Genomic DNA, 144,179 nt, shown 5'->3' on the forward strand with positions numbered 1-144,179 from the left:
CCAGTAAAAAATCACATGAACCTATTGCTTCCATGAACTCATTACAGCATGTATCACATCGATGGGAAATGATTTTTTGAGGTCAAGAGGTTAATACACATTACCTTCATCACTCTTCACAAACGAAACTTTGGAGCAGAGAGTGTGTATACCACTTAACAGGACAAAAATAAATGCCCTTCTCTCCTTGCAAATCTTCTAATGAATTCAAAATATTCCTCTGCTAAAATAATGGATCGTTTGAGGTGAGGAAACAACATGCTAGTTCATGCCAAGGTGAAATGTGATCACACTGAACCCACATTTTTCAATTCAATTCCATCACCACTATCATTTCTCTTTTCCTAAACTCAACTGAAAGCTCCCATCATTGAGATGGGAAATAAGGGCGTGACAGGGTTTCCGTGGCAACCTTAGCAGGATGACAGCAGCAAATAGTGACATACTTCCGGTCCTCAAGCTCTCCTCCATGCCAGTCATCCCTCCTCCCTTCGAAGAAGACAATGCAGGCAAGGTGGAGGGAAGGGTGTGTGGAGGCTCCGAAGCACCTCACGGTGTCATGTGGAAATTCCAGACCCGGACTCTGTAGTCTGAGCAGGCGGCAATGATCTTGGTCTTGTCTGTGAAGATGCTGCTGATGTGACTACCTTTCCGGGATTGCAGCGTGTGCCAGCTTTCATTCCTATAGCACCAAATCACAACCAAACCCACATTGTTGTAACAAATACACCATTCTATCCACATTGACAACACAGATGTGTTTGCAGTATTATACTCCCAGGGCTGCACGCATTCACAGTCCGAAAGTAGGAAAGTTTCTATGAGCAATCAGGGAGGTACTTGAAAGTTACATGCATCTCAAAGGCCAAACACAATACCCAAATCAAGCAGATTTTTACATTCTCTTGTCGGGTGTTGAAGAGGTGTCTCAATTTTAAGGGAGCCTCCTGCAGAATTAGGGTCACTTGACAGCTCACGGGCACATTGGTCCAAATCACCTTTCTATTTTTTTTTTTTTTTTTCAGTCGGTTTGGGGCACTTCACTCGTTTTCAGAGCGGCATAATGCATACACTCTATGCAACAAATATTATGGAATTCATTGAACCTGTCCAAACAAACCTGTCTACAAAGAATGTGTAGACTGGATGATCAGAATGACCCTTCAATTAACACTTGGGAAAGCATCTGTTTCACTATTTTGCATTGAATGTATTAACAATATCCTATTGATATTGCCAAGTTGTTGTCAGGTGGATGTGCTGGCAAGCAGCATTTATAAAGATTACATGTCAGTTGAATAAGCATTACATCACAGATGCTTGCCCCAGTGAATTTAAAAACCAACATGCTTATTGGTACGAATGACCTTTCTTCTGCTCATGCGCAAAGTGGAACTGCGAACTGGCTTATACTTTATATACAGGGATGCCAACCCTGTATACAGCACTGGAGTATTATGAGGGCTGAAAAGACATATTTTTTTCGTAGAGAAACAGTACTTTTACCCTTCCTGTGCTACAGATACATGTAGTAATACACAACATTTTCCATGAAACCTGCAGTATTTTGGATAAAAAAGGGTCAAAATACTGCAAAAAAGTAAAAATTGGCATCTCTATACACACAAGTTATTAAAAAAATCATAATGAAAAAGTTCCAATGACAGCAACAACTGTGAAAACAATAAGAAGCCCACCAATGTAACTATTGCACATGTTTAGGGTAATAATGACACACAGGACATCAATAATTCATCCACATTACTCACTTTCGAATGTTCCAGTACTTGACCATTCCGTCTTGGCCGGCGCTGACCAGCAGTCCTTTGGGCTGGTCTGGGTTTGATGTGTCACTGATCTTTAGATTGAGAGTCTCAACCCTGGAAATGAAAGATGGATCGAGACGTGTCACAAAATGAATTCAATTTGAGATATGAAAGGTAACTTTTAAGGTATGTAGAATGCAAATGCTGTGTTACCCATATGATATGAATGCAGCTATTCACACTACAAGCACATAAATTGGAATTCTAACTTCATGAATTTGCCATAAATATCAAACTTCAGATCACTTTGTTACCACCATTTAAAGTATTTTCTGAGCATTATATAATCAGCAATGACATCCCTGAAAAACAAAGAACTTAGCAGTAAATATGGGATTCAAGATACCATACTGCTTTAAGGACACAGTCAATTTGGGTGAAATGCTGATGAAACCATACATGTATATTTACATTCTTCACTTGAATGTAGAGATGAATAAATTATCATTGAATGATGCTACTATCTATTTAAATCATAATTTTTGTCATCACATACACGTTTGCCACACCAAGAAGAGTCAAAGTTAGACCAAAAAGAAGAACAAATCAAGAACAGAGTTATCCAGGTTGAAATTTATGAAACGACTCAACAGCGATGCCATCCCACTATACTGACCTCTTTTCGTGCTCATCGAAGACCTTCACGCAGGCCGCAGTGTCCAGTCGCCATAGCGACACGACCTCACCCACGGAGCAGGCAAAGTAGCCCTTGTCGTAGCTGAGCGCCATGATGGAGGTCGTCTGGCTGATGCGGATGACCCGGATGTGGCGACCCGTCTCGATGCTCCACACACGGATACTCTGCATCGGGGCAAAGATTGCACTTTCTAATCACCAAATTTCTCACAGAGAGAGTAAGATGATTCTGAAAGCTATGACTTACTGTAAAAGTTCAAAATTTTTTTTTGTGCATGTAATTTTTCGACCTTGGCCTGGTAAGATGAATTTGGCTCATTTTTGATTTGGCAGAATCAAAATATCGGGTAGAGTTACATATCATAACAAGCAAAAAAAGTGTTTTTTTTAAATTTTGCGCTGGTTTCATGTTTCATGAAATGCACCCACATTTCTATACCACAAAAATTTCTACTTTTACCAACATCACGAAATATAATAGATTGGTGTGGATAGGAGATGGGAATAGAGATTTTATGTAGAAAGAATGGATGACAATAAAAAAAAACTTGCTCTGAACCTGAATGAAGATCATTAGGACCCAATATCAAAAAAGGTAAGGACACTGTCTCAACACATGGAATTATATCAAAGACAATAAAGGTATATACAAATCTGTCGGCATACACTAGAGACAGTGCTGAGTGAACATGTGCATGGCCTCTTTATTACCGCACAGGAGGGGCATGTCTGCGACTGACTTACCTTGTCAGCAGAGCCGGTTATGACCATGGTGCCGTCGTCGTCGATGTCCACGCAGAAGACAGCTTGTCCGTGCCCAACCAGGGTATGCAGCAGAGAACAGGTATGCAGGTCCCACAACTTCACCTGCATTACAAAGGGATCAAAATGGCACAGCACATTTATGCTTTCCACATTTTATTATATGTACAGTACTTGAGATAACCACTGCAAAGTTAAGACTCCCTCATTCCTCTCGATGGAATTTGAGTGATATCCATAGGAAATATTGCACAAAAAATTCTTATATTAGACAGATGCAGAAGGTAACGATACTTAACGATACTATGCATTTTCTTTTTCTTTAACTTCAATGTATGAATTCTACCAAGGGCTCTTTTGCTATTCCCAGTCATGTTTTAAGACCTCTGTCTCATAGCAAAAGTGTATGGAATCACACTCATCATCCCCCACTTTGCAATCAATATGATCAGATATGACCTGTGCTCATTTCATTTTGATATCAAAGAATGTTCTTAATCTGTAATCCATCGTTTTGTTTGGAACACATTATTGGTCCTAGTTTGAGGCACAATTTTACGGACGAAATACATGGTTTACTGGTCAGTGGATTCTTGAGTACAGACACAAATACAGATAAGATACAGGTATTCTTTAGCCTTTCTTCAAACTAAGAATTAAGGTGCATAAATATAGTACTGATGTATTTAGTATTACTTTTAAGTTGAGCACAAAAAAAGGTATGAGCTGAAATCAACTGGCTGTTTTCAGTTGCTTACAGTTCTGTCTTGAGAAGCGGACGCCAGGTAATGCTTTTTCTGCGCCATGGCCCAAATGGCGCCATCGTGGCCCAGGAGGGTGCGAGCGCAGGACCCCTTCCGCAGACTCCATATCTTGAGGTTGTTGTCGTAGGAGCCGCTGATGAGGAGGTGGGGGGTGAAGAACCGCAGACACCACACCCCTTTCTGCAATATGCCGGGAGAAGAAGGCAACAAAGGAATGAACCTTCTGTCTATTTACTTTCTGCCATATATTTGATTTTCCAACATTAAAGTGCAATAATCATAATCCAAGGATGGTTTATCCAAAATGAATAAACTTCACTGATGTGCCCAACAAAATTTGCTGCATTCACTTTAATAATCCACATAAAAATATTGCATACATTTGGGGAAAATTCCCCGCTAGAAAGATTATACTTTGACATAATCACAACATTTGCCACGGCTGCTGCTGCACTTCTGCTACCACTACACTGTGCTGTTAACTGAATGAATGTGTCAGGCTGGCCTGCATGTACACAAGTTCAAGGCAAAGTGCTGCTTGAGCTGCCCTGATAGTCATACATACACACAGTTTGTGATGCGGCCCCAACCTGGCCACTCAGAGAGTGCTCAAGGGAGCTGCCTTCTACATAATGATGAGGGTCTGAGAGTGGGCCTTACCTGGTGTCCCTTGAGGGTCTGGAGACAGGCCCCTGTCTGGATGTCCCACACCTTGACCGTCTTGTCCTGGCTCCCGCTGGCCACTCGGTACTCTCCATCAAATGTCACACACAGCACTCTAAAGAAGACAGTGGAAATAAAATTGTGTGTAGTTTGTTATTTTTATGTGACAATGATGTTAACATTAGTAATAGTTGCGATCCTGCATGACTCTACAACAACAAAATTTATCAAAACCAATGAAATGAATGATTATCAATTCAACCTATATTAACAGAAATGATGATCATGACTACTATTACTACTACTAAAACTACTACTGCTGCTACTACTACTACTGCTACTACTTTTACCTCTACTGCTGCTGCTGCTACTACTACTACTACTACTACTACTACTACTACTACTACTACTACTACTACTACTACTACTGCTGCTGCTACTACCTCAAATACTACTCTACTACAAATACTACCACCACTACTTATAATGATAATGATAAAAATACTGATAGCAATAGGGATAACACTGCACTATGGTGTAATTATGAACAATTTAAGATATATATACATATTTCTGTGCTATTAACTACCCTATAAATCTGACTGTGACAAATCATTCTAGCTATGTGAGAAACTCATATGAGAGTCATGATAATGCCATTAGAGTTATGATGATCATGTGATCCCGGTTAGGTGAACGTTCAAGTGTCAAGACATCAATAGTAGTGGGAGAGGAAAACAAGCAGTCTGATGTGCTAATCAGCAAACAAAGCAGAGTGAAGATAAGATTAACCCACAGAAGATGAGTCCCGAGTATACTCAGGAAGGCGTCTATGGGAAATGTGAGTTATAGCAAAATCAGCCCATCTTCGACAGGTTAAAGGAAGAAATGAAGAGTCAGATTACAAAACGAGCTAAATCCATTCCTGTTAATTTGTGATATTTTCCATTGAAGCTGCTAAAGAACAAGTAAAACAATTGGAAAATATGGGATATGTTTTATCACAACTTCAAGATTATTCCTTATTATGTGACTAGTGAGGTATTACAAGAATGGTTCCTTTTTCCTCTTTCTGATGATGGACTTATTTCAAAATGTTTAAGAATGGAGCTTATTTTAACCCATTTTGCGGTCAAACTCTTTATTAAGTACAGTGGATTTCCATTATAACAAAGTCCTCGGGACCAGCAATTTTCTTTCGTTATATCGAAATTTCATCGTAACCGAACAAATAAACAATAAAAATACATAGTGTGGATAACATTGCAGCCTGAATTTTTACTTTGTTGTAACCGGAATTTCGTTATAACCCTGCTTGTTATAACAGGAGTGCACTGTAGCAGCATTGCAGAGTATGAATCTGCACGTCTGTCATGCAACCGAATCGCTCCTTTACTTACTTGGCTTGATGACCTCTGACATCCAGAGATTTTGTTCTGCCCTCGTCCCAGTTCCACCGCAGAAAGACGTTATCGCGGTAAATGGTCTTCCACTTGAAGGGCTTGTCTGGCAAGGGAATTTCTGGAAAATGAAACGAGAGAATTCCTTGTTTTAAAAATCAATAATCTGACAAGGACTTTTCACTTTATCATTGTAAAGATTGTTACACAAAGAGAACAATAGGACCATCATTTACACAAACTTGGTTATTACATACACACCATGAATGAACAGACGTACAGTACACACATGTATATGTAACCAAGCACGGAACAGCCAACAGAGCTATAGTAACCTGGTAACTGGCTACTGGAAATGGCTATCCCATATTTCTGTCATCTGTTCTGAAACCAAGCCTAAGATCCCTTGTCAAGTCAGGTGAGTGGTCACTACACAGAGGTTCTCCATTACATACATGCTTTCATTGCACAGGATTTCGGTGTGATTGCTGCGGGCAGGTGGTCACTATAAAAAAGATGGTTGCTTCAGCCAAGATATTCTTTCCAGTACTGTACACGTCAATATTTTCGCGCGATTAATTTTTCGCACAGAGCGGCTCAAAAGCATATTGGTGGGTTCTTGAATTCATGCCATGCAATTGCTTACTTGTATGTTCTTATCCAATTCACAGAAAAAAAAAAAGAAGAAGCAGAATTTCATTTGATATTTCCATTTGTGAAAATTGATGCGCTGCCCGATCCATTCATATGTATGGCTGGTCTGCACAGAAACTGACTGCATACACGTGTTGAAATGAATTCTAATAATACTAAGGCACAATTTTGTGCGCGCACACACACACACACACACACACACACACACACACACACACACACACACCAGGGAGGCACCTCAGACAAAGCACACCATTCAACTTGTTGCAAAGATATTTTTGCAGGTTATGGAATACATGCTAACCAAATGAAGCTCAAAATACACAAAAATTCATGTACTGCAAATATTTCTTCATATACAGTATACTCACTGATTTCCACCTGGGAACACTTGTCCTTCCAAATGGCGTCGTGGCTGGCGAGGTGCTGCCATGCCTTGCACACCTGGGCGGCTACCAAGAGCCACTTTGGGGAGAGGTAGCCCAGGATCCGGAGGGCCAGGTGCTCTGGCAGCAGGGAGACAAAGTCCCTCGACTGTTTCAGCTGTGATGTTACACAATAAGACAGATAGAGAAGGAGTAAGAGTGAGAGAAAAATAAGATATTGAGAGCAGTGGCAGATCCAGAGGGGGGCGCAACCAGCGCATGCCCCCCCTTTATTTTTCGTTAAAAACAAAAGAAATAAAAAGAAAAAAATTAAATGAAACCTGGAAGTGGCACCAGAAATATTAGTCACGCCCCCCTTTACAGAATTCCTGGATCCGCCCCTGGAGAGAGACATAATATATATGCGGTACTATATATTATATAGTACTGCCATGAAGTATTCACAATACATAACTGCAATTTGCACAATTCTTATCTTTAAAATGATAATGATAATATTTTGTTTGCTTGTTTGTGTTTGTATTTTCTTTATCATTGTCACTTCTTTTTTAAAGCACCTTTCTACCATTTTGTGGGAGATTAAAGAACTTCAGGACATACTTTTACTCCTGTAACAGAAATCAAACCTACACCTATATGGTGTACGTCATAATGATTAGACAAATTTGTATAGTGCAGCTACTATATAAATATACTCTACTGCGCTGTGATGAAACAGAGCTCCTAACATTGTTACTGATTAGACACACACACACACTCAAAGTAAAGATTAATCAAAGGCTTCTAAAAAAGTTAAATCTTCAACAAAGATTTGAAGACAGCAAGTGATGGGGCCTTCCTTATTCTCTGCAAGAATTCTGGCCTGACTGCCTCATTGACTGCATGTATGCTACATCCAACCACAAAAACAATCAACTGTTGGTATCTGAGATGCATTTCCCTGACAAACTTCAAAGCAACTGAAAGAGAAAACAAAAACAAAGAAAATCTACTGAAACTATAATGTACAAAAAGGAATAATGACCAATGTTCCAAGGTTTGAAGATAGTGATGTTGATATTCTCTAAGGATTCGTTGAAACACTCAGTCATGTTCTTTATTCTTCACAATGAGAAATAAAAGTGAATTGCTCTGATACTGTAGTGTAACTAAGTATCGAGTCATCAATCTCTGAGAAAATATCTTTGTCTTAAAAAGATTTGAGAACAAGGAAACAGACGTTGCACCCCAGAGAAGATATATAAGAAAAGAAGAGCACTAAGTTATGGCTTCAAGACAGAGAAACTTACCGCTGAATGAGTGGACAGAAAGTAGAGCTGTCGTTGGTCCAGCTTCCTGAGCAGCTTGTGCAGGAACTCATTCCTCTGAACATCTGTGAAAGAAAATGGGAGAGAGACAAATATATCAAGCATAACACCAGTAAAGTCAAAATTGATGGTTAGTATTTATTGGATATTGAAACTGAGGGACAATTTTTGGTAAGCCTTTTTCGCTGTTCTTACACCCGGCCTAATAACTGCACTGCCCATTAATGTCTGTCATGTTAAGTCACTTAAAATCTTAAAACACTTGTGTTTTCACCTGTCTGTAATCAATACAAATGTCCATTTACATGTGAAGAACACCAAAGATGTCTATCTCTCTGCCAGCAGAATAATTTACAAAAATTATGGTGTGGAATAAATGCCTTGTTCAAATTCAATCATTGCTTTTTCTGGTTGCAAATAAAATTGCCTCATTGTCAAGCAAGTGATCGCTCAAATAAACACAGTAAAAATCTCATTAGTAGTCTATTAATTCTTTCTAAGCAATAACGACACTATAATGAGGCACAAACATGAGAGATAATGATGTTTATTCCCTTTGGTGGAGTGGAAAAATATGGCTAATTAAAAAAAAAGACAGCGTCATACCTAGTGCAGGTTTTATTGGAAGGTTCACTTCATTAAAATTTTCTGTTGACTGATACCATTGCCATTGGTCCAAAGTATTTACTACATGTCCTTGAGGTTTGATACAAAATAGAATCATTTTCTTGCCAAGTAAGCATATCTGACTCTTAAAGTTTACCAAGATTTTCTGTGAAGTTTTTTACTCTATATGTTTGGAAAAAAGAAGGAAAAGAAAGACTGCAGTGAACAGTCGTAAGATGTCTCAAATCCTCCTACTCTTGCACAAGATAGTCCCACCTTTTGCACCCGACAGAGGGTTATACAGAGAGAACAGAGAGAGGGAGAGAGATCTACTCACGTATATGTGTGTCCTTTTATAGTGCTACAATGCTTGCAGAAGCCAGCTTTAGATCTGCCACGCTAATCTTATGACTTGGCTATAATACAAAAAAAAATTGTTCAGCATATGTGCGAGACCATGTTCCGATTGTCCAACCTGGGAGGTGCATTATAACCATTAGCGGTGCAGATCTAAAGCTTGCTGCAGTGTATCACTGTCTGCGAGTGGGATGACAGCCTACGTCAACTCACCATTCCAGCTTTCTGCATACCAGTGATACAGCTGCCACGCCTCTGTAGGGGTGGGGTCTATGGGCGGCAGCCTATCAGCGCGTGTCCCTGACTGAGATGTAAATGGCAGAGAAAAAAAAAAAAAAACGGAATACAGAAATGACATATACTACGAAAAATGAGTTTACATTTCATAATATGTCTGAACCACAAACCTATGGCATGATGAATCCCAACAGGTGATTTCAAGTGTGGTGAAAGCTTAGCCCTAACATAGTGATATTTGATGTGATTTAATTTGATTTCTGCATTCCTTTTTCAAACAAGAATGTTACAGGAAGCCACTGAAGCCTTCCATAATTATAGTAATGTGTTGAAAGGAAATAACATTTCTATGGACATGGCTATGACTTCAATGTGATACAAGAAAGAAAGAAAAAAAGAAAGAAAGAAGGAAGGAAAGAAGATGAAAAAAAAAACCCACTGCCCTGACCCTTGCCTTTAATTAGTCTAATCCCGCAAGATAAATATTGTGTAGCTTGCAAGTACGACCTTATACCTTGTAAAAATGTATGTGGAAAAAGGCATACTTGATATAAACACACAATTTAACCCATCCCCTATGAAAACCTGGTAGACTGTGTTTCAAGTCTATAGGGATTTCAGTATCGAACAGCTAATTAACTTCATACCAAGGTAGGTCTTGCCCAATAGAGGTGAATGTCAGTCAAGGCCTTGGTCAGGAGGGGTATGTTGGACTCATCGACTGGGTTGTAGCCCCTCCGCCTCCTCTCGCTCCACGCACTCTTCTTTCTTGAAATGGAATGGCCCAAGTGGTCCTGCATGTGTCTCCTGATTGGCTGATCCTCCTTCACTCTGTAAAGAATGATTGGTTGGAATTAAGAAACATTGAGGAGTGGGTTTGGTGAATGAAGTACTGAACCATTATCCGCGTTCATTCATTCAATCATTTATTCACTCATTTATTCGTTCGTTCGTTCGTTCGTTCATTCGTTTGTTCATTCATTCATTTATTCATTAATTTTTTTCCCATTTCCAACAAAAAGATATGAATATTTTACAGAAATTGAATACATAAATTACATCACAATACATAATAAAAGATAAGTTTACAGAATATTTTAAGTTTGCAGAAATGCTGGAAAGAGGAGGAATGCTAAAAAGCAGTGTTTGTATGGTGCATTCCCCCCACACATAATACAACAAATTATATCCTCCATTATACATTTGTAAGGAAGAAGTGTGTGTGGGAATATCTAACATTTTACACCTTCTCATTTCTTTCTTTCATGTAATCAAAATATAAAAGCATACACAGGAGAAGAGATTATTTCTTTTTCCCTTCAATTCCTAAAAAAATATGTCATACAGAAGATAGTTTCATTTGAGCAGATATGTAATAGCTGTGATTGATTCAACAACATTTACATACTCCAAAATCATTCTTTTCCTGCTTTAACCCGTTGAGGACGAGTCCCGAGTATTCTCGGGCAAGTGTCTATGGGAAATGCGTGTTGTAGCAAAATCAAATCGTCCTCAACGGGTTAATGTTTACAATTATGTAATCATCCTTTGGCACAGGCTATAAATGCAGCATCAATAATGGAAAGAATAAACATCAAATAGCTTTATCAAATGCAAAGATTAGATAGTCTTTGTTTTCTTGGTTAGCAACAAAGTATGCCACTCCCTTCACACTAGCTAAGCAAGCGTCTGCGGAGCAAATATAATTATGTTGGCATGAATGTGTTGATATTCACTTAGTAATCGATTTTACACTGTACTCACCTGTTCAAGTTTGGTGCGGAATGACTCAGGGGGTGTACAAAGGACTTGGTGTGCCGGACGACTGGTAGCTTGACCAGTGGTGCACTGTTTGATGGTTTTAATCGGTCCCATCCAGACTTGAAAGATCTGACAGAATGAAAAGGGGCAAGACACAGTCCTTAGTGCTGGCCATTGGTGGAGTGATTTGGTCATGTGGTCATTTAAAAAAATCAAACAAAACAAATTAAAGCAAACAAATAATCCACCATCTTCAGGCTAAAAAGAGATGTTTCTAATACTGCATCTCCAGTTTCTGTTGTGACATTGAGAACATATGGGCAAAATTTACGCAGAAGAGAATCAAATAATATGAGATATTTGAGAAAGATGTTATATCACTTTAAAAGTGAATGATAATTTTGCTTTAGAGCAGCAAACTGCTGCATTTGAGAAATATAAGAACCAAACAGATTCTGAATGTTCAAATTCAAAGTACTTAATAATCCACGCGGCAAGGATCAACAAGCATTGAACTATCTAAAAAAAAAAAATGATAGCCCTTGTTATGCAGCATACATGGCTTGATGAAAACAATGATAATTTCGTCTGTTGAGAATGAGAAGGGCGTTAAGTTGTCTTGAACACTATGGCCCGAATTCACGAAGGTGGTACAAATGAAACCATGGTTTAAACCATGGACAAAAACCATGGAATGCCAAGTGTCGCATGCGATATTTCGCTACGAAATCAGTCATTTCGTCGATGAAATTATCATTTTGTAAAGAAATGACAACATTTTGTAACTAAATGAACATTTCGTCCACGAAATGATAATTTCGTTAACGAAACAGTCATTTTGTCGACGAAATGACCAATTTCGTAACGAAATATTCTGTTTGACACTTGGCGCTCCATGGTTTTTGTCCATGGTTTAGACCATGGTCTTGTTTGTACCACCTTCGTGAATTCGGGCCTATGGGTTTAGTGGCAGCTTAACGCCCTTATCATTCTCAACCGACGATTTCAAGGTGTGAGATAAACCATTTTTTGGTCATATGCTAAAAAGTTGTACATTTGGTCATCTTGAGTTAAAGTAATGGATGAATAGATCAGAGTGACAGTATAATGTCTAGATAACTTACACTTGTTTCACTTCTGCTGGAGGACTGGATTTGATGACTGGCATGATGTATTCTGTATTCAGCCTCTGCACATCAAAACGTCTCTGCACGTGAGCACTGTAAAATGAATAGATCATGAAAATAGCCTTACTTCAATTGTAAAAGGAAAAAAGAAAGAAGAGAAATAAATGCTTGATTTGGTGAATACACAAATGTCTAAACTCCTTCACATTCACACTTTCTTATGGATTAGAAAGGTCATAAAATCTTTTTGTTTGTTTGCTTTCTGTTTGGTTTGTTTGTTTTCCAAATCCCAAAATGTATGCTTTATATGGTATAATGTATGTTATGTGAGTTCTTCAATTACAATGATGGTAGCACATAAAGTTTGTAAGCCTTCCTCTTATGTACTAACATCAGGGAGAGACCACAATGAAAGCTGCTCTTAGCAATGTAAAAATGTATATACATGTCAAAGAGAAACTCAATTCAATCATTCATTCACATTAATTCTTCTATGATGTATTTACAGATGAAGTGGTATGGAATGAATGAATAACAGTACTATCAAAGTTTTTGGCTTATTTACCCTACCATATTCAATGAATTTTCTCACCTGTACGAAGATTAAGTTCTGCATTGTGACTGTCCTGATACTACTGTTGCATGATGTGTTTTATATTTGAATATCAGTATTAAACCTTTAATGATAATAATAAACTCATATATCGTCGCTGGGGCGACAAGACCTCGTATCTCAAAAATGTCAAATGTTCAGGAGAGCCAAAAAACATGGCGGCCAAAGCACTATACTGAATGGGATAGCCGTTCCTTTGACATGCCGGGGCGGCTTCATTTTTGGGGTAAGACAGCTGGGATTTGGACAGGACATCACTTAACCGATTATTTGACCACTAATGCAAAAAAGTCATTTTCGCCAAAATTTGAGATACAAGGTCTTGTCACCCCAGCGACGATATGTACATGTACACTGAACAAAACCTATACTTTTCCCCAAAATTCCTTATTGAATTTTCCATTCTTTAAAGACTATAATGGTAACAAAAATGATAATGAAATCATGCTTTGCACCAAAATAGCATTTAATGAATTCATGTGGGAGGATGAAATATAATTAAGTGCATTAAATGAATCTTGTACAGATCATGATAAAATCAAAAGTAAACACATATACATGTAGTACCAAAAGAAGAAATGAACATGACACTCACCTCTGTGCATGGTGGTAGTTTCTCACGGCGCGCCTCGCTTTCGTCTCCCGGCTGGTGTGGCTGCTGATCGGGTCGAAGTGATGGCCTGGGAAATGCTGGCGGGCCGTGTACATGAAGTCCCGGTGCAGGGCTGGCTGGAGAGTGGTCCACAGGAAATTGTACTGGGAGAAGTTGCTGCGTTGCAAGATGCCTTCCAACACTTGACATCGCTATGAATAGTAGGGGAGCAAAATGTGCACTCTCTCCTTTAGAACTGATGGCTTCTACTGCAAACATGTTAGCAGCATAAAATACAGATGATATATATTTCAAAAACTGCTTCAGTTGAGTCTTTGATGATTTTTAATTTCTTCATAAGCTCCACCATCATAGTTTCTTGGATATCTTCAGGAACAACTTGCAGATTCATAACAATGCTAAACACTTTTAGCTACATTACCAGGAATTATCTAAACAAGAAAACACCATGGAAACCTTCAAAGAATATACAGTATGTTTCACGTCATTACCTGATGATGGTTCCACTTGTCCAGCCAGATATCAACGTGATCCACCTGCCGACAGAACTCCACGGTGCCGACGCTCTCGATGTGCCTCCCGCGGAATGCGTGCCACTCTCGCAACACGCTCAAACCATCCCCCTCACCTGACCCAACTCCGCCCCTGCCGGACAGCAAGATGTCGCCCAGCTGGAACCCTGGCCCATCCTCTGTGGGGCTACTTTCGGCGGCATCATCACCCTGCTCACTCTGTGCAACATCTCCTTTAGCTGACCCTTCCCCATCTGGCTGAGGGACGTCTCCTACCTGCGAGCCACGTTCACCCTCCAAGTGGTTGCTGCCAGCATCGCTGTGGGAGTACGAGCCATCTGCCTCTCCCTCCAGTATGACGGAGAGTCCATCATGATTTGGCATCATGTTCATCCCCAGTGGGTTGGAAGACACAGGCGACAATGTTTCCATCATATTTGTCTGTGTGATGCAGGGATACATGGAAGTGCAACATTCAAGTGGATTAATTACTCATTTTGGAATCTCCTACATTCTGGTATAAGGCGTGGCTTTCAGGATCTCAGGATACACAGTAATCAACTATCAAAAACTTAATATACAATGTACAATGTAGGCCCCTATATCACGTACAAGAAGATTACTAGGTCATTGTCCTATGCCATATGCATACTACTGCTTACTGCACTGCAAAAGTCTGGTAGGCCCTACATGTATTATACTGCCCTACTACAGTAACTGCGACCAGCCCAAACACCCATGCCCGGGGTTAGTCGGGTAATAGTAGACTTACTGCAGGGCTGCACACTTACCTTTTTTTTTTTTTTTCTACTGGTCCATTCCTGAAAAAGTTACTGGTCCAACAATGACTTTTACTGGTTAGGGACCATCAGACCAGTGCCAGCGTTGCCTACTGCTACTGGTCTACTACACCACTGACTAATTTACTAGGACATCACGCGACATAATTCGCGCCAGCTAACTTAAAGCTAAAGAGTTTATGACACTGGATATTTGACAAACCTACAATATATCAGTGACAGTGTACATGGTGGTCTGAAACTTGATAATCAGGCATGCCTTACAGTTACACAATGCTTTTTATACCATAGATCTACAATGTAGGGGAGGAATTACTTGTAAACATTATACTTTACTGTAGGGGTCTAAATATTACTAATAATACTACTAGTACTAATCTTACTCTTAGTCTTGAGTCTTGTTCAATGTTACGGTCAAACAACTGCAACTGCTATGCCAGGTAAATGCATGCATTTTTAACGTTGTCTTGGCCGTTATCTTTGCCCGACAGCCTAAATTAAGAAAACCTATCAGCCTATTGACTGTTTTCAGTAACGTTGTCGTTAGAATCTACCCGCTACATTCTGAACGCGACGTACTGTGAGACTTACACGAAAAGTCGTATATCGGACTAACGTTTTAGGGAGACCCGCACAAATCGACGAGGGATGGATGTCGCCGTTTGCAATCAATTTTTGTTCATTTGCCCTCCACACTTACCTACGCTTGATTACCTTAATAAGCCTTTCTGAACATTGGTCATCACATGAAGAAATTGCAGCTTGGAGTTTCCTTCGAATCCATTGCACACGATTTGATCAAGCAAAATCCTTGAGATTTCACACCAAGACCGTCTGTTCCGACATGTACACTGTGTGTTGTTGTCAAGTCAACCACACGCGTTGTACACCACCGCTGTCAATCAATTACCGTTACCTTCAGCTGGCAAGCAAGCTCGCTACATTGCTGCGTGCAGCTGGACAGGTGACGGCGCGACAGGTGTAGTTTGTATAGTCTTTGAGCAAGACCCTTATATCTCACAGTTTAAACACTGAGTGTAGATTTTCGAGTCAAGTCTATCAGTATGATAACGTGTTCCAAAAGTTTGTTTGTTTGTTTTTCCATAACACATGGTAGCAGAGAAGGTACGCTGTACTTGGATATTCGAGTCCATGTATCAGTACGCCACCCGCCATATATTATTTCCCTTGCTTTCTGAAAGAGATACAGTTAAGTGCACTTTCAATTTGCAAGAAAATAAAAATATGTGGTATTTCTTTGTATTTTCTTTTTATATTGTCATATTATTGTCCTAGAGTGACGCCGGGAGTAAATATATTTTTCTTATCCAGCGATGGCGGCACTGAACATTTAAAATTCGTAACTTTTGAACCGATTTCCCTCAAGCTTCACTGATGTGTTCGACTAATATTGCTGCATTCACTCAATCCACATTAGTTTCTCCTAATAGAAAAACAAAAGCTTAAGGGGATCCTATCGTTTTGGTTGAGACTTAATTTCAGGTTTCTGATATTTTTTGGTGAGATAATGAGAAACCTCTTCTGAAATATGAAAGAGCATGTAATTCCATGAGGAACTCAACATTTATTTGACGAAAATTGGTTTTGAAATGGCTGAGATATCCAAAACAGAGCGATTCTAATAAAGTGTGGGACCCACATTTTATTACGATCGCTTTGTTTTACTTTACTTTTGGATGTCTCAGTCATTCCAAACCCGATTTTCATCAAATGAACTTTGAATTCACTATGAACTTTCCCCACATCACTGTTCCTGTAACCATCAGTGAAGAGCCACAAAAAAAAATTAAAGATAAGTCAGTTAATTATAAAACATCCCCTAAGCTTGCATGGATTTCAAAATCCCTTCTTCATTCCGTAAATAGGAAAAACAGGTTATACAGATTCACAACTTAAAAAAACCCCGAAAAGTCAAAAAGAAAAAATACATCGTATAAAAATGTTTTAACTAAAGTTATACGATTTGAAAAGAGGAAATATTATGCGATTCAGTTAGAAAAATATAAACATGATATGAAGAATACATGGAAGGTATTCAAGCAGGCCATGAATATATATATATATATATAAAAGAAATCAAGTATTACAAAAATTCGATTTAGTGACAAAATTTTTGAAGATTCTAGTGATATGTTCAATATTCTTGGAGAGAATTCGGCGAAAGAAGTACCATCGTCTAATACACAGTTTCATTTTTTTTTAGGCCAATCTAATTCTAGTTCTATTCTTTATGTCCCAAATACGAAATATGAAATAATGGATATCGTTATTGGAATGAAAAATAAACTTAGCGCGGGTTATGATGATATAAGTTAATTTATTTTAAAAGGTATTATCTTCAATTGCGGACCCACTTGTACATATTTTCAATAAGTGTATGTTATATGGCGTTTTTCCTGATCAAATGAAAATTGCTAAGGTTATATCCCTTTATTTAAAAAAGGAGATGATATTGATATAAGTAATTAGAGACCCATTTATTTAATTTCATCCTTATCTAAAATTTTAGAAAGATTAAAGGCAGCCGGTCGTCGCAGGCGATTCGCAGCTCAGTAGAAAAGCACGACAAGCTGCTCCTCCCGTTATTGTATCCCCGTACGTACCGAATGCCGAACACGACGCTACGCAGCGCACCAGCGAAAACCTGATGGGGCACGAGCGCCGTGCGAGCTGTCCACTGTAATTTCAACATGGACGCCCGAATACCTACCGAATGGGGCCGAATGGGTGCATGCACAAAACCGCACAACAGCCATGCGCATGAAAATCTCTCCCGGTCCGCGACACAACAAGTAGTGAGAGCTGTCGGGTGTACGTACGTACGTATCTGGCTCCAGTCTCTGTTTATATGCACTATGGTGCCAATTTCAGCAATCTAGGCAATAATATTTAAAAATGTCTGAAAATATTATATAACAATATCATAAATTATTCATATATTACGTTGTTTAATATTTGGTATTTATAAATATGCTTTGATGAAGAAATATTAAAACTCTAAGCTTCATGTATAGCAAGTTGCAATGCATATGGCCATATGGCAGGTTGTTATGATCTCATCGCGAATCGTGCAATGTTGTCTGCTGCGTCAGCTGCATGTGTTATACGTACAGCTTACAGTACGTTGGGCCGGATCGTAACATAACAAAGTTGATAGAAAGTCGTCGGTACCGGTATGTCAGTATCAATATTGTGTGTGGTATGCGAGTACTGTTTGCAATAAAAAGTGCTGTACTGTTTCGGCTTAGCCTTGGCTTTGGTTTAGTAATGAAACCTCACAATGGAGATCAAACAGCCGTCCAACTCGAGGCAACGTATCTACTTGTTTGACGCTATCGACGAGTGGAGAACGCAGAGAGACGTGTTCTTAGCTGGAGGACAAGTAAGAGACCAGAGGGGGAGGCTTCAGCGTCAGCGTGCCGATGAAAATTTTGCTTTCCACTTGCTGGAGTTGCATGAACAGTTTTGCAGGAATTTTTATTTAGAATGTGCAAATTCGTGTTACGACATGCACGGTGGAATTGTGTTGCCACGGCTTACGCCAATCAAGCAACCCCAGCTGGCCAAGTCAACAACTTCAAGGAATCCAGATCCAGATAATGTGTAAGTAGAAGTCTACACATGAATCAGTGATTGAAGTGGAATGACTTTTTCTAATCTAGTATCAGTAACTTTAGGGCATTCGCGTTTGATCGACAAGTAGGCCTATTTTTCTATGTATAATTCCGCGTTCTCGTTTATGTCAAATTATGATAATGCCGTAATTGAAATGACATTTGCTGGGTCAGTTTAATGTCATTGGTCCCATTAAATGAGAAGTTTTTCATATCAGTCATGTTATGCAAATTCCCCAAGAATATGATTTAGGATTTGCAAATAAATTTTAAAAAAATGAATAACGTTAGATCTATCGCAAGCTCCATCATACATGTAGTCTAACCCAATAGATCTGGTAGAACTCTAACGTTTAAACAGGGGAACTAAAGGTTCAAAGATGATAGATCTAACAATAATAGATTCTAGTTTAGGCCCTACTTCGACTTGAAGGTATGTCGGTTGGTGCACGGCCCCCTTCTATCACGGCCACAGTTACACTGTGCAGTGCAACTGTGGCCGTTGGCCCTGCACGGGCACAGTCGCTTCCCCGTCCTGAATTTACACACGCCAGGGCAAGTATGGTTGGACCTACTACTAATCGACCGCCTAATGTTTATCTGCTTGATAAGAATATTTAACACTGAAATTCACGTAAAAAAACTTGACCTACGTGATTGAGAAAATCCAGCTCTATCAAATGCCGTTGTTCCGTTTTCGATTCGAAGTTTCAGTGCAAAAATATCGCCGACGAACTTGCGTGGCCTCGCTTCAGCTCCCCGCGGTAAATCGCGTTAATAGGATCGACCGCTGTTTTTGCATTGACAATGCACGCAAACCGAGTTGTATTGAACACCGTGTTGTACGAAGCTTTTTAGAAGCCTTTTAGAAACTTCCATAGACATTACATTGTGCTGTCATTACGATTCGGTGAAAATATTCATTCGAAATTTTGTCCTTGATTAAAACCATTAATGAACAATGAATTATCGCGTTTTCCCACACCATCCTCACCTACATTCAAAGCCAATCCATTTTTATGTGCTTTGCGCGCAGAGAAGTGCGTACTAAGTGTTCAGTGCGCGAATTATACGCGGTCGGTTTCAATAAGGGTGGTCGATATGTAGTAGGGCTACACAAGACACAGGGTCTCCGACCCAATCGTCCGCGTTCAGAATGGACAACTCGGCGGTAATATCCGCTACCCATGACGATGTGTCATCGTCCATGATGGCCACCCTACCTGTACCTATATATAATCTGATCTGACGATTACAGTGTAGTTAACGAGTGACGACGATCGACGGTGCGATGAAGAGAAGGCGTACACGTCGTAGCTAGGCAGCTAGCTACTATAGCTCATGCGAACATTGCATCACACAGTACACATACAGTATACCATACTAGTACATTCAATTCACATTACACAAAACGTACTCCCCGCGCTCAGATCAATCAAGCGAGCAAACGAGATACTATAGCGCGATACATTGCTTTAGGGATGTCTTGCGCACACACACATTTCGCTTCGTAGCAACTTCGGAAGCGAGTTAACGTGCTGCCGCCCGCGGCTGAAATATGTCCATGTATCCTCGCGACTGGGTGTCTTTAATATTCACAAGAACAATTAATTTTCTTAATTTTCATAACGTTTTGACAAACTCTCAGTTTGTGTTTCGTCGGAAACACATCACTATTCACGCTCTTTTGAAGTTCATTGATAATGCCGCGCATACAATAGATAATCATTCACATCTTGTTGGTATCTTCCTGGACTTCTCCAAGGCATTCGATACAATTAATCATGAAATTTGATTTCACATATTGTCTCATTATGGCATAAGGGGGAAGGCCTTTGGGTGGTTCAGGAGTTACCTGCAAAACCGAAAACAATGTGTATCTCTGAACGAGAATAACTCAAGTCTCAAATTTATTGAATGTGGCGTCCCTCAGGGTATACTAGTACATTAGATCCTTTACTTTTTATTGTTTACATTATTGTTTATATCAATGATTTTTGCAGATCATCTGACATACTCTCATTCATACTTTTTGCCGATGATTCAAATGTTTTCTTTTCCCATCAAGACCCAGTTACTTTAGTAGACACTCTCAACTCTGAATTGAAAAAAAGTGACTCAGTGGATAAGAGCTAATAAATTTTCACGCAATCTTCAGAAAGCTATGTATATGCTCTTTAGTAAATCCATGGAAACATTAAGCACCCATTTTTGATGATACTCGATTAGAACATGTATCCCAAATAAAATTCCTTGGTATTACAGTGGATGAAAAACTTTCGTGGAGGCCTCATATTATTAACATAGATAAAACAATTTCACGTAATATTGGTATTACTAACAAACTTAAGTTTCATATTCCATCGTTGTTTTTGTTAGCGTTGTATTTTTCTTTGATATTACCTTATCTTAATTACGGAATTTAGATAACTAACTTATTAGATAAATTATTGTTATTGCAAAAAAAAAAAGTACTTCGTATTATTTGTGCGGCTTTGCCACGTTCCCATTTGATTCAGATTCATTGTTCACCAAATATAAGATTTTAAAACTTAAAAATTTGTTTCTTTTTCAACTGGGTCAGTTCATGTTCAATTACAACACAAATGCTCTTCCCAATACTTTTAATTCAATGTTTCCACGAAATCAATTTTCCATGATTATCCTACTAGGTTTTTTTTTTTCCATTTACCTCTTTTGAGAACCTTATTAGCTCAGAACGTATTTATTTATACCGGCCTTAAATTTTGGAATTCATTAAGTTCTGAAAAAAAAAAAAACCCTCCATCGTTATACACGTTAAAGCGTAATTTGATTTTTTTTTTTTTGGTTAAATTCTGGCTGAGATATTTATTTTCATTACCTATACAGATTACAGCAAACATGAGGTTCATCATCACTCATTGAATTCATCATTACGTAGTGAAAAACGGCATAACTAGGCAATGAAATACGGCATCCTATTTGCATAATCATGATAATTTTTACACAGCTGCGTGTAGTCACCAGCTGTTTGAAGTACCTCCTCAATTCTCTCTTCCGATTCTCTTGTTCAGCGTGTACGCATTCTTTCTCTTTTCTATCTCTTTCTTTCTTTCCTACTTTCCTTTCTTCCTTTAATTTAGTTTTCGTCCCATTCCGTTCAATTGTATCCCCCTCAGTTTAGTCATGTCATGTTGTTGTTTCTCTGTTGTTTGTTTCATTTTGTCTTAATTATTTTTTGTGTAATGTATTTGTAATTGTAGTAAGTATTTTTGAAGAAATTCTTGAGTGGTCCCCAATTCTACAAGCATTGCTTTTTAGTGGACCTCTCAGTTCTCTTTTTTTCTCCTCTAAACATAACTTTGTATTTTCCGGTATGTGTACATAATTTATCTTTATTAGTTTGTTGACTATTGTTTATCCTTCGTACTTTGTAATGTATACAATGTATATGCTTATAATGGAATTCCTGATTTACCTTATGTATTATGTTTTGTTGGAAGAAAAATGAGAATGAAATACTAGTAGATGAATTAAATTGAATGAATTGAAAACAACATTATTCTTGAAACGTTGAGATGCACTTAAGGATGTTTTTATATATGGTGCCTACACCGGTATAAGATCCTGAACCCTTGACCACGTTGCTAAGATTTAACGGACAAGTCCACCTTCATATACATGTGGACTATGGGTGAATGCAGCATTATTAGTAGAACACATCAGTGAAAGTTCGGGGAAATTCGGTCAATCCGTTCAAAAGTTATGAATTTTCAAAGTACGTGCGCAGTCACTGCTGGATGAGTACAGTGTATGATGTCACATGCGTAGAACTATAAGGAAAATATGAAGAAAATGTCACAAAAGTTTATTCATTTAAAAAAGTGCATATTTCCTCGACTTGTCACTGACATATGTCATGGGTAATATTATTCCCCGTGCCTTCTGAAAGAGGCGAGTCAAGGGTTCTTTTATTATGCGAGAAAAGTGAAAATATGTTGAATTTTCTTTATAATTGTTTTCTCTATATCGTTTTACACATGTGACGTCCCTAGTCTTCTCATCCAGCGGTGACTGAGCAGAAACTTCAAAAATTCATAACTTATGAACGGATTGTCCAATTCTATTCAAACTCTCACTGATGTGTTCTACTAATATTGCTGCATTCACTCAATCCACACGTCTATGAACATGATGAAGGTGGACTTGTCCATTAAAAAGCCAATATCAACTTTCTTGCACATAATTACTTCTTGCTGAAAGAGCACAATTCATTAATAAGTTTCTGTTATTTTTTACCACGTCGTCATTTGAAAAGTAATCAAGTACTAAAAGCAAAGAAAAACAAAATTACCAGTGGTCATTTGGTTACAAATTGTTCTTACGTGACTGACAATTAAACACACGAGAGTATACACGTCTTCAAAATAGTACCGATTGTAAACGTCATGAGTATTAGTCTTTATTTCTCACTCGACGTAGTCTTCAACATACAATGACAAATTTCTTTTGGACAGATAAATCAAAATTACAATCTTAGCAAGAATCATATCGTCATGTTATAACATGATGAATATCACATTTCGTCTCATTTTATACAGGATCAGAACAATCTCAGAATGCCAATAGCATATACGAACAAGTTGACATTATGTGGTGACAATTTTACGAAAGCACCATTATTATTCTTGCGGCTCATGGAGAAAAGAAAATCTATTTGTTGCTATCAAAGTCAAATAATTATTTGAAAATTTAAAATTCGAAATTTGAAATGTGAAATTCATGAATATATTTGTTGCAATTCAGCCGTTTGGCTACGAGAACATTAATTTCATCTAATAAACCATACCTACTAATATGGTGGAAACCATTGATTCATTGATTAAACTCCAATGCCCCGGGGTCATCCGCAAAGGGGAAAAGAGTGTTAAACTTTAATTACCAATTCCGCATCAGATATTACATACTTTTATCTGTAGGACTGAAAAGGTCATGGCTTGTCATTAAGAATTCCATAGATTTACAGAACTCTGGTCAAAGCCATGTCAATCATAGTATTCTTACATTGAATTGCTACAACTATATTTTGCCACATTTCATACTCATCAGCTTTACTTTATGATACATGATTGCTAATAAACTGTCTTTGCACTTTACTAGAGTGCTCTTGACTGACATGATTATAAGTTCGTAGAGCGAATTTAATCAAGTTTAGTTAGGAATTTATCAGAAAGAATGAAAAGTACTGCAACACTATACTTATCTTTCACCACCACATAAAGGAATAGGCCTAAAGATACAATAACATTGTTATGCATAGAGATGTAGCAATAATATTGTCCATTCAAGAGTAAAACATAAGGACGGCAATCAGCTCTTGTTCCACTTCTTTTGTTCACAAGTAATTGAATAATCCACATTCTTTATAACGTACTATAATTGACATGATGTTCAGCAGATTATGGGCACTGCACCCTGATTTCACCTGCCAACTTAACGCCATATTATAATGGACATATTGCTGTATTGTGATGCATGGAATGTTGCATTAATGTGCCTTGGTGCATCAATCATTTTCATAATGAACGACACACTTGCATTGATTTCATTTCTATAATCACTAAACAAAATAATTCTCCTTTCAGAAAATACTGAAACAGATGATGCGAGATAGATTCGTATTGATTAATTGCAAGTTTTTTTTTAATCTTTCATTTTAAATAGTATCAATTCCATAATGCAAAGCATTCAACTATACATTTTGATATACCCAGATGGCAGTTACTGACACGCATATAGCTGAATCAGACAGAATCAACTTTCTTCTGAATTGATTGTCTTAAACTGTCTCTGGCAGGAAAAAGTTTTGGCTAAAACTGGTTAACCCTTCAGTGCCAATGAGCCAAATATAATGTGCACCAATTTCACATATAAAGCTATGGGCAGGTAATGAAATTGGCACACAGAGGGTTTATAAAGAGAAATAGATACGCCTTCATATAGATTGAGGAATTGATAGACTGGAAGGCACATAGTATACAATGATATGCAACGAGTATAGGGTATATAGATAGTCAGATGTATATATAGTGAAAAGGGCTTATTGCCACTTGGTCTAATATCAGATGGTCTACTTCCAAGTTCGTATCATGCCACTACGGCTAGACTCATTTAGTCTACTATCAATTTCGTCTAATGCCCGTTTGGTTTAATCCTTACTTGGTCTAATGTCCAGTTTGGCTATTTTATCATTTCGTCTAATGACCAGATGGTCTAATTACAATTTTTGTCTCCTTGGTTCTTTTTTTTTCCATTTTGTCTTATAACTGTGCGTATTAGAAGAAATGGGTACAGCCCATCTAAAAATAGACCAACTGTTAAAGAGGCTAAGTGGCAATTGGACTACAAGGTCATTAGACGAACTGGTTAGGAAGACGAAACGGGATTAGATCAGATCACGTGGGTTGAGACTAAACAGCTATCAAGCAAAGTAGGAGTAGACCAAGTGATAGATTCCAATGAAAAGACAGAGACAGATTGAGATAGACAGACAGATACACAGACCGATTGAAAAGGGGCAAATAGAAGACCAGTCCATAGACATCTATGTGCTCTGAGTCAGTTTAGAACCCATTATTGGAAGAGAAGAGTGGAGAGAGAAGCGGCACACAAGACGACCAGTGACGTGGCGAGGCTAGGCGGAGCCGAACCGGTCGTCGGGTCCACGTACTCGGTCTTGCTCATCACCCACGCCATCTCATCCTCCGTAAGCTCTGGGCCGATGAACGTTCTGATCCTCTCGTTGTACTCATTGTAATACTCGATCTGGATACGATGACGAAAACAGACCCAAAAAGAATGAAAAAATACACCGAAAATCTGGTTAATGGACAGTTATTCGAGTCAATTCAATTTTTCCAACAAAGAATCAAATTTATCAGCAAATTCAAGAAGAAGTGTGTTACATACTATGTTGTGTGTGTGTGTGTTTTTTTTTTTTCACGGGCATATAATTATTGTTATCAGAATAAAAGAGGGCGCGAGGAATATTGTAGCGAATGAAATGCAAATTACATTGTATTTTGTTAATGCAATAGTTATCTTTTTTAAGACATGCAGTGATTCAACAATCGTCTTGAGAGACGCCATCTGATTCATAATATTTTCTATGATATTTTTCAAAGTCACATCAGATTTATTCGCATGGCTAAAAAAAAATAAGAAAAATGTCTTTCTGATGTGCTCAATGAAATCAAATATCAGCCAAAGTACAAACAGAGAGAACTTTTCGGGTGACATGAGCCCTCGTATCAACTTAAAGGATACCCCGGATGATTTTTACATTTGAACATCTATCTAAAATTTGTTTTACTGAGGACAGAGTTTCAGAATTTATGATAATCGGAATAAAGAAGAAGAATATTTTCAAAATTTATAACAAATTGCCATGAACAAGGATGATGACATGGCAGGGTCACAATAACAATGCGTGAGTTCGGGCTCAAGGAAGCAGAACAAAAGAAGAAGGCATGCATAGATTATACACAGGTGAACTCGCAAGCAAGCAGTATTGTAAGGAATTACATGCTGCTACATTTCTGAAATATGTGAACCTCCTATGTCATCATCCTTGTTCAGTGTAATTTGTTTAAGATTTTTCAAAGTATTGTTTCTCTGCTCTTCAAGAACCATGATAAATTCCACAAATCTAAACATGGAGCTGTTTATATATGTATTACATGATGTGAAATTATGAAAATCGTCTGGAATGCCCCTTTAAGCCTCCTCTGAGTCCTTTGAGTGATAATTGGCACGAAAAAAACTCATAGCACAGGACACACTGTCCAAAGTCACTGGCACAAAAAGGATTGAAAGAGCACTTGAACTCTGACATTCATAGACCGACGTCGAAGTATAGGCTGGCCGGTATGTTGATACGAACCCCTCTTCAATAGAACATGATTTAATGGGTGCATCATATAATATGCCACTTTAGTAACGTAATTGTTTGTATAATATTCCCCTTGGTAAAGAGACATCTGATCCACCTATGCATACATTGACTACAATTACAATCTGAAAGAGGGGGAGATTGCTCGTGGGAACGTTCTGATTGTAAGGAAGAGCAGTGTAAGTATATATGTATATATATATATATATATATATATATATATATATAAAACAAATAGGAAGAAAGATAGATAGGTAGATAGATAAATAAATAGACAGATATAGGTACATACGGGTTGGTGAAAAGAATTATAATTATAGACAGAAAGATAGATAGACAGATAGGTATAGATGATAGATAGATAGATAGATAGATACACAAAGAGAAAGAAAAGGAAGCGTTATATTTTATTTGTTCGCTTTCATTTTCAACAATTAACAAAACATATCATGCAAAAGAAGCAATTTACATAATTCTCAATTATGTTGAAATACATTATTGTAACACATTATGATAGGTTGCAAAGCAAAGATTCATATATTTATGATCAAGTTTTGATAGATCTAAATATGGTTATTGCTAAACTTCTTGGACCCATCACCTGTTTCTGAGTCATCAGGGAGAAGTCGATGAGGTTGGGCTCGAAGGGAACAAAGGAGATCATGTCAAAGGTCATGTACGTGTAGGCCGGCTCGAAGTGGTGCTAAACATGGAAAAGAGACAAAAAGAGAATAAAGGTCTTCAAAGATCACCTTACTTTTCTGTTTCAAATTTGTTCGTTTGATTAAAACCACTCATCTCAGGAGTTGAAGCATACTAACAGGCTATATACGGCCGTGTTTAATGTTTTTGAGTAGGATAACTACGCTTTGACAATTTATTGTAATGTGAACGCGCGGGGCGATATAGCAATAAAAGACTTCGGCGTATTCAAAACGGTAGTATATGTTGGAGCGATGCTCAGCTGAGAATATGAATATACTTTAGGATAAGGGTTAGAGTTCATTCAGTTACCATAACTATAAACCTAACCCCAATCCTAAACTGAGCAAACTCCAACCCTAATCTAAAGCATATTCATATCCTCGGCTGGGCATCGCTCCAACATACAGACATAATTATCCTACACCGTTCAAAACCGAACAACTCCCATCGTGATATAGGATGTAAGAATGTTGTGCTTGGAGCATGCTTGCGCCGTTGAGCATCTCCCCTACTCAAACAGTTACACTGGTTGCTCGTACACAAAACAATCACACATAGAATATGTTCGCTTGTTGTTGTATTCTACTGTTTTTTTTTTCAATGCGTAAGTGATTCTTCTCATAAACGATTTTCATGAATCTTAATCACAAGTCACACTCTTCATGCTCTTCAGCCCGCCGTTCAAACTACTATAGTACGAATTACGCACTGCTGCCATGGATACTATAATATGTGGTGCCCCAGATACCACGTGTAATAACAAAGCGAGGTGATCGTAGCTTTTCAATTTGTGGATCAACAGGAATTGACTGCCAAAGGAGCTTGTGTTCGTGTTTGTTTGGTTTTTTTTTAGCTCGATATTACAATTTTACAACTATGTAAAGACTATCAATCAGAATCATAATGGAAGTGTGCTTTTAAAATCATGCTATCATTATTGCTATCAAATTACAATAAATTATTATCAAATGGGTACTTCATTGTGACTGGAGACATTTGCACGATACTTGCACTTGCATAAAAAATTGCAAACAAAAATGAACGTTCCGAAGTATCTCTCATAACTTGCTTTCAAAACATTGTGTAAGAGACCACGTGATGGATACCTCGCCGATGACACTCACTGGAAATACACGTGAAATCACCCGTTCCATCATCATCATGATGATTAGCACTTCATCAGTTATAGGTGTGAAGGTTTGTATCTGGATGGAATCTCGACTCAGTGTACGTTTTGTTTTGTTTTCATTCGAGTAGCATGCATGTACATGTAACACTTAACATTAACATTGCACAATAGATTTGCCAAGTTGAAGCATGAATGCACGAATTGGGACACCTCTGTCTGTATGAATTCGATTACAATCGCGCAAGACATCATCTCTATAAATCCATATGCGATCTAGAGCTCAGTGACGTCTTACCTGTGTCTCAGCTTCCACGGCGTACATGACGTTTTCGAGTCGGATACCGAACTCCCCGTCTTCGTAATATCCAGGTTCTGACAGAGGAAACAATAAAGTTTTCAAAAGTTTTAAAACTTGATTGGAAAGTAGCCTGAGTTTAAGTTTTGCCTTTGTTTCCTGAATGCATTATGTTTGTTTAAAGATACTAATATTGTTTTTATTGTTTTAACCCAACACAACCTGAGCACACGTACAGTACACTAGTTTATTATGTAATTCATGATTACCCAACTAAAAACATTGATTATCCTCTTAACTGTTAACAGAATGTTGTCGCTGAAATCTTTGTTTTGTCAATACTACTTGATTTACACCAGCATAGACGGTTAAATTCCTGTAAAGAACACACAAAACCGTTGTCAAACTGACCCAGTTACTCATCAACGTCGGCCGGCTTTGAGTGAGTCAAAATTTAAACAGCTAGGTTTGGAGTCGTAGTGTAGTAAGTGTACCCAATGCGATCTTTGCTAAACCAAACTATTAGTGCCGTTCCAAACAGGAACAGTTTTCACAGATTTGCTCGAGTGCACTCGTTGACATTTCTCTTTGAAGTTTCTCTTCCGTGTCAGCTTCGGATGGTGATGAAAATTTCAAGACAGGGTTACCATCTTCAACTCCTACTCATTTTTATCTGAAGTTACCTATTTGTTTCATTGGGAAACTCTTGTCTGTTACTGCTCTTAGTCTGTCAGTGAAATAAAGATGAATTCTCACTATCTGCTCACGAAGCTAGCTGACTTTGGAGATTTGGAAATATGTAATTTGAAGACAAGGTAATTACCATCTTCAACTCCTACTCATTCTTATCTGAAGCCACCTTTTTGTTTCATTGGGAAACTCTTGTCTGTTACTGCTCTGTCACTGAAATAAAGATGAATTCTCGATCACTCTCTGCTCACGAGGCTAGCTGACTTTGAAGTTTTGAAAATTGGGTATTGAGATTTGGAAATGTGCAATTTGAAGACAGGGTAATTTACCATCTTCAACTTCTACTCACTTTTATCTGAAGTTACCTTTGTGCTTCATTAGGAAAATCGTGTCTTTTACTACTCTGTCAGCGAAATAAAGACAAATTCTCACTATCAGATTCTGCTCACAAAGCTAGCTGACTTTGAAGATTTGAAAATTCGGTATTGAGATTTGGAAATTTGAATGATTATTATAGGGTTTCATCGCCTTTTGTTCATAGAAGTAAGTAGATGAAAATTTTCTCAATCGCTTGCACACACGAAGATCTCTTCTCGATGAGTTATTTGGGAGTTCAGTGAAGTATAATTAGTTGGTTTAGGGTGGTCTATAACAGGGCATGAAACACCCCACACACCCAGAGCGATACTCCAAACTCACTCACCGTCAGAAAAGAACATGCCAAGATATATGGGCTCGTGGCGAGGACTGTACCCGAAGCTAATACTGGCCGGACCTTAAAAGCCGAAAGTCGGTAGAGTGTGGAACACAAGACAAAAAGCGAAGGTGTGAAAACATCATGCACATGCGCGAGCTAATCTAAAGCCATACGTATATTAGACACCTACCGTCGGAGAAAAACATATTAAGGTGTATTGGCTCGTGCTCCGGACTGTATCCCAAATTGATTCGACCAGGACCTGTTTGGGGCGAGATAAGCATGACGTTGCATGATGAGACCAAAACCATGTATGAGACGACAGAAATCTCATGTTACAGCACAGTCGCACGCCGGTAGGTATCATGATATTATTTTATTTTATATACGTATATGTAGACCCTAGGCCCTATGTGCATATTTCAAATCTAAATATCTCTTAAAGTTATCTCTTTTCTTTTTTTTTTCTTTTATAAAAAACAAGCCACAACGAAAAATATCGAAAGGAAATATGACAGGTTGAATTTTAGTGAGTACCTGCAGCATTTATATTCATACAGATATTCGCATTTGAGGAAATCCTGTTTTTCAGAATTCCAGATAAATGCTGTCCAGTTTTGCTCAAAATCTTCTCTAATCTTTGTGCATTGTGTTCACAGGGTGTATACTTTCCCTTCGCTTAAAGAAACAGTTCATTATACAAACCGGCGTGCGACCGTCAGAAAATAGCATTATGAGAATGGAAATGAAAACATACCTTCGTTCAAGAACCAATATGAAAACAGTACAAATACAATGAGTTACTGTTTCACTTCGAGGGAAATTCTCAAGATGAAATCAGAAAACAAACAACAAGTAGAAATTTAAAGGAATGGTACAGTTTCGGTTGAGATTGAGTTTGAGGTTTCCAACATCTTTTGATGATTATTTTTTGAGATAATGAAAAAAAAATTCTTCTGAAATGTGAAAGATCATATCATTCTATAGAGTAATTCAAATTTTTTTTTGATGAAAATTGGTTTTGAAATGGCTGAGATATCCAAAACAAAGCGATCCCACTGTGGGTGGGACCGCTTTGTTTTACTTTGTTTTTGGATATCTCAGCCATTTTTTTAACCGATTTTCAGCAAATAAATTCTGAATATCTCTCAGATGCTTTGTAACATTTAATAAAATGGTTTCTATAAGTATCTAAAAAAAAGTTAAAAGCTGAATCCTCACCTCAATCAATAATTCACCATCCCTTTAAATACAAAAGTGATAATGTGTTAGCTACTGGCTCGCCCATTGTTAGAGATAGAACCACGTAATAACTTTTGTATGGAAGATATCATTCAAATTCATCTAAACGGCGGCCTCTTTACTCTTTAAAAAAATGAATAAATGAATAACATGGAACATAGAACTTGCTGGTTTAAAGAGAGGAAATGAGAAATAGAAATAACGTCAGCCATACTTCAGCAATAGTTGGGTTGAGCTTAGTAATCTAATTTACATCACGGAAGACCAATGACCGAAGGATATCACGTCGCGTTTGCGCGCTCTTTGGAAGCGACTTTACTGAAGAGCAAACATGATACGCGCAGTCAACACACGGATGTTATACAAAAACATGAATACACCTGTCTTGTCGACAATAATGAACGTGATAATACACATTTGATCACGTGAAGGACTGATGACAAGGGACAGAATGAGATGAGATGAGAACACATAAATAAGAAAATGGATGCATGGAATGATGAATACATTCGTTGCAGCTAGCGACTTGCAATGAGATGCCAACGCATGCAGTTGCAGTAAAAAGCGCGCGTTTGATATACAGCAGAGGGTGTATACGGTATAGGACAAAATAAAAAGGAGTTTGTTTGACATGTATATAGAAAAGAGATCGTCTATAATTTTCTTATATAAATGTAGTGCAGCGAACAGAAAATTCATATATATTGAAAATATTTAAATCGAATAGTGTATACGTGTATGCAGTACATTATCACTTCACAAATATATTTTTCACGAATCCATGCATAATTCATTTATTCATTCATTCCCTCCGGTTTTTTTTTTTTTTTCATTTCTAAACAATACACATGGATAACACAAAGTCAAAATAATAGTATATTCTTGCATCATAGTATCACATGAACAGTATTTAGGAGTACATCTTGTTTCATTAAAGGACTTGATGGAAATGAAAATTGAGAAGCTGCTAAAAGGCGAACTTGTACAACGTTGTATAGTGTAGTCCCCTCACTTACTACACATTTTGTTTATGATACTAATTTGTATACATTTTGTTATGATGACGTTGATCACGTTATACAGAATCCTTAAAACCAACTGAAAACAAGTTTTAAAAAGCCTAATGGAAGCCATAACAAGCATCAATTCAATTACTGAATCCATGATTTTTTTTGTTATTATTTCTTTGTTATTATTTCTTTTGCGAGATCGATCCACTTGGGCGCTCACACTTAAATACAAAATAAAATCAAACAGCGAAGATATCAACAGTTTCACTAATAATAACAGAGTTAGGACATTTGATTTACCCAACATATTTTTAGTAATAACATCCACCATCCACTGTCTAACCCTTTAGTATGATAGTCAGTGCTTCTGTTTTTCTTGAGTAAAGCCTGATATTTTTGTCAGTACACGTGTATTAGAAGACGCAGTACTTTCATGTCTTAGAATGCATAATACACATGACAGTCCTCTTACTGGCAAAACAGTCACCTTATATTGTCGCTGTAAAAATGTACAGCAACATTACGAATGTGTATTTACCTTCGTGAACATTGAGGTAGTGGCCAATACCGTGTCCTGTTCCGTGTTTGTAATCGAGGCCGTTCTCAAAGAGGGGTTGGCGAGCACGGATGTCGAGTTCACGACCTGGGATCGAGATCGCCGACGACAGGAAAATCTCAGATAAACAGGTACATCACTTGGCAGCCATATTTTGTTTGTTCAAATAGTTTGTTTGCTTGATTTTTGTTGCATACAAAAGCACAAGAGCACACATGCACCCGCGTAAATAAAGTAATTCCCCCGAACTTATAAAGAGGATGTTTGCATCAGCTGTCATTAGCTCTCCACCAGTGGCAAACTTGCAGTGAGTTCAAAATGTCAACTTTGTCAACTTTGAGGATTGACACTTGTGTCATGTTTGGACTGGGGGGGGGGGGGGGATAGAAATGGAAGAATGTGGCAGGAGGTGAGCAAATTAAAAGAAATAATTAGAATTAGAGGAGGGGAATTAAAGAAGCTAGTGATGCAAAGGTTTCAACCAGAAGAGCAGGCTGAAATCGCTTGAAGTCAAACCTGTTTTTATAGAGACCACCATTTTATTTAAATTAAAAACTCTGTTTCTTCAGTTTAGCAAAAACCTGTCTGTAACCTGTTTATAAAGACGTCCTATTTTTTTTTTGTTCTGTCTCCCTCAGATGGTCTTTGTTAACAGATTTCGCTGTAGTACCGATAGTTAGTGACTTTATCACACACACAGACACACACAGACACACCCACACACACACACACACATACACACCAAAAATGTAAAAAGAAATGTACTACGTGTACCAGGAGGACAAATACATAATAAACACAATTTTCTGTACCACTTACCGTATACGTTGGTTCTCCAAACAGCAGTGACAAGATCAATGTGACCCATTAAAACTCTGGTGTAAGCTTCCTATAAACGAAAGGGGGAAGAAGGGAGAGAGAAAGGGGGTGGGTGGCGAAATATTCTAAAATTCGAAACGAGGGAAATGAAACAGTATTATGTCTGATACTGGTGAAAGGAAGAGGAAAAGGAAACCCAAATATGTATGTGGGAAATACGCAGCAACATTTGCAGAACAATTCGGAGAAAATTGAGGAAAATTGGGCAATTCGTTAAAAAGTTTAGCGTTTGAAATTCCTGAACCGGAAATCGTTAATTGGATGAGAAGACTATACGTATGGACAACAATTTGAAGAAAATGTGATAAAAACTCAATACATCTTTTACTAGTCTAACATAACGAAAGAGCACTAGACTTCACGCCTCTTTTAGAAAGCTTGCAATGGAAATATTACCCTAAAAATTTTGATAACCTTGTCAGTGACATGTTGAGCAAATGTGTATATTTCTCATTAAAAATGAAATTTTGTGGAATTTCCTAGTCTCTTTTTATTTGCCGCTAGTATACTCCGAATAAAGACTTATTCATTTGTTCAGATGGAATAGCTATTTCATGCCCTTCCGGCTAACTATTTATGAAGATAAGTTATGCCACAGCTAATACCGTTTTCACAAAACACTTCGTTCACGGCGACGCTTCCACGTCGTGTTGGTGCCTACATAAATCCTTGTCAATTCTTTATCCGAGTTATATGTTTCTTTTCGAACAACTTTATACCGATGCGCTTACCTTCATGAAAGCCGTCGGCTCACCAAAATGGAAGGAGCGTGTGATGTCACATGTTCCCTCACTGTGTTTTAAAAGGACATGAAACAAACAAAAAATATGCCCCAGTGCTCTGGTAACAAGAATACACGCGCCAGTCTCATGTCGAAGGGCTTGTTTGTTGTTGTTGTTGTTTTTAGACTATTACATCGTATTCTAATCTTCTTTAATCAGCTGACAGGTATGGTCTATTGTCATTAGACTGAAAGTGTATACTCTTCCAATCATTAAAATTGATCTCATCTAAGAGAGTATAGTTTCAAACGAACGCATGACAGAATTTGCATCACAGTTTTCTTCATAAAAATACAACACTTATTCATGAGACTTCATGAATAAGTGATACTGATCGCAAACAAAAAATATAATGCAAAGTAAATGGTGACGTTATCACTTGGCAAATCGTCATTGATCTACACACAAAATTTTGCCTATCTTAACTTTCTTTTAAAGTTGAATCACAATGAAGAAATGGATCTTCCACACCGTCTGTTGTCTTTCGTATTGGAATGGTAATGGAAACGTAGTCTTTTTTATCAATATCTGAATAATCGGAATTTGCTTTGATCTATTTCGTTTTTAAATAGCAGAAAAATAAAAAGGTATGAGCGCACTGTCTCTTTTAAGTATTAAAGAAGCCCTTTGACATTGTTTGAACATAAATGCTACGCCATTCCAATGGTTGACTGTCAAAGAATGGAGTTAGCCGACAGTTCCTCAGATTAACGCTATTCCTATGGTTACTGTTCATACTAAATTCATTTCTGTGGGTTTAAAAGACTGATGGGAATGATACGAGTGAAGTTCTATTCTCTTACTAGTACTGTCCGCCTGAATCGAGCAGGAAGATTCCCTGGTTTGTGATTGCTGTGTTGGTTTCCTCTGACGACCTTAGAGTGGTGTAAAAACAGAAATGAAACAATTACCCGAGGTTGTCAAACAACATGCAACTTAAGATTAAGATCATACACGCATCCACCAATAAGATAAACACAATTATTTGGTACATGATTATTCAAAGGAATTTATCACAGCATATAACTAGCAATCATCGTGGTCGACTTAACTTAACTTCTAAGAACGGAAAGGAGCGCATTTACAATGCACTATAATGATAAATTATGCGATGGACAATTTGGACGAGGAGAAAAAGAACTAATCAAAATGAACATGTCAAAATTTGATACACTAAAATTGTACGCTATGCACTGTTAAATGCATGTAAAAGCCACGTTTATCAAATTTAAGGCTTAAATCTTTAATTTCATTACATCAATATAGGGATACCGATAATGATGACATTTCATCATATTTGAATAATTATATATTTCATTACTTTTGATACTTTCCTTCTCGTTACTTTTATGATAAATCATCATTATCATTATCATTGGTATCCGTATACGCACACAGCGGTATAAGGGTCATCATAATCATCCAATTTATGGTTTATCCACCATCACAACTATGATCTTAACACATTCATTATCATCAGTATTAAGGTCATTAGCACTATCTTAACACTCCGTTCGGTCTTCCGTATTATCAGGTTCTGTCTTCACACAGAACAATAGAACAACAGCTTTAGATCCGCGGAGCGAACGGTAAGACATCGCTAATTAGGCCCCCCCCCCCCCCCAAAAAAAAAAAAAAAAAAAAAAAAAAAAGTGTTCTGCACATGCGCCAGGCAGCTGTTTCCATTGTCCAACCCGGGAGGCTGTGTCGACTTAGCGTCGGCGTCGCAGATCTAAATTGTCGACTTCTGACGGAAGTGTAGTAGAAGCAACGGCGAAGTTGACTTACGTGTAATGGATAACCGCACCGTTGGGCCCGAAGGAGGAGATTGTTCCAAAACTGAGGCCGGCAAACGTGTCTGACACTGCCCTTTAGGAAATGAATGAATAGAAAAAAAATGAAAGAATGAATAAGCATGCAATAATCAAAATATACGCACTCAAATATCTTCAAATATATAGATAGATCAACACTCCTAAAATATCCTAGTCAGAACTGACCCGGAACTGGGACCGTTGGGGTCACACACCGTTCCGGTCAAAAATGACTAGGAATTTGGTCATGAAGACCCCGAATGGGGTCACCCTGACCCAATTCATGACTCTGAATGGGTCATATCTAACTCCATTCCTTGTCATTTCTGACCCGGAACGGTGTGTGACCCCAACGGACCCAGTTCTGACTAGGATGTTTTAAGAGTGAAGAAGTAAGTAATTGATAAATTAACCAAATTAGAAATAAAACATTTGAAATACGTAAATATATATTTTGTCTCACACGTAACATGGATATATATTACTGTTGTTTGGAATCTTTAATTATGTATTAATTTGGCCTATATTGATAAAAAATTCTCCTTAATGATTTTGACTGACTTTACTTCATCCAATAAGATTTTTGGTTTAACGTAGTTCCGTACGATTAAATTTCTGTATCATTTATTTCCAGATAAACTTCAATATGGTGTGGCATGAGTTTCTCATCTAAGAAATCAAATTTTTTTTTCGAGATATGAAGTACAGAACATAGGAAACTAAATTGGATGGCTAGCTTTTTTCAAGTGATTGAAAAATTGCCTTGCATCGACGTAAGATCATGGTTACTGCTAGAACACTGATTAATTCAGTATTTATTTACTTGCGTCGATGAAGGGCAATATTTGTCAGTCATTTGCTATAAAAACAACTCGACGCAAGTATTCCAATAATTTTAACTCTTTAATTTCAGTACCTTACAATCTGTGACGATGATGATGAGTTGTCAAACTTTTCCCATCATTCCTTCACCCCCACCTCTAAAACCTTAGTTTGGACCCGTTGACAATTTTTGCTACTGATATCAATACCGCATAACGTAAGGATTTCTTCCTTTTGTTGTTTTTGCAAGAAATCGACAAAACTGCCCAAGGGACAAACAGAAAAAAAAATCATGAAGTCAAGGACGCCGTTTTTATTTGGTCTTTCTCAGCTTCCAGGAGAGACTTTGTTGTTATTTTCTTTGATGATGCCATTTCACTTATGGCTTCCTAGCAGTCGCCCAAACTATTATCAATACAGTTTTTATCGAGTCGGTAAAGCTTATTCTTGACTCGGAAATCATCCAATACGAAGTCGTCATTCTGAAAGTGAGGTGAACAGAAAAATTAATCCCATATCATACTTACTGTCTGAATTCGACGGCCTTGTCCATTACGATCAGTTCACTGAGTTCGTCGATGTTGCCGTTCTCTTTATCCTACCGGAATATAAAATGACGACGACACGTAGTCAATGACCGTGCATCTGATTGTTGCGATAATATCAGGCCCGTAACTGGGGGACCTCCCCCCCTCCTGTTTGAAAGGGGGCTTGTAGTGGCACCTTTTGCTTGTCAGCCGATGGAACCCGGAAGTGGCACGAGAAACGAAAAGATTACCCAGAGGAGCCCTTTTTTTTTTCTTCTCCTGTTTTTTCTTCTTTTTTTTTTGCTTGTCAGGTGATCAAACCCGGAAGTGGTCCATTTTTTCTAATTCTGAACCCCCCCCCCCATAAAAGTCCTACTTACGGGCCTGAATATTTCCACTGTATGGTATAATACACCCGATTTCAGAGGTCATACATTAAAGGCGTATGAGGTGGTGTGCGAAAACTTAAATAATCAAATGGCAGCAGAAATTCATTCATGGTGTATTTCAATGCTATGTGGCAATGAGTCGTTTCAGTATTAGCTTTGTTACAGTTAGGTTTAAGTATGTAGGGGTCAAATCATTCAGAGAGGAAGTGCATGCGCTTCGAGGAACATTTACATTTTTTTTTTTTCATTGGTGTGAAATCAATGGTGACATAGAGAAACAGTTACATGTGATTACATACAACTGATTTAATGAAGTGAATATTTCATTTCCACTCGAATTGTACCCAGTGTTGTATTTTCGACATATACCCATGACAATGGAAAGTAACATCTTTTTTTAATGCAGGATACAAAGACAATGATAATATTACATAACACATGCCACAAAATAATCACCATGCTAATTGCCTTTCTTGGTAAGATTTTGTTGTTGTTGTCGTTGTTGTTGTTGTTTGTTGTTGTTGTTGTTGTTGTTGTTATAGGCAGACCCAACGGTAAATATTCTAATTTAAGATTTTTGCTCGTTGTTGTCGACCGGAACTATTGTTTGATTCTTTTTAACTGATTTCAGACATAACATCTTTATTCCTCAAAATGTCGCATTTGCAAAAGTAAGTGATTACAACTAGACACTATAATACAATTTATTGGTATTCGATAAAAAAAAAGACATCGTTGCTCACACATTGTCTCTCTTCCTTTAGTGTGGAAATACCTTTTTACAGCCTTGAATAATTCCCTGAAAATCACTCGGAGCGAAATGAAACAAAGACAATTATTGTCAAAACAATGAACGAATGTTTTGATGAGTGAAAACCCTTACCTCCAGACTATCCATAGTTTTTTGTAGCCAAGTTCCAAGCTTGCACAGGGCTATAGAGTCGTATTTCTGCAGAAAGAGAAAGGAGAGAAAGAGATGAAAGGAAAATAAGAATTAATATGAGAGGACTACTACATACAATAATAAGAAACTAGAGAAAGAATTAAAAATTGATATCCCCAAGAAGCAGAACGCAAAAGACAAATAGACAATATTGACAATGTAGAATTAATTTGTACAACTGATCCTTTAAATGCTGTAAGTAAGTTCATGTACTATATTATGTATCGTGAAACCGTTTGATCTGCAGGAAGAACAACAAAGGAGCATACTCAATTATTCCAAAGAGATAGACATAGATAGAGCTTTTCAGCGATGCTCGCCAAAACTTGCATCATGAGTGACATTCCACTTCATTGTAGGATTGTACTCATATCACATGCTGGACGGATAGAACAATGACCAGTGATGACGAAAGAATAATTGTTAACAGAAATCATTAATTTTACCTACACTAGGTCAAACGTCCTTTGATGGCAGGCTGTTAGTGATAGTATAGCTGTACAATCTTTTCATAGTATACAAATAATACAAATTCCAGAGAACGTTATAACAAGAATTATCCACCCTCTGGTAACTTTTAAACAATCTGAAACGAGTATGTTTTGGACTGTTCCAAAGTTACAGAGGGTGGATAATTCTTACTAAATCTTGGCTGAGTAATGTTCATTTTTGTTTTAATGGTTACATCAATCCTTTTTATTTTTGATGTTACAACCTGATTATATTCATGCATTGTGCCGTAAAAAAATTGCCTTTCGTGAAAAATTAAGTACTCAATGAAATTGAATTGCAGCCGAGCACAGACGATTTTTACCCTAAAAATGAATAGTTAATGAGACAACTCGGCCAAAGATAGTTTCGGCAGAAAATTAACTTCCTGCAGTATTCGACACTTCGCGGGCCAATCCGGTACAGTGGATTTGACAAGGCTTTTGGAGATTACGGGAAGCCAACTGAATAAATAGTTATATGTACATGTATTTGAGCAGTCATAATCTCCAAGCGGTTGTTAGCACTTGTCATTAGTAAATTAACTTAGCTCCGCCGGGCATATGAGGCAAATGAAAGACTGGTCACTTGACTGCTCACAGCCAATCATTTGATTAGGATTAATGTCACCGTTTTATTCAAACTATGTACTGTTCAGTATTGCGTAGCCAGGCAATGGGGGTAATGCGCTTTGGAAATACGCGGAATGCGATTAAAAGAGGGCCTGTCTTAGACATATTGTTTTATAGATAAAATTCATATCGCTATGGAAACTAAATCCTTCCACAGGACGTCGACGTGGATATGACTTCAGAATGTGGCCGAAGTGTAACTCACATGGGCTAGCTTCATTCCCTCTACTTCAGTCGGGTTCTTCTGGGCCTTCATCAACAGTATGGGTGATGCTTGGATCAGTTGCTTTTCCTGTAATCACATAAAATCACGCACGTCGAGACAGATCATTATACTTTTATATGCACATGCATATAATCATGTGTATGTGTGTGTGTGTGTGTGTGTGTGTGTGTGTGTGTTCTGGCCTATGTATGTATTCATAGACCTACATGTTAAGTGTGCAAGCTCAAATGAATTTTCTAGATCAAAATGGGAATGCTAATTACACGGCAAACAGAATGATGCACCCAAGTGCAGCTTCTTCGGTCTCCAGTTTATAGATTAGAATTGCACGAGGAATAAGTTGCGGAATGCATAATCATAGTCCATCTGTCCATATAGAAAGAGTTTGTGGCGGAGAATGCGCTATGTAGTTTCTTCATTGCTATGGTGATTGCTAGAAGAAATATGCATCGCGACATTTATCCCCCTGAGCATGAATTAAATTCACAGTGCTGTACTATATACTACACGACCGTGTAAACGTAGATAATTTCGCGAAATCAGAGTTCACGCTACGAATATACTATACAGTTGACCAGTACCACGGCACAGAAAGGCAAAATTTTGAAGTGATGTTCAGCCGTCATTCGGACGTGCTCAAGCAGTGATGATGGAAAAAGTGATTCCAGTCTCAGTATCAAAAGTTCTACAAAACTAACACGATTTACCTATCTATCCGAATTAAGTCTATGGTTGTTATCACTGTTTTTATAACTATACCATTACCCTTATCAGCCTTCTTATCAGGATAATACCATCATCGGTATCTTAATTCATCATAATTATAATCATTAGCATCATTACCATTTCATTGCTTTGGGAAATATTATTATTTTTAATTCAATTGAATTAAATTCAATTCAAATTTATTCAATTTAGTTTAAACTAATTTAATTCAATTCAATTAAATTTATTTTAATTACATTTTCATATAATTATTGTCATAACTATTATTCTTAATAAAGCATTTTTCAATCTTTCTCACAAGAGTGAAGACTATTTTGGCGGGATCGTTCTTACCGCTGGAACAGACTGATAGATGAAATAGCTGCAGACGTCACTGAACCAAATCGTGTGTCCGTCAAGGTTTGGAAGATCAATGTCGAATTGTGTGTAATTCAGCACAGTGACACATACTGTAAAGGGACGTGCAATCATTTTAAAAGACAGACCGTCAATTATGTCGCTCTTATGACTCTGGAGATTCTGTATTAATTTTTGTTTGCATGAACACGCATGGAGACTTATTTTGGTATTATGCGTTCTTAAGAACTGATTATTATTATCATCATTATGACTATAATACCATCATTACAATCCTTATAATTAGGCCCTTTTATTACAATTATCATTAACACTATATTTTTGTTATCATTATCATATCATAATAATCATTATTATCATCATAAGAACGGTAAATTGATATCAAACATTACACATTTTGACTTTTTAACTTCTTCTATTATACTTTGAATGAGATAGATATGAATTCATGCAATATGCATTGTTCTGTTTTGTTTTCGTGTTGTAAAGTCATTATCACACTTCTGCTTTCACTGCATTATTAAAAAACAACAAGACGCACTATTTACTCATAAAATCTATGGATCATAAACATGCATGAAATCGTAAATGTTGGTTTCAAATCATATCTGGTGTCAACTTAGAGCCATTTCCATTGTGATCGTAATCATATTCTGAATAAGTATGGACATTTCAGCTTCGAGATAGTTCAGAGGAGCATGTTTGTATTTCGCCCATTTGGTGCAATACGGTACGTCACACTGATATTTGTAAAAAAAAAAAAAAAAGTATGATAAGCAAACTGCGATTTGTTAAAAACTCTACTCTATAGGGCAATTATAATGGAATAACGGCATGTACCTTTTCATACCAACAAGGGACTTTAAATATCACAATGATGAAAGAGATTTTAACAACTTAATATGTGACACATTGTGACTACGTTTCTTGGGCCACCAATATGAGCGGATTATTTGATACCCACCGTCATCCGTACACGGGGTGTCCAACTTCAGATGAGCCAACACATTGGGATCCGCGTCAACTCGCCCGGCCTTGTCATACACGTAGAGCCTGTTAAATTAGTTTCAAGTACAGAGATGGTAACATACGTTGTTACCTCTTGTGTTAAATAATGGATGGGGAGGGAGATGCAATGTTGATCTTAATCCATTTTCTTCTTCATATATCTGAGTTATCTATAACAATAATCACACCCTTCCATTTGTGTGTGTGTGTGTGTGTGTGTGTATGTGTGAAACGTCTTTAAATTTTAGATGTGCTTGAAAATTTAAATAAGACTTTGAGAACTTAACACCTTCTTAAAATGATTAAGGGAATAATGGTGATGATGATGATGTGTATAAAAGTGACTACACTATGATCATAATAACAGTAATAGAAATCAAATAAAAATAAAGGTAATGATTAATAGCATCATTAGAATGATTATTACAATATGTTGGCCTATCCTAAGACACAATAGACCAAAATGCATTGAATGCTTCCTATATAACCATATAAAACAAGTGAAATAATTATTCTTAAAATCTTTTAAAAGAACTTCAAAGGAAATGATGGGAGCTATTTTTTCTTTTAAATTAATGACAAATGAAAATATGATTAAAATACAGCGTAGTACCGACAACAACAACAGAATGGTATCTATGCGTTGTGATAATTCATTTTCACATTGAGATAAACCATATTACATATTTTCATAACCAGACGTTCGTGAATCCTTTTTGTACTTATTCATCATATACCATTAGAATACAATGAATATCTGTCGAGGCTGCAACGATACCAAAAATAAGTAGACTAACAAATGATAAATGAATGAATAAATAAATAGATAGATGAATAAATAAACACATATGAACATACAAACTAAACAAATAAATAGATAGATTGATAATAGTGGTTTCGATCCTCACCATACATCGTTTAATCCAACGATGGCATACGAGATAAACATGGGATTGTACGGAATATCTTCTCCACGCAGGTTAAACAGCCCTACAAAAAAGAACAAAGAGTGATTACTGAAATACACACACACACACACACACACTCCCACACACACAATAAGAGAAGCAACGACGTGTTTTCTCGTAAAAATCAAGGATGCTTGAAAAGCGAATACATAGGCATATCACAAGAGCTAATCACACCATTTTAACAATGTTTGACTTTAAGACGGTTAAGATCCATAATTTACGGAGAGTTAACGTACTGTGAAATGTGCAAAGCTCCACTTAGGAGTTCATGTGACTTCGCTTCCACCCACTCCTACATAGTTCTCTAGTTCTCAGTGAAACGGGTGAAAATTTCGATAGGGTTTGGCGTTATTATTGTGTTCTTTTTCATGAACATGGGCGCGAAATGGCGCAGCTCAGATCATAATGTTATTATACCTTTATTATTAATGATTACCTTTGACGTGATTAGGTTTGATAATTGTTTACTACAAGAATGCAATGAACAGCAGTTAAATCATTTTTTTTTTTTTTACATAATGTACTGCCAATCAATATCCGCATTCTTTGCAACGTGGAGATAGATAAAAAACAACCATCGGTGTGAACATGATTGTTAGGGGGTGCTGGACTCACAGGCGACCTCGTCAAGCTTCGTAACGATGAGGTGCGTCGCGTTCACACCCTCCTCCATCATCATCTCCCTGATTTCAACGATCTTGGCATCCCAAGCTTGACCTGTGCGGAAAAAAATAGTTACAGGGTCAGTGGAAATCTACTTATACGATAAAGAAATATGTCAAAATCTAACAAACAAACAGACAGACAAACAAACAAACAACAAACACACAAACAACAATGATCTCACAGAGCAAGTATTCGAAACTTTTTATTGAGTTGACTAAATATGTGGTTAAAGCGAATGTCCCAGTCAAATTGCCATCCTCTTTGTTACAACAACAACAGCAACAACAACAGATCCGAACATTTTTTTTCAGGCTGTTGATTGACACTGAGAGATAATTGAATGAAATTTTCAAGAAAAGTTGATAATAATGACACAAGGTGCAACTGATTATATTTTGATAGTGATCCGCATCATTTGTTTTTCCAATTTTGAAAGGATATTTTATCACGTGGACTATAGTTAAAGGACAAGTTCACCTTCATAGACATGTGGGTTGAGTGAATGCAGCAATATTAGTAGATCACATCAGTGAGAGTTTGAGCAAAATCGGACAATCCGTTAAAAAGTTATGAATTTTTGAAGTTTCTGCTCAGTCACGGCTGGATGAAAAGACTACTATAGCTTGTGATATCACATGAGTCCAACGATATAAAGAAAGAATAAAGAAAATTCAACATATTTTCATTTTTCTCGCATAACAAAAGAACACTCGACTTCTCTCTTTCAGAAGGCAGGGGGAATAATATTACCCTTAACATACGTCAGTAGCAAGTCTAAGAAATGAGCACTTTATTCAAAAAGTAAAGTTTTGTGAAATTCTCTTTTCTATTTTCCTTATATAGTTGTACACATGTGACATCATACGCTGTAGTAGTCTTCTCTTCCAGCAGTGACTGCGCAGATACTTAAAATATTCGTAACTTTTGAACGGATTGTCCAATTTTTCTCAAACTTTCACTGATGTGTTCTACTAATATTGCTGCATTCTTTCAATCCTTATGTATATAAAGGTGGACTTGTCCTTTAAGGGTGGAAATCACGATGTGGGTGGGCTGCTTGACGGAGGATGATCTGCGCTCCACGTTTCTAAGTGCTGTATCTTTTAATTACATGTACCATTTTCCCTATATCAATGTAGTGTTTCACATAGGTGGTTAAAAGCATCGTGTCATTCGAACTCTTTGTTTTTCATACACTATTGTTTCTTTCAATTCAAGCATTTTCAAAAGCATCTTCTTCTGTTAGATTAATGGTAACTGGTTTTAAATTGGCAACACCGTTGGAAAGATAAAGTTTCCGTTTTTTTCTCAAATTGACAAATGTAATGTAACGTAAACTGACAAATATTTTGTCATTTGTAATGTAATGTAGATTGACAAATACTTTGAATCCTGTGTAAATGTGATGGACAAACCAGTTTTCGCTCATCCTTTTCTTTTTTTTTCTTTCATATATGTATGTATGTAATTATGTATATATATAAGCGCAGTAAAAATTCAGAGGTGCCAACTAGCCAGTTCGGGGTTCCACTTTGCACATGAGCAGGCAAAGGTAATTTGTACCAACAAGGCATGCTGGTTTTACGATTTCACTGAGATAAACATCTGTCATTTGTCTGTGACGTCACGGTAATGCAAGCAATCCTTACTAGCATTTCTGAAATTTGTATGAGTTTCCTATACTCATGCATTCTTATAGTGAGCCCCCACTCATACATTCTTGTATGGTGAAATTGGTATGTCATCATCCTTGTTCAGCGTTATTTGTTTTGGGGTTTTTCAGAATATTGTTTTTTCTGGTCAGGGACCACGATTAATTCTACAAAATCTAAACATGGAGCTGTCCATTCATGTACTACACGTGCATGATGTAAAATTATGAAAAGCGTCTGGACTTCGATCCTTTTAAGAGCTGGGGACATGTTCCACTCAGGACCACCACTTAGATGGTATTGACATTGTGTATTGACTTGTAATGGTTGTACACGCTATGAATCACAAGAGTTTAGACAACGATGTGTATCCGTACCCGAGTATTCCGTTCCTAGGACCAGTAAGTTTTGTCCGGGGTAAGGGGGGATGTCGTCCAGCTCTTCCCAAGTCCTGTCCACCAGGTTGTCCAGGCTGGACACCATTGCCAGGTTGCGTCCCGAATTCGCCAGCGTGTCCAGATAACTTTGCACACCACCTGCGGATGGTGACGGTAAAGGAAAGAGAGGGATGGAGGGGGGGGGGGGGGAGGCAAATTGACAGGGAGGGAGAAGGGAGGGGGTGGTGGAAGGGGGAGGTTGAGGGAGAGTGTGAGTGAGAATGAGGAAGAAGAGTTTGAGGTTCAACGAGAAAGACGTAGAGGAGACAGACAAATGTGAAACGAGAGAAGAAAGTGAGTAGAGGGTTAGGGGTGGACGTAGATGTTCGATTACCGGTATTCATTATTACAAATACATGTTTTGTTGTTTAATTCTACAGTCGTTATGTTTTTGTGCAAGTTTGGTTTAAGAGATTCTTTTTGGGACCTTAACTACACATGCTGTGCTCTATAATTGCATTAATATTCACGTCATTTTTCTTTTTATAGATATAATTTTCAATATACAAAATGTAAAGTAAAATCTACTCCCTATCTAATCTAATTCGAAATCTAATACATCATCTTTGTTATGTTGTTTAACGCTACACGCAAAAGTTTGGCCTTTCATTTGTAACCCTGAAAAATCAATTTTATTTGTTTTGTATTAATTTGGGGAAACTAACAAAGTGGAAATAAACTCCACTGAACAATAACTTCTCATGTTACGGTCTTTTCAGAAATGGTAAAATCGTTTTCATTTCATTGACGAAATGGAACCAATCAGGAATACCAGCAATGCAAGGTAGGTAATTTAACGCTCACGTGATCACAGCCGCCATGTGGTTACGTTTGATAAATCTTAATATGTATCTTCTCCTTATTCATCGTTTTCTGGTTTTGCTCCCATTTTCACCAGCATGTTGGTGGACTTTCCTGTTCTCATCCATGATCTCATTTTTTCACCCTTTGGTGCTTTAAAAAAAAAAAAAAAAAAAAAAAAAAAAAAAAAAAAAAAAAAAAAAAAACAGACGTAAAACACATGACCTCCTACAAATCCAATCGATAAAACTGATAACAATCGTAATTAGGTCTTCGGCTTTCTTTTCGTATGGGTCCTTGTATACACACAAGGAAATAAAATTAAAAGGATGCTACAGTTTCGATGGAAACGGGGCTTCAGGTTTTCAACGTTTTTTTAATGATAATTCTTTGAGATAATGAGAAACCTCTTACGAAATCTGAAAGAGCATATGATTCTAAGAGGAATTCAAAGTTTATTTTATGAAAATTGATTTTCAAATCGCTAAGATGTCCAAAACAAAGCGATTATAATAAAAGGTGGGACCCACCTTCTATTAGGATCGCTTTGTGCTACCTTGTTTTAATATCTCAGCCATTTCAAAACAGATTTCATCAAATAAAAATTTATATTCTTCTTATAGAATTGCATTCTCTGTACCATTTCATAAAGTTGTTTCTAAGTATCTCGCGTGCAAAAAAGAAAAAAGAAAAAGCTGAATCCTCACCTCCACCAATACTATACTTTCCCTTTAACTTTGCAACATGGTGCAGACTAATGTCACACTGAGGGGGCAGCTTTAAACGTACAATTTTGCCACTTTAAGAGGGGTGAAGATCTTACCTAGAAGATCTTGAAAGATCTATATAACTTTCTCCTTGTGGCATGCATTTCCAAGGAAATAGGATATACAGTATGTCCCCCCAAAAAATTACAATCAGATTTTCGCATTGATAACGTCTAATATGATTAAACTGTTTAAATGCTCAAGGTCTTAAAATATTACATCTTAGCTCTATTTTGCAGAAAACCCCGTTCAATTTGGTTAAGCGCTCACAGAGAAATGTGGATTGTTGTAAAATATGTCATGAGTCTGATTCTTCCAAGTTTAGCACTTCGATGCTCTCGTGTGTGAATACAATTGACAAAACTTGTAGGGAAGAGATTCCTTACATCCTCTACAAAATTTCTCATTTCTCTTTGACCACTGCAGCGAATCGAATGGGGTTTTCTGTAAGATGTGGGTAATGAGTTATAGTTTCACTATACCCTGAAATTGTATTTAGATTGATTTACTATTTTTAAAGATTTCATTGCGGAGGGGCCCGTTGTAATATATATATATATATATATATATATATATATATATATATATATATATATATATATATATATATATATATTCTTTTATTTGGGGGGGGGGTGGACATACGGTACAGTCCTTCGTATTTATCGTAAGTGTGTCTGAGATCCAATTAGAGATCATCTCTTCGTATGGGTTCTCGGTGGTATATGACTTGTATACGAGGGTTTTGCGAATTGGAAGCTGAAACCTTTTCATATAACACCAATCGTCATATCAAGAATGATTTTGCTCTATTGTTAGTGATAAACTTACTTATCGACAAGAGGGTGGGGTCGTAACCAATTTGGCTGCCATCCGGGAGATTGGCTCCCATCGTTGGGTCAGTAGAAGTGCTAACCAACCACTCGGCTGTTGTTGGCACGCCTGCTTCTCCTGTATATGGCATAAACGAGTAAATAAGCAATTACTTTGTTTGATGTACGTCTTTTTTGTTTGGGTTTTGTTTGTTGTAGTTTTCTTTGTTGCGTCCATGGGCAAGCTGAAGAACAAGTATGGTTAAAGTAGGTTCCTTGCTAAAATAAACTGAACTGAACTACACTGAAAATCTGAATGCATTGCACATAAATTATGATAATTTCATATAATTATGCTAATTAGGCCAATAGAAAAAAAGTTGCCCACGGTTCTCAAGGTGGCAATCAAGCTGAATTTACTTCAGTATTGATTGATTGATTGATTGATTGATTGATTGATTGATTGATTGATTGATTGATTGATTGATTGATTGACTTTATTGTTCCACATCTCAAACACAAATAACATAATACAATCGATTGCACATAAGATTAGACATAGCGTCGTAGAAAGAATACAAGAGAAGACTTTGTTTTTGAACACGAAATGTGGGGGACCTACTAAAAAGCAGAGCTTGTAATGTATAGGTCACGAGATGAAAATGTTGGTCTTGTTAAGCAAACAACCTAGTAACGAAAATTATGAAAGGAAGGAAAGGGACGTAAAGGAAAAGAGAGCAAAGAGAGCAAGAGAAACAAATAAAATACATTTGAACATAACGAGACAACCACCTGTAATACGCTTGCAGGTTCCTCGTCACCCGAGCAACATAGTTACGTAACTGTAGGAATGCGCAAAAGTGATAAACCATAGAACACAAATCAACAACAACAACAACAACAACAACAACAACAACAACAACAACAACAACAACAACAACAACAACAACAACAACAAAATTATGTTTAATAGCATTTCCTGGTCATGTACAAGGTGTATGGGACCGTCTTCTAGACTTAAAAGTTTTTTTTTTTTTTTGGGGGGGGGGGGGGGGGGCTGGGAGTCAGCCTGACGTACCGCTCTTCATCAGCATGATGTCACAAATAAGCTCCCTATCGGCCTGTAGGTAGTATCGTCCGTCGGTCCATAGAGCAGCGTGCGACTGTGTGATTAATACGATACCTTGAGATCAAAAAAAAAAAAAAAAAAAAAAAGAGAGAGAAAGAATCGGCAGTTGGCAGTCGGTTGTAAGAGGTTTTAGCATTATTATTTGCTCTTTCGTTTTTTAGCTTTGCATTGATTAAACAAAAGATTGATTGATAATCTATCTTAAGTTTTAGAATATATTATTCTTTGAGTCTGAAATCAATAAAGATTTAAGAATACAGGGAGAGATCGAGAATGATAAAAAGCGGGTTAAATAGAATGTTTGTTATTTCTAATGACGTAGCATGCAATGATCACCAAATTTCTTGAAGTGTTGATATGTGTTTTGAGTACAAAATAGCACCTGACTGACCTTTGTACTATGAACATAAAAATACTCAGGAAGAATAATGAGCCAAAAAAAAAAAATCTTAGCTGAATTCAATTCAATTAAGTCTTGATGTTCACCGAGTTGGGGTCACACTTCGGATGGCTTTTAAGCTTTGTTGTTAATGCTGCATCCATTTTCTCCTTTTTACTGTCATCATCAGAGTTGTCACTATCATAATTACAGGGCCTACTATGCTGCTGCTACTACTACTACTGCGACTGCGACTGATACTGTTGTGAAATAATCAACATTAACATTAACACTAACATCAATATTGACGTTAGCATTAGCATTAGCATGAGCCTAAGCATAAGTATTAGTATTAGCACCATGATTGCAATCTATCATTATCGTTATCGTTATCACGGAGCTTTATCACAATATTTACATAATTATTCAAATTATAAATGAGTCTGCCTTCTTCCCCTCTCCTTAGAGAATCGAGATAATGTATTGTCGCTGTTGTGAACTCACGCTTACCTTTGGGTACATCATTTCCCCTCTCCCCTTGATGGAGGCGCTATAAGGTCATGCTTGTATATATATATATATATATATATATATATATATATATATATATATATATATTTATCCAAGAATCAAGATAAAAACTAGTAATGCATTATTTCGCCAATAAGAATGAGTATATGTATATATATATTCTGCTTTGCTGCCTTAATTCTCTTTTTCACTTATCTTTTTTTTTTCAGAATTTATTTTTCCTGCCAAAGTTATCTATAAACAATAATTTGAAATTCGTGTTTGTTTGGCAATTGCTGAAATAAATAAAACATAAAAGAGATACAAGTTTTATAGCAGTCAAACGCACCTGATGACCCGGAAAAACCGCTGATGTATTTTCGCCTCTGGTCTCGAGCGGCAATATATTCACTCTATGAAGAAATCATGAGTCAACAAGAAAAAGATAAAGAAAATCATTCGCTCTCTTCTTCTTAGAGTAACGAGTAATTCAGGAAAATCAAACAAACAACAAATAAACAAACAAACAAAATCCAACTCAAAACAACAACAACCGACAGTAACACTAGAAATAAACAACACTGTGATGTGTCCAATATGAGTCATTATGATTATTGTGTTCTGATGCTGCAATCATTCTCTCACAAGTACAATAAAATGGCATGATATAAAAACAACGAGATATTTCTTTGTAATGTTATGGTTTAAACATTCAAAATGAGTGAGAACGTTAATTGAATTCGGCCTGGATCTCTCAACGGCATGGATTTTCTTAGCTTTTTCCTTTCTACTGATATACGGAACAAGAAAGGGAGAAAAGAGGGTTTAAATGATTATAGAGCGGGATAGATTAAAGGAAGGGATTTTTCATTTAGTGTGATTTGATCAATATCATTTGTGCATCTGCGAGGAACCACAGGACCGACTATTCCCTCAGAGAGATACAGAAAGACTATAGGGAGCAAAAATAAAACCTCTTTAAGTTGCATAAGATATATTGTGAGAACAATAGTTTGTTTGGTTTCGTTCATTTAGTATGCAGTGTTCCATGTTTATCTTTTTCCACATTCACGTCTGCGGATATAGAACTTATGTGTAAACCATTTTGATGATGATGATGATGATGGTGATGATAATGATAATAATGACAATGACAATGACAATAATAATCGGAGTAGTAGTAGTAGTAGTAATAATAATAATAGTAATAATAATATTATTATTATTATTATTATTATTATTATTATTATTATTATTATTATTATTATTATTTTATTATTATTATTATTATTATTATTATTATTATTATTATTATTATTATTATTATTATTATTACTATTATTATTATTATTGTTATCATCATCATCATCATCATCATCATCATCATCATCATTATCATCATCATTATTATCATTATCATGCAATGAGGATAATGTCGTTTTAATTCCTATGGCCAAAATCAATGCAGCCAGTGCCTCTTGTGGTCTTGCGAACTAGGTTACAACAGCTCTCCAAACTTTCGTCATTCGAAAAAAAAAAAATAACAAGATATATACTAACCCCGTGTGCGTCCTCGCTTGGTACAATGTAGGCTGCGTAGTTTTCGGCAGCCATCAGCTGTCGGATTCTGGTGAGCTGCGCAGTCACATCAACAGTGGTCGATGGATACACCTAGGGAGATGATATAAGATAACGTTATTATGTAAAATAATAATAATAATAATAGAGAGACTCTTTAAAAGAGCTCATTCTATCCATGGAGCTCCATGTTTATCTAAAAAGTTACCCATTGCGATGTTGAAACAGTATGATACGTTACAACAAAATATTGTATATATAAGTCAATGACAAAGGAACAATAATTAAATACCAAGAAAAAAAAAAATAGGGTGGCTACGTATATTATATTCATACATTAAAACAATTGAAAATTTAAATAAAAAAAAGTAGCATGTGGATTTTATATGTATGTTTGTATGCATGTGTGTATGTATGTATTTATGTGTAGGTGTATGTATGTGTACGTAAGGGTTTATGTATGCATGATTTTATGCAAAATATATCGTGCTAACTCTACTTCTTTGTGTATAGATCTAAGCATTTAAACCAGCCTAGCAACTCGACTGCCTTGTGTCAAAACACCGTAAAAATCAGCAAACCGTGTGTTTAAAAATATGCATTATTAACTAGAGCTGTCAAGGTTTACCGGATTGGCTGGGTCTGAACAGTCTCTCTCGGTTACATCGGCAGTCACTTCGCGTTTCTTCTGATGATGCGCTGCCGGCCTCAGCACTCCTGGTGGCGCCCTCTCTCCATCGAACAGCGCGATGGGCTCGCTCCAGCATGGCGAAGCGGCTGTCAAAGGAGCATAGTATGTAAAATGAATCACATTATGTATATAATTTGTGCATTCATGATCATGAAACAGGAATGATGAGGATAATAACAACAATGACACATTGTATTAAAACATGGAAATCACGTTCACAATATTTCACGTCTCCAAACGAGCGACTATAACAACGACTATGATATAGTCGTTGTTAGACGACTATATCATAGTCGTCTAACAACGACTATATCATACGAAAATTTGAACAGCTGCAACCAGTGACCATACCGAAGAAAACTAAATCAGCAACCAGCGACCGCAACGATGAAAAAGAAAACAGCAACCAGCATGATGGTGATGAACTAAAAGCGAAGAGTACTGTGGCAAAAAGGAGTAGCTCGAAGTACAATAAACACTTTACAGAATTGTAACGATGTATATTCATGATCTTCAATATAATGGTATTATTCATCATCAACATATTCATCCAAAAATAATAGCAACAACAACAACAGCAGCTGTAATAACAACAATAACAATAACAAGAACCTTTTTACGCATCCCATTATTTTTTCCGATATAATTCTGTCGAGGATCGCTGGATCTGTTTTGCCTTTCTGTCCGTTGTATTGTCTTCCTGTTATGTTAGTCTTGTCTCATTCTCTCTTGTATTTTAGTCCCCCTTTATTAGTTTTGTCGTCCAAGTCTTAATTGTTTAATGTTTATTCGCCTGTGTATGTGTGTCTGTCTGTTACTCTGTCTTCTTAGTTGGCCTCCAGACCTTTTTCTGACTTTATTCCCAGCCTCCCCCCCCCCTTTTTCCATCAGTTCATTTTCTATTGACATTCTGTACCTGAGGGGCCCACATTCTACAAGCATTGTCTTTTTAGTGGGTCCCTCCATTTTTCGATGTTTTGCGTAATGTTGTGGATCGTCTTTATCACTTCAGTCAGTAAATTTTCATTACAATGTTTTTGTTACCCCAAGGTTCCACAATTATATTTTTCTCAATTCACTTTGTTTTGATTATGCAACCTTATTCTCTGTTACCAAAGAAAGTGAAATGTTTACGTTCTTTTCGAAAAATGAAATAAAGTTTGAATTGAATTGAACCTGTACGCTTTCACAACCCCCTCTTGATTTATATACACTCGACAGCTGCGCCGTTCAGCAGGACTGACGACGTACCATTATTGGGCATGTAAAGACTCTCTTTTAGAGTAGAAGTCTAAGCGATATCGATGGTACGACCTCTGCGTCATTGTCAGTTTAAAGGATTAATTCAGCAATTGCAGATGGAAAAAAAAACACAACCCAGCATTAGTGCTTTGAAATAGCCCTAAAATCTGAGTTAGGGATAGAAGGAACCACTGTTAGAATTTGAATTGGTTATATCGATGTTAAGTATTGTTATATATACAAAATGTAAACAATAGTTATGATAAAAATGCTTCCAGGCTAAACCGTGTACAGTTACGGTTTATTGAGAAAAATACAGTTATCTCCTTATATTTTAGGCTTTATCGCGAGAATGTTATATGATAGGATGTTTTGTGGTACAACAGACCTACACATATGCATCTAATGTCATATCTTCATGGCCGGCGCAGCTGTGGGGGCCGTGGGGGCTCGGGCCCCCACACTTTTTGTGCACCATACAAAGGAATACATAAGGTGTCATCACTTTGGGCCCCTACACTTTTTTTTAACCCGGAAGTACGTAAGTGGCACTAAAATAGAAATAGATAGTATGGCGGCGGTAAGCTGAAACCCGGAAGTGGACGGGTAGAGATGAGCTGAGGACCTTTTTTTTTTTTTTTTTTTTGCTTGTCAGCTGAAGAAACCGGAAGTGCACGGGGAGAAGAGATGAGCTTTTTTTTTCCTTTGTTTGCTTGTTAGCTCATGAAACCCGGAAGTGGGCCCCCCACACTTTTGAAAACACTGCGTCGGCCCTGATCTTGAAAATGTTTTAAATCACTGTTTATATCTTGAAAATGTTTTAAATCACTGTTCCCAAAGGTAAACAGTACCTTTGATTTTTTTTCCCTTCCACAGGGTGTTTTATTCATACACATATTCAGAAAGTCACATTTACAAATAATTTTTTTTTTTTTAAATACAAAACAGAATAATAATTTGGTTATCGACAAACAGTGACCTACTGCACTTGTACATATAATAACACAATTTCTTTAACTTTTTTTACAACATATAACTTATATCATTCTTTTATTTTATTGGCAGAAATAACCCTGAAAACACTATAAATATCATGTAATTTTAATATTCAAAAGCACTTAATAAACAAAGCCCATTTTTTCACAAAGTTTTTTTTCTCTACTATTCATTTGACTTATACATTTTTCCATCTCAAAATAACATTTTATCTCAGATATTATATGTTCGAATGACGGAACGGTTTTTTTTTCAATTTCGCTGAAAAAATTTCTCTTCTTATAACAATCATCATACAGTTTAATGCACTGTTGTTGAGACCATAAAATCCGAATAACTTGTGTTGGCTTGTAAATACAATTTGTTTATCTATCTTTAAAAGTAACCATCGCTCAAACTTATTCCATATATTATTTGAATAAGGACATGAACAGAATATATGCATTATGGTTTCCTCACTGTCATTACAAAACGTACACTCTTTATCTGTTACAAAACCAAATTTTAAAAGAGCGTCTTTCATATATAATATTCTATTGAGAATCTTAAATTGAAACCACCTCATATTAATATCAATAGTTGATTCAAAAGGAATTAAACAGTATAAAGACCATGTTTCATCATCAAGATCTAACATACTACTCCACTTAACAAAACTGCTACAATGTTTTGACGTGTGTCTTAACGTTTGATAAATATCAGAACAACCTTTCTTATGTTTCAGTATTACATTTAAACCATGAGGAATAAAAGGGTCTGCTATTTTCGACATGCAGTTTTTTTTTGCAAATGATTGGATAGAATTACGCAGTCCACCGTGCTGAAGAAAGTTAGTTTGTATACCAAACTTCCTCTGAAATTCAAAATATGAAAGAAATTTTCCATCATTATCTAACAAGTCATTTATAAAACGTACACCTTTTTCACACCAAGACTTAAAATATACAGTGTTATTATTCATTTTAATCAAAGGATTATTCCAAAGAGGCTGGCTTGCCCAATTATCATTTGTATTGATTTGTAGAAATTCTGAAAAAGCCAGAAGTACCTCTTTCCAAAAATCATTAGACATTACATTGGCAAGTTTTTTGTAGTACAGTGACCCCATAAATAAATGAAACGATACCGGTTGGGGCAAGAAAGAACGGAACATGTGGAACGTGTAATTTTCAGTCTGCGGATCACAAATAAACCTTCTGATCCAGGATATTTTAAGAGATTTAGCATGCATGAAAATATCAATCATTTTAGTACCACCATGACAATATAGCTGGCACATTTGATTTCTATTTATTTTATCAGGTTTATTTTCCCATATAAACGAATAAAAACAACGATTTATATCTGTCAATGTTTTAAAATTTGGTTCAGGAAGTGATAACAAATAATTTAATTTTGACATCAATAATGATTTAACTACAGTAATTCTTCCTAAAACAGTAAGTGATCGTTTAGACCAGGAGGTCATTGTGTTTGTAATATCTTTCATTTTTTCACAATAATTCTGTTCAACCATTTCATATAATTTAACTGAAAATTCTATTCCCAGGTACATAAAGTACCTACCCTGAAATATCCAGTCAAAATTACAATCTTCCAATAATTTAATTCTACAATTCCGATTCTTTCCTATTCATATTATTTTAGTCTTTGTGGGGTTAATTCTTAAATTCGATATGTTAGCAAAAATATCAAAAATCTCCAGAGCATCTTTTAGATCTTGATCTGATCCGTTAAGTGTTAAAAGTGTGTCATCTGCGTATTGTAATACTTTAAAAGTTTTTTTCATTAATTTGCAACCCAACCACAGAATTCGTATGCCTAATCATAATTCCAAGAATTTCACTGACCAACAGAAAAAGGTAGGGTGACAAGGGATCCCCTTGTCGACAGCCCTGTTCTATTTTGAATCTATCTGTAAAATAACCATTCACTAAAACACTGGAAGTAGCATTGTTATAAAACAACTGAACCCATTTTTTCATAGATTGGGCAAAGTTAAAAAAATCTAAAACTTTAAAAAGAAACTTATGAGACACAGAATCAAAAGACTTTTCGAAGTCAATTAAAAGTAACAAACCTGGTATATCATGTAACTCTGTATATAAAAGTATATCATACAGTAAACGAATATTTTCACCAATGTATCGACCTTCCAAAAATCCGGTTTGATTTCCATGTATCAAATATGATAAAAATTTCTTAAATCTGTTTGCTATACAACCAGATGCCAGTTTATATATTACATTCAATAAAGAAATTGGACGCCAATTCTTTAGAAACTGTCGGGGCTGATTTACTTTTGGGATTAATGTGATTACTCCCATTTTTTGTGCTGCCGACATTTGTCCTGAAAAATAAGCATAATTTAAGGAATTTAACAAAAAAGATTTTATTTCCTTCCAAAAAACACGATAAAACTCCACGGTAAAACCGTCTAATCCGGGAGATTTATTACATTTCATATTTTTTAACACAGAGTATACCTCTTCTTCATTTCAGGGACCTTCTAATGATAACGACATTTGTTGTGATAATTTTGGTATGTCAGAAGATGACAATAATAAGTCTAAATCTACGTCTGTGGTTTCTTTTTCTTCATACAAACAGGAGTAAAACTGAAACACTTCTTTCTGTATATCGCACTGATTCGTAATAATATCATTTTCACAAAAAAGCTGACGAATTTGTCTATTAACATTATTCTGTTTTTCCAAAGTTAAGAAATACTTTGAGGGCTTCTCTCCTAATTCCATCCACTTAATCCTGCTTCTCATTGCGATTCTTTCATTTTCTTTTGAGCGTAATATTTCAAATTCTTCTTTCTGTTTATTTATTTCATCTAATATTTCACTTTTATCATTACACAATAATAATTTTTCTTCTAAATCTTCTATATTTTTCTCCAATTCCTTTTCTCTATCAATATTTTGCTTTTTAATATGAGAAGCGTAAGAAATAGTTTCCCCACGTATTATCATCATTAAAGTTTCAAAAAATAACTGATCATTAACAGTCAGCTGACATTCACCAATTACGTTGTCATTGTGATCAAACTGGACATTTCCCTTTGCATAAAATATAATTGTATCTTTTATAATTTGTTTAATTTTCTGAACATATATTTCATCTTTCAATAAAATATTATTAAATTTCCAAAACCCTGGTCCCCGTTTAAACTCATTAAGATTTAAACTAAGAGAAACTTTAGCATGGTCAGTACGGTAACCTGAAGAAATATCAGTGTTACAAACTAAAGAGAGCAATTCGGAGGATATTAAAAAAAAGTCTAATCTACTTTGCTTAAAGGGATTTTGTTGCCGCCACGTATAACATCTTTCATCCGGATTACATATTCTCCATGGATCACATAAACTTAAATCATTTTTCATTGTGTCTAATTGTTTTTTGGCCCTAGGGTTATTTACATGTACATAATTATATGTATCGAGGGTTGTATCCTGAACTAAGTTCCAATCACCACAAAGGATAGTATGTGGGTTTTCGAATTCTAAAATAATCTTTTGAAGGTCAACAAAAAAATCAGGTTTATGAGTATTCGGACCATATAAAGATATAAATGTCAGATTATATTCATATAATTTCAAATCTAATATCACAAAATTTCCTGTTTTATCTGTCTGAACTCTAATAACTTTTACTGGGATTGTGTCTTTAAATAATATGGCGACACCTCTTGAATTTGAGGTATTACATGAAAGAAAACATTCACCTTTCCATTCCTTACGGATTTCTGCCTCAGTGCTCGGTATAAAATGAGTGTCTTGAGTACAACAAACATCATACTTTTTTGACATCAGATACGACAAAACATCTTGCCTTTTTTGGCTATTCGCTAGGCCACGACAATTCATCGAAATAAATGTTACATTATCCTTCATTAGGTAAATATGCTTTCAGAAAACGTGCAAAAGGACAACCTGTGGAAGTAGTTTTCAAATGAATAACACACAATAAACTACAAAAGACAAATAGCAAAACACACATGGGAGAGGGCGTGCTAACCAAAACTCGGTTGCTTAACCGAAGAGTCTCAAGCGACCTTTGATTTGGGTCATGTAACTTTGATTTGGGTCATGACACCAGAAGGGAAGATCGAGGGAAGGCAATTCCCCGGAACACTGTTAAAAATCGTGTGGAATTGATCTTCAACATATTGATCGCAAACTGATGAAAACAACAACAACAACAACAAAACTAAGAAGAGGACAAGAAGAAGACCAATTCAACTGCAAACAAAAACTGTATTATAGTATTTATTTTTTTCAATACAATCGAGCACCTTTTAAAATATGTAGACAAGAATTACGGGCACATCCTGTTGATGCATATAAATCTATGCTGATACACCACAAAGTGGACTGCTTTATGGAAAGAAGAAGAAAAATATATCAAAAGATTGATCGCGAAAAACGGGTTATGCACCATTTTTAAACACTTAAGTGTAAGTCCATCACCAGACTGAGCAAAATAAAATCTGTAGGCCCTAGTTTTTACGTCGCTTGTTACATAACAAGGAATATTCTTGAAAGTATATATGAGTATCCTATATCATATTTTCTTTTCATTTTTCCTATTCTTAGTAGTTCTAATCACAAATAATATCTCATATCAACAATATATCATATTTTCTTTTCATTTTTCCTATCTTTAGTATAGTTCTAATCACAAATGATATCTCACATCAACAATATATCACATTTTCTTCTCATTTTTCCTATTCTTAGTAGTTCTAATCACAAATGATATCTCACATCAACAATATATCACATTTTCTTCTCATTTTTCCTATTCTTAGTAGTTCTAATCACAAATAATATCTCATATCAACAATTATTTTCTTTTCAATTTTCCTATTTTTAGTAGTTCTAATCACAAATGACATCTCACATCAACAATACATCACATTTTCTTCTCACTTTTCCTATTTTTACTAAATTTAGTTCTAATCACAAATAATATCTCACATCAACAAGAATGGATCGAGTGAACTCGTTTTGCTATAAAACTCGTCAAATTGTTATTGATGCATTTTCACCATGAGGCAGTATAACGCAACATCATGTCATTAGATGTAACTACGTTATACTATTTTAAACAGAATGTAGAGTGGTTTTTCTGTGTAATGTGCAGGTAGTGATGAAATGACGTAGCACCGTGACGAACATGCATAATTAGAATGATGCTCTCAGGAAAATTAAAACAAACTCCTCATTTGTTTATTATTACAAAAGTGAGAGTACATTATGTTCTCACTTCATCAAAACTTTGTGATACCTATTATCTATATACATCCGTTTTCACTACCAATACTATTTTTTTTTTCCTGGTTGGTTTACACAGTTGACTGTTTGTATTGAACATGACTTAAAGGGTGTGTACAGTTCTGGTCGAGGTGAGGATTTAATAGCTTTTAAAATTTTGCGAGATATTCAGAAACCACTCTATAAAATGTCAAAGAGCATGTAATTCTAAGGGGTATCAAAAGTTTATATGATGAAAATTGGTTTTTGAAATGGCTGAGATATCCAAAAACAAGGTGAAGCAAAGAGATCCTAATAAAAGGCGTGGCCTGTCACCTTTTATTATTATCACTTTTTTGGATATCTCAGCCATTTGAAAACCAATTTCCATCAAATAAACGTTGAATCCTTCTTAAAATTACATGCCCTTTCATATTTCATAAGATGTTTCTCATTATCTCACTCAGGAATGTTCAAAACATGAATCCCAACCTCAACCAGTACTGTACAGTCCCTGTATATTTGTCTCTCTTTTTTGAGTGATCCATGTATGACAAGTTTATAGCTTTTTAATGGACCACTCTTTTTTTCCATTCCTACTCTACTGTTATCCTTCAAAGCATGCCTAGTTGTTCTCAGTTATACTATATACTTATATGATATGCCATTATGTACTACGCATTCGATTCACTTTTCGTTTTGAATTTCTGTTTTCCTTGATCGAAATTAACCAACTATGTGGCTTTTTTTTTCGCAAGCTTTATATCATATTACATTTTGTGTCACTCCTTGTTTGATGGAAAAATAAATTGAACTGAACTAAACTAAACCATATTCATATCCCTTGCTCTACTATAGTCAAATTTGCCTGTAAGAAAGTAAAGCACGACTTTCTACGGAATTTTCATCTTACATCAACGCCTCTCGCATCTTCATTATTTTATAACTCAAGACTATAGAACACAGGCGGGCGCGTTTTGTAACGTTGAGTATATTTGGTCCGGAAAAGCCTGAAAACCGTGATAATGTAACCTCATTATACTTAAAACGCAGGCACTGCTTAGTTCCCCACACCCATTAACAAACACAGAAATTTATCTTTATACCATTGGCTATCTCTATCCTTACTGGTGGGAAGATGACATAGTGCCACCGTTGAGTAACCCTTGGACTTGATAAGATTTTCCAGAGGATAAGCGAGAACGAAAAATCAAGCATTGAGGTCATAAACTCTGTGGGGAATAGCTTACATTATAAGGGCAATTAGAGCATAAAATTCTCCCATTTCCCAACCAGCATTACCACTTACACCCCAATACCAACGTCGGAATGAATCGGAATGACCCTCTAATACACCTCTTATGTTTTGGAGAAAGTCATCCTCCAAAATCATGTACACGTGTGTGAATTCAGTGAATACAGAGATATATATATATAGGTGCATATGGGTAAATACATCAATGAAGTTTGAGGAATAGGTAGTTTGGACAAGCCGTTACAAGGCCATGAATTTTGGAAGTTTTGGTTAAATGTAAGTGCTTTCCTCGCTGGATTTGAAGGGTACATTAAGACCTACAACATAACGTGATATCACGATAATACAACACTATATGAATAAAAGATAATCAGGGTTCTACTTTAAATGACGTCTACACTTTCCATTACTCAATTGTTACTAACGTATTTCATTAGAGAAACGTTATTTCCCTGCCTTCTGAAAGAAGTTAATTAAGTGCTCTATAACTTAAATTTGAACTAGTAAACATACGGGCACTTTGATAATGCATTCACTATATTCAAGGATTCATAATTATAATGATAGGCCGTAATAGGATGTGCTAACACTTACTGAGGTACAAATCGGTAACTACTTTAATCCCCCTTCAACTCAACATGTTGTAAAATCATTATACCCTTAAAGACGGGTAATCATTCCAACATGGAGCCTTGACTTTGCCTATGACACTGACTTTAGAGTGCACATTCAACGTTAAAGGTCCTGTTTACCTTTAGGAACAGTGATTTAAAAATGTTCAAGATATCACTTTTGATGTATACTCAGTATTGTGTAGGTCAGCTGTATCACAAAATATCTTACCATATAAAATTATTGCAATTAAGCATAAAATATATAAGGAGATACCACTATTTTTCTAACTAAACCATAACTGTATAGACGGTTTAGTCTTGAAACATTTTTATCATAACTATTGCTCACATATTTTGTATTTAACAGTACTTAACATCGATTACACTGGTTCAAATTTTTACAATGGTTGTTTCTATCCCTAACTCACATTTTAGAACTATTTTGAAGCACTACAATGCTAGGTTTTTGTTTCATCTGCAAATGGTAAATTATGCCTTTATGATGAAGATTTACTTCATTCGTCTCGCATTTGCCTGGATAGAGATTTTTCTTTTAAGCAAATCTGATCATCTGGTTTTCCCATGAAATTAGTGGGTGGGTTTAATATGAAAGGAAGGATGGGAAATGATAAGAAAATATGGAGGAAATCATCCGTAAGAGGTAAAGCTAGGCCGGAACACCATGAACTTGGTTCAGGCAAAAGGATTCCGAGCCATGACAAGGCTTCCAACCTTTCTGTGAGCCTTTGTTATTATCATTATTATGTTGGGACTGTTTAATTCACCGATACTTCATCATTTGTTGGTCAAGGCCTACGTTATCATGGCAACAGTTACCCTGACCGCAAATCAGGTCGATGACCCCGTCGCCAAAGTTTCGATCAGAATATGCGATAGATTGATTAAAGAAAGACCTACTTTCTGTGATCACTTTGACGTATAGAAAAAAGTGAGAGCAAAAGGTCAGATAAACAGAACTCTGGTAGTTTAAACTACACTTGACAAAATCAAAACAGTTGGTATGGTATTCACGTGGCCTGTCAAAGACGAAAGTCCATAGGTTCATGTCTAGTATTGATGGAATACAGTGTATATGGGTGAAAGAATGAATCATTGAGTTCTATTAAAAGAGATTATGATAGTTTAGCATTTTGCATGTCATAGGTCATTTTGAAATACATCATTCTAATTAAGCTGTATAAAAAAGATAGGGCATGCTCTTTAAGATGACATGAGTTTTTTTTTCCGGATCGTAAAACATAAACAAACATACAAACAAACAAACAAACAAACAAACAAACAAACAAACAAACAAACAAACAAACGAACAAACACAAAAACCCTATTCCAAAACAATCAACACGCACTTTTTTTCCGGATCTATAGCGAACAGAATTCCAGATTTACGGAATGTGTGTCATTATAATCATGTTCGAATAACCTATACTATCTACGTTACATCCAACTGTTCTCTTTTCTGCCATGCAGCTTGTATGCTGTGCCTATTAGGATGATAACAATTCAAAAACTCTAATTCTTTGGCTACCCTGTATCACTTTAGTGTCAATGCCTCCATAAGTGCTTGTCACGTAATGGTGGATGGGGGAGGAGGGGTGGATGGGGGGGGGGGGTAGACAGTTCTATACGACAGCTTACGTGCGTAATGGTCCACTCCAAACAAGCTTGTAAACCCTGATATCAGTCATAAATATAACAAGGAGGTACTAATAGGCAATTCAGACTGGTAGCTGAGTACATACGATGGTCCTACCCCCCCCCCCCCCTCCCCCCAACTCACTGATCTCATCGTCAATAATGTCATTCTAGCAAGAACCTGGTCTGCCGATTTATATGGCAGTAAACATGTTAAAGATCATTTCTGTACAGAGTGTACAATCGGCAGCAAACGATTCAGGTTTGCGTTATCAGTAATAGTGTTGTAAAGTGTAATTCAACACTCCACATTCAAGTTGGAACAAACACTTTTGTATAATAAAATCAAGCAGTTATGTGCTGTAAAATTGGTCGTGAAATAAGAGGAAATCGCGGTCTGTTGAAGCTACACATGTTTCCCATCGAACGGTGATCATTGGTCAATCTGGTAAAATTTGGTAAAATGTGATAAAATCTGATAAAATCTAGTTACATATTTCTCTAAAGAATAAGCAATCCAATAGGAGGTATTATAGTGGGAACAGCAGCCTGTCTGAATGTTGTCAGGGATGGTGGAGTACACAATTTGACTACAGGTATAAAATAGGCAGTCCCAGATCAAAATTGTTCTCGGAAAGAATTAATGTGCACTTGATTGCATCTATGAATGTTTTCAATATAACTTTACAATGATGATGATCATGATTATGAAGATGATGATAATGATGATGATGATGAGGAGGAGGAGGATGATAATGGTGATGATGTTTGTTTGTTTATTCATTTCCATCTGAGAAGATGGATGGATATCCCATATTCAGCTACGTTAAGCTGGTCTTCCATGGGACAGTTGGATGTGACGTGTGACCACTTCATCGGGTTAAACACCCTGCTCTTTGTGATGAATGAATGAAGCGGGATCTTTTACGTGCACGAGTTGTGACTCTCTCACGCACGGGGCTTCCATTTTATGTGCTACTAGCTGCCTCGGCGCGCGCTGCGCGCGCGCCTCGGCAGCTAGGCTCGGCGCTACGCGCCTCGGCGTCCCTTGTCAAGTATAGCGAGGTGCCCGCACCTCGTCAGGGGCCCGAATACCGTCACCCTGCTTAAAATTGTTTCAAGCACACTAAACAAAAATTTATGACCGGGAATGTGTTCAGTTCGCTGGAAACTTGGCAGGGCCACCACAACCAAGTAAATTGTGGTGAAAACCGAACAGTTTTTGCGAAAATCTGAAACATCCAGCATGGGGTGCATTATTTTTGACCAAAAGAGGGCGTCCTACGACCTCAGACTTAGCCAAGGCCAGGAGCTGTAGAATAATTTTAGCCAATCACAGAGATCCTTCATGGACTCAGAAAAATTATTACAAGCAAAGAAATGTATTCTAGAATGTCTCTTATTGGCCAAAACACCTACCAGGGGTTCGAGCCTGCTGAGAAAGTAATCAATAATATTATTCATGTTTACAGCGCGCATGTGTCTTTGTTGTCCCAGCAACTGCAGTGATTTCTTACGCGCGGTATCGTGATATCGATCGATCTCCTCAGAGAGTGCGTGGATATCTGATTACAAACCTAGCTGTGTGTGTCGAATTCCATCTACGTTAGTGAGTGTTGCGTAACTTCTCTAGGTTTCCCGTCCATTTCTCCCTCTTTTTTCTCTTTTGCTTTCTTATCATTCTATATCTTTTATTCTCAGAGTACAATCGTACTTCTGAGAGTGTTTTGTTCATTATTTTAAGTGATTATCTCGTTTGCAACAATTTAGAGGTGAGTTTTTGTTCGAGTGAGTTTTTTGATTGAACACGATGTAGATTATCTACGTGTGTGCGAGAACGTCGTTCTTTGTACGGTACCCACTCGTTTGTTTTCGAGTTAGCATTCTTACCGTAAAGTGTTTCCATCGTTCGTCTTCCAGGCATCGGGTTTTCACCCTAGTTTTCCTCATCGTAGATTTTTACCTCGATTTTTTTTTCCGGTGCAAGATGTTTTGTGTATTTTTTTCTACGGTAAAATACCACTGTCGATAGTCTTCGTGTATTCATTACTTGTTTTCCACCTCCGTTTCATTTTTGTGTATAACTAATGTCTAGCTAGGTCTCGTTTGCTGATGTGTTTTGTGAGAGTGAAGAGTATGTGATGATGATGGGAGTGATATTCAGGGATTTGCTGTGGTTGAGAACTTGAGATGATAGTGATGATGAAGTTAATGTCCATGATTCTGGTGATGTTGATGTACGAACCCTTATGATGCAATTTATTTCGTGTGACCATGAGCATGACGTTGATGGCGAGTACGACATGACACGAGTAGCCGAGGCCGATGACGAGAGTTACACTGAAACGGTGCTGATGCTCGCTTGTGCACAGACAGGAATGGTCTAGAGACTTGCATTTTATCATTTTTTTTTTCATTTTGCTTGTGCACTCGGGTTTAGTGCTACCAAAATTTGTGTCTCTAAAGAAACTCAACCAAAAGCTTGACAATAAGTTTGCATTAGGTCTATTCTTTAGTGAATATTAGATCTAAATGGCGATGCTAATTTATTTAGTTTTCATTTAGAACTTGATGAAATCCCGTTTTCTTTGCTAATTTTTCAACTAATAAATTATTTAGAATTGTACTTATAATCTGATGTACTGCGTTCACCATTGTGTTAAATCAATAAAAAAGAGCCTGCTGAGCAGGTATTTCATTATGTCCTCTTCATTTCCTCCCTGTCCTTTTTGTTTCCTTGCTGTCACTTTCTTCTTTGACCCTGGATGGAAAAAAAAATCCCATCTTGCCATGTAAAAGACAGAACACATACCATCATGAAATATTATGACATTAAACTAATAAAAGAAATATGTAAGTGATAAAAATTCTTATTTGTGAAAATAAATGATAAATCAAAGGTGATTTCTTGTGAAGCAGTTCTTTCAAACGTCCAACAGCTTCGATAATGAAGCAAGTGAAATCTGAAAATTATCGTGGCAACAAGTGATATCGATAGGGAATTCTGACTAAAACTGTCACACCATTTGATGTTTGAATTTGTCTATTTTTTATTGGCTAGGGTTATAAAACTATAAACACCACCGATAAAATCACAATCGCTCTCAATTACAATCTAACAGGAGCAGTAGGGTAGGTACGACTCTAGGCGTTTTCACATCAGCCCGATGTTTCGAAATAGCGCGCTATTTTCTGACTTGGGGAATAAAAAAAAATCTCGAGCTTGGATTTTTATCGGGCTGATGTGAAAACGCCTTCTGTAAACAGTTGATTACTTATGCATCGTATCCATGGGCAACTGCGGGGAACTGCAAGAAGGCGCATGGAATTTAGACTTGAGTTAAGAATTTTTGTTTATTATTACTTTTTTTATTCAAAAGTCTTTTTCTCTCGGACTGAAAAAAACCCTCCAAATATTTCATATTACGCTTCTAAAATATATAACGGATATATCAAGTATTTTAATCGTGATTTTATGAAGAATTAGAATTATTCTGAAAATATAAATACAAGACGGGCTGAACAATGAAGTCTAATTTCGCCCCAAAAATTTGCAGCACCCGCGTAGCTGGTGCATTCCTAGCGTTCTTGTCGCACTCGATGCATGCAGCAGTCACATTGCACATGTTACAGTACACGTTGTATGAGTACCTAGTTCAGCTATCTCATTCCTGATCTCGAGCGAGGAAAACCTTGAAAATCCTCTCAAAACTAAGCCAAACATGATTTTGGAACATACATTACAGTGTCAAGACCTTTTCAGTGGACATTGATTTCGCTATTTGTCTGTGTTAGCTCTTGAATGTACGACTTCTTACGTCCGATTTGTTTGTACCATGCCACGTGCTGCGTGTTTTGTTTTTTTGTTTTTTTTTTTTTTTTCAGCCCCATGCTTCCCCTACATACAAGCCATCGCGATCGAAGTTTGAGCGATAGCGATAACACGTGCGGAGCAGACATGCGGATTCCGGCACAGGGTAAATGAGTAGTTGAACGTATCACGATTATAAAACAAATCTTTTTCTATGTCTCTGCAAAAATGAATTAGGCTATCTAAGCATAGATAGATTATGATACATTATAGAATAGATTAGCCATAGCAAGAACTTGCTTACATGAGAGTTAGTTGATAACGTTGCAAAATAAAAACCCCGTCATTGAATGGAATGTCCCAGCGCTATCTCGGGGGCTCGAGGACACTATGGACACGTCGATTTGCAAGTGGGTAAGATGTTATTACAGATAGGTTGAAGTGAAGATGATTTATGAATAAAGTACACAGAAACATAATATTTTTTCATTATACCTTCGCAGTTTATTACTTCTTTTCATAAAATTGACATAAACTAGTGCTGTATTGAGTCAACTAAGTGCACATTCGCACGAGTGTACACTCATCATCCCTCCTGCCTAGTGGGAACGACACAGGCAGTTTTTCAATGCAATGACCTATGAATGCCCTTCGCGTTCCGCCTGAGTGCACCGAGCAAGTGCGAGCAGCAGCAGCAGCAGCAGCAGCAGCAGCAGCAGCAGCAGTAGTTCGAGACTTTTATATATATAGATACGAGGGACAGAGTGGTTTGCCTCTTGCTAGAGGGGACGGTATGATTACACACAACATTGCTCAGTCCAGACTCGGGTTCGAACCCGGGTCCTTGGTGTCGTGAGGTAGACGCGCTATCGACTGAGCCAACTCACCGCCCTATATGTTGATGATGATGATGTTGATGATACTACTGCTATACTACTACTAGTACCAGTACTACTACTACTACTACTACTATTACTACTATTATTACTACTACTATTACTACTACTATTACTACTACTACTACTACTACTACTACTACTACTACTACTACTACTACTACTACTAATATGGCCTTCTATACCCAGGGCAGCCTCTTCTGTATTGACACTTTTCTTCCAAAAGGCCCCCGAATGTCATTATATTACCCCAACACTGCAAGGTACCCATCTACACACTTAGTTGGGTCCAAAGGGACATGAGGGGAGGGGGTTAAAACATTTCTTCCGTAAAGGATGCAGGTGGTATAGTGAATGACTCTGAGAATTCGATAGTAAAAGTTATGAGTCTTATCCATTATACCACAGTGACCCCTTCTTTATGCATTTCACTAAATCTCTTCTACCCTCTGACATCTTTAAGTAAGTTTATATCTTTATTTTTTTTGTTTACTCTGCCTACAGTTAGACTATCCAGTGGACTTTCAGTATTACACATTTAGGTAAAGGTTCGAACGTATGGGCATTACGCATTGACCTTATTCTCGTGCAAAGATTGATCGCACCACCAGTCTGTGCCATGCATACATGCGTGATGCAACTTTTTGGATGACGTGTGTTGAGTAATTAATATGTTCCTTAAGCGCTTCTAGCTATTATTTGAGCGAGGAAGGGGGGGGGGGGGGACGGACTTTAACGGCAGCTCGCCCCTGGCGACTTGTTTTGCTGCACGCAGAACTGTACAGCGTAAACTATAGTCTTTAATGTTAATAGGGCTAAACTGGTATTTTAAATCGCGCAATGTAAAGGAAGATACCACTTTGAATGAATGAAGGCAGATAGAATAGTCAAAAGTTAAAGATAAACATATTTAAACGGAGACTACAGAAATCGACAAATAGATGAATTACGTTGAAAAAGCAAAAAAAAATGGAAAATGAGACATAGGCCTACATCATATAATAACACCCCTACACGGAGCAGTAAGGGAAAAGTTAGCACAGGAATTATCATCAAGCTAAACCAGACGATTTGGAGTGGGGAGGTGTAAGAGCGGAAGCAAGACACGGAAGAAAAGAAAACACGAATTGCAGATGACATTCAAGGAACTCAGGTTGAGAATGAAAAAGCACGAAACGATCACGATACATGAGTTGAACCTGACCAGGGGACGCGGGGTGAGCGATAAACAAGACAACAGTTTTACGTTCTATACAGGAGGTTTGGATATCGATTAAAAAAAAATAATACGGTAAAGCGAACACAATGCAGGAAGCTGAAGACTACTGCATAGGCCTACGTTCTGTCTACGTTCTATCCCTAGCCGATCATTACAGTGATATTCTTTTGATATGACTCTTTCAACTCCTATCACTCCATAAATGATATGAATATAATCATAAACCACACGTATAGAGTCCTATAAATTCAACAAATTATATCTACAAAATATTTAATACAGTAATTGAGAGAGCTATGATCACGGGTTCACTCCCTAAGGAGAACAAGGTGAAAAAAATTGAAGACTCAGCCAATATAAACTGGAAATCAGATGTCCATGGGATACACCTCTCTCTCTCTCTCTCTCTCTCTGATTAAATATTGATATCACACACATTAAATATAGAAGATCAAAGACCGCACCATGAGCCATGTGCAAAGAAAGATTTAATAAAATCTGACAATCTGAGGGAGGCAATCCCGGCCAGAGTTACCCGGGCGACTTTTAAATGTGTTACCATCGAATCTACTAACTATTTTAATTTGCGCAATCGACATGTTGCACGTACTGTGGAATTTAGGGAAAAAAGAACAAAGCAAATCCCTTGCCCATCGGTCAAAGGTATAGGAAAGATATCATGACATGGATACCCACAAGGAGCAAGCTATATAATCGAACATTAGATAGGCAGGATGTCTCCAATATTGGTGGAAGGTCTTGTACCTTCAATGTTTGTACAAAAACAGATACATAATTACAGTTATAGAAAATGAAATAAATTGATAAATATCGCAAAGTGAAAGAAATGAGCTCTCTGATATTGCCTGATTACAGTTTTATGTTTTGACACAATAATCTCCACATTCATCTTGTTGTTGCCATTGTTTATCTTAAAGCACTGTCATATATAGCGTCTTTAAAGGGATAGGTATATAGTTTTAGTTGAGATGGAGATTCAGGTTCTAACTTTTCACAAGATAATTAGAAGCCACTTATGTTAAATATTAAGGGGTATACAACTCTAGGAGGAATTAAAAGTTTATTTGATGAAAATTGGTTATGAAATTGTTGAGATATCAGAAAACAAATTACAACAAAGTGATCCCAATAAAAGGTGCGTCCCATCCTTTATTAGGACCACTTTGTTTCTGGATATCTCAGCCATTTCATAATGGATTTTCATAATGGATTTTTCATCAAATAAACTTTTTATTCCCCTTAAAATGTTATACTTTCTAATATTTCATATAAATGGTTTCTAATTATCTCACAAAAAGTTAAAATCTTAATCCCCATCTCAACCAAAATTATACCACACCTTCAAGATGCCCAAAATGACGCCAAACTGATTACTTATTCCATAATGTAATCATATCAATTCAACCTCACATAGACTTTGAACACGTCAACGGACTCTGAGCCAAATTTGTCCGCCAAGTCGCATGAGAATAACAAGACAGAGAATTAATCGTTCGGAATAAACCAGATACACACCACACGAAAACTGCAGAAAAAAAAAGTAATGACAAAGGAAGCAGTAAGAGGAACATTAGAGTTAAAAGAAAAACAAACACCACACCCCAACCAGAATCAAATTAATGCCACACGCAAGAGCTGCACGACATGTTTATAACTAATGAAAGCAATCGAGTACAATGTATGTTGACTGCCAGAGTTCATATAGGCTGGCCGACATACTGGCTGCGACACAAAAAGCTGGCTTGTCAGAAACGGAGGCCTTGGACATGTTGGATCAGGCAGTCTTTTCGTTCTGCCAAACTCAAGATAAAAATGCATAGATATCAGGAAGAGAGAGAGAGAGAGAGAGAGAGGGAGAGAGAGGGAGAGTAGAAAATGAGCAAATAATAATGGAAAATCGCCGTAATATTCCATGTCATAATTATAACACAATCAGGAATACATTGGAATATGAGTGTCTTTTCCAATATTTGTTAACGAATTGTTTGTTGTGATGTACTTTATCAATGTGATTTTGTATCTATCTACTGTTTCTATCTATTTATCTATCTATTTGTATTTATGATTGCATAATGGCTGTAATTGTTGTTACAGTGCAATCCCGTTTTAACGGACACGGTTATGATACAATTTCAGTTACAATGAAGTAAACATCAGGCCGCAACATTATCTGCTTTATGTATTTTTATTGTTATTGTTCAATTATAAGAAATTACGATATAACGAAAGAAAACTGCCGGTCCCGAGGACTTCGTTATAACGGGAGTCCACTGTATGATGTACCAATGAATGTTTTTGGTCCGAACAATGGTACGTGTTTGTTTATTTCTGATGATTCGACAAGTTTTCTACACACATTGCTTCTTGTACCTTTAAAGATGAAGACCGTAAGAAGACTTATCAAACCCTCTTCTCAAATTTGGACGCGATACTCGAACAGATTACGTGTGATGGCATGGACTTGCGTGCCTTCATGATCATTGAAATTTACAGAACCAATTAAGTTATCTTTGGGGAGTACTAAGTGCCCTCTTGTCTCGGAGAAGGACCCTTCATATCAAGCAGCAGTTTAGCTTTGCGATAGGAACTGATTGGGGGACTCATTTTAAATATTTACATCAGTCATGCGTCAGCCAGGGAGGTGAATCTACCTCCCTGCGTCATGAGTGGATATTTATACAACGTTTCTGTAATTCCCCTCTTTTTCCTCTCTTATCTGTCCATTTTGTCCTTCTTCATATATCTTATATTATCTTCTTCTTTTCCTTTCTCATCCGGTGGCCGTCATCACTGGAGGTGACTGGGTTGGAAGGCTACAAGAATAGGTGACGTCACAGCGGCATAATGATACCAACAAAACATTATGAAAATTCTATGAAATTCAATTTAAAAGATGAAACCACTCGTGTCTTCTTATCGGGATACATTTCACTGATACACAGCTTACATGAAAATGTAGGGTGGCCTGTTCCAGCGATTCGGCTTCTCGACGAACTATCTCTTGTACGTATGAATGAGGTCACGGGTTTCACACAGCACACAAACCGATTCGTGCCCCAGCTAATAGCTGCGGGTGGGCGTATACCCAAACAAGTACTGTCATGACTGTATAGTGTACGCACCTTCGGAGTACAACCAGCGAACGGTTGACGATACAGCCGCGGCGTGTTTGCGGATTCTTACTTAATATGACGTAGGTGATAAGAGGGAAAAGATGAAGTTGAAGAAGAATGAAGAAACGTAGAATGATGAAACGTAAAATGATAGGGTACATTGATAATGCCTGAAGTAGTAGAAACAATTTCTGTAGACAGAAAGAGTTGTAAAGTATCGATATGTTTAATAAGGATAGCAATCGTGGCAATAAAAGAAAAGGTATAGGGCTAGATGAAGTAGTAGTAAAACTGGCAATAGATGTAGTAGTAGTAGTACACAATTGTAGTAGTAGTAGTAGTAGTAGTAGTAGTAGTAGCAGCAGTAGTAGTAATAGTAGTAATAGTATAGTAGAAGTAGTAATAGTATAGTAGAAATAGTAGTAGTATATAGTAGTAGTATATAGTAGTAGTAGTAGTATATAGTAGTGGTAGTAGTAGTAGTAGTAGGTAGCGGTAGTAGTAGTAGTAGTAGTGATGGTTGCGGTGGTAGTACTATATAGGGATACTCATCGTTAAAACTAAGAAAGAAGTAGAAAATCTTTAGCAGGTGTACAACAAGTGGTGTTTAGGCGGAGGAGGCAAGTTAAATCAATCCGGCATAACTTGGATCAGTACGCGAACACATATAGCTCGAAGATCAGTGGTACAGTGAGTAGCCACATTGGTCTCTGCCACACTGTTCCGTTCATATTATCGATGACGGCAAAGTTGTCATCCAAAGCGGTGTATAGGAATAGCAAATGACTAATGGACTTACCCAATGCGATGAAGCACACTGCGATCAAAACTTTCATGGTTCTTCCCAATTACCTTCCGACACCTTCCGTGGTCGAGTTGACTTGTGTCCTGCTCTGCGGAACTCTACAACACACCTGTCAAGTGCCTGTGCGAGCGAACACCGAACGCTCCTGCGCACACTGCCAATAATTAACTTGAACAAGTAACTACGTTGTATAGCCGTCTTAGCCAACACAAGGTCCCGAATAGCTGGATTGTAGCACATTGGATTTCAGCGTTTTTGTAACATATACCGGTATACCTCGAATGCACAAAGTTGACAGCTCATTGATTTAACTTCATCGGTTGCATATTAACAGCTCTGAAGAGTCATCATTTTTACCATGCAGTCTGCACATTTCTCATATCATTAATTTTTAAAGAAGCGATTACGCGCTGAGCATAATATAGTATGTGCCTCTCATCTGGCACTTTACCAGTGGGATTCGGCGTCTTCTTTTTTTTTTTTTTTAAAACAATAGATCAAACATCATGAATATAGATTCAATACCTTACCAACCTGACTCACTTAATTCCGGAAATATTCCTGAAATGTTGTACTTTTTTCTTCTTTTGTTTTTCTTTCTGTCCGGAGCTCCTCCTGACTCTCATAAAGGCAGATTAACGTTTTCCAAAAGAAAAAAAAAATGTAGGTATATTATGAATGTGAATCTACGCCTTTAAACATTTTAGAACAACATGTTTGGCATGTCGAAATGCGGTTTGATTAATTTTTGTCGCTGCATTCACTCTTATCAACCACAGGTGGCTGATTCTAATAAATTACAGTATTCACTATTCTGTTTGAATGATTAAGTTTACCTAAATTTGTCCTTTTTTTTTCTCTGAGATGATAAAGTCATATACCATCATTTCCGAGTCGTATTTCAGATCGTTTGACCACATTTCCCTGTGTCCAGCTATCTGACAATTACTGGAAGCACCTGATAAGACAAACCATTAGTTGCTGGCCCCGACAATCAAAGATAAAGAGATAAGGGGCAAAATAAATAGCATCACTTCGACCATTTTATGCATATTGCGCGTGATGACGTTTAAGGGATGGTACAGTTTTTGGTTGAGATGGGGCTTGAGGTTTTCAAAATTTTTTTGATGATTATTTTTTGAGATAATGAGAAACCTCCTATGAATCTAAGAGCATATAATTCTAAGAAAAATTCAAAGTTTATATGATGAAAACTGTTTTTGAACTGGCTGAGATATACAAAACAAAGCTATCTTAATAAAAAGTGGGACCGACCTTTTATTAAGACAGCTTTGTTTCAATTTGTTTTTTTGATATCTCGGCCATTTCAAAACCGATTTTCATCAAATAGATTTTGAATTTCTCTGAAAATTGTATGCTTTTTAACATTTCGTACAGTTTCTAGATACTATCTCGCAAAAAAGAAAAAAAGAAAAGCTGAATTCTCATCGCAACTGATACTAAACCACCTCTTTAAATGGTATGATATTTTGAGTAGTCCGTGTTCAGTTATCACGCACAGCCCTTGACTGCTATCTAGATGTATTTGAAAAAAAAGAAAAGACAACAACTTAAGAATATTAGTAAACACATACGTACAAAGTGCAGCAGGTGTTCGTTCCTTCTTCCAAACTTACCGGTGAGCCTGACTGCACTATATTATAAGGTGTAATGCAGTCTACGCTTATTAACAATTTACAAGCCAAGCTACTCCATTTTTTCAACTGTCCCCTCCGTTTCCACTCATTTGTATTTCATACAGTGAAGTCACATTACAATATGATTCTATTTCATTACACTACTAGTACATTTTTCCGGATTTTAAGAAACAAGCCTCTTTGTTGTTGTATAACTATGCACTTGCAAATGTTATGCTGTAATTATACTTCGTGAGATATGTAAGAACCCCATTGCCCGAGCATTCTCTGAAATTGAACATATGAAATGCAATACATATCTACATGTATTGTAATAATATGTAATTAGGAAATATGATGTAATATAATATATCATACCATATAGAATAACACAATATTATAGAATATGATATCCATGCATATTGTACAGCAAAGATAAAACGAGCAAAACCGCATTAGCGATGCCCAAATGGCCAGGCTGTTTCCGGCAGTGCTGTTATCATTGTCAATCAAGCAGAGAATTATAGTTTCCCACTTGTAAAGTGTCTTGATAGAATGAAATTTATGTCTCTTTCTCTGCCAATAGATTCAAGCGTTTTTTTTTTTTTTTTTTTTTTCATGTGATAACGCTTGTGGGAACGATAACAATCAATATAGTATAATAATGTCGAAAGATGATGATGATGAAAATGATAACAGTAACAATAACAATAATTAAATGATGACAATAGTGGTAGTAGTAGTAGTAGTAGTAGCAGTAGTTGTAATAATAATAATAATAATAATAATAATGGTAATGGTAATAATGAGAATGATAATAGAAATAATACCAATAACAATGATAATAATAATAATAATAATAATAATAATAATAATAATAATAATGGTAATGGTAATAATGAGAATGATAATAGAAATAATACCAATAACAATGATAATAATAATAATAATAATAATAATAATAATAATAATAATAATAATAATAATAATAATAATAATAATATAATAATAATAATAATAATGACAATGACTTCGATAATAACAAAATAAAGTCAACGACAAAGATGATGAAACACAACAGGCAACTAAACCGGGGAGGACATTCTCAGAGGAGTAATAGAGACCTTCTTTAAGATTATGAGATAATCCCCTATCAATTGAGGACCTTTATACTACGCACCGTCTGATTACCAAACCTGCCTTTTATCTGATAGCTGTTATACAGATATCATTTAGAGCAGGGGCGTGTTTGCATTTATACGTAAGGCGGGCTTAAAGTCAAATTAAAGTCTGACTGATTACTATTCAGTGCCGTCAAATAGGGTAGAGGGCAATCAAACCAATACTGAGTAGTGATTTAACAGTGATCACCTGTCCACCGGTACCAATGAAAATCTTTGTCATCTGTACACAGTCCTAAATCCTCTGTGTATCTACATAGTTATTTGGTTTTTACTGCCTGATCTAAATCATTATATACGAACCTGCGGATATTCCACGTTTTCGTAATTCTATATGTGATCAGTCAAATACGCCATAGACTAAGGACATAGGAGAGGGGGAGTAAAGTTGTGGATTAAAGTAAAATGATAATGATGATATAGAAATAAATCGAAGTCATCAAACAGGAGAGGTTTAGTTAAAATCGGATTTAAAATCAGTGGGTTTACGAATCCCTCAAGTTTTATGCTTTCGTTGTTGTTGTTTTAAGCAGTGATATTGGTTACAATCACATGAAAATGAAATCACATAACACATGAAAATAAATGAAATGAAATGAAATGAAATGAAATGAAATGAAATGAAATGAAATGACGATGGAAATGAAATATTTGAAGTAGCTGAGATGATGACTTTATTGGTTCGGAAGTCTCTCCATGAATTTGTTATACTTGCAGGAGGATTTTTCGTTTGTCAATGATTTTGTATACTCCCCTCAACTTGATACAACTGCTTAAAGGGATTGTACAGTTTCGGTTGAGACCTAACTTCAGATTTCTAACATTTTTTGGCGAGATCAAATGAGAATTTTTATGAAATATGAAAGAGCATGTAATTCTAAGATGAATTCAGCGTTTATTTGATGAAAATTGGTTTTGAAATGGCTGAGATATCCAAAAAAGAGCGATCCTAATAAAAGGTGGGACCCAGCTTTTATTAGGGTCGCTCTGTGTTACTTTGTTTTTGGGTGCCTCAGCCATATCAAAACCAATTTTCATCAAATAAACTTTGCATTCCTCCTAGAATGGTATCCTCTGTACTATTTCATGAGTGGTTTCCTGGTATCTCGAAAAAAGTGAAAAGCCAAATTCTCATCTTCACCAATACTAAACTATCCCTTTAACCTTTCTATTCATTGGAACCTTAGAACAATTTGAAGCGAATGATAAAACAAATAACCCCCTCTGGTATTCTTTTCAGAACGGATTTCCAGAAACGACTATGATTATGGAATCGCGTTGTCTCACATCCCCAGAGTCTCCCATTGGCCTGAACACAAATCATAGCTTAATTGTCTTTACTAAAATACCTATCTTATCGGAGAATTTGTACATAAACATGTTCTTTACGTACCCAATCATCATTATACTGGACTTGTGATCGGTGGCCATTTAAAGACTGGTTAAGGTTGTAAAGAAGTAGTGACAAACGATTTATTTCTTATAACAATAATTTGTTGTTGTTGTTGTTGTTGTTGTTGTTGTTGTTCACGAACCAGTGGTAGACTTGAGAGGTGAAAGAATCTAATCATCGTGCTAGTTGCAGGGGTTTGATTGTGATTTAAGATTTTTGTTTTCTGTTTGGCATAAAAAGTATTGGAAATATGTTTAAATTACGTATAATTCTTAATAGTCAGGGGCCTAAGGGCATATAGTATAGGGTGTTGGTTCAAATTCTTCCAAAAGCACCAAATTTGGCCTACAGATCACTCATTTTATACTTAATACATATTATATAATGTATATATATATATATATATATATATATATATATATATATATATATATATATATATTAATTATATTATACGATTTTTGACGGCGCCAAGACTGGCTCCTCCTGGGGCGGCCATATTGGTTAAATCCAATATGGCCGCCATCCACGTTAAAGATCAATTGTAATTACCAAACTGAAAGAGCTTGTATTAGAAATATTTCCACTGAAGAGGGTTTTCGGTGTTAGAGAATGTGATCGTGATATCATTTCAACAATTCAAGGTCAAGCTCACCTCTCAAGGTCTCTTTCAAGGTCAAGTTTGGGTCAAGTCAGGCAATTTGGGGCATTTTTTAATGACATCCTTCCGCTGAATAAGTGGAACTTCTATTTGCCCTAATTGGCAAGCTCACAAGCCATACAGCCCACTAGTTATACAGCCCACGAGTTCGACACCGAGTAAATAAAGCCCACGAGTTCGACATCAAGTAAAATCAGCCCACGAGTTATACAGCCTTCGAGTTCGACACTACACACACAAGGCTCACGAGACCGACACTATGCAAACAAAGCCCACGAGACCGACACTACCCTTAAAAGGCTCAGAAGACCGACACTAGGCAAGCAAAGCTCACGAGACCGACACTAGGCAAAAGAGGCTCACGAGACCTACACTAGGCAAAGATTTTTAATTGTGCTTGCGCGTTTGAGTGTTTGTGAAAAAAATAAACAAAATTCAGTAAAAGTGCATGAGATGTTTCAACATTAATTTCGAAAATGCCATAATACCCTCGTTTCCCTTTCCGCAAAACATATACTGGTATACACCTGCTCAGGGGAAAAGATAAAATGATGTGGACATTCAGAGCAACCAACTAGAATAATACCCAGGTGTGAAATGAAGTTTACAAGAAAATATTTAACAAAATTGTCAATGTTGCAGTGCACACTTGCTTTACATGATAATTATGGAAGGGGAGTAGTCATCTGCAAAGGTGCTGATTTACTAGAGTAGTACAAATTCACAGAAAATTATAATCATAATCGTCTATTACGGTAGTTTTAATGATTCGAAAAAAGAAGATGCATTCATGAAAAAAGCTGTTCTATTTCATGAAAAATCTACCGTTTTGAGGAGAATAATTGTACAAATACAAGCCACAAATCGAGGTGAATCGCTGCGATATAAAACGTTTTCATCCTTTAAAATGTCATGCATCATAAGTACAGAAAAAAGTGCAAACTGAACTCTAAACAGGTGGGTATAAGCAGGAGGATATCTAATAGGGAATACTTAGCTAGTGAAGCGAGAAAGAAAAAGGGGGAAAAAAGTTGTCCACCGTCTAGAAATTGGAAAAGCCTATTAAAAATAGCACGATGGCATCTAAAATCAAACCATACATCGTTCTTATCCTCTATTACTTTTTCATACTTTTTTTTTGCGGGGGGGGGGGGGTCCCCATGAAGAGGACAAATTTATTTTAAAAAAGAGAGATAAATTGGTAACAATGTCGCTCCCCGTAGCGTGACAGAACTGCCCTCTAAAAGCCACACGTGTAGAAATACATAGTTACTTGATGTCGTTGATATGTAGATGGTGCTGTTCAATTAGTTACAATCTCTCGCTCGATAGCGTGACGAAATTGCACCCGCCAGTATATAATTTTCCCCTTCATGGAACACCCTGTACAGGTAATTGACGTGTATAGATGGCGCTCTTCATCCTGTCGGTCTCGTGAGCCTTCTTTGCCTAGTGTCGGTCTCGTGAGCCTTCTTTGCCAAGTGTCGATCTCGCGAGCCTCTTTTGCGTATTGTAGGTCTCGTGAGCCTTTTATTGTGTAGTGTCGGTCTCGTGAGCCTTTTGTGCGTAGCGTCGAACTCATGGGCTGTATGACTCGTGAGCCGTATAACTCATGGGCTGTATGACTCATGGACCTATTTTGATGTCGGTCTCGTGGACCGTATGACTAGTGGGTGTCGGTCTCATGGGATGACCCCGTTTGCTCAGTGTCGAACTCATGGGCTGTATGACTCGTGGGCTGTACGATTCGTGGGTGTCGGTCTCGTGACGTGCACCCAAATATACTCCCCAGCCATGTTCAAGCACCTCAGAATATAAATGGACCCTGAATGTCGTTATGAGTAGCGTATTACGGCACACCCAATATGTACCGCCTTAAATAACGTTATACCTGTAAAACATATTCTTATGGCGTCACCAATGGCGTTACCAAGTACAATAGTATACCCTTAATGGTATTTTAAATAACTATTTCTTACACTAGTTGGAAAATATCAACAAAATAATACTGTCCTGATTTACAATAAGGAATTCACTTAAATAATCAAAGTCAGATTTAATTGTATTTAGTAGTGATCTCTATATATTGTACTGCCGAATTTACCTCCCTCAATTTTGAAAATCTATAAGAAACTAGATAAATTGAGAACACATAAATTCAACAAAACAAAAATTTACATCCAATTAATTTCAAACTTTCCTCAATCCCAATATACTGCAAGAGATTGACAGTTCAGGGTAATTTTTAGTATTTCCCACATTTTGTACTGCATGACACTGCTTTGTGTGTAATGATATGGGAAAAAATGCAAGGAAAAATAAAAATACATGTTTATGTATTTTACATGGAATCAGTTCCCGTCTGTTGTTTTGGCAGAAATGCATCAATCTTGCAATGTTGTTGTTTACTATTTTCCCTCTCCATCACGAGTAAACATGGAATGCGTAGATCAAAGTTGGTGTGATGTCGGAAAATGTAAGGGTGTATTGCAGGTGGCCTTCAATTTGTTTTTCATATCATATTGGCATGTTTAACAGATTGTAACTCACCAAGATGCCTCTTGAAATGTTTTGCAAAACTTCTGTTTGATTTCACATGAGCGGATGATTAGCAGTAGTCTTTTTGATATCATTTCGTGTGAAACGAAGCATTGCTTCTCTTCAACAGATAGCGGGCCAATTAATCTGCACATATACGGTTGGTGCTCTATCAAGACATTCCAACCCACCTCCACCTTGAGCCATCCGTAGGCGTTGTGGTGTGGAGCGGGATCTGAACATCTCTCATGAAGCGAGATTTCTCTTTGTTCTGCTTGATTTCACATGAGCTAATGATTAGCAGTAGTCTTTTTGATATCATCTCGTGTGAAACAAACAACGGCGAAAATTTGTACTGAGGAGTGGGGGATGATCGGCGATAGTCACCATCACCACGATTACAAGCCCATAACCGGACCGGCGGCGCAGCCTTGGGGGGGGGGGGGGGGGGGGGTGGGGGAAGAAGCTTGGAGGGGGCTGCCCCCCCCCCCACACACACTTTACAGGGATCGAATGTTTGCATCCCCCACTCTTGTGCATTTTGTTCTTGTTTTTTGTTTTTTGTTTGTTTGTTTGTTGTTTTTTTTGCTTGTTAGCCGTCTTTCGGCGGAAAATCCGACCATAAAAGTATTAAGCCTTTGTTGTTGTTGTTTCTCTTGTCTTTTGATTTCCTTTCTTCTTGACTGACAGGCGATTTTGACCCTCCCCCTCTTTTCAAAAACGTAGCGTTGCTCTGAAAAATGTCCAAATAAAATCAATAAAATGATATGGATCTCCATTTCTTTGTATGTAATAATGTAGTAGATATTTTCCTGTATAGCTATTCTATTTTTCAGTTTCTTGATTTAAGTCAATAAAGCAGTCATCCCAAGGGGTATCGTTCCGTTTTGATGATGTGGGTGGGGAGGGACTTGGAGTTGGAATAACTGTGCGAGGGAGCGGAGCGACCGAGCGGGGGGAGGGTGAGTATCCCCTTCGCACACGAGGAAGATTTTGCATTTTTCAGACCTGAAATTCAGCGATCTGGTGCACACTTTTGGTGAAATTTTGGATTTTTTCCATCAAAAAACAAGTAAGAAAAAGAAATATTCATAGATAATTGAATGACTAAAATCGTGGTATCTCAGGGTGGGGGTGGGAGGTGGTGTCCCCCTCCGACGGTGAGAACTTTTTGCATTTTGATGTTGTACATGGTGCAATTTGATGCATGTTTTGCGCGTTTTGTCGACTTGAAACAGTCCCACTTGTTTAAGGAGCAACATATTTTGATGTAGATTAGTAGCAAAGAATTTGCCAAAAAAATTGTATCATTTAGATAAACTTCTTGTATTGGGGGCGGGTGTGAGAGGGAATGTGAGGGGAATGTCCCCCCTCCCACGGTGAGAACTTTTGGATTTCTCTGTTGTAAATGGTGCAATTTGATAAATGTTTTTGCGTGTTTTATCGTCTTGAAACAGTCCCACTTGTTTCAGGTAGTAATATATTTTGAGATTATTATTGAACAATTTGCCTAAAATGGTATCATTTGAATAAACTTCTTGTATTACTTCTTACACTGAATGTCATGAACGCGACCGAGCCGAGCGAGCGGAGCGAGCGAGGGGGGGGGGGGGGAAGGGTGTGGGAGGGGGTGTCCCCCCTCCGACGGTGAGAACTTTTTGCAGGTTGATGTTGTAAATGGTGCAATTTGATGCATGTTTGCGTGATCGATTTGAAACTGAGCGAAGAAAGGGTTGATTAAAAGGGGATATTCCCTTGTACATGAAGGAATTTTGGATAAATAAGTGATAAGTCTTGTGCACTCAGAATTATTCAGAATTTTCGTAAATCTGAAAAGTGTACTAAGGCAAGGGAAGGGGCACAAATCCCCCTCCCAAGCACGAGAGATTTTGAATTTTGAATTGAAGTTCAACGATCTGGTGCACACTTTGAGTGAAATATTAAAAAAAATATGATCTTGCTTGATTGAAAGGTTGAAGGGAGACCCGCTTCGTATACATGCATCATGCAGTATGCACGCATTTTTTCCCCCCGAAATCCACATCCCCGGTCCAAATCAAAGGGGGGGGGGGGGAGGGGCGGACCGCCCCCATCGCCACCCCCTTGGCTACGCCAGTGGGGCTATACATGGAAGTTATTGGGAGCTTTTGCATTTTGAGGATTGACATAAATTATTTTAATGATCTGATGTGCACTTTTGTGAATATTCAGAGAACAATCCCCAAAGTGTGCAAAGTCTAAATCAATGGATAGGAACCGAGCGGGCAGAGGGGGGGGGGGGGGGGGGGGGTAAATTAAAAGAGGATGAGGGATTTTTCAATTTATTATAATTGAAATAATACTTGTAGATCTGATGCACACTGGTTTTATGATGAAACATTTGGCAATCTGTCAATCTAAATCTGTACTAAATCTATAGGAAGAGGATCGAACGGAAGAGAGGGTGGGAGGGGGTATTCCTATCTCACGCGAGAGATATTTTGCATTTTCAGATTGAAATTCAGCAGTCTGGTGCACTCTTTGGATAAGATATTTGGACAAACGCAAAAAAAAAATGCTAATTTCGGGCATTATTGTGGGACAAATGACTGTTTGCCCCCTCCTCCCCCCCAATCCTCCATTATCGACGTCCCTGCATACGAGTGAGCTTTTGCATTCTTAGAATACAAATACAAATGAAAAGTTTTGATGGAATTCGGAAAGGTTTCAATCTCCAGAGTGTACTAAAGTTTTGTTTTTTTTTTAATGGGAAACCAGCGGGAAAATCCCCCTCCCACCCGCGATGGATCTTTTGTGTGTGTGTGTTTGTTTGTTTGTTTTTTTTTTGCAACTGAAGTGACAGACCCGGTGATTTGGAAATCTGTCAATCAAAAAAAAAAAAAAAAAAAAAAAAAAGAGGAAAATGACCGAAAGGGGGAGGGGGTATCCCCCTCCCACGCGAGAGAGATTTTTTTTTTTTTTCATTTTCAGAATTGAAATTATGCAATATGTGGTCCGTTTCATAAAACTTGTCATCAGTGACAAGTTGTCATAGATGTGACAAGCTACTGAAATCCTTGCATCTGATTGGCTGAGAGCAAATTTGTCATAAAAATGTGGCAGTTGTCACTGATAACAAGTTTTATGAAACGGGCCCCTGGTGCACACTTTGGATAAGATATTTGGACAGTTTTCTATGAAAAAAAAAAAGCAAGAACATTTTCCACATTTCGGGAATCACTGGGGATCAAAATGATATGTTTGCCCCTCCCCCCCACGTCCGCCCCCCCCCCCCCCCCCGTCCTCCAGGATCGACCCCCTGAATACGAGGATGCTTTTGCGTTTATAGAATTCAGATGAAAATATCTCGCAAACACATTTATGGTGTAATCGGGGAAAATTTCAATCCCAGTGCACACTTTAGATGAAACATTTGGAATTCTGTCTAAAAGTGTATTAAGTAGAAAGGAGTGAACGGGGAGGGTATGGAAGGGGGTATAGGCCTGTCCCCCTCTCACGCGAGGGAGATTTTGTATTTTTGTATGAGGAGCAAAATGATATGTTTGTCCCCAATACTTTATATGGGGGAACCACCCCCCCCCCCTCCTTCGACGCCTCTGCATATGAGGGAACTTCTGTAAGAAATGAAAGCTCCTCTGCTGCACACTCTTTGATAAAATATTAGGAAATACGTCAATCTCAAAAGTGTACAAGGTCTATCGAAAGAGACCCAGTAGTGGAGCTTTTGCATGTTTATGATTGCAATTCAACGATTTGGTGCATAGTTCTGGCGGTATTTGGGCAATTTTCCATAAAGAAAGTTTGAGATTTGTCCTCTCATCGGGAATTGCTTGGGGGTCACATGATTTGTCCGCACCCAACATTTCCGTAGGGGGGGGGGGGGGGGTTCAATAATTCAATAATTTGCAGATGGTCCTGAGTTGCTCGCGTCATAGCTTGTTTACATATAGGCCTATACTATTTGACGTTGTCAACGTCTGGACCATGTTTTTATGTCGATATTACTTTCTTCGCGAGCGAGCGAAGCGATCGAGCGATTGAGAAAATTATGTATACAGTATCCTACAAGATAGGTACTGTTTAGCTCTGTTACCTCGCTGAAGGTGGGCGTACGAACGTCATGCAACATGCCAAAATTGATACAATCACATTTCTGCTTCCTCCATTTTTTTTTTCAGATTTCGGGGGGGGGGGGGATGATTGTACAGGCCACCCCCTCCTCCATTTCCAGGGGGATGCATACCCCCCATCCCCCCCCCCCGGGATTTACGCCCATGGAAACAAAGCATTGTTTCTCTTCAAAAACATCCGTAGGCGTTGTGTTGTAGAGCGGGATCTTAACATCTCTCATGAAGCGAGATTTCTCTTTTCTTTTCTTTTCTTTTCCCCATCACTAACAAATAAGTTTAGCAGGAAACACAGAAGCATTCACACATACTGTTTACATTTCCCATCACATGCTTTTAACACTGAAATTTTCATGTACATATTTTTGCCTTCGAAAGAATTTATTGCCAAGAACTTTTCAACACAATGCATGTTCAAATGAAACCATTTGGTTCATACATAATTTACTCGACAGAGTGATTTATACTTATCACCGCCCACGTACTCGCACAGTTTTCGTTAAATTTACAAGTATATTTACAAGACTGGCAAACAGTAGAATGATTTGCCCCTTAACAAATCAGACTACATCTCTTGAAATGTCTTGAAATGTAAATTAAATTAATTCCTCTTAAATGATTACTCTCTTGTATATCTGTATATATCTATATGTATCTGTACACGTACTGTCCCACTTTCTAGCGGGGGGGGGGGGGGGGGGGGAGGGTTCGACAAATCACTCAAATCCGAGTTAGTGATGTTTTCCGGAAAAAAAAATACGGCGCAAAAATCAATCCCATTGAGATATGTCATTGAAATCGCCAGCACAATATTTGTTCATTTACGAGAAATATATCACATTTGTCACTTGCTGCCTTTCACAGTGCCAAGGTGGGGCGGTACAGGTTTGACAGATTTGCGAGTGCATTACAGTGTAATGAATATTTCTTCCCCGGGGACATGGTGGCGTGCACTTCACAATTCCATGTTCAAATTTCCTAAAGAGTACACTATGTACCTAAACAGGGGCGGCGGAATTTGTGTGTGTGTGTGTGTGTGTGTGTGTGTGTGTGTGTGTGTATGTGTGTGTGTGTGCGTGTGTGTTTTGTTTTGTTTTTGTTTTTTCTAAGCGTGGGGGGGGGGGGGGGACGGGGCCGTGGTTTGTGTCAATGGTCAATTTTTAATTATATTTTTTCCGGTTCCCCTATCCTCCCCACATCTGCGGGACTGAAATGATTCAAGATTCAAATTTATTTTTTCATTTCCATCAAATAAACAGAGAAATTATATTCAATGTATAAGCAGAGGATATTTGTAATCATTGCAAAATGTGATTTAATGAAGTACATATGAAAATGAGTAACAGATGAAGAAAACACGGCGGTATTTCTTTTAATATACATATGCATATTATAATTGTTTTTTTTTTTAATAAAAAAGAATATCAAATCACCAGTTTTGCTGGATGAGCTAATAACATCAGGTCAGGGTGGGGCATATTCATTGATAGTTTTAATTATATTTGTGTTTGAATTCAGTGCATTTTTTGTGTAATAATGTATTATTTGATAATGTTTGTAACTGTTTTACATTGATATAGCTGATTCTGGGTGCATGCACTGGGTGGGGAGGAAGGCCTCGAGCCTCGGTGATTATTAAAGTTTGCCTTTTCCTCCCCTAGCAACCAGCGGCATGCACCTGGAATCACCACAATTTCTATATCATGTAAAACGATTTTCTGTTTGTATTCTATGTCCTTTAGTATGTTAAATTGCCGAATGAATAATAATGATAATGATAATAATAATGATAATAATAATAATAATAATAATAATAATAATAATAATAATAATAATAATAATAATAATAATGATAATAATAAAAATAATAATAATAGTAATACAAGTTAACTAAGGATGGGGATGGAAGTGGAGGGTCCCACTCTCAAGAAGCAAAGCTTGTAGGATATGGGACCCTCAGAAAATACACAAGACAGCGGATAATGAATTAAGCTACAAACAGATATAAAACAAAATAAAACGAACCAATGTCAACTGACATGAAATCAAATTGGGAAGAAAAAAAAGAAAAAAAAAAGAAACTACGGCACGTACCATCAAGGACGCAAGCAAACGGGATTCCATGATGTAAGAGTAATGATAAAATACAACCTGGATTGAATATAATGCAAACAAATTTGTACGTAATTACACCGGTAAGAATGCAGAAGAAGGAGAGAATAGAAACATTGGTATATATACGGAACAATAAGAGGAACATCTGAGGAGGACTTGTGTTTAACAGATTATTCATCTCTAATAAAAAAAAATGAATACATAGTTTGATGTTTAAAGAAATGATGATTTGACTGAGATGATAAAACGAACCTAACTCGGTTGTACGTTTTTAGATTTCAATAGAAACAATTTTAATTTATTCTTAAAGGAGTTCAAAGTTTGAGCTGTTGTTATATTGTTATGAAGTGAGTTCCAATACTTTGGCCCATCGTAGATGAATGTGTTCTGAGCCAGCAAAGTTCTCAAAAATGGCAAATGGAAATCATTCGATCGCCTTGTTGGATAATAATTGTGAATGGGTTGATTTCTTCAAAACATTGTTTCAAATATGTTTGGGAGATTGTTTTTATTATAATTGTACATAAATTGTCCTAAGTTAAACAAATACAAATCTTTAATCTTCAATATTTTATGCTGAAAAACAGCTGGTCAGTATGAGACAAAAATGCAGTATGACATATGATATGCAGTGATTTCTTTTGTAATAAAAGTAATTTATCTAAGAGTGTTTTACATGTATTTCCCCACGCAAGAATACCATAATTTAAGTATGGCAATATTACGGACGAATATATAATGTCAGCAGGGACGATAGAGGAAAACAAAATTTAAGCTTATTAATTAAACCAATGTTTCGTGAAATAGTTTTACATATACTGTCAATATGAAATTTCCATGAAAGCTTATTATCGACTGTTATTTCAAGAAATTTTACATGGGAAACATTTTCGAGTGGAGTACCATCAAAAACAATATCAACAGGTAGTGCCTCAGTAGAATTGCTAAGAAGCATATATTTTGTTTTTTGAAGATTAAGAGATAACTTATTTGCTTTTATCCACTGGTCAACATTTTCTAATTCTGAATTTATTGTATTTACAAGGGCAAGAGAATTATTGTGCGAAAAAAATAGATTTTAGTCATCCGCAAAGAGAATAAAAGAAAGAACATCTGATGATCTAACAATAAACAAGAGTGGACCTAATAAACTTCCCTGTGGAACTCCATATTTGATGTTTAACATTTGTGAATTACAACCATTTAGAGAGACATGTCGCTTCCTGTTCATGAGGTAGCTCCTGAACCACTCCAAGGCCTTCCCACGGACTCCGTAATGATGTAATTAATTGAGTAAAATATCATGATTAATGGTGTCGAAGGCCTTGGAGAAGTCCAGGAACAAACCTATCAGATGAGAAGATTTGTCGATAGCATGTGCCACTTTTTCTATTATTCAATAATGCATGTGTAGTCCTATGTTTTTCCCTAAATCCAAACTGGGAATTTGAAAATATTATTGGATTTAAAGAGATTGATAGTTCATTTATGGATATTTTTTCGAGAATTTTTGACAATGTACTTGGCAAAGAGATTGGTCGGTAATTATTTACATCTAATTTGTCACCTTTTTTAAACAAAGGGAGGACTTTTGCTGTTTTCATACTTTCGGGGACGATGCCGTTAAAAAGAGACAAATTAAATATGTGAGCTAATCGATCCGCAATTGACGATATTACCCCCCCCCCCCCAAAGTTTCATAATTTCACATCATGCAGTACGTAAATCGACAGCTCCATGTTTAGATTTGTAGAACTATTGTGATCCTTGAGCAGAGAAACCAGTACTCTGAAAAAACTCCAAGCAAACTACACTGAACAAGGATTATGACATAGCAGCTTTACCAGAAAAATGCCGAGTGGGGGCTCACCTTAAGATTGCAGGAGTACGCCGGATGCTCACATATTTCAGAAATGTAGCTATGTACATGACGTAATTCCATTACAGTACCGCGTGCTTAACATTAGGCGTTTTCACATCAGCCCGATGTTTCGAAATAGCGCGCTATTTTCTGACTTGGGAAATTAACCCGATCACGAAATAGCGTGCTATTTGATAATGTGAATACAAATTGGCGCGCTAATTGATCGAGAAAATTTCTCGAGTCCAACTCGGGAAATTTCCGAAATAGCAGGATAATTAATGCGAAAAGCGCGCTATTTGATAATGTTCGGGCTGATGTGAATAGGAAATAAAAATGATGTGAAAACGCCTAATTTCACTTGTGTAGAATTTATGCATGCTTTCTCCTTTTGTTCTGCTCCTTTGAGCCCCCACTCATGCATTCTTATTAGGCGTTTTCATATCATCCCGATAAAAATCCAAGCTCGAGATATTTTTCGCGATCGCAAATTAGCACGCTATTTCATTTCCTATTCACATCAGCCCGAACATTATCAAATAACGCGCTAGTTCGCATTAATTATCCTGCTATTTCGGAAATTTCCCGAGTTGGACTCGAGAAATTTTCTCGATCAATTAACGCGCTAATTTGTATTCACATTATCAAATAGCGCGCTATTTCGTGATCGGGTTAATTTCCCAAGTCAGAAAATAGCGCGCTATTTCGAAACATCGGGCTGATGTGAAAACGCCTAATGTGGAGCTGATATGTCATCTTCCTTGTTCATTGTGATTTGTTGTAAATTTCGAAAACATTCTCATACTTTTTATCAATATAACAAAATCATAGCTGTTCAAATGTAAAAGTCTGAAAATCATCCGGAGTACTCTTAAAGAAAAGATGTGAATTAAGTTGTCCCCTGTACTTCGCGGCAAAATCAGAAACACGGTTGTGTTAATTGCCTCGTTGTTTTCGTCGTATCTTCATCCCTTGAAACTAAACAGACTTGCAATGAGAGTTACGATAAATCCAATAAATCCAAGGACGACGCTGTTTTAGAGAGAAGGACTATATATACAAGGACATGTTTACTATTAATACACGAGAATTTGCTATAATACAGACTCGCAAACCACCAGGTGACTAGATCACGATGCGTTTACTGTCATCCTTCGAAAATTGGCATGTTATAAGCAGGTGGAATGATGGCGAATCATAGCCATTCAATTGACAAGGTATGTGGAGTGCTTCTGAAATTATCACATAGGAAGTGCTATCCAGAGTAATAATCTTAAAGTGAAATGCCCCTCCGTTTTTTTGTTTTTTTTAAGCTTTTTTTTTTCAATGAAGAAATTATCAGCAGGGAAGTCTATCCAATAAGATTTTCATTAAATTTTGCCAAAAATTAAGAAAGGTATGATGGAATATCAAAGCCGCAATATGTTTTCGCAAAACAGCTCTAGTGACATCGGTCAGTCAATTGTGGTAAATTATGGTAATCTTCCATATGCTCGTCCCCTACCCCGCCCCCCCCCCCCCCGCCGCAATATCAAAAAATACACTTCCCTCTTCAGCAAAGATCGCTCCTCCTCTGCTTGCTAACTTTTGCCCAATCTTATGAAAAGGATATTGTTTATTCCTAATGAAAGAATATCCAGGTCTGAATTTAGGAAATGTTTGTGTGCAAGAAACAGAAACCTTGTGTATGTCATGGCCTCAGCTAATCTACATGTGGCCCTATCACTAATATACATTTTTATGAAGCTTTAAAACGCAAAGAATGCCTGTCATGAAGTGCGTATTCGTCTACTTGGACCTCTCCTATCTACTACATAGAAGATGGAAATATACGCACAACTTTATAACATTTATATACCTTATAAACAGGGGAGGTCCAACTTTGTAGAACACCGCAATTGACAAATTGTTGTCAAGAGTTTGACCAGATAAAGAAAAAACATCGCTGCACTTCAGATGACCCCATTTCCACGTGACAATCATTATTATCATCAATTTTGTGAGTTCAAATATATGTCACATGTCCACCTAAAGGAATTTGATTATCAACTTTTAAAGGCATTATTTACCATTTGCAGACGAAATAAAAACCCAGCTTTAGTGTTCAAAATAGTTCTAAGATGTCAGTTAGAGATAGAAACAATCGATGTAAAAAGTTAATCAGTATAATCAATGTTAAGTGTCGTAAGATATACAAAATGTAAACAATAGCTATAATATTGTATCTAGACTAAACTGTCTACAGTTATGGTTTAGTGAGAAAAATAGTGATACCTCCTTGTATTCTAGATTTTATTATGAAATTTTTACATGGTAGGATGTTTTGCGATACAACTGATCTATACATATGCATCAAATGTGATAACTCGAACATTTCTAAATAACTGCTCCCAATGATAGGCAGTAATTGGATTAACGAGAATTTAGTCCCCCGTTTTCACGGTGATAACGACTTTTTCTTCCCGTGAGGTGACTATAACACCATGAATATATCATTGAGCAACATTTTACTTTAAGATACTGTACACCATTCTGCCCCCCCCCCCCTCTCTCTCTCCGAATCAACTTCTTTTCATATAAAATTCCAGGGGTGTTGACGTTGGCATGGCATGCTCGTTTGACCCTAAAAAAAAAAATACCTAACGGTCTGTCGTAACAAATACGTCAAGTTTGGTATAAAGATAACAAATGACGGCAAACAGGACTTGCAACACACACTCACGGATACATCAACCGAGTCGGGCGGATAATTTGGTAGGTCAATTTCAGGGTCAGCATGGGAGAGAGAGAGAGAGAGGAAAGGAATGAAAGGAAGGACAGAAAATGGAGCCCTTGGCACAATTTGAGGTCGTTGGGTTTCCTGCCTGCAAGATGCGGAAATTTTCACATTGAAGATTTCAGAGAGATGAAGGTTGCACAGCGCCCTCTTCCGTCGATTGCCTGTAACGAGTGAGCATCTCACTTGATTCAAAGTTGTTCACCTATATTTTTTTTTTTTTTACCTAAATTAAAGAAGATTAAAAAAGCACCTTATATCTCGTTCATCCTTTAAAGGGATGGTACTGTATTGGTTGAGGTGAGAATTAAGCTTTTAACTTTTTGCAAGATATCTAGAAACTACTCTATGAAATGTTGAGAAGTCTACAATTCGAAGTTTTGCTTCATGAAAATCGATTTTGAAATGGCTGAGATATCCAAAAACAGAGTGATACAAAGCGATCGTAATAAAAGGTGGGTCCCATTTTTTATTAGGATTGCTTGCTTTTATCTGTGCCATTTCAAAATTAATTTTCATCAAATAAAATTTTGAATTCCTCTTAGATTTACATGCTCTTACATACTTCATAAGAAGTTTCTGATTATCTCACAAAAAACAAACAAACAAACCCACACAAATCATCATCGAAAAAAGTTTCAAACCTCGAACCCCGTTTCAACGGAAACTGTACCATAGCTTTAACATGTGTGTTCATCTTTACCCTCTCGGGCCTGTTGCATAAAAAATTACCATTATGGTAACATTGCCATCCAATGGTAACTACCATGGCAACAATACTCAACAGCCAATCAAAATCAAGAATTCCATGGAAGTTACCATTGGATGGCAATGTTACCATAATTATTATTAACTTTTATGCAACGGGCCCCTGGACTCTCCTTCTTCTTCTACCACTTCTTCTTCTTCCTCCTCATTTCATTCTTTCTCTTTCTCTTTCTCTGTTGTCTTTCTCACCTTCCATTTCTTCTGCTTGTGTTTGAAGATAATAGTGTCTTTCGGACTCATGTAAATGGACAGGATATCAAGAGACTCTAGAGTCTGACAAATCGAGTCTATAACCACATCATAACTATTCCCAAACGCACTATCACAGTCACACACACACACACACACACACACACACACACACACACACACACACACACACACACACACACACACACACACACACAAACACATATATTATGCACACACATACACAAACACACACCGTCAAACACATTAGTTCCACTCGCGTTGCTGTTTTCATAGGCTCTATTCTATGTACAGGGGAATGAAACTCATGTACATGCAATATTGAGTGAATGTTGCAATATATTAGTACGTCAGCGAAATTTGAGGAAAAGCGGACAATTCACTCCACTCCTAAGTTTTTAAATTTATTTTTATTTTCAAAAGTTTGGCGCTGCCATCGATGGATGAGAAGACTACAACACTTTGTGACTTTTTTAATCAAATAAACTTTGAATTCCTCTTAGGAAAATATGCTCATTTATATTTCATAAGAGGTTTCTGATTATCTTCAACAACAAAAAATCGTCATTAAAAAACGTTGGAAACCTCAGCCCCATCTCAACCGAAACTGTACATTCCTTTAAGTGTTGTTGGAAGTTGACTGGGAAACCAGTGCCACTCATTCGACATTCACAGATTCAGCCACCAATTGACTCCGCGTTGCCGTTGTGGCGCCCTTGGTAATAACATGCCTAATGTTTCCTTTGCAGTGTCTCTTTGCTACGCTGCCGTTTCTTTGTGTAAAACCATGTCTCGCATGTAGAAAATACTCGTGAAAATGAATACCGTACATTGCTAGTATAAATCCACAGCTTTCTCTCTTCCTCCCTTACTTTGCCACTTATTGCTATTATACTCATTGATATATTTCATACCTATTTTCTTTCTCTTTGATCGGGATATTATCATTTGATATTCCATGGTATCTATAACATTGCCTAATGAAGAAGAAGCAGAAGAACAGGAAGAGAAGAAGAAGCAGAAGAAGAAGAAGAAGAAGAAGAAGAAGAAGAAGAAGAAGAAGAAGAAGAAGAAGAAGAATAGTCTCTTATTTCTGAGATACAGCGTTCAATAACGTGTGTAGTATGCATAATGTTCATACATTCTTCAACGGCGGCCGAGATGAAACAAAATATGGGTATGTTCCTGAATCCTGGCCGACTACGGTCAAATGCCATATGCTTTAATCTCCTCAATCATTACTTAGTATATAGGGCCTACAATTTAGGCGTGAAACAAGTGCGCCACCTAATGGAAACTCAGTCATCACACGAGGGAGTGGAAATAACCATGACTCTCTGTCCATCTATCTTCTCATCCACCTATCTATTCTTTTTAAAGGGACATTCCAGACAATTTTCATGATTTCACATTGTGTAGTACATAAATCGACAGCTCCATGTATAGATTTGTGGAATTTATTGTGGTCTTTGGTAGAGAAACCAATACTCTGAAAAATCTTAAACAAATTACACTGAACAGTCTTGATGACATAGGAGTCTCACGTATTTCAGAAAATAATGAAGCAGTGTAATTCCATTTCAATACTGCTTGATTGACAAGTTCAATTTGTGTAGAATGTATGCATACCTTCTTCTTTTGTTCTGTTTCCTTGAGCCCCAACTCATGCATCAATTTGTTTCATGTCCTCAGTCTTTGCATGGCTACACGCAGTACTTATAATGTGTAGTCTATCAATAGGTTATACTGACGTCAGCCAGTAATTGAATTATTCCGAAACAAATGTCCTGCATAGGTCATGTGCACCCTTTCAAGAAGTTTTCATCTTTTCATCAGTAAATTCAAAACACTTGGGCTTAGCGATATCAGTTTGTGTGTAATTTTATAGAAACAGGGCAAAGTGCTTAAATTATTGTGCCCTGTGATTATGAAAGAAAAAAGAAAGAGAGAGAGAGAGAGAGAGAGAGAGAGAGAGAGAGAGAGGGGGGGGGGGGGGGCGAGCGGGACAGAGAAGGAGGGAGAGAGAGAGAGTGCAAAAAGTAACAACAAAATCCCAGCTATATTGGTTGTATTCTGCGATGACATTATTTCATAGCGAGAATTAATGATGGCCTGACATTGATTGTACAGCAAATGTTTCTTCCGTAGTGAAGCAAATATACATAAAGAGCATTCCTCAGTAAGTGAATGCTCACATAGATTAACGTGAAATTAGTGTGAATTTCCTGTGCTTGCAACAGCCTACCGGCAGTGTTATCATAATTCTATTGCTTCCGATAATTCACCTTTAGACAGAGAAACCACCAATAAACATAAAAGCAAAATAACTGTCATCATTCAAGCTTGTTGTCATAAATACATTATGATTTAACTGTTTTCTTTTTTCCCATTCCAAAATAAGTCATAAATAATTTCAAAAGGCGACATAATTACATTTTAAGTTGAAACAGTTACATTTCATATCTTTTAACGGCTGCTCTTTTGAATACTAACTGGAAAATTTACAAGTGTAGCATAACAGCTTCTAAAATTAGAACTATGCCGAAGACGTTTGCTTTTAGATCACAAAACGGAAATATCAGATAACTGATATTAAACCAGCAGGCATCTTCGTTGTCATTCGCGACCTATCTCACAAACATTCCATAAAAATTGGTTGCCTGTATTCCACTTCTTCTATAAGACATAAATTTCTCCTCGGGCAACTAGATTAACTCGGGCAGTGATTAATGATTAAGGGTATGGTGGATGATTTTGCAACAAAAAACGAGTCTGCTATCAGCAAATTACCTCGATTGATGGCATTTGTATGTATACATAAAGGTGGGCGCGCTGTGACATATAGTGGATAAGACTCCCGGCTCCCAATCGAAGGAACCGAGTTCGGTTCCCGCCCAGTGCTTTACGCCCTTGGACGATATGCTTTTACCCACTATGCCCCTCTCGACCCAAGTGTATTAAATGGGTACCTGGCAACGCTGGGGTAACTAATAATGATGGCAGGGCCCTCTGGTAAAGTAATGGCAACAATGAAGAGGATACCCTGGATAAATAATTCCTTGTTATTAGTATTATCTATTATTGTTTATTGTTATATCATTATCATTATCATTATCATTGTCTTTATTATTACTATTATTGTTATTAACATCATCATTATAAAGTCTCCCCATTTTTACGATCCTCGACAAAAGGTTCATAGTGAGTCGTGTCAGAAGAGTTTTTTTCTTTTTCGTGATGGGAGGGGTTGAAGTTGTGACCGTTCCATCTGCCCCTTTGTTGAATTAGTCTCGACATTGACTGCTAAAGAATTTCTGCTCGATACACAGACTGTGGTTAACTGTCTGAACAAACAACGGCATTCACTGTTTTTGTTTTTTTCAAAACAGGCTAGATGAAAATTATTACCTTTCCATGACGTAAACATGTAATCGTTCCCGCCTCGCCCTTGCCGTATAGATGCACAATCAGCCACTGCTCGTCTGCGTTATGGGGGAGCTCTAGGTGGACGCATTTTGCATCTATGAAGAAACAATGATCTTGCAATCAAACAGGAGTTTTCACTTCTAATGACCTCATTTATCACGTAACCTGCATCAACTGCACGGTGCTTTCTCCGCGTCAGTCGCAAAACTGTCAATGATTAATCATATACCACCCGATTAGACACAAGCTACCGTTTCCAAAGGACGTTGTCACAGAGGCAAAGTGGCGATCGGGAACATAACTATTTTCACATCAATTTTATGTAGGCAAGCTTTTTTTTTTATTCGGCATGGGAGACAGAGTCGTATATCATCATGGCCATTTCACAACGAAGACTGACAGACAAAAACCTCTTAACCACAGTCTGCGTCAGGAAAAAGGTAATTAAATTGTGACAACGACCTTCCGTGGTTATGACTATATTCATCATCTCTGGCTTGTCTGGACTTCGACTTGAGTGCTCCTGTAATTTCTAGAGGCTCTACCGTTTTTTTTTGTTTTTTTTTTTTCACAGTTCCAACATTTGATGACCGTAAAGTCACCTTGTCCCGTATTACACAGATAAGGTTCTGCTGTAGAATTTAATGTCAAGTGTTTCTCGAGTGTTCCTCCCTCTGACGGGTGCAGCTTCTTCTATATCAAGCGCAGTTTACGCCCGGGACCCATGCTTATTAGCGCGACACCTTGCTATGCAACGGGGACAGTTAATCAGAGCGCCGTGATCAGAGGGCGTGGGTGAACTAATACGGATCTAATCTATGCTCATACCAACGAAACGTACATTTGACGCTCATTTATCTTGGATCTAAGACCAAAGAATAAAGGAATATAAGGAAAACACCTCTCCAAGAAAATGCTTTCACATTTAAGCATTTTACATCATAACGTGATCATTTCGTGTACCATCTAAATTCGAAACCCTTGTCATCACTCTCAACCCTGGATACTGAATGTGGTCTTGCAGTCTTAAAGGACTTGTGAAAAATGCATAGAGAATGATAAGGGGGCCCTATGAATTCTTGGACTATAATTATGCTACAGTTGAATGATACAGGGTGTTAGACGCACCAAATGGTGTAATCACAGGCTTTTGGCATATGATTTTGATACAAGATCACCAGCACTACGTTTTCGACCATGGAAACATCACCTGTTCCATATGAGTTCCAGTTTAAGACCAATCTGATACTACTTCCGGTCTACCTTGCAGTCATCGTTCCCATCTCGCTTGTTAGCGCCGTTGGGAACTCTCTTGTTCTGGCCGCCGTGTTTCGAGAAACTAGGTTCAGTCGTCCCTCCTACAGTATCGTGGCCGCTCTGGCGTTCCTTGACGTGTGCATCACGGTGGTTGCTGCGGGCCCAGCCGCGATTCCCTCCTTCATTCCATCGCATGTTGTGTGTTCATTGACGGTGCAGTATTTTCTGTACTTTCCACGTGACGTGCTCGCTACAGCATCCTTCATGACCATTCTACTCATGACAGCGGAGAGATATTTCTCGATAGTGTCACCTCTTCGTCATCGGCGGATCGTAACGAAACGGCTCGTTCGTCACGGTCTGGCTGCCGTGTGGTCCTTCAGTCTGGTGCCCAGGTTGCTGTTCTACCACTACGACGACGACTGGGTCGACGTTGCAGATTGTGCAGACTTGTCCCTCCAGCAAGCTATCATGCTGACCGTTATCGGGATTGTTGGAGTCGTCCTCCTCGTACTCATGAACGTCCATACTCTGGTGCTACTGAGGCGCCGCCTTCAGATGCGAGCTAAGCAACGAGTGCATATCACTCGAAAGTGCGGGGACTCTCGCAGTTCCACTGTCAGCGACTCCTCGTCCTCGAACGCGAAGGCGAACAAAGCCGTGGCCGTTGTCGTGTTCTTCTTCGTCGCGTGCTGGCTTCCTGTGATCTGTTACTGCGTGATGGAAGCTGTCAGCCATTACATCGAGATAAACCAGGAAACACTTCACGTGCTACGAGTCATTCTGACATTATTCGTCAACCTGAATGGAGCCTTGCGTCCGATCATATACGCGAGGCAACACCCCTACTTTCTCGTCGCCTACTGGAACATACTCAGACGATCCCGACGCGTCAGGGAAAATGAAGAAATATCAAGCAGTGTTAGCAGAAAAGTTCGGGACAGATAGAAGTGGATCGAATAATCCAAGTTCATCATACAGAATGTACGCGGACAACTTATTTGTTTATTTTCCCCCTTCTTCAATTCTTTTATATTATATAGTTCGCAAAAACAGTCAGTTTGCTCACTTTATGTCCCTCAGTTGTGGGAAGGATCATTGCGATAGTGTCTACTATTTAGATTTCATCGGCCAGACCTGGTTAATAGAATACACATGATCGATTTTTATTGTTATAGGTGGAATTCATAATTATATGATACAAGAGCTATCATGTGATGGACACAGGTGTAAAGCCCAGCCGGTAACAATATATTTTGTTTCGATATCATTTAGTCGCAGTACAGGCCTACATGTATTTAACAGAGCGAGATTCATTATTCTCGCAGCCTGGTGATAGTTCCCTTGCTGTTGTCAAAGTGTCCTCAGTATCAACCTAACTGTCTTATAAGGTCAGAATTAGTCAAATTTGTATTTATGCACTACCACGACTACAATGTATATAGGCCTACTCTTCAACAGCATGAGAGCAAAACAAACACGCTTGGAATCTTTAAAAATAATGTTCGGCGCTTTCACATCAATACAAAAGTACGGAAGGTCTACAATGGTCAATGTGACGAAAAAAAAAAAACCAACAACATGGAACTCGCCAGGGCCCCTTGTTTCTGACGAAAGGGCAAGAAGGTGAAATGGCGCTATCTCGAGCAATAGGAACCAGTCCTGTCGCCACAGTCATGATCAAAACTACTGAAAACCACATTTTCGCCATCTTTTCCTAAACAAGGCAGAGACACCAACCCTCCTGTTCTCGTCGGGACGTCTCCCGCTGTGCGACCATTTTCTCAATATCTCCTACTCTCCCGCTGCAGTTTGAATTATTCCCTCTCTAGCTGTGTGTCTCCAGTTTAACGCGTATTTTATCTTGCTTAGAATTTAATTAGCTCTTTCTTGCCAAACATTAGTTTTATCAAATACATGCATGCAAAACTTACAAGGCTGAAATAGCACCAGAGAACATCTATTAATCTTAGCGCTCCCAGGGCCCGCTTCAGGACCCTGGTCGCAAGGTGATATTCTCTATCGATCGGCACATGTGTGATCGTCTAATCAAGAGTCTTTAGTTTGCTAGGAGGTCCATGTAGGGAATCTTTAAAAGGTGCTTTGAGTTGGGATCTCTGACAACAGCGTTTAGCGAGTCTTATCTTATGGTCATCCGCTCGTTAAGGAAAAGACAGGGCGCTTTTAGTCGAGTTCGCAAAGCCACCTTCTCGCCTTCTTGTTCTATGAGCATTTAAGGCACCTTTGTCAACTTTAATACGTCGCTTTCGCCCGTAAACAAGACTCTCGTCAATGATATCAACTCTCCTATACGTTTTCTCGTCGATGGTAAACGGAGGAGCCTTGGCTAGTTGAAAAACCACCTCAATTTTTTCACGTTCTTTCACACTTTCGTACGCTTCAAAGTCATAATTTAGTGTTGATATATAAAGTAGTGTTTTTTGCATTGGTATGGCTCATGAGCAAGTTTTTCCTTTTTGTATGTTTTATGTTTGTTTGTCAAACTTTTAGAGACGACTTTGAGTGTCTTTCTAGTCGTGTGAATATGACTGTGTGATCAACGCATAAGAGTTAAAGACCATCTAAAGTAACTGACTCGAATATTCAAGAAAAAAGGAATGGAATAAACGACACGCAAAACTTGAATAGCTGTATAGGCATGAGGGGCCTGCAGAGTCGGCGTTCTACAAAGACAGTAATCAATTCTCTCAAAAGTTCCTTCCGGCTGTTGTGACTTTTGAGACAAGTGGAAATCATACTTCATTTAACACTAAAACTGTTCTCATGTAATATTCTCTCTCCAAAGTCCTGTAGGGGCTAAAAGTGATTTCAGGTCAAGAAAAAGGAAAATGTGAAAATCGATTAAATTTTAATACGAAGTTCCGAAATACTTGTAGTACAGACATACAGCAAAAGTTTATATAGAATAAATACAAATGAATAACAATTAGGATAATCTCAGTGTATTGTTGTCAATGGAAGTGATATTGCCTGCAGATAATATCCTTCGTATATGGCTCTAGAGCAGAGACGCGTGGTCATCGCAATCTTAGTAGAAACAAGGCAAGTGCCATAATGTGTCTCGCCCATTCGCGTACAAGAAATTGTACGCGAATGGGATATAACAGATAAAAAAGAGATATAACAGATAAAAAGAGATATAAAAGGGTGAACATTTATGGCAAAAAAGAAACGTGCCATAAAAACTTAACATTGGGCCTTTAAAGTTCGTCGACCCCTGCCTGTGATCTTTGACCTTGAGGTGACCATCCACTCCCCTAAGGACATCTACCATCCAAGTTTGGTCACAAACGGACCTATGGATCAAAAGTTATGACCCATAATAGAAATGCGCCATAAAAACTTAACATTGGGCTCTAAAAGTTCGTTGACCCATGCTTGTGACCATTGACCTTGTGGCGACCATCCACTCCCCAAGGGACATCTACCATCCAAGTTTGGTCACAAATGGAGTTGTGGATCGAAAGTTATGACCCATAATAGAAACGCGCCATAAAAACTTAACATTGGGCCCTAAAGTTCATTGACCCCTGCCTGTGAGCTTTGACCTTGAGGTGACCTTCATATATGGTAAAATGTGAAACTTTGTATGACCCCTCTTCCCTCGAAGTTTGATTGCAATTGAAGCCCAGAGTAAAGAGTTATTGAAGTTTTTGTAGCGTTACGGACAGACGACGGACGGACGGACGGACGACGGACGGACAGACGACGGGCGGACAGACGCCGCAGGCGATCCCTTAGTCTCCCCGCACCTCCGGTGGGCTCGACAAAAAAACCCCAAAACTCCGGTTATAATATGGCGATGAGTATTGACTGGTGTCGAATACTATCTTGCGCCCATGATTTTTAATACCTCCAGGCTCCTTTTTGTCCATTTTCCGTGGACAAACAGGTTTAGATCTTCGAGTAGCAGGAAGTTATACATGTATATACAGGTAGCTAAAATTACCTTGTGCTTCGGCGGAAAACTCATTTTTTATTTTTTTTTTTTTTACGTTTAATTTTAAATTTATATTTATAATGCCTGGTCTCCCTCAAATTCTCACTCTCTCCGTCACACACAAACACACGCACACACACACACACACACACGCACACACACACACATCAACACACACAAACACAATTTTGCACCTATACGGCTTTGCTACCCATGGAAAAAATACTTTATGCCTCAACTACACTAGTGTATGTCGTATATCTCTCTGACAAAAGAAATATGAGACAAAGATATGAAATGTACTTTTTTTTTTTATACAGAAATACGTTCAAGAAACATTCATCATAACCATAAGAGCTGTGTTCACACTCCACACATACTTTTCACATTGATTGTAAAAGCCATTTGCGCAAACGTAGGTAACATGAACAAACGTTAATAAAACAAACATACACACACACACATAGGCACATAAAACGACCATCCACGGGGTAAAACTATGAGTGCTTGTTGATTCACAACAGACTAGCAAATCAGGTAAACACTCCACAAGAAAACTTCGCTAGTAAAACAATACATCTTAGACAGTCAAGATACCCGACGCATTTTTAGGGTATGGAAAAGAATATGAAAACTTGATAATTTATTTGGAATGATTCAAATATATACAAATACCACTGGCGACGTACGGTGACTTACATAACAAATGGGTTCAAACGAATTATGGAAATTTCCTCGTCAGAGATCATGCAAACCCTTTAAATAGTGACCTCTATCGATGTTCAAAAACTAATGTATTCCACTCTTTGTGACCATTCCCCTCACGCCATGGATTAGATGTTTACAGTTTGTTATTCCGAAGGTTCGTTCATCCAAAAATTGAATAAGGTCCGTAAAATCCGGAAATAAAAAGGAAAAAGGGTTCGTTATTCCAAACGTTCGTAACTCCGAAGGTTTGTTAGTACGCACCATGGTTTTGTTTTGTTTTGTTTTGGTTTGTTTGTTGGTCTGTTTGTTTCATTGACAAACCTTGTTTCATTTTCGGATTAAGGAACTTTCGGAATAATTAACCTTATGACATTTTTGGAATAATGAACCTTTGGAACAACGCTACAAATGTTTGGTTTAACAAACCCTATTTCATTTCAGATTAACGAACATCTAGGTATAGGGAATTTGTGTATTAGAAATATCGAACCTTTAGAATAACGAACCTTATTATTTCATTTTCGGATAAAGACAGCTTCGGGATGACGGACCATTATTTCATTTTCGGATTAAGAAACTTTCGGAATAACGAACATCAGCTGGAATAGAGCGTGCGTACAGTTTTCTGCACATACAGGTGGTTACCTGTAATTTGATTGTTCTGTACCTTCTCTCTAATCGATCTACCACCGTGCTGTGCTAAGCGCACACCTTTCCAACATGCATTTTTGGTTACGCCTGATAAACAAAGATCTTGCCCAATGATCAACCATCAAGTATAACAGTTGTTGTGTGTTCTATTCTATATTATGCTTAGATATACATGTATTGATAATGACAACAGAATTCCTCACTGGGTATTGATTAAAAAAAAATTATGATAGTAACAATAATAATAGTCAATAGTAATAGTATTTTTCATAGTACAGCTGTACATGTCATAGCAATAACAAAAATTTTTATCAAAGTGATGCAATGATAAATCATATGCAATTTCAAAGAAATAATTGTAATAATAACAATAACTATTACTAACATTATTATCATGATTGTCATATCATTATCTTCGCTTACATAAAAGCCACATCTATCAAATTGACACTAGGCTGTGGAGCACAGTGGACTCTAAACGCCATTCCATGGAATATTAGCAGTCGCGAGGCGGGTCTAATATCGGATGTTTGGATCTTCACCTGTAACTTGCTGTGGACATGCAAAGTTAAGAAGGCCATATACTACTATGAAGTATGCATGCAGCTTGTAACTGGGTCTGGGGGGCAGATATCCATGAATTTGAATACAAAAGTACACGTATTACTAGCCTATTGAATAGTCCCATTTCTCTGCATTCGTGTAATAGACAAATACAAAATCCAGATGTACCCTGTGAAACAATGCCAAAATCTAATAATTCACGGTCCTGGATCATACAATTATGAAATCACTTACACAATCATGTCTGAGTAATACGCAAACTGTCCAATGAATGTTTATCATGTGATATAAAAAATTCCCTACGATATCTTCTTGACTCAACAATATATACAATACAAAAACCTTTAGATGTGAAATAAAAAAACACAACAACATTTTTTTTTTTTTTTTGAAAGATGTGTATATATGTGAATGAATCCTGTTTAGATATTTCTTCAGCCCCTCTGGCTATGCTACAGAAAAAAAAAAATGGATTAAACATAATTTTGCCTAGAACGCTCACATGGAATCCATGAACTTAGCAAATTCAATAACAAGAGAAATGCTTCACATTGTTAGAGTCTAAACTAATTCACCACTTTGCATTGGTACACATACAGTGTAAACTCTATACTTTCTTCTGCTCCAATCAAAAAGAAGACAAACAGAATGTAGACAAAATCATAGTGTTTTAAAAACATTTGATATCAATGCCATACCACAGTACTTCATTTTACCTCAAAGTAGCACTTACTGGTTTAAGATGGGCTGGTTATTATTCATACCAGACATCAAATACAACATGTACATATTTAGTTGGTTACCAAACTCACAACTCATAACAGACCATGAGTTTAATTGATGTCGTGTGCCACCTTTTTTCCATATCACCATGAATATTTCATATGCATATCATTTTTACACATTTGGCAATTATCAGTATCAAAGAAATATATCAGTAGCAAAGAAATAAAAAAAAATAATAATTTTGTTTCAATGGAACACACACAAAAAACAAACAAATCAGACTTCATGAAATCAAGCACAATTCTATAAAAGATCACTACACCAAATGTCCATTGTGCAATATTACACACACTTTTCCTTTATAAAAGTCTCAACAGAACTGTTTTTTTCTTGCTACTGATGTAACAGAATTACTGATACATCAAACACAATTTCCCTGTCCAAAGGATGTCTAAATACCAGGATTCTAAGCCCAAGTAAAATCACTATATGAATTAACATAGTTGGTTTCCTACCACAAACCAAAGTATACACCGTAGTAGAGCTTTAATACTGGATTACACATTGGCAGTCAAAAGACTACAGGTTTCTAAATATTGCACAATACGTCGTTTATGATGGTGCTTTTCCATTTTTATTTTAATAATTTCAGTGAGAAGTTACTTTCTTCAGAGAGGGGAAAGAAAACTTTCTAAACTGCAGTGGAGATTTACTCATCAAACAAAATTTGTCACTTTTGACACAATAATCAGTTAATAGTGGATAATGTCTTGATTTCTTAATCAAAACATCTAGCGAAGGAAATATGTCATATCTCAAGCACAGTCTACAGTGTGATTACAAGCATGCAGAGTTAGTATTTTGATTTCAAATCATGTTTTTTGTTGTCAATGAAATATTATGTTTGAACTATCAAAACAACTAGCGAAGCCTTGATTACTGTAAAGGAAACTTGGCTTTATCAGAATCAAAGAAATTCAGCTAAAATCCCACGGCAAGAGTTCAAAATAAGCACGAGCTTGCTTGTTATGCTTAAGTAAGAAACACATCACTGACAAACACTAAATTTCTGTGATACAATTTGTCCATAAGCCATCCACTCTATATTAAACACACTAAAAACAAACAAACAAACACACAATCAAGCCACAATATAAAAAAAAAAAAATTGAAGACACTTGCTTTTGCAATATGTTGGAAGGTGGGTTTGCCATGGTCACACACAATGTATTGTGAAGTAAAAGGAGTTTGGTGCATGCGGCGGAAATGCTTGATTAACCCTTCTCAAGCTATCTAGATGTATCTCTCGTTCCTCTCAGAAGCAAGGAGGTTAACTGCATCCCGGCCAAAAAGGTCCATTAAAGGCATAATTTACCATTTGCAGATGAAACAAAAACCCAGCATTAGTGCTTTAAATTAGTTCTAAAATGTGAGTTAGGGATAGAAACAACCACTGTCAAAATTTGAATCCGTATAATCAATGTTAAATGTGAACAATAGTTATAATAAAAATGTTTACAGACTAAACCGAATACAGGTACGGTTTATTGAGAAAAACCCTGATATCTCCTTATATTTTAGGTTTTATTGCAAATATTTCATATGGTAGGATGTTTTATGATACAACAGACCTACACATATGCATCAAATGTGATAACTTGAACATTTTTGAAATCACTGCTCCCAAAGGTAAACTGGACCTTTAATATGTTCCAATTCTCACAAGTGTTTGATCACAGATACAGTGTTGCCTACACTACAACACTGAAAGGAGGGAGATTCAACAGAGCAATCAGGAAGATAGCTGAGCACAGTGTACTCCTGCTATAACTAAGTCCTCAGGATTGGCAATTTTCTTTCGTTTTATCAAAATTTCTTTACAGTCAAGCAGTATACTGTATAAACATAATATACACGTATCTCAGATGATCAATTTGGGACCTGAATTTTGATCTTGTTGTGACGATAATTCTGTTCGTTATCAGCGACTGAATTCTTCACCTGACACCTTTCACACTGAGGGGCAGCGAGCCGTATAAAAAAATCACAACTTGTTAGAGCTAGATCATCACCAATTTCATGCTGGCTCTGGGTATGCACTGCATCAACAGCGAGGGCAGTGTAGAACTACGCACCTCACCACTGGGCAGCGTGTTCTCATAACACTGGACAAATGTGCACCTTATCACCAGGCAGCTATTTCATGACTGTTTTCAAAGGAGAACTTTCCAACTCAGCAATCTCCAGATTAATCATTTCTGAATTGTCATCACATATCAATCTGATGAGAGAAAAAAAGGTATCTTCCCTAATTTTCATGGCAGTTTCATCAGTGTCTAGGTGAGAATATAATTATTACTGAAGGATTCCAGACAGATGAAATCCAGCACTAGAGCATGACGAAAATGTTGCCCACTCTGAAATGGCCATTAGAATATCTTGAAAACCCTATATAGATAACACACCACAGAGTCATAACTTGAGAAAGGTGCTGGCAGTTCTCAACTGATGGTGTCATTTGCTGTATGCAACAGATTTGGGCCATTCCTTCTCATTACTTTTGTTATATTTCAAACAGCACTGGCTGTAAATATTACTGACTTGACTTGGCATGACAAGAATACAAATGCAAATCCCTGCATCAAATCAAAATTTTGGAAGAAACAAATCTGAGAATCATTTTCCCCATAAAAGTCAAAACAAAACCATTCAGATTTCACATACTGTAAAACATGATAAATTCGCGGCATGAAATTTTTGTGAATTGGAGCCGACGGCCTTTTTCATGGCATGAAATTTTCGCGAAGTACCACTGGCGTTCAATGCATGTAGTGTAAACAAGAACTTTCGCCTGCATTTCAATTTCTTTCTTGGTGCTCGCGAAATTTGCGAAATTGAAGTGCATGCAAAAAATTCCTTGTTTTACAGTATTGTAGGCTGCCTTTCATGACATGCACTTCTAGGGATACGGTTGTGTAGTCTGGCATTTCAATTTGTCCATCCAAGGTTTATCCACCACTTTTCCTCTAACCACCCGGTAAGGTCTTGGACCACTTTTGCGTCAGGAGCAGATACTTGTTGGGACCCTGACTGCCATAGTCCAGGTAGGTGAAATTGTTGAATTTCTTGGGCACTGCCCGCTCGATCTGCGTGCCCTCATGCCACTCATTGAAAGAGGTGATGGTAATGATGCTGGGCTTAACCTCCAGTGCAGCCCGGAAGGCGCGGTCGTAGTAGTTGCCCCCGTCACGCTGCCTGGTGTTCATGCCGTTCCAGGGCCTGACACGGGTGTCGATGTACCCCGGTCCCACACTGGGCAGGAAGAGCAGACCTCGCTTGTTGGCGAACTCTGCCAGCAGTTTCCAGTTCTGCCAGCGGGATGCGTAGGTGAATCCGTTGCTGGCGAAGTAAGTGTAGAACCCGTCGAAGCTGCCCTTTATGATGTCATTCTTGTGCTTGGCCTCCACGTACAGCCCAAGGAAGAGGCCATCGTACTTGGAGTTCCGCACAGATAGTGGTCCGTCGCTGCTGAACACCTGCGCCCAGGACGAGGCATTGGTGAGGTAGGAGTCATAGACATAGAACACGGGCAAAGAGCGACCGCGTCGATTGTGGCGATAGAAGGCTGGGTGAGCTCCGTAGCTGTCGACGATATACCTCACATCTTGGAGGAATGATTTTGCTGTTCGGCCTTTGTACGGCTCACTGTGAAAAGCCACCTGCACATGGAGGAAATGGTTAGATTTGTGGCATCGATATTCACTGTTACTTTCACTTATACTGTACTGACTTGATAACTGGTGGAAAATACAGACAATCAGGAACCATCATCATATTACATGATAGAGCTGGCATTAGTTATACATTTTCATGATTTCCATGATGGAAGTTGCTAATAACATCTTATCTTTTTTTTTCACTTGCTTTACAATGAACACTGAGAATCATATCAAACTAAACAGCAGCAAACATCCCTTGCACTCAAAGTCGCTACCATGACATCCTACAGTAAACACAGACAGATAATAACTGAGAAAAAGAGCGAAAAAAAAATGTCCAGAATGATACTAAATCCATGTCAAAGTGCAATGCTAGGGACACTGGGACAACCATGGAATCTCAGAATCATGTCGTCACCCTCTGCTTTTCAAGTGCTGAGGACCCTAGCCAAAGCTAAAGAGTGTTCTTGCCGACAGCATGACAGATTAATGATAAATAGTGACGGTGAATGATTATTCTGTAAGGGACAGGGTGTCTAGAAATTGACTACAATCCTACACACTGATTTATCAAACTGCAAGCAGTATGCTAATCTTCCTATGGGGTCATCCTTATGTCACACTGTAAAAAGGGCAATATTTGCAAATGTGTTGCATTTGGTCTAGCAGGACAAAATTTGCATGCCACATGTGATTTCAACACTCTGTTTTCAATACTAATGTTAGTAAAACAAACACTGAAAAATTATAAGGAATTCACAGAACATGAAATGCTACAAACAGACACATTTTTACGTCCCTCAACAAAAAGAGAGAAAGATAAATTCTCACATATTCATCTGCAAACAAATCATACTATACTGTAAATGTCACATTAATTCAGAGATTTGCTTGTTGTCTCTCTATCCCACAGTAATATATTTCTAGGCATCTGACATTGCAAATAGTATTGTAAGGCCTAACATATCACACCAAGAGAGAGCACAAAAATAAAACCAAACAAACACACAAGTGAGAAAGAACAAACATGCTATATATCTAGTGAGTCTAAGTTGTTTTTGTCTTTGTTTGTTTTTTGCTAATTGAAACTTCCTGACAATTCGCAAGTGGTTACATTCACAATCATAGAGTGCGGTATTAAAATAAATATAAAAAGGATAAAACATCATGCACAGGAAAGGTGGAACATGCATGTCAGTGGGACAGGTAAAGATATAGAGACAGACAGACAGGCTTACAGACAGACAAACAGACCTTTATCTTATATGCAAGAGCCAGGTCCAGCACTTGGGGAACGATGTCATCGCTAGGGTTACCAGAATTGTCTGCCATAGCGGGTGGATACCATGAGTACACCATCACACCTGCAGGTTGTAGAACGGTTTCAGCTTTTCACCACCTCGTCCATGTTTTCATATGGGAGCATGAGCTTTACTTTTTTTAATTATCATTTTTTTGTTTGTTTAAACAGTTCTGGTTGAGGTGAGGATTTAGCTTTTAATGTTTTGCGTGATTATTCAGAAACCACTCTATGAGATGTCAAAGAGCATGCAATTCTAGGGGTATCAAAAGTTTATTTGATGAAAATTGGTTTTGAAATGGCGGAGATATCCAAAAACAAGGTGAAACAAAGAGATCTTAATAAAACGTGTGGCCTGTCGCCTTTTATTACTATCACTTTTTTGGATATCTCAGCTATTTGAAAACCAATTTTCATCAAATAAACGTTGAATCCTTCTTAAAATTACATGCTCTTTCAAATTTCATAAGAGGTTTCTCATTATCTCACTTAGGAATGTTCAAAACATGAATCCCCACCTCAACCAGTACTGTATAGCCCATTTAAACTTCAATCATTTTAAAAACCTGTCCCTGTAGCAAACCATCTTACACAGAGAGGTCATGGGATCAATCTTAAGTGCTTGTCACAGTTTTAATTTCCCTTCTTGGTAATAAAACGGTGATCCATAGCATCGTAAAGGAGTGTGGCCATCACACAATGTGCAATATCTTCTTTCATGCAGAACTGTACCGTACTTTGAACGTATTTCGGACATTTATTGGTCAATATGCATTAGCCATCACTCAATGTGCAAGAATTTATCATCTTCTAGGTAGGAATGCACTTTGAACGTTATTTCGGACATTTATGGGTCAATTTGCACTAGGGCTCCTTAAGTTCTTGATAAAAATCTAGACAAACAGAGCTGAGTGGGTGAAAAGAGGCTCTTGAGATGTTGGTTAGCTCACTTCTCATCAAAACTGCCCAATGAGAATCAAATTTATGGTCATAGTTTTTCAGAGTGCTCTGTACAAAGTTTTCATTTTCCCTCTTGGCATGTTGGATGCAAGAGCAGGAATGATGAATGGCATGGGGGAACAGATAAAAAGTGACTGGTGACAGTTCTGATATGCATGCATGATAAGGTATACAAGAGGGTGAAAGAATGAGCAAAATATTCTGCTTATTTTGGACTTCTAAGACCCTTCACTCATATTTGAATAGCAACCAAAAACATCAATGACAAAATGAGAGAGAAGTACATGTGTGTGTATTATCCCTGGTAAGAGGATAAGTTAGCCATGTCCAACCATTGAGATGTGTGCAACACATTTGTGGAGCAGGATTTAATAAATGTCACTAGCTGCTGATACCAGTTTACCCATGAAATTTGTACAATATAAATACACCAAAGATATCCACTACTTTGCATGCAACCACAGGAGAGCAAAGGATGGCAACAATTACAACAACAACAGCAACAACAAAGAGATGGTTAAAAGACAGACATTCAAATGGTGTAGTACAAAAGTGAATCCAGAGACATAGATCTTCTTACAGTAAGCGCATGACAAACTTGACCTTTGACCCTCACACATGTACAAAAGAGCACACAAGCCAAGCACAGCATGGGCAGAAGCATGGAGTAGGGCAGAAACATGGAGTATAGGATAGAATGAAAATGGAGTGCACATCAAAGTCAAAATGAAATGCAAAATAAAGTCAGAATACTTGTGAACAGCAAAGCGTGAACTCCACCACAATCAAATTGTGCATACAATATTTTGTAAATCACTAGTCTATGTAAACAGCCACGCTACTTCAGCCTCATTTGCAAGCAGCACATTAAAGTGTGACAGTGGAAAAAGAACCAACCTTGAGGCCGTGTTTGTGGGCAGTGTCAAGGTAGGTGGGTATCAGGTCGTCACTGGGTTTACCCTGGTCATCGGCCAGTCCAGCCGGATACCACGATATGGACAACACCCCTGGGTTAACCACCACATACCATGGTGAGGACAGTGGGTGGGAGAGAAAGAAAGAGAGAGAAAGAAAGGGAGAGACAGGGAGAGAGACATAGATGAGGAAGGTTTCTGTAAAAGTATGCACAAGCTGGTTGTTTGGCAAATTTGATTGGATGTAATGGTATCTTCTTTTTTCTTTCTTTCTTTCTTTTTCAGGGTAGGGTTCCAGTACATATCTTTGTACCTTCAGAACTATTATTTTGCTTTATAAGTTGTCTACACTGGCTGCACAAAATAATGTCCTGATGATGCAATATAAAAAAGACAATAATGAAGAATTCTTCTCTTTTGGCAAAAACAAATGCTCAATTGGAACCTTGCCATCAGTTGAGTTGCAATCAGTTGAGGAGTTATATTTTTGTAACTGGCAGTTTAAAAGAACACACAGGAAAGAAAGAGAATTAGAAAAAAAAAATACCAAGGGAACAGCATGACTAAGAAAGTCATCTCACCACACCTACCAAAGTATTTTGACCCCTCTGATGGAAAGTATAACATTTACATTACAGACTGTGTCTTGGAAAGCTCCTGGATTCCAAAACATTGAACTTTTGAGTATGATGGTCACTGCACTTTTTATCAAGCCATTATGAGGGACACAGAGACTTCCAATTCTTTTGTTATGTACACACTATATGCAAATGAAGCCCTTGAAATTTGCATAAATTTACATAATTTCTTTTTTTCCTCCACGGAAATCAAAACTTCAACTCATAAGCTTCAAATTGATACCAAACATGTCAATATTGAGCAAAGATGAAATTTTGCCTTCTGAGGGGACCTTATCTTGGACTTGCCCACTACTGGACATCATATATTGCTCCACTGGCACTGAATATGTAAAAAATCATTGTATAGCAAATGAACTAAGCCGATGAAAACAAACAGACGTGGGTGCTGAAAGAAATAATGCCACAAATATTAAACATGAAAGAAAAGAGATGACGCAAAAGTGATGAAAATTATAGTTATGTTCAGAGGGTGATCCTTTAGCTTGAGGATAAGCCCTATGGGGCACCAAGTGACTCACGGCTATACAATGTCCATCGCTGAAATGACTGATTTTGTAATGAAATCAACAGTGCGACACTTGGCGCCCCATAGAGCTTATCCTCAAAGTTAGTGTACCCTTGAGGTTAAGGATCAATGTCTAAACGTTCTATAGTCATATCTACCTGCTTGCCTTCTGGAGAAATGTAAATTACAGTCGCTATGTCACTGTCCACAATTTTTTATTCTTTTCTCTATGATTGCGCAAAAATTGTGAGGTACAATTGTACCAAATTACTGATCTAAGGTAATTTGCATTCGAGTATGACTAGTTTACCTGCTTTGTTGAAAAAAATGTATTGAACTCCCAACATTTTCCATTCATTTTGGACAGTCAGAGCAAATTGCCAGATCTATTCTATTCTACTCTCTCTACAAAAGTCAATTTAAAGAGGAAATCCAGTTCAAATATAAGTTAGTCTGATAAAAAGGAGTAAAATCTTACGAGTTCAATGGTAAATATTTAACTGAAATCGGATGAAAAATAAGGAAGTTATGACATTTTGAAATTTTGCTAATTTCTGCAAAACAGTTCTTGAACAGTGGATGAGAATATTCTTGGACAGTGGATGAGAATATTCTTGGACAGTGGATGAGAATATGCAAATGAGTGAGCTAACCATGTCATACCCTCACAATTTTCCATTGATCATGTACCAAAAAGAAATGACGAAAATTCAATGTTTCTGTCTTTGAAGTCTGAAACATGACATTATTCCTGTTTGAATAACTTCAGAATAGTGATCAGTTAGATGTTCGGAGGATTGGAGCCTCGGGCATAATTGCGTTTGAATGAAAAACTGGAAATATCAAAACTTTATGTACAAACTATATGGTAAGTTGTGAGGGAATGACATGCTCACTTTGCCATTTGCATATTCATATTGAGTGTTCACGAACTGTTTCCCCCCAAAATAGCGATACTTCAACATGTCATAACTTCCTTATTTTTCATCCGATTTCGATCAAATTTATACCGTTGAACTCGTCATATTTTACTCTTTCTCACCAGACTAACTTATATTTGGATTTCCCCTTTAAAAATGGAGAGGCTGCTCTTTCCCTTTCATTGTTCCTATTTTCTTCTTTTCCTTCTCTTGGTCTTAATGAACTTTCATCAAGTTCTGGAGGCATATGGTGGTACATACAGTGTCAATGATATCTGATGACAAATATTGATGTATTGCATCTTCTTTATTTTGTGACAGGATGACACAAAGGAGGACACATAAATAACTTTCACACTGATGAGGAATTTGAAAGAGAACACTTGACAGCCAGAGGTGTGTATCTTGAATGAGTTGAGAAATGAGGAAGAGCTGGTGAAATAAGAGAATTTAGTATGGGTATAATTTGTACATCTATGTAGTTATGACAAAGTTTATGTAGAGACAGAGTCAAGGTTTCACGCTTGTTGTAATACACATTCACGAGTGGTTGTCTCCCCTGCCTTTGATTATCTCAAGTTGAATCAAAATTATAACTTTTCAAATTGATGAAATTATACACATCAATGTAGAGCAATTTGTCAATCAGTTGCAATTAAAACATAATTTTGTCTTATTAACTTCTCCAAACCATGACCATTCAAGACTGTATTCCTCACCTATTCCGGCCAATCTGAGTTGTTTCATGTGATCCTCAATAACCGCGGGATCCCGCGAGCTGTAGCACCCCAGCTGGGGGTAGAAGTTGGCCCCTATCTCCCCCGGGGGCTTCCATTGCCCCCGGGGCCACTTCTTTGCCTCTTGCTTGTTCCAGTGCGGCAGCAGCTCATGGTTCCAGTGGAGGTAGGTGCTGTCAAACTCCGGGTTGCCGTACCAGGGGTAGTAGAAGGCATGAAGATTGTAGTTCGGGCGTGGCCACAAGGATGCATCCTCTTCCGCGTTGGTGTCAGGTGGTTCCCCTCCAGGCCCCAAATTTTGGTTATTCTCATTTCCTCTATGCACACCCTCTTTGAAAGGATGAGGAAACTTTGATTTGGAACTGATATTTTGTCTTATGGGGATGTCATCCCTCAGCTTTGAGACTGTCTTACTATTACTACTGTTCCTCTTTCTGTCTCCCTGTTCTCCTTGTTTCTCTCTGCCCTGGTACTCCTCCTGCTGGTTGGCCACCACTGCACCCTTGCCTTTCTGGAGGATGCTGTTCTTCTTCAGCTGCTTGAGGATGTTCTGCGCCGCTTCCGCCTCCTGGAAGGAATCGACGCTCATCAGGTTGCTGATGGCCACGAAGCACCCGGCCAGGAAGGTGACAACAATGGCCATGCCCAGGAATCTCCAGGACCTCCTACCTGGGCGGCAAACAGTCATGACGTCCATGTGATTAACACCAGCTGATTCTGTTTGGCGTTTGAGAAGGGGGAAAGGAAACCCAACATGACTAAATCTGAATTACAAGTTACTTAGCATAAACACATACTTGCTCACAATGCACGGGATTGGGATGCTTAATTTTGTCTCAGAAATGTATCTGTCAAGAACTCTACATAGCATATCAAAGCGTTATATCATGGTACAAAAACTAAAGCAATATTTGACATAATCATGTATGCATTACTTCCACTGCACTGCACATTGTATGTAAGGCCATGTGTTGGTGGAAATAGTAGACACATTATAAATACAAAAGTGAGTTTGTACATCTGGGAATATTGTGATAGTCAGTGTCACATAGATGTTAAGTTTATTTCGATGTGACTGAGGAAAATGCATTGTCTTAGACTCTCAGGCAACAGTCGACTTCTGCATGTACAGAGGGATTAATGTGCACACAGTGTACACAAGACTTTGCCATGTATATTATAGGGACTTTCTGTTTTTATCAACTTAGCCGATTATTCAATATCACATGTGTCATTGGCTTATATGCAGAGAAGACTGTATACAACATATAGTCTGCTTTATATCTGATTAATCCTGCATAAACCTGGGCTACATAGGCTCCTTGGAGAAACAGTAACTCAAGAACACATTACGTACCTTCAAATGAGACAGTATGTCCTTGATTCGACCTAGCAAGTGTAATTTCCTATTGATATACATGTACCATAGGTCACAGGTGACTGAAAGACAATGTCGAGGCTTTTCCTGGTTGCATTGGCTAGCCCTACTGGTACAGCCTTGCCTTCCTGGGAGATTCTGTTCTTCTTCTCTATCTGTGTGATGGGTGTGGCATTAAAAAGAAATTTGAAAAAAAAAATAGAAAAAAAAAATAAATGAGTAGAGAACACATTCCCACAAGATTCCTTGGAAAGCAGTGACCAATTTACAATGAATTGCACTGCATGTTTATATGTCTTCAGCAGGCATTTAAATATATCCAAATATTTCGGGGAAAAAAATGTATATGATAATTGCAATATTTTAGCGAAAAAAATGATACCATAGATTATAAATACATATTGAAAAACTGCATTTGAATATACGTGCACTTTACACGTATTGGCAAAAGAGCCTAAAAGAGGGTAGGGGTGTCAGTTTAAAAGGACAGGGCAACCGAACAAGTGCAGGTAAAATAACACCCCTCACGTTCAAAACAGTTAACTTTACAGATAGCTTGCATTTAAAATCGCATTTTCAATATGCACTTGTGAATTCACAGTACCTTTTTTTTTTCACATCTATTGTGAGTAAAATTTCAGGCAAGTTGCAAGTTTTTTTTTCTTTTTTTCTATTGATAGAAAAACAGTGTACTGTAAGAGGTTGAGACACTCAACCATCATCATATTCACGGATCAGAATTTGATACTGCACATTCAAATGGTCATCAGTAATATAGCTCTCTGAGCCGAGTCGTACTGTAGTCTGACTAAAGAGTTTAGAAGACTTAGTTAAGTTAGATATAGGGCCTATACAAACCACTATATCTAGGCCTAGCTCTCTCTAGAATTCTAGTCTACTCTAGTTTGTTATGCTAAAGATTAAATGTAGGCCGGGCCTACACACGTACACACACACACACACACAAACCTCATATACAAATCTAAACGAATTTCGTTCATGCCATCAGCAAGACTACAAGGTTAAGAAACTACGATACAAATGTCTATGAAACAATTAATAACATTTTGCATCATGTTTGCATCCGGAAGTGCATATAAAACAATCACTAACGCCAATTCGAGCATGTGGGACTAACAACTGTAAATATGTGCTTTGGCCAATTTGTGCATTTCTTTTGAAATATTATTATAATAAAGCTGAGGAAAATCGAATTTTCTGAAAGATTATTGGCAGACGTTCGGTCAAAATGAGAGAGACGACACACGATACTAACCAATTCGAATGGCACATGGCACGAAACACTTCCCAGGAATTCCCTAAGAAGAGTCCGTTCGGAGAATCGCCGAACTGCCGTTGGAGTCGTCGAGAACGCGCCGCCGAGCGCCGCACGGTAGAAGGGCCGCCAGGTACGGTTCGGACCGATCGGGAGGTCCTAGGGCCGTTGGGGAGGTAGGTTAGGGTGGGGATTATTCAGTCGGGGATGGGCGAAATTGGAAATCTTTTGTAACCACCGGTACTTATAAAACCCATATAAACCTACAAATATTTCTCAGGCTTCTTTGGCGGACGGGGGCTACCCCGGACATGATTGAAAAAGTTGGAAAATGGCTTGTGTTTGGTGTAGATAGATATAAACATATACCGGTATTATAGGATTATGAGCGAATGAATGCAATTTGTACACGTATCCTGCGGTAGATTTAACTGCAATATAAGAGCATATATCTGCAATTTGTAATGCACAGACACAGGAAAAAGATTAAAGCAGAAATAGTTGCCATAGCAACCTTGTAAGTGATTCAAGCAAATCCTATATTTCTGATGTGCAATTACTGTATATACTGGTAATTGTAGGCTCCTATCAGTACCATCTTTTATAATTTCCTACAATCAGTTTTCTCTCATCAATAAAAAATCATCACCCTTTACCCTCATCATACTGTGTGTATATATAAAAATATATAGGCCTGGTACTAATCACACAATAACAACATACATGTATATATAATAACTCTTTGTAACAAATGATTTCTCCTTTATTTTTCCACCTCTTTTTTTTTTTTTTTCTTTCATGTAAAGAGATGTGACAAATGCCCATCACAAACCAATTTTTTGCACAATTATGAAAATATTCCACAACGGCAAACAGAAAATGGTATTCAGTTTTGCCAAGATTGGAGATATGAAAGGTTTTACTTCACAGCAGATACACTTGTAGGGTTTAGTGATGTTGATGTTGGAATGATTTTCCATGGCTTCCATCATAAATATCCTCTCCACTCCATCTTGAGATAATGGCTTATCTTCATTCTCACATCACAGCAATAAATAATTGTTCCATTGCAGTTACTTGCTGTTGCTTTTTTCAACTTCTCCAATGTTACCACAAAACACTCAGACAGAGAGATAGATTTAGAAAGATGATATTGAAGGATAGATACAGAGATGGAGAAAGTAGACATTTCTTAACAGTTGAAATGGAAAGAGACAAAATACAGATAGACAGAATGGATAAAAAATATATACGTATACATTCACATATAAAGAAATGAATAAAGATGTACAATGAACAGACAAACACATGTACATCCAAACACTCACAAACAAATGGATATTATAGATAAAAATGAAAACATAAATAAAAAAACAAAAAAACAACAACACAGACCAAACCACCCTACAGACAGATAAGGTAGCTTTAGAGAATGAAAGATCCGAGGGGTGGCAAATTTTGAGGCTTACCATTATAACTCCAAAAATTATAACCAAAACTCTTTCATACACAGTCAAACTCTTTTAAAAAACAAACACACACACACACACACACACACACACACACACACACACACACACTACACAGGTATCAAATCTCTGCAAAATTAGTGAGGCTTGTGATACCATATTATGGTATTTAACATGAGGTAAGCATTTTAATAGCATAAACAGTAACATTCATTCATCATCCCATCATCAGCACCACAGAAATCCTTTATCAGATGTCTATAGCGGTTAACTTTTACAGTCTTTTGTTTGCATACAGGTATAATTGACAGTTTGTTTCATTTGGCAATTCAGGGAATCATACACAGCACACAGTTTTATCTGCAAGGTGGTGCCTAAAATCCAGTTGACTCCTAGCTGTTATAACGAAGTCCTCTGGACTGGCAGTTTATTTTCGTTATATCGGAATTTCATTATAACTAAACAAATACACAATAAAAAAACAAAGAGTGGATAATATTGGGGCCTGAATCTTTACTTTGTTGTAAGCGGGATTTTGTTATATTAATAACCATGTTCATCATAACAGGAGTGCATTGTAGTCATTTCTTTGTGATTGGTTTATGCACCGTTGGTCAAGTAAGGTTTTTTCTTGACGATAGGAAACAAGTTAATCTTTTGTCTCACGAAGAAATCATAGTAGGTGTAACCTGCGTGCACGCACCACCGTGTCTCATTGTACCTGACGAAGCTCAGCAGTAGCGAGCATAACATCATACACCTTACTACGATTTCTTCACAAGACAAAAGATTAGATTGTTATCATCATAGAACTCACTGGGATGGTCAACATCTTCACAAGCTTGTTTCTTCTATGGTACCACCCACTTCCCTTCCAGAAATGTGATTGCTACTGACTATGATGCAAGTGAAAACTTAGTGTTGTAAGCCTCAAAGGTAGTGAGTTGAGCTGATTCACTTTTCAGATTTACTTCTTTGTTTCTCCTGTAATGACTGCATTCTGGTATAAATGGAATTGGAATTTCCATATCATTATAACTACCATTTTCTCTGTTTTCTAACTTTTGTTTGGCTCTACTCTTGTTGTAGTTGTTGGTTGTGTTGAGAGTGTACCCTGTACTAGGAAACCAAAAGACAGGTGTTACCATTACAGCAACAATGGAAACGACCATAGTGAACCTTGCAGTAATAAAGCTACTATAATTGCATTGGCCTAAATTGCAAACAACAGCCCTGATGTGTATTAAATCACACTGCATCATATCTGTGGCATGGGTAGAGGTTTGCAGGTGATTAGCAAATTTCCTTGTTGAGTCTTGAAAAAAATGTCTTTCATCTTCAACTGTGAGCTTCCAGATTTGCTGCTTGCTTGAAACTACTGCCGAAGGATGAAAATCTGGCCAGGGTGGTGTGGAACAGCGGACGTCCCTTCAGAACCTGTGAGTTTGAATCTGTGATCTGTGCAGAGAAGAACATGGAAAAAAAAAATGTGAGTAATCTTAATTTCCCTTCTTTTCTCATTTATGCACATATTTCTTTTTAAGTATGTATGCACGAAGAGTGCTTGCATGTGAAAATTCATGTGCATGTAACTCTTAATGATACATTCTTTGTATTCAAGCACACTGACAGAAATTGGATGACAGTTCCAGCAAAACTTATGAGTCTTACCAAGACATTTCATACCCTTCCCTGCTTAGACTGCTACCCAACTTCTGTGTTATTTTGGAAGTCTTCTTCGATTTCTGTGACACCAAATATTCTATCTGATGCAATGCTCTGTAATATTTCTATTTGCCTTTCACACAGATGTTAAAAGTGAACAATTTATGAAATTAAAAAACATGCTGTGAATTACTTTCTATTTGTTTGTTTATGGTTTGTTTGCTTTCAATTAGGCAAATATTGAAAATATGAAATATGAAATGAATATCATTCACTATCATATCATATTTCATTTATATATGAAATATATAAATGAAATACGAGAGCTAATGTTCTCCGAAAACAGAATTTCACTCAATATCTTAAGGACTACTAATTGTGAGGAAATCTCTGAAGACAGAAATTTCACTTAATACCACAAGGGCTGCTGATCGTGAGGAAACAAAGTTTAGATGGTAAAAACTCACAAGTTTAAAGAAGTTTACCTCCACACCTACTGACTGCCCACTCTGGACCCCGCCTACTCACCTCAACAGCCACATAATCTCCAGGGTTCATCCTGGAGTGACTGTTTCCATGACAACCATCAGACCCAGGAATTGCAACGTTGGGAATGACCACCCTCGTGTTGGCGTCGTTTCGACCCACCACGTCCTTGTCGGATCGTTTGCTTGCCTGCAGAAGAAAAGAAAAACAACAACCACAAAACAATTACAGCAAAAACAAAACAAAACAAAACAAAACAAAACAAAACAAAATAAAACCCTACACTGAAATAAAAAGCAGGTGGATGCATGTTCAACTGCAGAACTATAAAGATATCAAGTGCTGGACCCTCATCGAAATCATTCCACATAACTTACAGGATATCTGTACAATTAATGCATGCAAATAACAAATAATAACTTTTTTCTCATTTACATGCTCTGTTGTACTCTTCCCTGTTTTAAAGTTGACATGGAAGGAAAACTGGCATTGCGATCGTTATCACCACGCCGATTTATGCCGGTGCTGATGACGAGAAAATAGTCGTCATCACAACATTGTACAACTGTATGATAATAGACATGAGATGCCGCTACACAATGCCGTACCCCAGGTTATGACGGTACCCCGGTGAATGGCGTGACGAATCATGTGTCAGCATTTTGTGATTATATTTGGCTGTTCAGTAAATCCTGTATGCAATGAAGCTGGTGTGATTTGTGTCATTATAATTGTGCAACCTTAATCTGTAGGCCTACTGCGCTGTAAAAAAATACAAAAAAACCCCAACACATTCGTCAGTAAACATAAACTTTTTGTACTCACCCCCTCTATGAGAACAAGCTGTGTAGCACCAACTTGAGCCGCATTTATCTCCGCCATTCCATCCCGGCAGACCGCGATAATCTCTCGCAGTCGCCTCTGCTTCACCTCCTCCGGAACGTCATCTTTCATACGGTGATAGGCGTGGGTTTTCTGCACACAGGTAAAGGGAGGAGATTCACAATTTCGTTAAAATGTTAGCCAAATGACCAACTGCTATGGTTTTCTTTTTTTATTTGGCTTTAAAAAAAAAATTGCTCCTAATGACAGCAAAACATTCTGTTTCTGATTCTTTCTGTTCGTAGTTTGCTGATTGGCACATCTGCTGGCTTGCTTTGTGCACCAAGCAGGTACAACAGATGTGTTGCAACTACCAGTCCATGGAATAGGCATCAAGTTGGTTTCTCTAGCTTGGTATTTGGGGAACAGAACTGGACACTACTAAAATCACTTGGGGAAAATGCAGCTAAGTGCATGGGTCATACATGAATAACATAATAATACAGTATATTACAAAGTTCTGCACATTCATCGTTCTTCAGAGATGATAATGGTAACAGCTTATATCCAAACTTACAGGAAGATCAAAGTTAGTCTGACCATTATGCATTGTGTGGAAGTTTTGTTAAGCACTGGTTTGTACAGTCAATGTAATAAACCTCTTGTCACAGTGATCAACCTCTTGAAAACAAAACAAAACTGTCAATTACAAATTTGTTTTTACTTTGATCTTAACAGTAACTGGAAGCAATTCTGATCAAGTCAGACATTAACCCGTTGAGGACGAGGCAAGTGTCTATGGGAAAAGCGTTTTGCAGCAAAATCAGCCTGTCCTCAACAGGTTAATGTGATGACGCATGTGTAACTCAAAATCCTAGTCCTCCATCTTCACCTGCCGCATGCTGTAGGCAAACAGGAAGGCATAGTTGTACTTAACCAGCCTGAGTAGTGACATCGTGTCCTCGTGGTCAGCTTCCGTCTCACCACAGAACCCAGCGATGAAGTCACTGCTCAGTGCCACGCCGGGTATGTATGCCCTCACATGGTCCACCAGTTCGATGTAGGCCTCACGGCTATACCTAATAGTATGTGAAATGACAAAATACTTTATGCCTGTGAATTTAATGTTAATATGTATACAAGTTCATGGATGCAATGGGGTGGGGTTGGGGGTGAAGGTGCTTAACACTTTGAGCAAATCACAAATGGATCTCACAGAAATGATGCCTGTTAGACCAGGAGAATAAGATTTATTGATACAATTTAACATGTAATTTTAAATATGACATGGTTGTAATGGCTTTTGTCCTCCTGTTTTGCCACTTTGATCTCATAACCTTTGCCTAGGCATTACTAACATTTGCACTTTTCTTTAAAATCCATGTGGTTAAGATTGAGTATATATATCATATTCTACAGAGACTAAATCCCTGGATGTATCTCAGTCAACACTATGACTGAATATTGAAGTTTGACCCATTTATCCATAGCAAGGGCTATCTCTATACCATAATTTTGGCTAGTGAGAAATCTTAGATTGAGAAGTTTAATCAAATGGCTCCAGGAACTGAGCACACTATGTGTCATACATCTACATTGTATGACAAATTACCATACATCAGAGACAAATGAGTATGTGTCTCTTTAATTCTCACCCTCTTCTCATGTTCTGCAACACCTGTGTGCTTCCGCTCTGTGCAGGAAGGTGCAGCTGATTGCACACGTTGGGGAAGTCCCTGATGGCAAGAAGAACCTGCAGCCAGAGAATGACAGAAAACACATGCACTGAAACATTACCATGTAAACCTAATATGCATCTTCGCTTTTTGACATCTGTGAACATTTATTCTTTTCAGCAGCTTTTCTTGCAGCAGTCACTGTATTGTCACAATAGCCTAGACATAGCACATTATGGTTTTGTCATACTTACCCTTGTGGCTCCTCTCAACAGGACTGAGCAAGGATGGTTTTAATTCTTTTCACATGCAAAATCTACTCCCCCCACCTCCAGAAAAAAAATCTTACAAATGTCCCTACCAGACAAGACAGCATCAAGAATATTCTGAAAGAGGTTGTTCTGACACTACCAGATGCCATTTTGCAAAGTGAGATTTTGCAGAAATCTGTCAAGCTTGATAAACTACCGCAACAATTGGCAGCCATGACATAATCACCAGTATATACATATCTGACAAATCCCCTCACACAGTATTTGCTTGCAAAATGTATCCCAGCCATATAAGAATCATCTATAAATGTTATGAGGGCCTCTTTACTCATGGTTTCCATGGTCTTACTCCCAAGCCTTACCTCATCTGGAAAGTCCTTTGGGTGTGGCGATGTAAATCTGATTCTCATCTCCGGATCCACCTGGGCCACTTGCTCCAGTAGGTCTGCGAACCTCCTCCCGCCCCTCTTTGTCTTGTAGATGGTCTTGAAGCCCCTGGCAAGCTGCGTCGGCTTGTCACCACCGGGGGTGCCCTCACCACCGAGGCCGTAGTAGGAGTTCTCCGACACGTCTCTGTAGCTGTTCACGTTCTGGCCGAGGAGAGTGACTTCCTTCACTCCCTGTACAGACAAATTCAGATTTAACCTTACATAAAGAAAATCCATACCACTCACATCTATAGATTTTTATCTGGAATATGATTGATTGCCCTGTCTGTCGTACAACAGGGCTGCACACTGACAGTTTTTTTTTCTACTGGTCCAACCTGTCTTTTGGACCAGTAGGTACCCAGTTGTTGTTTTTTTCTATATTTTACTGGTCCATTCCTGAAAAAAAAAATTACTGGTCTGACAGTGATTCTTACTGGTCAGGGACCGTTGGCCCAGTGTCAGTGTGCAAGGTTACATACAACATCTGTGCATAAATTTTGATAGAATTTTGATCGATTCTTTGTAGTGAACATTGCACAAACAAAACAAATTCCATACTGACTGCCAAATGAACAGGCAAAGAATATATTGTGGTCACTCTGGTGAATAGGCACAAGAGATACAGTGTATTTGTGTTTCCTACATAATGAAAACCCATGGCTGATTATGCAGAATATAATATAGAACAACTACTAAACAAAATGAAATGAACAACAACAACAAAACTTGAAAACTCACTGAAGAAAGTGTGATATTGTAATATGTGGCATTTAAAAAAGCAATATAATTGGGAAAAGGACCTTTAATCCATCTGTATTTTGTATTGCTGTGTATTAATGAACAGGTGCACTTCTAACCTTTGATAACTTTACATGGATATGTAGAATATATAGAATAAGTAAAACCTAAACATTGCATATTGCCAGGCTTGTTCTGGCATACCTCTCTTTGACACTTGCCACACCATCCATAAAGAAGAAACGCTGACCATTTTGTGATGAAATCCCCTCATCTATTTACGTTCACTACACTAGTTACCTGATCTGAGAGAGCTCGAATCTCGTCCACGATGGAGCTGATCGGTCGACTCCGTTCCCTCCCCCTGGTGAACGGTACGATGCAGTAGCTGCACATGTTGTCACATCCTCTCATGATGGACCTGTCAAAAGAATACGGACATGTAATGTTGGTAGCATATCACCATGGCAACACAGTAAACAACATATCTCAAAAGGCATTCAATATTGTCAAGGGAGCATGGACAACTAGTAGTCATACAAGACCATCAGATATGACTCTCAAGAAAGACTACCACTGGATGGATATCTGTGCATATGAAAACCTCAAATAAGTGCAGCTTGAACTCCAAAGTTCATTGAACCTATATGCCAAAAGATTAAAAAAAAAACTGTTAAAAATTCATAAAATTTCTTAGATCACTACCAAAATTTAATCATCTGTTCCTTGTGTCATAACAAACTTTTCCTGCAAGTTTCATCCAAATCCAACTAAATTTCTTCTGCAAACAGACAAACAAGCAAACAAACACCGATAAAGACATACCAAGTAACTTCCTTCCTTGGCAGAAGTAATTTTACACAAGTGACTTGGCATTATAGAGGGTTACTCACACACAGGCAGCCTTGGAGTCCTGGTCCAATCTCACTGGCACAATGTCTGCATACGTCTCGTCCATTGAAAGCATGACGTTGATCGCTGTCTGTCCTGACTCGGCAACCGACAAGAGTCTTGGGAGATCACGGTAAGCGTCAGGCCCCGCGACAATGTCCACTGTCTTGCTCTGCTCAAGGAGCTTTTTCTTCAGCCTTTCTGCCATACATCCTGGGTTACGGAGAGAAATGTGAAAAGGGCTGTGAGATGTATTCAGTACGTGTGTTTGTCTGGGGGGAGTTAACACTTGTTGCATCAAATGTAAAGTTTTGTTACATGTAAAAATTGTGATCATCATTTTCTTGTTTGTTTCATTGCTTCTCATGATTGCAGTAAAGACATCCACTGCACCCATGCCACTGAAACAGAATGGCTGATGTGCTACATCTTTATGTAATCTAATCTGGATATAATTGTGAGCCAACACCACAGATTCACAAATACAGGGGTGACAAATTTTCAAACTTTCTCATATTTTGCATGATTTCAAAGTAACTTTCACAGAACTGTGTTTGAATGCACTCTTTCCATCAAAGGTAACTTGAACATAGTGTAGTGCTATTTTCTACACTGACATATGTCTACCAAAAATGAACATGGCTGAGTATGTTTATCCATAGCATTCATAAACTAGGTGGGGCCTTTACAAACTCTATGGAATTTTGAGAATCTCACAGAGAATAGGTTATTGGCATTGTTCGTGCAAGATAGCTTCAGAGAGAATTAACTGCAGGTCTTGTATGGTTGAGGGTATGCATGAACCAGTAATGCTGGTCAAAATCACATTTGCAAATTACATTTGACAACCTCTGGTGGATCAAGTCATTTACTACGTTTCTGTGGTACCTGCTCAAAGAGACTTTACTGGACAAAGAAGGGATGTACAGTTAAATAATAATGAGAAAATTAAACAATAATCAACAAAACAAATTCTCACATTAGAACATGAACAAACAAGGATGCTCAGATTCTTCAATTACATATGTAATATCCTTTAGAAAGTAGAAATTTGCTGCTTACTCATGAATTAACCCATTGAGGACGGTTTGATTTTGCTACAACATGCATTTCCCATAGACACTTGCCCGAGTATACTCGGGACTCGTCCTCAACAGGTTAAAATTCACTTACCAAGCAGACCAATCTTCAGAGGAAATTCCCCCTTTTTCCTCCTGTTTTTGAGTGACTGGAAGTGCTTGAGGCGATTCCATATTTTCTGCTCAGCATTCTCTCTGATTGCGCAGGTGACAGCCAGGATTACATCAGCCTACGTACAAAACATTTGAAACAGCCAATGCATATTTAATATCAAACTGTACCAAGTACCAAAATAACAAATTTGCATGAACAGCACATAAGAGAAGCAACCACGAGTTGTACAATTAATGGTTCACATTTGGGGAAAATTCACATGTCGGTTTGGGCAGAGAAGAGGAGTAGGAAGATTAGAATGGCGGAAAAAAAAAAAACACTCCAGAAAAAAAAGGAAAACAAGGAAAAGAAAAAGAGTCAAAAGTGGAAGGAATGAAGGAAGTATTCGTCTTGAATATAGTCCTCAAAACAATCACCTTTAATGGATAGACCAGAAAGGGCCTGTTAGGTGAAGGAAAGGCACAAAATGAATGACAATACCTTTTTTTTAAAATACAAAACCATCAGTTTATTTTTTTAAATGTGTAAAATGTCTTTAACATGCAATTTGAATTAATCTTTCTGTGCTTCTGCCTACCATATTTACCATGGGCGCCAGCGCATCTTCATTGTACATTGCAGCATCAGTTTTGATAAATTACAACAATCATCACAATTTCCCCTGTTTAGATGGGACTTGAAGTCTTGAATACCCTATCATACTGTACTGATGTACGTAACGAGCTTATGAAATGTAGCCCTAAAGAATTATTTTGAAACATGTGAATATCCTACATGTGTATGTAAAATGAACATTCAAATTGTTCTTGTGGAAGTACTGTATCAGTAAATTTGACTTTTGTTGTTGTTCTTGTTGTTGTTGCCAAGGAAACTCTTCTCTTACCTCGGAGATTTCACCTGTTTTCTTAAATCCACTCCTCTCCAGGATGGCCCATGCAATCTCTGTGTCACTGACATTCATCTGGCAGCCATAGGTTTCGAAGTAAACTGGGCACAAACAATTTGACAAAATGAAGAGGAAATTGAGACAAAGATTTCTTTACAAAATTATTTAATGCCATTCACAGTATCTGCAAGCAAACCCATTTACCAAAATTTAGTGGAAATGTATTTTGAGTTCATTTTTGTTCCCACCATTTCATCACTTGACTATTGTCAAATTTGGTTGTAACATCAAGACCGCAGCAAACACAAAAATATCTTGAATTGAAAGTTGTTGCTTTGGACAATTAAATAGTTTCTGCATGCTATTATAATCCAATTATATTGGCTCAATATGATACTTTTTGTGGGTTCAAACCATAATGATGTACACTGTAATTTTAAGCCAACAGTGGGCGGGCCATCTACATAATATGTACATGATTGTACAATCTACAGAGCTCTAGTAGCCTACTACAGTCCCAGAGTACAAAACTCTAGCACTATTAACTATACACAGCCCTGTCGCTGTACGTACATAGCGCGACAACAGCGTCTGGTCGGGCTATAGCACTATTTTACATAGTTCCATCAGCAACAGCTGTACAAGGAGGGCTCATCATATGAAAAAAAAAAGTAGAATTAAATTAAAGTACTTCACTGAATTAAAGAAGCTAGCTTTTAGCTAGCTAGGTAGTCAGTAGTGTCTAGTGATAATCGGAAATGAACATTGACCCTCCTACATAACATATTACACCTCGACTGTAAATAAACTATCCACAACTTACAAGCGTTCACTGTAATTTATCTTAAAATTTAAAAACATCCGATGTGGCATGTGGGGACTGATTTGTACGAAATTCTATATTTTACCTTTGAGGGAGGGGCCTAATTTTATGCTGACAACCATTAAAACCAATGGTACCAAAGTGTGATTGGGTCTGCCAGATTATATACAATACTTTGACTTGAGTTCTACTCTAGTTAGATTTATAGTTTCCAGTTTTTGTACTCTAGACCTATAGCGTGTAGATTCTATCTGTGTATCCCATAGCGAGTGAAGAGTGCCTTGTCTTATATGTGTACATTGCGACAGTCATTACTGACATTACCTTTTCTTGCTCGACCTTCAACAGCTTCAGGCAAATAAGGAATATAATCCCCTTTGCGAAAAATAACATCTTCTCTTGAACTGCTTTGGCTTTCTGCGATGAAATCGTTTAAGGAAGGACCGGATTCTACAGAAACTCGTGTACGACGGGGTGGGAGTTTGGTCGCAGGCCCGCCTTTGTCATCGGTCGCTTGAGAACTCTCGTCCCCGGAGTTCTGGCAGCGGCTACTGGTGCTCTTCGATGGTGATGAGTTTCCACGTGCAGTGCAGAAAGCAGCTGCCCTTGTTAATTGAGTACCATGCCTGAAAATCAGTCTAGTTTTGGCTCTCCTGCATCCACTTTGGTTTAAGAGGCAGAGTGTACATGTTCTCGTTCTTTGCTGAAACCTTGAGAGATACTCAGTCAGAAATAGTCGGCTGCTGAATGCCATAATCCCTATTTTTTTCACACTATCCACGCTAGCGCACCGTACATTTACATCATCATTGCGTAAATGGTATCCAAGCCGGTTAGACATTTTTAAGCCAAACACAGACCAAATATAGCCCAATGTTTATTTCTCAACGAGACGTAAGCGCCAACTTGTTCATATGGCCAGCATGCACGGTGGTGGGAGAGTATGCAAGCATGGCTAGTTTTTGTACGAATGCCCCTGAAAGTTTCGGGTACACCTATGGGGGATCTTCTTGTTTTTGGCGATTTCTGGCAAATGTGGTGAGAATACTCCTCACCCTGTCCAGTGCTTGACCCTCGAGTTTTCAATAAAGAAAAGAAGAATGAAAAGAGCCCAGCCTGAACACAAAATTTGTCCCACTTTTTAAATACTATCCTATCATCAGTCATTATCCATCCATGGAAATAAAATAGATCTTTTCCATGTTTTCCATGTTTCCACAATTAAATTTTATGTTACCTCCGAACTAGTTTGGCAGTTTTGTATCTTCATTCCTTGCTAGTTTGAAATTTATTTGTACAGTGTATCTACATCTATCCTATCTATCTATCATCTACCTATCTATCTATCTATCTATCATCTACCTATCTATCTATCTATCTATCTATCATCTATATATCTATCTATATCTATCTATCTATCTATCTATCATCTATCTATCTATCTATCTATCCACCTATCTATCTACCTATCTATCTATCTATCCTATCTATCTATCATACCTATCTATCTATCTATCTATCTATCTATCTATCTATCTACCTACCTATCTATCCATCTATCTATCTACCTATATCTATCTATCTATCTCCTCTATCTATCTGTCTATCTATCTATCATACCTATCTATCTATCTATCATCTATCTATCTATCTATCTATCATCTATCTATCTATCTATCATCTACCTATCTATCTATCTATCTATCTATCTACCTATCTATCCATCTATCTATCTACCTATATCTATCTATCTCCTCTATCTGTCTATCTATCTATCTATCTCTATCTATCTATCTATCTATCTATCTATATCTATCTATCTATCTATCTATCATCTATCTATTTATCTATCTACCTATACCTATCTACAAGTACTATCCATCTACCCACATAGGGGCATACATGGGTATGTGTACACTTGTATGTATGGATGTATGTGAATTATACGTACACGTATATTACAGTATGTCAGTAAAATATAGCAATTTTCATCTGGTCGATAATCAGTGCAGCTACATTTCAGTAAAGAGTATACAATGTACAGTCAAACCTGTCTTAGCGGCCACCTCTCTATAGCGGCCACCTGCTTATAGCGGCCACTGAAAAATCCCCCGAACGCAATTGCTGTATAATGGACCCTTTATATAGCGGCCCCCTGCCTAACGCGGCCATCGGCCACTCATTTTGTCTCCCGTGGTGAATATCAACCTGCCTATAGCGGCCACAAAAATTTAGCTGAACCATCAAATCAGCAATGAGTACGATGTCTTTTACGTTCATTGCATGATTTCTACCGAGTCCTAGCTCAGTCACAATCACACAGACACGATTGACAAAATTGATGCAGCTCTTTGCCACGGAAACCCATCTCACCACCAACTTGACTAGATTAGATCTAGGCTTCAGTACTGCCGTCCTGAATAGATGCTACAAAGGCAAAGACAACTCTTAATAACAACTTAGAATTTTACTGAAATGCAGACTAATTAGTGTTTATCAGTCCCCTTGAATAAAGACAACATGGTACTTGTCTGGGTATTGTTTCTTGTTTACGTAAGTTTTACACATTATCAATCTCCGTCGAACTCGGCTCACGTGAAGCCCGTTCATGCAAACCGATGGGCCCGAAATATTATTTTAAACATCAAAAGAACAGGAGGAAGCAATTAAAAAAATGAAGTGAATTGTATACAACCAAAATCCCCATAATAACACTGCTGCAAATGCAAACTTATATGCTGGTTGTTTGTTGTTGTTGTTTTAAGAACAACATGCGGTATTTTCTGCTATTATAAAATAGAAATTCAAAATGGCCGCCAACCTGTCTATAACGGCCACCTGCATATAGCGGCCACTTTTGTTGTTTCCCTTGGATGGCCGCTATAGACGGGTTTGACTGTATTTTGCTTTATAAACTCTTCTGAATCCTGCTGTCACATCACAGTTCTTTTGTACAGACTTTTACAAGCCCTGAAAGATATTATGAATGTTCTGGCATTATCATTGAATGATCACCTTACACTGAAATGTGTGAAGCCATGGAAGATTTTCATATAATGTTGCTGTAATTATTATTGATTTAATTTGTTGCAATTGCGCTGAATTAATGGGTAACACTTAAACCTAATTGTATGCATTGCATACATCTACAAACAACATCACACATTGAGATAAGTAACCTTTCAAAATAAAAGAATGCATCAAACTTGTTCACAGAGTTCACACATTTTAATGCAACCATCCAATCCCATCCCCTCTCTACACATGATGTACATGAAGAGATAGAAGTTTGGATGGTATGTCACTCAAAATAATACTTTGTGATTCAGATGTTAAATACACAAACTTGATCATGTGACATTTGCAGCTCACAAAAGGTACAGCTTTGAATGAAAAATACAGATTGAATTTCTGAAGTGTTATAGAGCCATAATATAAACTGCTACACATGAGTACAAAGTTTATGCAGAAGGAATGTTTTAGTGCATGGATTGGCATATGTAGAATATAATTAAGACTATAGAGGTCATGTCATGATGTAACCTCATGACCTTAAGACCTCATGACCAACAGGAATGTAGAGTGAGTGTGGCATTTTTCTTCAAGATAATTTTGATATCACAACACTTGAGACAATATATTTCATGATTTCCCAATCATATATCTCATGATTATCATCTAGTCACAATTCAACTGCAATGGAAATACAAGCTTTGACTAGAAATGTATCACTTACAGACACATAGCATTTAAAAGACAAGTTCACCCAAATAAAAGTGTGAAATTGAGTGAATGCAGTAATATTAGTAGAACGTATCAGTGAAGGTTGAGGAAAATTGGACAATCTGTCAAAAATTATGATTTTTTAAAGTTTCAGTGCCACCATTGCTGAATGAGAAAACTACAATAGTTTGTGTCATTATTGCCAGGGTTAGGTCAAGAAAATATAAAGAGATTTCAAAAAAAAAAAATCTGTGTGTGTGTGTGTGTGTGTGTGTGTGTGTATGAAAAGTACATGCTCCGTTGACTTATACATTACAAAACTCATGTTCAAGGTAATATTGTTACACTGATTTCTGAATGAGGCAAGTCAAATGCTCTTCTGTTTTGCTAGAAATACAAAAATATGTTAAAATTTGGTCGTATTTTCTGTTTATAGTTATCCTGCAGAGACATCACGAACTGTTATAATCTTCTCATCCAGTGATGGCAGTGCTGAAACTTTAAAAGAGCATAACTTTTGAATGGATAGTCTGATCTTCAAGTCCTTGATCCTCAAACTTTCACTGATGTGTTCTATCAATATTATTGAATTCAAATCCACACATACATTTGGGTGAACTTGTCCTTGAAGTATCTCACATTAACTTCGCGCAAACACATCTTTCGAAACATCATATGCAATTGACGTAAATTTTGACATTAATCATGACAAATTAGGAGTTGTTTAACAGTCACAGCACAATATCTTTGCATCATCTGGTCATAGTGATTTCACTGTTACAGCATTTTCATTTGTGAGGTGCTTTGAGAGTTACAATTTAAAGTTGTAAGAAGAGTTACACAATCTGGAATGTGGTTAATGATATATAATGTTATGTACATCAGGATTTCTGTATTAAACACTGCACATATAATGTACAAGTACTGCTAAAAGCAGTATGAATCTATCAGCAACTCTGCAGCTAGCTTACATAATGAACATTAGAACACAAACACTAATATACTCTGAGATGTAAAGGGAGATTTTGAACACAAAAACACACTTACACAGTGACGGATCCAGGGGGGGGGGGGGGGGCGCAAGAGGCGCATGCTCCCCCTTTATTTATCGTTAAAAACAAAAAAAGAAAAAGAAAAAAATGAAATGAAACCCGGAAGTGGCACGAGAAATATTAGTTGCCCCCCCCCCCCCTTAAAGAATTCCTGGATCCGCCCCTGCTTACAAACAAGCAAACAAACAAGCAAACAAAGAAAGAATCTAAAGCCATACCTGTCACAAAGAAGAAAAACAAATATTATAAATCCACACACATTAAAGCTATAGTGCCAATGTTGCACAGTTCTTTCACAACCTGTCATAGGCAGGTCAGAAATTTGGATGACCTGTTGTTCACTTTCAATACAGCAATCTTTGGAAACAAAGCACTCAGAATAATATTATTCGCATAAAGTCAGTCTTTCACTAAAAACCCAAACAATGTCATATGATTTATGAGACTCGGCAAATCACTGTGCTATAGACAGATGGAAATATACTGAATGAACTGATGAGGGCGGGTGATACTTCAGTAGGAAAGAACCAAGTGAAATCTTGGTTTAAAAATGTCCTATACACCTACGAGTATAATGATGCAGTTACCACTGCTACCTATTATTCTGACTGACAAACATGAATATGAATAATGACCTGAAGCCCTACAAGTGCGGAGGCATAAAATGCATGATTAGCATCAGTGTCACATCATACTGGAGAATGTACATTTATCGTCTTGTCATTTGTATGAACTTTGCCATGCATCAGCATGACCATGCATAATCAGCTTGAAAGTTGTCCTTGTCAGAGATGATAACTTCACTGCACAACGGTACATGTAATTTAACAGTGGGACTTCAGTTAATATCTAAGCTGTGACAATCTATTTGGTACTTCGGTTACTGTAGTTTTGTTTTTTTTAACACCTATAATGGTCAGAACATAAAAGAGCATGGCCCAATTCCCATAATCTGGCACCATGTACTTTTCATTCTCAATTTCTCTACAGGGACATTTTTGGTTTTTCATTCCAATGCCTAAAAAAGTCTTCACATAATTATTCTATATCTCATGATTTGACTAACTGTGCAAGTTTGGACATACACAGTGTATCAAAACGTATAAGAGTGTGGGGAAAAAAATCCTTGTAGCAAAGTCACCAAGCATGACTGAATAGTCTGTGATTTCACCTACTGCTATTAAAAACATGTATTTCTAGTTTCTTCGAAATGCCATGAAAACTAGATTGAAATGCAAAACTGGTTGAAGACTAGTCTTGAGTATACTCTGACAAGTGTCTATGGGGAATGCGTGTTACAGCAAAATTAGCTTCCACTACCACAGGTCGTGGTCAAGTATACCTACAACATTGTAGGTAATCCTAGAATTACAAACTTTATTTACAATGTGTACACATAAACTACATGAATTTATCACACAAAGGAGTGAAAATGAGATATGATACAAGTAGTAAAGCTATCTTTTTCACATCAGCCTCTTTACATGTGATTTTTCTTCAGTACAGAGCAACCACATACTCTGATACAGACAATCTGTAAATGTGCAAGTCCCTCATTCATACACATACCAGTGTCAGTCTTTTCAAAACAATTTCTTTGTGTGTGTGTGTGGCATTCTGCCACACAAGAAACAAGAATACACAGTTATTTCTGAGATCAATTACCAAACCAAAAATAATTGTATGGGAATTTTCTCTTAAAATATATACGTTGAAAAAAAAGAAGAAATCACTAAGGCTTGTAAAGAGGCATAAGTATACCTGTATCATTCAGGTGTCTGCAATGCAAATGCCAAAAACATTGAATTGGTCTCTGTTGATGTACAATTGCCACAAACGAACTATGACAATACGAGTTGTGAACTGCAATCATATCCACAGAAAGTGCAATACCTGTATATATACATGTATATGCATGAAAGTACATATTCCAAAACACTAATATGTCAAAATTTCAGTATAAAGATTATCAAGCATGCACTGTTATACCTTGTCCACATTGTACAATACTCCAAATCAAAATACTCCAAATACTCCAAATGTAGGGAAAGTTTAGCACTGAATTGTTATGGATTCACTTCAGCCAATTCTGGTCTTTTGGCATTCTTTTGCTCCGACTGGTACATACATTAATAGTCATGGCACACAATAATGAAACACTTGACTTGACAAACATCTAATTGAGTATGTTAAAGATGAGTGAAACACTGTATACAATCATTGTAAAAGTATAACATGTGGCACTGAGAGTTACATGATGTGATGGAAAATGTTTAAAATCCATCAAGTGCTATTCCTGCTGGAAAATATATTTCAGATGCTCATTTGTAAGATATGAAGACGAAATCCCTACGGAAGTTTAAAATATGAGGTTCCATTTGAGAAATTTGATGTAAAAATCGCACGTTTTCAAACTACCATGGCGACGAAATGTACAATGTACAATAAGACTGGAATGTGAATTTGCTTTGTGTATGTACATGCACAAAATACAGAAGCACTGAATTACCAGGTATCAAATTTTGACACAAAATCAACTGTAGTGGATTTTTCCACAAATACATATAGTACCACCCCGAACACTAATTGGCTGGAGAATTATTGGTTCATTGGTCTACAAAACTAACTTGATACCTTAAAGGGATCGTATAGTTTTGGTTGAGACTTAACTTCAGGTTTTTATCATTTTTTGGTGAGATAGTGAGAAACCTCTTATGAAATATGAAAGAGCATGGAATTCCATGAGGATTTCAACGTTTATTTGATGAAAATTGATTTTGAAATGGCTGAGATATCCATAAGAGAGTGATCCTAATAAAGTGTGGGACCCACATTTTATTACGATCATTTTCTTTTACATTGTTTTTGGATGTTTCAGCTATTCCAGTCCCGATTTTCATCAAATAAACCTTGAATTCCTCTTAAAATGGCATGCTCTATACTATTTCATAAGTGTTTTCTTGGTATCTCGCATAAAAGTTAAAGCCCAATTTTCATCTCCACCAATACTGTACCATCCCTTTAACAGTAATTACCTTGTATGTAATTCCCATACATATGGTGAAAATTGAAACTATCTCCAAAGTCTACCCAAACTGAGGAGCTTTGTGCAACAGATTTGATGAAATGAAATCTACTCCTTAGTGAATTGTAACAGACATATCACAAATTGACCTAAAAAACTCCACATTCATTTCACGAGGATTGAATTTCAGCTGGCACCTGCCCAAGTGACATTATGTGTATGTCAATACATATACAAACAAAAAAGGTCTGGTGACAGTGAAAACTAACTTGTGGTTGAATCTTGTGCAAATATTCCTTTCAGATATTCAGCCTTTGTCCACAGCAAAATTAAGCCTTCACACCTATTGTAATGTATCACTGAAAAAAAATCAAAAAATCACATGTCTCAATAAAGGTAGTTGCTCAATATGTCAGGGCTTCTGAGGTTGCACTTGAATTTGGGTATACGCAATCTATAATGCAATTACGCCATTACAATTTTAGAAACAGAAGCCAGATCAAGATGAAATGTGGCACATTCCTATTCCACTTGAAACAGTCACGTAGAAGATGTTGAGAGTGCTATGATATAAACACTATCACATCCATCCACAAGATAAGGTGGAACCCTCCCCCCCCCCCAAAAAAAAAAAAAAACCACAAAACAACAACAACATCCAAAAAAAAAAACCCAACAACTTGCACCACCTCTTTTACCATTTGGAAACTGTTTTCAAGAACAAAAGGCTGGAATCTAATATAAATTAATCAAGTTTCAGCCATGAATAGAATGCTACTGTACCACAGCAACTCAACAAGCAACCTCATGGGACTTGATATTTCTTCAGCTACTACAAGCCCCCCCCCCCCCCCCCCCCCCGTCCTTTCCAAACTACAATGTTTTCACATGACAGCTGGAATATCTAATACAACACAGTGAATTATCATATGAGATAATTGTATTACTTCATTATAAAGTACAGACAAATGAGTGGGTGAGTATTAAGACAGTGGATGACACATAACAGCAGATTTAAATGCTCACAACAAATATTCACACAATTTGAAGACAAAAACATAACATCTTAGATTAAAATTCCATCTGATTAAATAGTAATTTCTATGTTACATGATATACACTCAATCAGTCATAATATCTTTAGCAGTCCTCTTTCATAATTCCTTTTCCATACCAAACTTACTGTCACCAAACACCCTCCTCCGATTGTCTGACAAACTCTTCAATTCAATGTGCAACTCCTAGAGGGGTCTCTCCAATCCTTGTCAAAGTCAGATCTTCTCTGGAGTTCTCCCACACAGTACCCAGTCCTCACTGGTACCAGGGATGTGGGATTTCCACCTCCCTGCTGGTACATACATGTACACACAAACACACCTACAGTGAGCCCAAACAGAAGCTGATCCATCTGTTGTTGCCCCTCCCTCCACTGCACTGCCTCATCTTAGACAGTCCTCACTGGCACATACCTACCCATCTCCCCCCCCCCCCCCCATACACACACATATACACACTGATCCTGATCAGATGCTGATCCATCTGTTGTTGCCCCTCCCTCCACTGCACTGCCTCATCTTCACTGGCACATACCTACCCATCTCCCCCACCCCCATACACACACATATACACACTGATCCTGATCAGAAGCTGCTCCAGCTGTCGTTGCCCCTCCCTCTGCTGTACTGAGAGCCGGACGAGTGGCCGCTGGAACGTGTCGGTGAACGGGAACTGCTTATCAGCGGTGGTCCTGAGCACGAGAAAAAACACAAACAAATAAAATCATATCAAAAACACTGCAAGTAGCTACAGTCCCGTGAGTTAGTACGACATCTGTATCTTGAAGTCCTAAAATACATTACACTTGTGATACTTTTAGCCCCTCTAAAATGATTTTGTTGTCAATTTTTGGTTTGCTTTGTTATAAGTATAATAAAACAGGTAATGATTTCCAATTCATAACCACAGGACAGAGACATGAACAGAAACAATAGAACTATGGTTCACAAGAAGTTAAAGGAAATATTTTATGGTACTTTTCAGCCTATAAAACGCAAACCGGGTTATCTACTTTTACTATCATAATGAACATTTTGTCAATTGATGTGTTGACCATTTTTTTTTTATTCTCTTATGTATATTCCCTTCTAATTTAACAACTAACATATCACTATCTTGTGCCTGAATTGTGCAATTGTGTCTTGGATGTTAAGTGCAACTATCCAAAAAGACAGCCCAGAAATAAAAAAGAGAGGAGAAAAAACAAAACAAATGAAAGGGTAACCATGGCTACACTGTAGGTCATATGAGGCTTTTCCTTTCCCAATATGCCATCAACTATGAATGGATTTCTAATGTGACATGGGATCACCTCTCACGTCAGTGATCTTACCAAACCCACCTCCTCCCTTGCCAATCCCCTGAGTTGTGCTTGGCCCCGTTGGGAATCGGGGACTGGTACTCTGGCCGGGACCAACTCCAGCAGCGCCAGCATAGGAGTAGCTGCTCCTGCTCTGCCCGTACGAGTAGCCTCCAGATCCTATGCATGTAAACCGTTAAAAGGGTGAACGCAATTATGATGACAGCAGTAAGTCCATTAAATAATTTTGTTTGTTTGCAAACATACTGTAGATATGATGATACCAAATATTGATTACTTTGATGATATCTGCCCTCAGTATGATAGTTCTGTGCATTGCACAGAAAGGCAATATCAAGAATATGAGCCTCCATCGAGAGCTGCTGGACATGTATGGAAGAAACAATTTTTGAGATGTGTGAATCACAAAGTGTGTAATGTTAACATTTTAAGGGATAGACTGTTACTTGGGTTGTGTTGAGCATAATTCAATCTACATTCATCTAATGGCCTGGTATTTTAAGTGTTATCTCCTGCACACGATGAATATGTGCAATTATATCCCTCACAAATTAATTCTTGTCCTCTTGACTAATTGAGGGCTTGAAAGTGACAAAACATACATGTATTTCCACCATGAAAATCCTAGTCCGACTATTTCAACAGGGAAATAGTAACACACAGAAAAAAAGAATACCACGCTGACGATTTGCTATAAAACGTACCACTTATACGTTAGAGGCGCATATTTTAGTGAATAAGAGGATGTGTCATCCCTCTCTCTGCCTTGACACAAACACAGTACGTTTTTTTTTTTCCGCCAACACAGCATCGTCGCTTGGCGACAAGACAGGCTAGGTTAACGTACAAAAAAATGGGTATTGCGCACGACAGAACATGAATACACTTATACGTGTAATTTTGTGCTCAGAAGAAATGAACTAGGGGAATTGGTTAACCGCAAACCTAATAAATAAATAAAAAATGTGAGAAGAAACAAACATTATACAAATATTGACTGCTTTAAAGGAGCTGGTTACAACTATTGCCCAGAGGTGATTTCTCCACAGTGCCATGCTCCATGCTTTTGATGGCAAACCTACAGGGGAAAACGATGTTTAACCCTATTCTAACTGGGGGGGGGGGGGGGGGGGGGGGTCAAATTGACCCCCCCCCTCGACGTTTCGCGCCACGATTTCACAACGCGCAAAGATTTTGCCACGTCGTTTCACGACTTTTTTCATTGAAGTCTCCCGCATATTCTGAGACCAAATTTGCGACGTCCGGGTGCACCGTTTTGAAGTTACGTAATGTTTTGCATATTATGCATGTCAACCAAAAAACAGCTCAAATTCATGATATCGTGTGCAAATCCAATGGAAATTGTGTTTTTTGGTTAAACTGATATAAATTAGATTATTTCAAGTTTTAATCATTAAAATAAATCAATTCTAGTGTAGATAAGCCTGAAAAAGTGCCTGCAACAAATTTTGGCAAAAAAACAATAGAAAACAAAAGGTCGAAAAAACAATGAAATATATAAGAAATTAACAAAACAATAAAAAACAAAAGAAATTGATTTCGATTGTGCTATTTTTTTTACACGAAAATTGTTTGATGTGTCTTGAGGAATTCTGACACAAAAATTTAGCCATCCTACAGTCTTTTTAATGGAGTTATAGGTGAAAATATGATTTCATGCACAAATTTGCATAATTAATTTATTAAAAATAGAAAGGTAACATTTTTCTATTGTATGACCATGTAATCTTGTAGTTGACATCCAGCTCTATCTTCAGGCAAAATTTTGCGGCGATTGCGCGATCGGCGGCCGAGATCTGAAGGGGGGGTCAAATTGACCCCCCCCCTCAGTAAAAACTTGGTCTCAAATAGCCCAGTTAGAATAGGGTTAAAGTCATCAATGTCTATGAAAACGATACATGATAGTGGATATAAATGTACCAGTCTAATTATCCTTCCAGGGACAATTAGATCCTGGGTAGGAATATAGCGATCTTGCAATTTGTTTTTAATGATTAGATTTCAATAACAAACCTACAGGGGAAAATGATATTGAAAGCATCAACGTATATGAAAATACATTGTAATACATACATGGCAGATATAAATGTACCAGTATTATCCTTCAAGAGAAGATCGGATTCTGACTGTAAATATCTGTTAACATGTTTAAAAACACTTCATGACTGTTTGTATCCTGCTAAGTTTCAACCGTTTGATTTCTTGTTGATCAATGAACTTATCTTGGTGTCCCAGTCGTGATTTTTTTTTTCTAAACCTTTGGGGTAACACGATATGAATATTCATGAGATGTGGCTTGGTAAGACTGCGCATGTGCGTGGACTTGTTCACAGCTCATTTCTCATAATGTAAATGTGTACAGAGGCTTTAGCAACTGATTTAAATGTATATTTCAACAATAAATGGGGGCTTCAAGCATGCCTTGTGTATTTGATTTATTCTCAGACATAGCAGGGCACATGTTTGGCTCAATACATAGCCAACTGAATTACATTTTCTCCCTCTTTGGAAGCCCCCAGTCGTGGCTGAAAAAAAAAGTTATAATTTTAAAGGGATTGTACAAATTTGGTTGAGACCTAATGTCATGTTTTAACATTTTTGGGTGCGATAATGAGAAACCTCTTCTGAATTATGAAAGAGCATGTAATTCTATGAGGAATTCAATGTTTATTTGATGAAAATTGGTTTTGAAATGGTTGAGATGTCCAAAAAAGAGCGATTCTAATAAAGTGTGGGGCGCACACTCTGAATATTACGATCGCTTTGTTTTACTTTGTTTTTAGATGTTTTGGTTATTCCAAACCCGATTTTTATCAAATAAACTTTGAATTTCTCTTAAAATGGTATGCCCTGTACTATATCATATAAGTGTTTTCTTGGTATCTCGCAAAAAGTTAAAAGCCCAATTCTCATCTCCACCAATACTGTACATCCCTTTAAACCTGAATGTCTTTATGGGTAGGCTGGTGTGTGTCTGTGAATGTGTGTGTGGTGGTGGTGGTGGTGGGGGGGGGGGGGTTGTTTTGTGTATTGCTTGGTGTCTCTTTTACTTGTTTGTGAGTTTAAGACACACAACACACTACAACAGACACATACATGTACACAGTGGCGTATCCGGGATTTTTTTAAGGGAGTTGTTGTTTACTCTAAAATTTGCTAACATGCATGAAAAGGACTGGCAGCACTGCTACAAAGGGGAGTTCTAAGGGAAAGTCCACCCTGAAAAATTTTTGGTGTTGTGATCGACCACTATGTATCAGCAACATGTACATGGGAGCTTAGATCCCTTTTCCTCTGTACAAAATACATCAAAATTTCAATTTTTCATGTTACTTGTTCAAGCAGGAATATAGATAATTCTCAGTAGGGGTTAAGAGCATAACTGATACTCATATGTACATGTACTGTATACCACATGTTCTTATGAGTGAACACATTTTGTTTTTACATTTTACTACACAGCGAATGAGATATCAGATCGCATGGTAATTTGTGTCTGATTGATAACAACTTCACAAATTCACAACTTATTTTTTTATCCACTTTCTTTCAAACTGTCACTGACCTGTTTCTACATATTTGTTTTCTTATTACGACAAAGTTATTTTCAGGTGAACTCTCCCTAGAACACGGATTCATATTAAAAGGGGGTCTTTTCAACATCTAAAACATCGGACCTCATTTGTCTAAGGGGGTGTTTGAACACCCAAAACATCTTGCTTGATATGGCAATGCACACTCACATGCACCCCCAAACACACACTCACTATCATACACACAATGTACACCCAAACTTTCAAGCATATAATAATGCATTGGCAGAGGATAGTAGAGAAATAAAGAGCCATATATGTTTTTAATTGTAAGTTGCCTTTTTTTTTTTAAAGTAATGAACTCACAAGTTTAAAACTGAAGTTAGCACTATTACAATACACTTGTCTGGCTCTCTAGATTGACACTTAAACCCAAGGAAGTGTGCTTCTTGACACAAGGGACATATTCAAGCCGAGAGAAAAGGCTTTTACCATATTATAGCAAAATATTTTTGTTTAGTGGTATATACCAGAATATTTGCTGAGTAAATTCTTCTTCTTTTTTTTTGGTGGGGGGGGGGGGGGGGGGGGTGACAGTGCTATATTAGGTCATTTTCTTTGATGCCAATCCATCACTGAAATCAAAATTTTTACAAGTCTCCTGCATCCACACAATGCTCACAAACTGTCTGAGCATTATTGCCAAAATATTGCATGGCTAAAAAGTATTTCGTCGCTGGGGTGACAAGACCTCGTATATCAAATTTTTGGTGAAAATGACTTTTTTCGGACTAATGGTCAAATAATCAGTTAAGTGATGTTGTGTTTAAATCCTAACTGCCTTACCCCAAAATGAAGCCACCACATTATGTCAAAGGAAAGGCTCTCCCATTCGCTATACTGAACAGAGTGGAAATTTTCGCGCATTTCGCGCAACCAGCGCGAAAATAAAAGCACGCAAATATTTTTGCTTGCCGTATGTTCCTGTACTTGGTGTCTTGATTTCGCGGAATCAAAAACGTGTGAAACTCTTCTCACCCGGCCAAGCGCGAAAAATTAGTCGCGCCAAAATATCCACTTTTACAGTAGTGCTTTGGCTGTCATGTTTTTTGGCTCTCCTGAACATTGACATTTTGTAGATACGAGGTCTTGTCACCCTAGTGACGATTTCCTTATGGTGCACACAATCATACTTGACATTCCAGATGGGTCAGAAGTGGTCAGACCAGCCATGCCCTCGTCCAGCTTCGACGACTTGGAGTTGTACTGGCCGTGGCGTGAGTAGTAGCCAGTGTTGGAGGCATGTTTCGAAGCCAACTGCGAGGGCTTGTTCAGGCTAGTGGACACATTCTTGCGGATACTCCACACGTCGTCCAGCTCAGTCCCACCCATAAGAACTTTTGTGGGGAGAAACAGAGAGAGCTGATCATTCAGCATGGCTGTGCATACATTCATACCTTCAGATATAAAAAGTAAAAGAAGCTTTTTATTAACCATTATGTACTGCCCTTCAAGCACCTACTGGCTCATCTGCTGTCAGAGTGTTGCCTCTTGTGTACTGTAAAGTAGTTGTCTTGAAATTCACTCTCAATGAAGACGCATTGTCTAAATGAATAAAACCCTAATCCCTAGTGTCTAACCATGACTATCCTGCTAGAATGGGACATTGTTATACCTTTGAGGCAGGCTGTCTAACTCACCATTAGTTCAAGTTTTAGGGGGATTAAGCAAATAATAACTAATGACAAAGCTTGATACATGTTAAGTTACAGTGAAGTGCCTGGGTATATTAAAGGATAGACAACTTTCAGGACAGTTGCATTAAATCAGCCAAGTTACAAAATGGTTTACCACAAAATTGAATGCTTGCATATACACTGTATATACAGACATTGATTCTGTATGTCAGCAAATGGTAATGACATGTGGTGAATAGTGACTTGATCAAAATGCGTTGTCACCCTACAAATTTTCTTCTAAAGTAAGAACAAGTCATGCCCCCTGTCATCATTTACAATACCATGAGTGAAAACAACTATTTTGGCTGTGCATAAAATAATATCCATGCACAACTATTCCAACATGGATGGGTTTAACCCCCAAGAAAAAGTTGATCAGAATAAACAAAGAAATCAAGAGTGCAAATAATAATGACAAACTTTCTTGCAATCTTCAAGTTTCATTGATTTAATTGCACTTGCTTCATTAATTCACCTTATAAATAAATCCCTTTAAATTTAAATTCTCCATTATTTTCATCTCATCGATTAGTGGTCATCGTTTCTATCTTTCTACATTTCATCTGTAACATTCATACTATGCCGTGTTTTATCCTTTTCAATCTCTAAAAAATAGAAGTTCATAGAGTAATCTTAAAGAACTTACGAGACTGA

At 37.5% G+C, this 144,179-nt stretch overlaps 5 protein-coding genes and 1 pseudogene across 5 annotated transcripts; 1 reads left to right on the forward strand and 5 right to left on the reverse strand.

Annotated features, from left to right (window-relative positions):
- Positions 1 to 523: 523 nt before the first annotated feature.
- LOC140243016 (uncharacterized) lies at positions 524 to 14,656 on the reverse strand. The gene is made up of 15 exons (XM_072322756.1): positions 14,204 to 14,656; positions 13,695 to 13,903; positions 12,484 to 12,579; positions 11,363 to 11,488; positions 10,246 to 10,429; positions 9,575 to 9,665; positions 8,381 to 8,463; positions 7,077 to 7,248; positions 6,052 to 6,172; positions 4,649 to 4,766; positions 3,983 to 4,168; positions 3,207 to 3,329; positions 2,443 to 2,627; positions 1,770 to 1,880; positions 524 to 682 (listed from the first exon to the last, which is right to left on the reverse strand). The coding sequence occupies exons 1-15, from the start codon at positions 14,654 to 14,656 to the stop codon at positions 550 to 552; spliced, it is 2,391 nt and encodes a 796-aa protein (XP_072178857.1). The 3' UTR covers positions 524 to 549.
- Positions 14,657 to 24,930: 10,274 nt separating this feature from the next.
- Positions 24,931 to 73,884, reverse strand: LOC140242545 (xaa-Pro aminopeptidase 1-like). The gene is made up of 23 exons (XM_072322286.1): positions 73,787 to 73,884; positions 52,841 to 52,989; positions 52,195 to 52,305; positions 50,984 to 51,047; positions 49,695 to 49,799; positions 48,636 to 48,755; positions 46,177 to 46,335; positions 44,097 to 44,198; positions 43,419 to 43,500; positions 42,467 to 42,555; positions 41,479 to 41,594; positions 40,399 to 40,485; positions 39,013 to 39,078; positions 37,741 to 37,811; positions 36,366 to 36,446; positions 35,381 to 35,452; positions 34,527 to 34,587; positions 33,736 to 33,805; positions 32,899 to 33,003; positions 30,299 to 30,370; positions 28,722 to 28,798; positions 27,194 to 27,295; positions 24,931 to 25,466 (listed from the first exon to the last, which is right to left on the reverse strand). The coding sequence occupies exons 1-23, from the start codon at positions 73,821 to 73,823 to the stop codon at positions 25,275 to 25,277; spliced, it is 2,190 nt and encodes a 729-aa protein (XP_072178387.1). The 5' UTR covers positions 73,824 to 73,884; the 3' UTR covers positions 24,931 to 25,274.
- Positions 73,885 to 97,682: 23,798 nt separating this feature from the next.
- On the forward strand, positions 97,683 to 98,690 carry LOC140243017 (adenosine receptor A1-like). The gene has a single exon (XM_072322758.1). The coding sequence runs from the start codon at positions 97,683 to 97,685 to the stop codon at positions 98,688 to 98,690; it is 1,008 nt and encodes a 335-aa protein (XP_072178859.1).
- An 8,145-nt stretch (positions 98,691 to 106,835) lies between these two features.
- On the reverse strand, positions 106,836 to 115,466 carry LOC140242641 (glycoprotein endo-alpha-1,2-mannosidase-like). The gene is made up of 4 exons (XM_072322395.1): positions 115,406 to 115,466; positions 114,031 to 114,765; positions 111,229 to 111,338; positions 106,836 to 108,071 (listed from the first exon to the last, which is right to left on the reverse strand). The coding sequence occupies exons 2-4, from the start codon at positions 114,743 to 114,745 to the stop codon at positions 107,379 to 107,381; spliced, it is 1,518 nt and encodes a 505-aa protein (XP_072178496.1). The 5' UTR covers positions 114,746 to 114,765; positions 115,406 to 115,466; the 3' UTR covers positions 106,836 to 107,378.
- Positions 115,467 to 118,340: 2,874 nt separating this feature from the next.
- Positions 118,341 to 128,852, reverse strand: LOC140242487 (mitochondrial tRNA methylthiotransferase CDK5RAP1-like). The gene is made up of 11 exons (XM_072322220.1): positions 128,380 to 128,852; positions 127,230 to 127,333; positions 126,326 to 126,461; positions 125,155 to 125,365; positions 124,562 to 124,682; positions 123,455 to 123,712; positions 122,800 to 122,897; positions 122,037 to 122,223; positions 121,148 to 121,297; positions 120,365 to 120,511; positions 118,341 to 119,629 (listed from the first exon to the last, which is right to left on the reverse strand). Exons 1-11 carry the CDS (start codon positions 128,807 to 128,809, stop codon positions 119,510 to 119,512), a joined length of 1,962 nt encoding a protein of 653 aa, XP_072178321.1. The 5' UTR covers positions 128,810 to 128,852; the 3' UTR covers positions 118,341 to 119,509.
- An 8,625-nt stretch (positions 128,853 to 137,477) lies between these two features.
- Positions 137,478 to 144,179, reverse strand: part of LOC140243126 (uncharacterized) — an 8,621-nt pseudogene continuing 1,919 nt past the window's right edge.

Source organism: Diadema setosum, chromosome 19 (assembly GCF_964275005.1).
Source record: "Diadema setosum chromosome 19, eeDiaSeto1, whole genome shotgun sequence".
Lineage (NCBI taxonomy): Eukaryota > Metazoa > Echinodermata > Echinoidea > Diadematoida > Diadematidae > Diadema > Diadema setosum.

Coding starts and splice junctions, on each gene's coding strand:
- LOC140243016 (XM_072322756.1), bottom strand. CDS start 14,656: ATGGAAACATTGTCGCCTGTGTCTTCCAACCCACTGGGGATGAACATG. Junction 11,489..12,483: donor CCAGCAGAAGTGAAACAAGT/GTAAGTTATCTA, acceptor TCATTCTGTCAG/ATCTTTCAAGTCTGGATGGG. Junction 9,666..10,245: donor ATTGGGCAAGACCTACCTTG/GTATGAAGTTAA, acceptor TTTACATCTCAG/TCAGGGACACGCGCTGATAG.
- LOC140242487 (XM_072322220.1), bottom strand. CDS start 128,809: ATGGCATTCAGCAGCCGACTATTTCTGACTGAGTATCTCTCAAGGTTT. Junction 126,462..127,229: donor AAACAGGTGAAATCTCCGAG/GTAAGAGAAGAG, acceptor TTTTGTACGTAG/GCTGATGTAATCCTGGCTGT. Junction 122,224..122,799: donor TTGCAGAACATGAGAAGAGG/GTGAGAATTAAA, acceptor ACATACTATTAG/GTATAGCCGTGAGGCCTACA.
- LOC140242545 (XM_072322286.1), bottom strand. CDS start 73,823: ATGAAAGTTTTGATCGCAGTGTGCTTCATCGCATTGG. Junction 41,595..42,466: donor CACCCCGTGTACGGATGACG/GTGGGTATCAAA, acceptor GTCCCTTTACAG/TATGTGTCACTGTGCTGAAT. Junction 40,486..41,478: donor TCTATCAGTCTGTTCCAGCG/GTAAGAACGATC, acceptor ATGTGATTACAG/GAAAAGCAACTGATCCAAGC.
- LOC140243017 (XM_072322758.1), top strand. CDS start 97,683: ATGGAAACATCACCTGTTCCATATGAGTTCCAGTTTAAGACCAATCTG.
- LOC140242641 (XM_072322395.1), bottom strand. CDS start 114,745: ATGGACGTCATGACTGTTTGCCGCCCAGGTAGGAGGTCCTGGAGATTC. Junction 111,339..114,030: donor ACTCAGATTGGCCGGAATAG/GTGAGGAATACA, acceptor TGGTTAACCCAG/GGGTGTTGTCCATATCGTGG. Junction 108,072..111,228: donor CCCACAAACACGGCCTCAAG/GTTGGTTCTTTT, acceptor CTCCATGTGCAG/GTGGCTTTTCACAGTGAGCC.